Source organism: Candoia aspera, chromosome 3 (genome assembly GCF_035149785.1).
Source record: "Candoia aspera isolate rCanAsp1 chromosome 3, rCanAsp1.hap2, whole genome shotgun sequence".
NCBI lineage: Eukaryota > Metazoa > Chordata > Lepidosauria > Squamata > Boidae > Candoia > Candoia aspera.
This window is the reverse complement of record NC_086155.1, coordinates 94,762,589-94,906,767: the sequence shown is the minus strand read 5'-3', so window position 1 is coordinate 94,906,767 and position 144,179 is coordinate 94,762,589. Positions and strand designations below refer to the sequence as shown.

The window sequence follows — 144,179 nt, the reverse complement described above, 5'->3', positions numbered from 1 at the left end:
GGACCCTGACCACAGAGCGCCTCCTCTCTGAACCCTGGTAAACTGCACTTTCCTAGAATTCCTAGAGGGTGCCCCCTCCCAAGAAACCAGCTAAGTGCACCTTCTCAGAATTTCCTAGAGGGCAGGAACACTTTTACATAACAAGAGCCAAGCTCTCTTGTTTGAAGAGCTTATGGGGAAAATACAAGTGCGGCCACCTCCAACAGCTACTTGCTCTGTACTTCATGCTCTAGGACAATAAAATTTATCTCTGTTCAAGCAATCACCTAAGAATTTTCATTCCTGGCCCAGAACAGACCTGGTAAGATTTTCTTCCAACAATTTGTGTAGCAAATATTTTCTTTAATTCATTGTAAGGAGGGTGCATTCTAAGATATTGTATTAAATTTAGTGAAACTTGCTTCTGAGTCAGCATAGAGAGGAGCAAGCATTTTCAAAAGTTGCTTCATTCTGGGTAAGCATGTGGAGAGAGGTGTATGCAACTGATACCTTTGGAGTAAAAACTACTTATATTATAATGATTAAAATAAACTAATCATAAGAGAAGAAAAAAGTAGGGTTTTTTTTAACTGTGAAGTACAATCACTGCTCTAAAAATATCCATTTCTCATTAGAAATGGTAACTTCACATGCAAAGATTTTTTTCAAAGTTTTGTACTTGAAACTGTTCAAAATGAAATGCTTTGCACATGCATAAGAGTGAACAGCTAGAAACCTTAGGGGAACACAAACCTTGATCCAGTTTCTTTTTTATATATATACTGTATATAGTAAATTTTATTAAGTTTCAAGAGAAGAATAAAAACTACAGAAAAACTAAAAACTACAAAGAAAAAAAACTAAAAAGGTGCAGAAACACAAAAGAAATTTTTTTTCAAATTTACAAAGAGATGTGGCTTCCAACTTTTAACAGCAAGGATATACAAAAATTTTCCATAATCAATCTCTTACTCTATATTAAAGCAAAACACCACATTATTCACCCCTAGGAGCTTAGCCAGCAAAAGTCGAAGATATGGAAGAGTTACGGGGTGTGTTTACATAAAGTGAAAGTGAGATAGCAGAGAGTTCTCAAGAGAAAGTACAAACAGAAAGCTGAAGGTTCAAATCAGCCAATTTGATGTGTAGGAAAATTTATCTATTTATCTTTATTTATTTATTTATTATTTATTAAATTTCTCTGCCACCCATCTCATACACAATGACTCTGGGTGGCTTACAAAGAATAAAAATAATATGAAAGCATATAAATAAAATATAAATATAATATATAAAATTCAAGATGGAAAATAAGATCTTTTCTTATTTGAATTCTTCTAATTCTAATAAGTTAATTAATAATTCTAATTCTAATTCTTCTAGCATTAAAATGATAATATCGTCAAATTTAATTCAAAAATAGTAACAGGAAGACAATTGTTTACTCTCATTCCTCCTTTATATTTGGAAGGAAAATGAAATCTAAAACTTAATTTTTTAAGAAAAGTAATCCCAAAAATAACATTAAGCACCAAGAGAACTAGCTTCTCCTCACTGTAGAAAGCCTCTCTTGGGGTACATAGGCTTTAAAAAAATACAAATTGGTGACTTAGAAATGGGGTGGCTGGTCTTAATATTCCTTTAAGGCTACAGCGCAGCTTGGAAAGTGATGAAATCCCCGCCTTCCCAGCTGGCTCTTACCAGTCCAATGCAAAACGCTGTTTGCGATCTTCTGGCTGCAAGCAGCCTTCCAGAGGACAGATGGGATGATTCCAGGTATTCTCCTTGATCTGGAGAATGTTTCTGGGCTTCAGGAAAACCTGACTGAGCCCACAAAAAGTTACCACATTGTCAGCTGCACCTGCTGAACCCACAGGCATAGCTGTTCAGTCCACCATTCCCACAGGAAGCCACAGACCTTGATCCAGTTTCAAAAACCCTTTGCAAGAGATCAGTTCAAATCTCATCTTGGAAGAAAAAGGGAGGGCATTATAAAAAAATGGGGTGGGGAGAGAATGGGTGTCACATATATTTTTGACTCTGACCCTATCCTTTGCTTGCTCCAGCCCCACTCATCATGAGGTCCTCAAAAGATTAATCCTTAGGGAATGTGGCTTCAACCAAAACCATTTCCTCATCCCTGCCAGAGTTAGTTCACAGAGGATGGAATGGGTCACAAAATGTCACTATTTCTAATGAATCCAGAAAACTATAAAAATCCAGGGATGGGCTGGTAGGCCAGAATAAGAATAAGAACTGGCTTGTAATATTCAGTAGTTATACATCATATATTCTATTTTTATATCGTATTGTATTATATTTTATGCTTTATTTATGATTACTGTTTTTAATGCTTAATTGATTAACTTATTGTAAACCGCTCAGAGACCTGCTTTGGGTGAAGATGGGTGGTAGTAAAAATTTGAGAAATAATAATAATAGTAAATAATCTATGATTTCAATCTGTCTTCAGGTTCACCTCTGCATAAATGTATTTAATAAATTTTAAAGCTGCTGTCTTCTATGTGGACATCCAGCAAAAATGAGTAGGCCTGTTGCTGAGGGAGACCAAGAATGGATGTGCAAAATATTCCATCACTGGAGATTAAATAATTAGGGGGGGGGGATTCCAAAACATTCCATTCTTTTTCCTGAAGATTCCAGGAGTGCTTTCTTGATTTTTTTTCACCCATATGAACATGATTTCTTATTAGCAGGAAACCACTTTAAACATCTCCAATCTCCCGCTTTTGATTTTTATGGAATATCCTTTTATAGGATTCATCGTCATTTTTCTTCAGCTGTCAAGCACCTCAGCAGGAGAATTGGATTAATTTCATGTTTCATTAGACGTGAGATCTCTCCTGTGATCAAAAGCCTATCTTTAAAAGTCCTGGTGCTGATTTGATTGAAAATTCTGAAATATGTTGTCCTTTCATAATACTCTTCCTTCCCTTTCATCCTGTTCTGCTGAAAAACAAAGAAGGCACACACAATGCAATGTTTCACAATAGAAGAATGAAACCTTGAGCAATCTAGATCTGAGAATGAGTTGGAGTAGAATACCCCTGAAATAAATCATGAAACATGCTATTTCTGGAGCTCTGGTTCATGCTATTGAAGAAGACTGGGTCATCCCTAAAGCTCACAGAACTAATCTGTGCAAAGGAGATCCTGACCAAGTCAATAATTTAAAGAGCATCTGATTAGATCAGGATCGTTTGGCATGCGTAAGATTAATGCATGTATTGAGGATTTCATATCCCACAAAAACTTCCTTTCCAGTGTTATTCAACACTCATTCCCATAACAAAACTCTCTTGTTCTACATTCATTCACAAATACATAAATTCTGTTCAGAAAAAATATAGCAATGTATGCATTGTTCTGTCAAACTGATTGATGCACTGTATATTGTAATTGACTATAGTCAAGGACCTTGATTTTAGTGCCATTTTATTTATTTATTTATTTTATCAAACTTTATCACTGCCCATCTCCCCCACACATTTTAGCGTGTGAGCGGAATCTTTTTAAGTGGTTCAAGTGAAGTTGGGGAAAAGAATTGTGTAAAAGATCAGTGTTCTTGTTTCTGAAATACTGAATATCCTTTTCTATCTATTCTGAAATGCAGACTTAATCACATAGGATGATGTAATGAGTTATCTGGTTTAGAGAAAGGCAGTTTCATGTTAGCAGTTTAAATGGTTGGAAAATACACTTATCAACATTGTCTTGAATCATGGTTAGGCATTCCCAAGGAGCTACGTGGTTAGATAAGTAGCCATGCATACAAAGCCATCCTGTGTATAGAAACACACATATGCTTCTATGTAAACATAGCTAACTAGTGATAAACAGCTATTTGGATCCAAAGAAGAAAAGGTGCTTTGGAGGGGGCAGGTGGACACTTGCTGGAACCTCCTCAAAGAATTTGTACTTTTGGGGGGAACTCACACAGCAGCTGTGAAATCCCAGGAAAATAAGCATGCAAGTTATGCCAGAAGGTCATTGCATCCTAACTCCTGAACAACTCTTAACTCAAATGTTACCTAACTTGACAGCTCAGTAACTGGAAAATAAAATAATCATCAAAACCCACAAGAAAATCTGAGCCCCAGGGAAAGAAACAACTCCTAACTTTCAAGTGTAAAAAGGGGAAAAAACACTCCTCTGAAGAGATTGTACTGTAGGAGACAAAAATCTGTTGTAGATTTCTACTTCATTGCCCATGATCGGGAACTGGAAGTTCTCTGCCTGGAACAGAATACGCCCAGAGGCAGTTATTCTAGTGCACTGAAGTCTTGCATCAGCTAGCATCTATTCCTGTGTTACCTAGAAAGACTGTAGAAGAAGCTGGTGCTGAGAAATAATGCCATCAACAAATTTCAGGAAAAACCAGCTTGTAAGTAGGGAATATCTTCTAAGTTATGTTGGATGGGTTCTGGCTAACACCTCTTGTGTTTATTCCTGAATCACTTCTTGCAAAGTTTCTAGTTTTAATATTGCTTGTGGGTAGCCTAACAGCAAATTTAACAACTCCTCCTCCCATTGTTATGGGAGGAGAAAATAACTTGGAGTTCCCAGACCTGGACACTTACAAGCAACACAAGCACCAAAAGTAAATCCATCTCCGTGGATAAGTTCAAAGAGCCAAAATCAGTATCTACGCAAGGAAATTTAAAAAATAAAATGTGACACCATGCAACATGGCTAGAAAATTAGGGTTTGGAAGCCTTTAAACTAACCACCATTGCATTTCCTCTTTCTGATTTTCTTGGTAACATGAAAAAGCAAATGATATCTCTGCAGTCAAAATTCTCCCACTCCTGCTTCACCTTATTTTTTTTAATAGTAATTATATTAAAAATTATACTTAAATAGATAAAAACTAATACAAAGAAAAAAGAAAAGAAAAATAGAAAATGCAGAAAGGAAAAAAATTAGAAAAAAGAAGAAAAAAGAAAAAAGAAAAAATTAGAATATAGTAAAGAAAAAATAAGAATATAGTAAAGAAAAAGAAAAGAAATATATAAAGAAATTACTTCCCCCTTCATCACAATAAGTATAAACAATTTTAGTAACATCACCTTCTATTAAAATACAACAAATGATCTCTTCTTCCCATATCCCATCTCTTATCTATGTCCTGTTCAGACTATAAGACCACCAGGCAGAATTACTCAAAAACTTTTTTATTACAATTAACTATTTACAGTAATAAAAGTCCTAAATAGTTAAGCAACACAATTTGATCAGGTCCACCCAGGCAGTGGAGGAAAACTAGGCAAGGCTGCAGGATCAGGATCCAACGGAGACTGCAGCAAGTCAGCTGGCAGAACTCGGCTAGACCCCTCAATGAGGCAGCAAGACCCGGGGACGCAATTGCACATGGCAAGAAGGAAACTGGAGGTGCTTGGCTCGACCTGGACACAGAGGCTGGGCAAGGCTCAACTGATTCTGCAAGGCAGGACTTGGTTCTGGAGGCGATGCAGGGCTCAACCGAAGCAGCAAGGCAAGAGGTGAAACTCCAAGTGGTACTAGGCTGGACTGGAGTGACGAGGCAAGGCTTGGGCTCAGAAACAAGGCAGGACTTGACTGGAATGACAGCATGAGATGAGGAACTGGGTGTGGAGCTAGACTGAACTGGAATGGCAAGACTGGGCTTGGAAGAGGAGGCAAGACTGGACGTGACTGGAACAGCAAGACTAGGCTGGGAATTGGAAGCAAGACTGGACTGGACAGGAGTAGCAAGACAAGACTTGGAGCTGGAATTCTGACTGGGCTTGACTGGAGCTGCACAACGAGGCTTGAAACTGAAGGCAGAATCGCATGTGGCTGAAGCAATGAGGCAAGGCTGGGAGCTGGAAGCAAAGCTGAGAACTGTTGGACCAGCAAGGCTGGGCTCGATTGGAGCAATGTGCAAGGAAGGCGGTCCCACAGCATTAGGAGATGCTGGCTCTGATTTCGCAATGGCTACAGACAAGGCTTCTGACTCCGGTAAGGACTCTTCCGCTGAAACGTGCTCAAAGGATTGGTTGTCTCCGGCAGCTTGTTTAGCATGTGCTTGCCTTTTAACATGTTCCTTTCCATGCCTTTTCTCTGCTGCAGCCAATCGGGCTGCCTTCTAATTCATGCGCTTCTTGGCTCTCCTGTCTTGTGCACTGATTGGAGGTTTCAAATCCTCCTCTGGACTTTGCCCAGTCAGCTCTTGCTTTTTCTCCCGCTCTGCTGAGTCATCTTGGTTATCTGTTTCCCTGATTCCCTGGAGATAAGTTTCACTTCCTTCTGACTGTTCAGAATAAGTTTTGTTTTCAGAGTCTGACTCACTCAAACCTCACAATCTATAAACAAATCCTTAAATCCTGGTCATTCAGTCATGATCAGCAAAAATCCATTAAGGGTTACTGGAGATAACTTATCTATTTTAACCATGATCAAATAAACTAATTCTATATTCCTTCCTTTTACTTTTAACAATCTTGATCTTTAGTCCCTTCAAATAATGTCCTAGTTCTTGAATTCTTTTCATTTTTTTTCTTTGTCCCTTCTCACAAAATTCTTCAAAGCTTTAACAAGTCTCTTTTGTAAATCCAATATAGGAAAGTTATCCAGGTCAATCTTTTGGTTTGTTTTATATATCTCTCTTTTAATTATTTAGACATCAGCCAGTTTCATTTGTATGTCCTGTGTAGCATCTTTTTCCATATCATTCTTGTCATTTTTAAATCCACTTTCACATCAGTCTCACTCTTGTTGGGTAAAACTTGTTCCTCTCCCATAACATCTTTTAAACATAGTCTTTCTATAGAGACAAATACTCTTAAAATTAACTTCTGGGTCGATTGTTAAAAAATATCCTTCAATATGTCTAATGTTAGAATATTTTGCTCCATTCTGTATTAGTAATTCATATTTAAGTATTTTTCTCTTTTAATTGTAATCTTTAGTTCCTTCTGGTTCCCTCTAGCATCCAACCTTTAAAGTCTCATCCTACCTTTTTTTGTTTTAAAGAGAACTCAGAACAAAAGCATTTCCACATGGGAAGGATTCTTATAATTAATTCCAAAATCTTATTTCAAATTTAGCTGGGCCCTTAATCCACTTGTAACTTTCCAAAATCAAAGTTCTAATCACCCTTTTGTTGTTTATTCCAAAATATGTTTAAGTTCTTAAACTTGTATTTAAAACTTCTTTCACTAAGGATTGAACAGAACAGAACAGAATAGAATAAAAACTATATTGATTTAGTCATTTGACCATATCAAAATATAAAACCAATACAAGTATACAGGTAAATGCAAAGAAAACAATAGAACAAATTCATAATAAATCATCACTGCTACAGTTAACCCCAATCTGATGTAAATAGTCTGTCCTCTTCGAAATGGCCTTTGATATAAAGAGTGCAGTCTTACTAGTGATATGCAGGTCACTAAGGATTGAAGGATACTCACCCAGTTCCATAAAACCTGTCAATCAAAAGGTTTCTAATAGCTGAAAAATAGCTGCAGTTAACAAGCAATTTCCGAAAGTGATTAGAAAAGGAAGTATGCAAAGGCACTGACCACAGTTTGAGCAAAAAGATGGCTATTCCCTCATCTCCCAGAGCTCTAAACCCACCAGAGACTGCCGTCTTGCGGAACAACCGTCTGGAGCGCTTGTGGGCAATCTCAAGTCCTCTCCTTGTCCAGAGGGGAATTATGAAAAGCCAGTCTAGTCCCATTTTTTCACTCCTTGATTTGTATTACTAGGGCTTGCAGATCCTTTGCATTTTGGGCTATCAGGGTAATGTCATCAGCACAGCACAGGTTATAAGTATTCTAGAATAGTCTTCACTTTTAGATAATAATTCAGTTGTCTTATAAGTCTTTAACACTATGTTGTTTGCTGTTATGTATGGAGATGTTATGTATGGAAATTATATTCTTGGACTGACATAAAACAGAAGGAGAAAATATTCATCAAAGGCACATGAACATTTCAGTATCCCTAGGAAAGGGAACGAAGAACTTGTGAGTTTTGTGTTACAATTCAGACAACCAGATAAGAAACTGAAGCAATCCTCCACAAGCAAGTGAAATTGCTTTTAGCCACTTTTAATGGAATTTGAGCTGAAAGTATTAATATCGGATACCACTAAAATATGAGCCAAGAAACAATTGCCATTTTAAATCTAATGACTCTGGATTCCAACATGAAAACAGTTGCCCAAAGTAATATTGTCTAGCAGCAAACTCTTGTATAGCTTACAGCCCAGAATTTCTCAGGCAAATTTGTAAACTGTAAGGAAGTCATAAATTTTGGAAGACAATTATAATTTTAGTTCCTGTGGCTCCCCATTAGTGTATGGGTTTCTTTCAACTCTGGAGGTGGAGCTAGTATATTTGTTTCTCATTGTATTAGTGATTCTTTGAAACAGACCTAGCTTGAGTCTCTGTCTGCTCTTGAGATAAGTATGAAGCCATGATGATGATGATGATGATGATGATGATGATGATGATGATGATACCAGACTTCCAGTGACTCTGGGCAGTTTACAAATTATTAAAAACATTTTAAAAAAAGAAAACAACACAAAAGAAAAACAAAGATGGCAGAGATCCAGAATCCAGATAGGAACCAAGAAAAAGAAGAAAAGGGAGATTCTGTCATATTCACCAAAGGCCTGGGTGAAAAGCCAGGTCTTCAGGACCCTTTGAAACAGCTGTAGGGTAGAAGCCAACCAAATCTTGGGTGGACTCTCATTCCAGAGGGCAGGTGCTGAGAAGGTGCACTTCTGGGATCTCAATAGATAGCATTGTTTAATTGAAGGAACCCAGAGCATACCAACCCTACCAGAGCAGATCATCCAGGCAGATACCTTGGGAGACAGATGGTTCCTCAAGTAACCAGGTCTTATGCTATGTAGGGCTTTATAGATAGTGACCAACATCTTGAATCACACCCAGAAGCAAACTAGCAACCAGTGCAGCTCATGAAGCAGAGGTGTTATATGACCATACCACGGCATGCCTGTCACTGCCCTCAGCGCTGCATTCTGGACCAGTTGCAGCTTCTAGCTGGTCTTCAAGGGCCACCCCATGTAGAGTGCATTGGAATAGTCAAATAGTCAGATACTTAAATTATCATCAGTTAAGCCTACAAGAGAGATAGGATGAAGATTTATTTTACTATTTTGCCCATGATTTCAAAACTTTTCTAAAAAGAGGCATTTATTAATTTCTGGCAATGCTTTAATTTTTGTAAACATTCACATTTTTTCTTGTTCTGGTGAATGATCAGGGCAATCCTTGGGGGAGGGGAGGAGAAATTCCAGGTCAAACATTCTATTGCTTCTTAAATCCAGCTGATTTGAAATATTTTTTTCTTCCCATTAGTGGGAATAAAGTAATACCACCAATATTAGGAAGATATTTTGAAGACTCCTGTTAGTGGAATGTCAAGGAATTAGGGACTTACAGCTCATCTATCCTGCCTACCGCAATATACCTTTAACTCCACTGGCAGGAGTCACGGAATTTTGCCCAAATATTCAAAATAGACTGATAACATTAATGCTATCTGTAAGGAAGTTGGTATTTTCCAAAATGTGAACCTATCCCTGTTATCAGGAGTGATGATACGTTCCACGCAACATGCCAAGTCCCTTTTCGTTCCAGATAGAGTTGAATCTAATCTGAATAAACACAATCAATTCACTACTTGGTATCGCCATCTCATAAATGCACTATCCACTGGCAAGTCAACATCTCTTCAGGCAGAGGAATATTTCCACCACGTAACAGTAACTCAGCTGGATTTTCTGCTATGAATTGATTTGATTCTAAAAAAAGCTTTAGCTTACAAGATGTTTAAGTCCACAGATGGTAAATACTGCTTGCTGTTATTTATTTTTAACATATTTATTTCAGAAAATATATCTGTTTCTGCACAAGACAATTAACAATATGTGTGTGCATATATAAATACAAATAATATAAAAACAGATGAGAACCTGTATACATTATTGAGATGCTGGTAAAGTTCACCTACTAAAACCTTCTCCTCTATCCAGGTGAATCTGTAGAGTTGGAGATAGAAAAAAATGACGGAGGTTACACTATCTGTATTCAGCTCTTGTAAACTCACCTTGTTGATGAGAATGGAATGAAAACATTCACTGTAGAGATACTACAGAACGCTGGTTTTGACTTACATGTTATCTATTGTGCTAGAGGCTCACCTGTAAGGAATGCCTAAGACTAAATAAAAAGACTCAGACCTTAAAGCAAGTTTAAGTTCTGGCTTTTATTCAGAATAGAGTGCACACCAGTAGAAAGCTGAGAGTGAGGAAAGCGCGCCCGAAGTGGTTTTAAATAGTCTCGCGCCAAACAGCGCTTCACCCCCACACTCCCCGGGTGGGTTCCATGGGTTCTACAGGGTGGCAGGTCATCAAGGCTTGCTAGGTGAGAGGTCGTCCAGTCCCATTTGCCCTGGGCATTGCCCCGTTTGTCTTTCTGTGAGGTAATGGTCCATTACCGGGCGATTAGACCTCGATATTCCTCAAAAGCCCGGGCGCGCCCTTCCGATCCTCGCCCTGATCGTTTCCTTGACAATGGTGTAAATGGTCGATTGCCGGGTGATAAGATCTTGTTGCCTATTTGAGTTCCCCAAACCCATTACCCTTTTTGTCTAGTTTATCGCCTGCCCTTCTTCAGTCATTGATACGTATCCATGTTTTGTCATGCGAACTGTTACGATGTCACAAACATCGCAACGGTGATCATGACATCACCATTGTCTCAAGGGATATATACTTGAATATTTGGCAGGGTGTTCACACATGCTTGGTAGGAATAACAACAAATTCCTCATATCTAATTACATTACTGATAATTACAGCAGGGGAATACATTTTGCTATAGAAAGGGACATTTAATACAAGTTCTAGGGGATTCATTAACTAGGAAAAGCCATCATAACCATGTTGGTCCGTTGATAAAAATCTAAAATCCAAAGCTGGTTATTTCTTTATTAGGACTAACCAAAATGGCACAAAATAAAGCTGATTTAATCCATCTGACAGCAGTTCAGTGAATTCAATTAGAATTAAAATAAAGAGAAAGCAGTGAATAAAGATACAGATCAATGACAAAAAAGATCAGTCTCCATCTTGGGCCTATTTATTCTAAGTTGTGGCTTCTCTGCTGTATATATCAGATTTATAAACCGTGGATTGCCTTGAGTTTATTATGCAGGAGTGACTAAGCTCTTAAAGCTGAACCTTTCTCCAGTGGGATTCTGCCCATAGCATTTATATACTAAGCTATGAAAATCATGCTAATAGAATTAATAAGAGCAGAGTACTACCTTTCATTCTTCTAGGATATTTGGAGGGGAGAGGGAGGAATGGGTGAAATGTCTTTCATCCAGTTGATTGGTACACATCTGTAAAAGAAACAATCCATAAACAATTATTTAAGAACAGACATGGTGGAACTTGGATTCAAGTGGTCGTAGCTACTGCGATTGCTCCTTCTGACAGTGAACTGGGAGAGATGTTTCAAAAGAAGTAACACCATGGTAAAACGGGAAGTGATTAAAGAGATTCATCATTTTGCTGGCAACTTCCTTCTCTTTTGAAAACAGAAATAGCAAAATAAGGAACGAGCATGCTCAAAAAACAGATATTACTAAATGAAAGCAAGTGACAATTTTGGACCCATTTCTACATCCTACTATTACCCTCCCTCTCTTTTCTCTCCTAGCAGCCTTTTCAGTCCCCAGAGGATACTTCCTCCCCACCTAAATATCTATGTTTCTCATCAACTGTCAGGATCTTTCTTTTCCCCACTGTGGTTATTTTAAAGGATATATTGTTTGACCCAGCCACTGAATAAACTCTACATTAATCCAGACTGCTGCACAGAGATAACCACTTTTTCATTCTGTAACTTGTGTTAGAACTACAGTAAACCCTTCCTCAATCCACCCAGTGGAAGAAGAAGAAAAAATAAATTACTTGCAAAATGCGGGGGGGACTCCCAAATTGTTAGTCACAGTGGACAAAAATCCTGCCAAAGCAAAAACATTTCCTCAGTTTAACTGCTACAGTGGATTATCATAAATAAAGCTGCAATGTATTAAAAGCTAAATGAGCCCCTAAAACCATGCAGTTTTGTTCCCACTTCTTTTAACTATCTCTCTGGCCAGCAAAGTTTTTTTTTTTGCCTGGCAAAAGGGGCTCTGTGGCATATATTCCTTCCAGAAACCAAAGGAAGCTGGAATTGAATTTTAGTTGTGTAACTGGAGGGGAATAGGCTAGTTTAAGGAATGCAAGATGGGTTGAATGGGACGTGTGCTGCCCTCCAGTAGTCAGAAAGAGAGAGAGAAGCCCAGGGACTACCACTCGCCCTCCTCCTCCTCACCATCTGAGGTCTCAGAAGGCTGTCTCACTCTGCCTAATGTTAGTGCTGCCCTACTTTACCAGAGCAATCTGCTGCTCCCCATTATGGAGAAACAGCAACTATAAATGGATGTTCAAACATGCCTGGCCTAACTGGCATTATTCCTCAGGTGTACCCAGCCTCAGAGGAATGAAGAAGCCGAGGAGAGCCCCAAGGAAGTGGAGAGCACACATCTCGACTGATAGTTTCCCCATGTCCCTTGTTTGTAAAATAGAATCCCCACGTGTGGTGTAGGGAAAGGTTTTGCTTCACCTTACCCCTCTCTCTACCACTGTTTTACCCTCCTGCAGGCCCATGGGGGATAAAAACTAAATGGAAACAGATGGAGCACCGTTGCAGGGCTGCTCCAGTTTCCTATTTCTATACCCAGAGGCCAGAAGAAAGCCTTAATTTCAAAATAACCTCCTCTTTTTGGTCCATCTAACACAAAAATGCAAGGCATGGTAAATTCATTTCCAACTATCCTTATCCATCTTTTGTCTCAGAATCTGGATCAACTTGGCACTCTAAGTTTTTGTATGACCTGGCTTAGTTTGCCATATGAATAAGGCAATCATATTTCTCATTGGAAGAGTAATAGTCAAGAGACATACACTAAGTGATGCTTACCTGTAGAGAAACAGTTCAGAGTGGGGAACCAGTCATTTTTTGTGCATGTGGCTGTTGGTAAATGGTGTTCAGAATAATACCCCACATCACAATTAAATGAAATTTCATCACCTTCTATGAAAGTATTCCCATGGTCATAAGTCACACGACCATGTGGCAAGTGTTTAGGAGGAATGCACTGTTCTAAAAAGAAAATGAAGAAAAATATTTGACCTCAGGAGGAGCTGAGACAACAGAGGAAATTTTCCCTAAGTTATGTGTCATTAGGAGATGTATTAAAAGCAGTCTGACATTTTGGTTTCACATGAATAAAACAGGTAGGGGTACTTGTTTTCTACAGACTGGTTATCCATAATTTTGCACACCTGTGCTTAGAAAATACACACTAGTCTGTGGTATCCTTGATAAGCAATTTCACGTATCCCTGTTTTAGATAGATAGATAGATAGATAGATAGATAGATAGATAGATAGATAGATAGATAGATAGATTTGTATATTTTACATGCGCAAAATGGCAGGCAGGATTTAGCACAAGCAAAAATACATTTTTTCAGAGTCTCTTTATCTGCACTCTTATTCTCCATGTTGTTCAGTTAGAAGGAATAATAAGGGCCGCCTAAGCCATTTCTATATGTGGTTTCTCCTGGTGATTTTACAGCATTGTACCCAAGAGTGCTGGAGGCCAAAGAAACTCTGAGCCCAGTTGAAAGGCTGATTATCACCTGAACTAATCTGAACATTTTTTTCACAGATCAATGCTTTCAATAGGAGCAAGTGCATAGCTAGTTTTTATATCTTTTCATTTCTCAAGTGAAGATGCTACTGTTGGAGCTTGTTTGTATATATGAGGAAACTATGGGAAATAAGCAGTGTATTTGACTGCAAAGATCTGAGTTCACATGCTGGTCACAGAGTTTATTAGATGACCTTGAATCTGATATAACAGGATTATTGTGAAGGCTAAATAGTTAGCAGCAATAAAACTATAAACAAAAAGTGTCTTCATAGTTGGCTAAATCAAAGCTCTCATATATTTATTTCTTGAAATACTGACATCTTGGTATTACTGTGCCTTGAAGCTTACAACAACCTGAATTAAAGATTGCAACTCCAAATGTCTATAGATTTAAATGGAATTCTAAAATGTGTATGCCAGTGATATCCACCCCTTCCTCAAGAAGCCATCGTTCTTTGGTCCAGTCTCCAACCTTCCCTGTTTAGAGAAGGATGTGGAGAAAGTGGTTGCCCAACAACTTCAGAGAATAATGGAAGAAGCAGATTATTGGGACCCCTTTCAATCTGGTTTCAGGCCATGGGATGGGACCAAAACAGTATTGGTCACACTTTTGGACTAGCTCTGGTGGGAGCAGGTGGGAATGGGTGGCACTGTGCTGTGCTGGTTCTCTTCCTTCCCCCAGGGCTGGTTCTGGTCAGTATTGATCAGGTTTGAGGTCCCACTCTCAGCCCTGGCTTTGCAGGATCCCACAGGGTTCAGTACTCTCACCATTCCTGTTTTACATCTACATGAAGCCACTGGGTGAAGTCATTCAGTGGCATGGGGTGAGGCATACTGATGATAGCCAGCTTTATATCTCTGCCCTGGGCTGGTTAAGTGATGCTGTGGAAGTCCTATTTCAGTGTGGGAAGCTGTGGGGTTTTGGATGGGGAGCAACAGGCTGTAGCTCAACCCTAGCAAAACTAAGTGGGTTTGGTTTTGGGGCGCCCTGGTTCTGGGGACTTTCCATCTCTTGTTCTGGATGAGGTAGCACTATCCCAATCAGAACCTGTGCACCATTTGGGGGTCTTTCTGGACTCCTGGTTCCTGATCAAGGAGCAGGTGGCAGCCATGATCAGGAGGGTCTTTGCACAACATGCTGTGCACTAGTTGTGCCTGTTCCTATACTGGGAGGCTCATGCCTTGGTCACCTTCCAAATGGACTGTTGCAATGTGCTATACATAGGGCTGCACTTGTAGAGCATCTGGAAGCTACAACTGTGCAGAATGTGATTAGTGCACATTACACCTCTGCTCCGTGAGCTGCATTGGCTGCCAGTATGTTTCTGGATTCAATCCAAGGTGCTGGTGATGACCTATAAAGCCCATCAAGGGATGGGCCCAGGTAATTTGATGGACCATCTCTCCCCAGGTACATCCACCTGCCCTATTAGGTCTGGCAAGAAAGGCATGCTCTGGGTCCTGCCTACTAAGGAGTGCCATTTAGTGGGGCCCAGAAAAAGAGCCTTTTCTGTCATGATGTTCTTTGGAACATCATCCCCTTGGAGAGCAGACTGGCCCTGACCTACTGGCCTTTCGTAAGGCCTTAAAGACGTGGGGCTCTGGATGTGCAGTAGAGCCTGTACCGTTTTTGTGTTGAGTGCTGATTGCTTTTATTCCTCGCTTGTGGATTATGTTATATAGAGTTGCTTGTCGAGATGGGCAGTGAAGAAATGCGAGAGATAAATAAATAAATAAATAAATAGTTCTTATATGGTTTTATATGTTTTTAAATTGTATTTTGTTCTTTCTGTAGTGTTATAATTGTTGTAAGCCATCCAGAGTCATGCAATTGAGATGGGCAGCTATAAAAATAATAAAATAAAATAAAATAAAAAATAATAAAATAAAATACAGGTAGCCCTCACTTAATGACCATTTGTTTAGTGATGGTTCAGACTTATAACAGTGCTGAAAAAACTGACTTACAACTGGTGCTCATACTTACGAGCATCACAGTGTCCCTGCAGTCACGTGATCACAGTTTTGGTGCTTGGCAACTGGTTTGCATTTATGACCATCACAGCAACCTGTGGACACCTGATTGCCATTTTCAACCTTTCCGGCTAGCTTCTGGCAAGCAAAATCAATGGGGAACCACATATTTCATTTAACAACCACATGGTTCACTTAATGACCATGGTGTTTTGCTTAATGACTGCTGCAAAAAGATTGTAAAATTGGGTTGGATTCGCTTAATGACCACTTTGCTTAGCAACCAAAATTTCGGTCTCAATTATGGTCATTAAGCAAGGACTGCCTGTAATAAAATAAATATTGAACTACCCAAAAAATTAAATAGGTCTTTGGAATAAACTACCAATAATAAAGCAATGTTTGATGGTAGACTAGGAATGGGTCTTAGTTCTCCCAAATTAAATAAGCACTTACATTGTGAACCAACACTTAGCATATATTATTTGGAGAATATTTCAAAAGTTAATTCTATAATATTACATTACGACAGATAGAAAGGACCCAAGATCCAAGTATGGACCTGGTCACCTATAGAGAGCAAAAATTCAATACCTAGTTCCCATACATGGGTATCTTTTTTACAGACCTCAGTCATTAAAAATCCCTCTTTCAATAGCAAATTCTGTTAATGACACAGTTTTCAAAACCTGTCCTTCTCTTGTCAAATTCCTTAATCCCCCAAGTTTTTATTACACATGCATATAAGTACAAGAAATAGGAAAAGTTGAGGATAAGGAATAAGAAAACTTGAGAACTTTCTTAAGCATAGAAGATTCTATCAATTGAGAACCAACAATTGTACTGTATTTGAAGAACAGTATACATTCACATCACTGAATATCAAAAGAAGCTCTTCAAGATTATACATAACGTGTAACATAAAACAGGTCCTCTTGAAAGTCTTTGTGGGAGGGGATTTGCAGTCTGAAGTAAATGCATTGGCTTGGAACTTTTCATGGCACAAAATTCTCTTTAAAACTAAATCTGCAAGTCGTTAAGAATTGGCTATAAAAAGAATCCATAGATGGTACTCCACTTCATCCCTTTAACATTATATCATATCAGTCAAATCCTTTCCAGGATGTGTTGGAGAAATCATATTAGTACATAATGTTATAATCCCTGGTGGCATTACCTTTAGAAACTTTAAGGTAAAGGTAAAGGTTTTCCTTGACGTAAAGTCCAGTCGTGTCCGACTCTAGGGGGCAGTGCTCATCTCCGTTTCTAAGCCTTAGAGCCGCCGTTGTCCCTAGGGACACTTCCGGGTCATGTGGCCAGCATGACTCACGGAACGCCGTTACCTTCCCGCCGAAGCGGTACCAATTAATCTACTCACATTTGCATGTTTTCGAACTGCTTGGTGTGCAGGAGCTGGGACTAGCAACGGGAGCTCACCCTGCCGCGCGATTTCGAACCGCCGACCTTCCGATCGACAGCTCAGCGGTTTAACCCGCAGCGCCACCGCGTCCCTTCCTTTACCTTTGGTCTAATAGTTAGAAGTGAGGAAATATGCATTCTAGTCCTGCCTTAGGGATGCAGGCCAACTGGATGACTTTATTTCTTTATTGTATCAATTTATATGGTGGTCCATTTCACAAGTGTGACTTTGGGCAGCTAACAAGGATTACAATATAGAAAATAAATACTCTATGTATGTTTGTGTATTTCCTAGGCAATTAACACAAAGTGGCTTCCAAAAGCAACATCCACCAGCAGTTACTCTCCTGGTCCCCATGCCTTGAAAAACAGCCAGGTCTTCAAGCTTCTCGCAAGGTGAGCCAAGGTGGGGCCAGCAAAACCTTGGGCAGTCTGATGTTCCAGAGGCAGGCACAGCTATGGAAAAGGCATGCATCCTGGATCCCTAGATGACAATCCCTGATTAATGGGACCCAGAGCATGTTCTTCCTGCCTGACCTAATGGGACCAGTAGAAATGATGGAAGATTATACCAATCTGTACGAAAACTAAAATACGTAACTCCTTAGAAAATTGTACTTAAAAGTGTGGAAAATTTCATTGATTCATAAATTAACACAGCAAAGACTCTTGAAGAATCCTTCAATTTGTTTTAAGGAGTTGCAGAACCTGATACATGTTCATGAAACACCTTTTTGCCTTTGATTTCAAAGTGCTCTTCAGCCCCTACAAATGTACTACAATATGCTAGTATTTTTTTCATAGATTTTTAGGCTAACTCTGAGTTTAAAAGAAAGTTTGTATTGTTGGAGCTTTCCAAACTCAGTAAAAGCAAAACTTAAAAACAATGTGCTTACTATAACATTGTGGTTCTGGATCCCAGCCAAGTTTGGTGCACTTAATTTTATCCCAATGCTTTTTATTTCTTGGCAGAAAACCACGATTACATTTGAAGCCAATTATTTGTCCCACTTTTTTTGGAAAAGCGACATCACTGTAGTATACGTTGGACCAAGATAGTGCTCCATTCTCTACGTGAGGATAGTCACAATGTTTTGCTTTGAAGAAAATAAAGATAAATAATTAACCAGCTCCAAAACATCAAGCTATTCCACTCACTTTCAGACTTGCAAGATTCTGTTGATGTAGCCTTACAATAAAGTAGAATTAGCTCATCTGGTCGTGTTTCCAGTCTGGTCTACCTGGGAAGGCTGACATCAATCTTGCAAGCCTGAAAGTTCAAATCTCCTGCTGTCTTTTTTACAGCCTCAGAAGTTAGGGAGGTTCCTTTCTGAGTTTCTTTCTCTGTCCTTTATGGATCTGCGGGCTATGTCCTCTCTTATCTGATCATTCCCTAGGCAGCATCTCTTCCCCTCATCTCCTAAGGTCATTCCCACATACCATTACACCCACTGACTTTGCTTGTGAGAAGTCATCAGAGAATGTCAGAAATTATGATCACGTGACCACACGGATGCTGCGACAGCCGCAACTTCACAGATCAGTCATAAGTCCCTCTCATTCAGGGCCATTGTAACTTTGAACAGTCACTGAATGAGTGGTCATAACTCAAGGGCTACCTGTATGTATAAAGAAATTTAGACACAAATATTTGAAAATGCCAGAAAATGCTCAGTAACTTCTTCCAAAGGAAACTAAACCTAAGTGCTTTATTCCTGGAACTTTTCAGCCCTTAGGAAAGGGGAGTGACATAACAGGCACTTTGCCTTTTTATATGCCTCTTTTTAATGCTGTATTCATAATGTCTTTGCCTTACTACACAGCATTAAGTGCTTTTATTGTAGCTTTTTCAGCACTCCTTATTTTTTATTTTTGGGGCTTGCATGATTCCTCTGTGAGTAAGGCTAAACTTTTAAACTAACTCAACCTTGCTTCAACTGAGCACTTGCAAGAGATCATCCTGTTAACTAGACAGCGCATGAGAGAAAAATGGATCTGAGAAACAAGAAGGAATATGAAGTCAGACTAGAATCTTCATTGGTTGCCATACAGGGATAGCATGTCATTTCTATTTTATCCATAATTAAGTGAAAAGGACAGTAAAGGACCAACTATGAGTATTACCCACAGATATATAGATTTGTACAACTGAATATTTTATCAGTCCTTTAGGATTCAGCATTGAATTAAAAAAAATATACACAGTATCATGAAAACTACTTACGGACACATTTTGGATATGGTGACCAGCCATATTTTGTGCATTTAGAAGAATTCTTATGGCTTTCAAGCATATGTCCTGGCTTACATGCTGTGTAGATCATTTCTCCAATTTTGTAATGACTCCAGACAGGAAAGAAGTTACCATTGTCTACTTTGGGCGCAGTGCAAATGACTTGTAATGCAAAATAGAAATATCATTACCATATTATTATTTTCCTCTATTTTCTCTCAACATTCTACAATTGCTGGTTGGTATCCTATGTACAGTATACTTATGCTCAAACAAAATAATGAGGGCAATCTGTGGTTGAGTCTTCTCATTTTAAAAAATGCAATTACATGTAATTGGAAAGCAACATCTAGAAAAGTGTTTAAAGTTATTGCCTGCTGTTTTCTTGGGCTCCTTCCCCTATTTCTTTTTGGACCAAGGTCACAAAAGATGTGTTTTCTTTTTTCTCCTAGAGGGTATAAAACAACCTGGACAAGTGATTTTGCTCAGGAAAACCATGTGGAAAAATAATAATGCAGCACCTTAACCACATTCTTTGCTGCTCCAAGTTGTTATTACTATTATGTTGCTTAAACTGGCATATGCAAAGTGGTAAAGATAATTAGGGGAAAGCAAACATTTCAGCAGTTTTAGTTGAATAAGCCTGAATGAGGTTGTGGTTGTTCTTGTTAGCATGCTTCAAATAACTACGTATGTATTTGATTAGAACTGATGCCAGGAAACCATATCTCTACTGAATATCACTTTTAGTTCTCCTAAAAAGTACTTTCAAAATGTTTTCTTGCCATCACACTATTTTAATACCTGGTGTAGAGGAATTCAATACTAGTGGCAGCAGCCTCCTGGAAGTGATAGCAGCAGCAATAGAAGTCTCTGCACCAGACATTAGAAGGACACAATACATGATACATAAATCATTACGCAGATTCTTTCCACTGATTATTAATGAATGTTGGTAGCATGTGCCTCCTCTTCATCATTCACCAAGTTCTAATTTGAAATTGTGGCCACACTTGAAAGCTTGTAATTCCCTTGATCATAGTAAAAAACAATCCCACTGAAAGATGAAAGTTTCCTTCAGCCCAATTTAAACTAAGTTTGATTTTAGAAATCACAATTGCTCTTCCATGCAATAAAAAGTAAACCCTGCCATGGCAGATTTTTGGAATAGGCAGATCCCAAATTTGAAGAGAGTTCTTCAGGGCCAGATACTGTGTTCTTCCATTGTGTTTCTAAAAGGTAAGTGATCCAAAACTCCCCTGGGTAAGAGCACTTGCCCATGTGAATTCAGGAGAATCAAAACAACAAACCATTGTCATTACACTGCCCCTTTTCTAAGGATTTGTGTGCAAAATATATTATCCCTCTAATGCTGGAAAATCTGGGTAGATTAGATTACTTTTATACCACTCTGCTCATTTCAGAGGCAAACCATTATATAACCCTTGGGTTAGCCAACTCTCTGTAGCTGCTGTGAAAACACAACAATTTATTATTGGATGGCATAGACTTCTGTTAGAGCTTAGTTGTGTTTAACTGACCTGTGTTGATTTTTTACTTTTGATTGTAAATAATGAATATGTAGATCAGAGTCAGTTATATAAAATGAAATGGGAGAGTTCATGAAGTACAAGATTGGGTCTGATAACAGTGAGGATTCCGAGGCTTCTTAAACAAATAGGTCAGGGTTGAGGGAATATGAAGTAGCCATAGGCCATCTGTAGGTTTATGATGGTCCAAATGTATAATCTAAATAGAAAGAGAGCAGCAATCCAGAGAAATCAAAGACAAGAAAAAGAAAAAATAACCCACAAATCTGTTTAGATAAAAAAAGGCCAACTGAAATTAATTCATATTAACAGCACATTTACCAGAAGAATTACAGGAAGGTAAAGTTAAATTCCCATCAACACACTTTCTGATAGAAGGAGATACAATGAAATATCCTTTCCTGCATGTAAATTCTATTGTATGTCCATTTCTTATCCATTCTGAATGTCTTTGCCCGCCATTCAAAAGAAGATTTCTGTCATCTATCTGCTGTTTTGTGAGAATACAGGGTGCTAAAAGAAAGGGATAAAAAAATATAGATTGCCTTTGGGTTGGAAACTGGTATTTCTTTGTTTTATTTATAGTTCTTTACCTAATTAGGACTTTATGTACTTAAAAGAGCCATTTTATTTATTTATTTGATTGATTGATTGATTTCTTTAGCCTATTTATTTATTTGATTTCTATTTTACACATTTAATCCAAACACCTGCTCTGTCTAGAAATCCAAATTAAAGTTCCCCTGACAAATAGCTGCCAAACCTCTCCTTGAACAGGTCAAATGAAGTAAGCCCACCCTCTCTTTCAATTATTGATTCTATTTTTGAATTGTACTTAGATTATTTTATGACAATCAATTGGAAACTACTGTATCTTACTATACAGGTGATCCTGGTTTAACAACCACTCATTCAGTGACCATTCAAACTTACAACAGCACTGAACGGATGGTAATTATGACATGTCCTCATACTTACGGCCATTGCAGCATTCCCGCAGTCAGGTGATCACAATTTATGATTTTCCCTGCTGGCTTCCGACAAGCAAAGTCAATGGGAAAGCTGGCAGGAAGTCGCAAGTCACTAAGCTGGCAGGAAGTCGCAAGTCACTAAGGCCTTGCTTAGTGACCCACTTGGTCCTTACTTAAAGGTGGCAATCCAGACTGCTGTAACTGCCATCACTAAGCAGCACGGTCACGTTTTTCAACTTACAACTGCATTGCTTAATGACTGACTTTCCAGTCCCAATTAGGGTCATTAAGTGAGAACTACCTGTACTTCAAGAAGCTTGCATTCCTATCATTTATAAGTCTCTTCTAGTCCCTGTATTAACCCAGATTCAGTGAATACTTTTATGCTATAGTTCTTTTCATTTGTTATCCATGAGTAAAAGTTGTCCATGAAGAATGAGATTTGGCTATCTTACAGTACATATACTATGGAGTCCCTGGTGCTCTCTGAGCCTTGTTGTTTTCTTGCAGACATTTCATTGCCAGACTAGGCAACATCTTCAATGCGAAGAGGAAGTGGGCCTTGCTCTCTGTTTATATACTGTAGTTTGTTCTGCTTATGTTGGTGGAGGTGTTGTTCTCTCCTTGGGAGTTCCTTCATTGGGCTGTTGTTTGCTGCTTGGTTGATGGACTGACTTACTACTTCCTTGATTAAGGTATAATGTACTGTTTGATTGTTCATCTGGTGTTAATCCTGGTGTTAATCTTTGTATATCTGGGTGTTAATTGCTGGCGAGGAGGTGTTCTGGTCTTTTGGCTTTTCTGTTGTCTCTTTTGAATGGTATGTAAATGTTGTTTACCTCTATGTGTCTGTTGATGGCTGCTTTGTCTGAGTGCCAAGCTTCCAGGAATTCTCTAGCATTTTTGGATTTGGCTTGGTTTAGGATGCTCATAGTTTCCCAGTTGAAAGTCTGGTTGAGTCTGTCCATGTGTTGTGAGATTAAGGAGTTTTCATTGTGTCTTCTGACTGCTAGTTGATATTTGTGGATATGCTCTGCTAGTCTTCTGCCTGTCTGTCCTACATACTGGCTGCTATAGTCCTTACACTGTATGTTGTAGATAACTCCTGTTTTTCCTTCTTGGGCTACTGGGTCTTTTGGGTTATTTAAGATGTTTTGATCTTAAGGGATAAACACCTCCACTGACACAAGCAGGACAAAATATAGTATGTAAATAGAGAGCAAGGCCCACTCCCTTTTTGCACTGAAGATGTTGCCTAGTCTGGCAATGAAACATCAGCAAGAAAACAGCAAGGCTCAGAGAGCACCAAGGACCCCACGGTTCAACCCTGAGCTACAAATATTATCTTCGATTGGTAGCACATATATTTAGTACAAGTGGGACAGAGGCGATTCTTATGACTCTTTCTCTACAGTTGAAGCTGTGTGCTAGAAAGGATGATTAGATAGGGGTTAAAAATGATGTTGAGAGCAGCAAAGCCTTTCCTGCCTCTTGTATCAAAGTCAATTCTTACATCCCATCTCTATTTCTGGGAAGGCATTAAGCCTGCGTTAATTTCGTTCCCAGTCTGGTTTGATTGGGACTAAGAATCAGAATTAAGGCAAATAAATATTCTACACACCATGCCTTAACTTCAGTTTGACCCATTATTTGAGTTCATGCATCATGCTAGGTCTAATTAAGGAGTATTTACATGCTTCACTAGGCCTTTTCATACCAAAGCTGCATTTCCAGACAACCAAATCGATTAAAATTAAATTATTTCATTCAGAATACAGTGGTAGTAAAATGGTATAATTCTATGCTGATGCCTATGGGAGTAGTCACCATCAAACACAACAGAACTTTCTTCTGAGTCAACATCTATGGGATTGTCCTGGCTACACAAAATGATAAATGAAGGAATTCTGTCTGCTCAAGAAATGCTCATGGCTGAGAGGGATATGAATCCAAAGCCAAGCCAATTATCTCAAAATTCTATTTGGATATGAGGATAATGTCTTTTTAGGCAGATTTCAATAGACACAGTAAAAATTACAGTTCTTGCATGTCATTCTACATTCAGGAAGTATCTCTGTAGCTACCTTATTTTTTTAGGTAGATGACAAAAGAAGCAGTATAATTTCTTCTAAAGCAATTTGTAAATAAATAAATAAATAAATAAATAGGGCTGTCTATACTTCAACAATTTTTTCAGACTTTACACAAGTGCAAGAACAACACCTCTCCATCATTCACTAAAACAACCTGATATCTGTCAGGTTCCACGTGAGTCCAAAAAAAGTGAAAGTGTGTGTGTCCCCTGATTTAAGAAGTTCACTCTTAAAAGTTAATGCAACTTTTAAAACTACTACAATTTTCTTTTCATGCTTATGGAATAAAGAGTTGAAAGGTCCAGACCACTTCTTCGAAATCATTTTTAAAGCATGCAGAGCCTTATAAATGAGCGTACTTTGGATTCTTATACTGATATTATCTTCAGTCACCTCTTTTGGGGTAACTTTTTATGCACAGGAGGTATTATTATATTCTGTCTTTCATTTATTCTGTCTCTCATTTATTCAGAGGACCAGTTGTTTATAACCAATCAAACTTTATTTAACAAGAACATTATATGAAGATACAAGATCTAGGATGTCCATTCATTTGTTTGTTCATTCATTCATTCATTTGTATAAGCATCAGTAAAAGTATATTTGTTTGTATCTAAAAGTATTCATATGCTGTCCCACTCCAGGAACTCTGGGCTAATTACAATTATAATACAACCAAAAAATAAATATCCAAACCCAACAAAAATAATTCAACAAAAAACATTAAATTAAATCATAACATAATCAGAAATAGTAATATTTATAGATATAGAACTCTGCTTATTTAGAAGATAGTATTTTGCTATGCAAGAATGGCTACCAGTGTCTCTGTTTTCATTCATTTATGATTTATTTATGCTAATCATCTCCTTTTCTTATTCTTTAATACAGGTAGGTCTTGATTAGTGCAGTTAACGAATTGCACAAAATGGTCACATTATTAGAATTCGCACTATTCAAAGTGATCTTTCTATGGAAAATAGGGTAATTGGTCCCAGCTTGATGGAAATAGGCAATTAAATTTTTTAAACATAAATTGTCTAAGTTTATTAATGAAATACTGTATAACAGTAAGAAAGGAAAAACCCATATCCAAAGCATACCTGCCATCCCCTATAGTCTGCTGTAGTTCTTCAGAATGAGCCTCTTCTTTTCTGAGCTTTCCTCGAACGGAACCTTCCTTTTCTCCTTTTTGCACACACGACAATTCGTGTCTAAAACTCCAATGGCAACTGTGCATGCTCTAGACTCAACTGCACATGTGCTAGCCTTGACTGTGTGCACACTAGCCTTGGATTAACTAAATTTTGGCCTGCATTAAATGTGACCTGGTATCAGTTTATAATTTGCACTAAATCGAATATTGCACTATTCAAATTTGCAGTAATTGCAATCTACCTGTATATCCAACTGTTAGCTATCTCTTGCTCTCCCTTTCTCTAAAAACTTTCCCACCTTCTTTTTAAGGAACTGCTCAGTTATCCCTTTACTTACGTTACACTCAAGCTACACTCAAGCAATCATTTCATCACATAGTCACTTACCCAAACACTTTGGTGAAGGTATCCAACCTTCTTTTTTGCATGTTATCCAGTCAGACCCTTCCAAGTCGTATCCAGGATAGCACATATACTGTATCCTGTCATTTTCCAGATATTCCATTTGTTTATTCATTTCAATTCCTCCAAAATCAATTTCAGGTGGGCTGCAAACTGAAATTACATTTAGCGGCATGTAGCCAATTGTAATTATTGGTTTTGTTTTCCTAGCAGCACAACAAATGCACTATAAGTTTCTTAAGTTCCAATGTTCCATACTATCCTTTCTCCTAAGATTCATTCATGTTTCCATGCTATCCCTTTTTCCTAAGAATTGCCACCCTTTTTAAGTAGTATCTAAATAATGTCCCTGCTAGCCCACTGCATTCCAGTGTTTTCAATATTGACCACTCTTGTTTTTGTTCCTTTTAGTACTGATTAATGACCATTTTGTTTTTGTAACAAAATGCAATTGTCATTGTAGCCATTAGTATGGGATCAGCCAACGTGCTACTGGTTATGGCTATGGAGAGCACATTTCTATGAAGTATTAGAGCAGATGCATCCTCCAGGAGGCTCAGCATGGCTGCTTTAAAGACTTTCCCTGATTATTTCTGCCTGCATGAGCATGCACAGAAAATACTTCAGCTGAGGCTGCTAGTGAAAGAAAATGGCTCTGCATCACCCCTGCCAGGGTACTTCACAAAACACTCCTTTCTTTGCTTTTGCACAGCCATACTACCAAGGCATTCAACATTTTCTATTTGTTGAAGGTCATCATGTTTGTACATGTGTCGATATGTGTGTGTATGTGTGTAGATAGATAGAAAGATATGGCAACCAGTAACCACTAAACTCTCAGAATTTCCCAAATTTGTGCCACCACGATTCAGTGGGAAATAACATATCATACGTACCAGAAAGGAGACAAAGGCTTTTTCCCAAATAATTTCCTGTGATTGAGGAAAGCTCATCTTACATTTACTGAGAGTAAATAATAGAAGATCTTGTTGAAAAGAAGTGAAAATGGAAATGGAAATAAGTACATGGGTGGAAGGCAGGAGATAAAGAGAAACCACACCATTTCTATAAGCTGGACAAGAATTGTATAGATTACAAGAATCTGATACCAAAAGCCATCTCTAATGATAGCATTTCTCTACACAATTGAGGCCACTAGAAGGCAGGCTCTTCAGCTGGAGGAGAATCGCCGGGTGGGGGAAGTTCTCCACTGCAGATACTTTCTATGTGTGAAAAGGAAGGAGAGAAGGGCAGGGTCTGCATGCTGACTGCACAGCACTAGAAATCCTAAGCATATTTACTGTATCTGGGAGAAGGAGACAAAAAGTCAGTTGGAATTCTTATAAAGTAAGTATGTGTAGGTTTCCATGTGGTTGCAGCCTAGCATACAGTTCTTTTGTGTCAACAGAAGGAAGTAGCAGGTTAATACCTTAAGAATATATTCTCCAGTTACCACCCTTATTTATGGAGGTGGGGGTGAATTGGACTGAACTATCCCAGCAGTATAATCACACATGCAGACTTACTTGGGAGTAACAGCTGTTATAGTCAGGGGTACCATGTACAGTTATGCTTGTTGGGTACAGATTCTCACAATGTTTCCTTCTCTGTGTCAGTGTGTGTGAGAGAGAATAGTTTATACATGGGATACTAGGTTGTTTCTATGCAGATGTGGGATAAAATAATTTTACTTATAGGAAGTAAAAATAATTTTAACCATAGCCATTCATTCAATGAACAGTCATTGAATTTTTGCCCTGGTCCTGCCATTTATTGAACTGTGGATCCTATAAAGTATGCATATTACATACATATTGTGCACACATACTTCCAGATGTATCATGTCCACACCGTTGTTGGAGTGAAAGTCTCCAGGATTTGTTTCAGAGGGAGTTAGTAATCCTAATGACAACATAAGAAAGCTGAACAGTGAAATAGATTTTTGTATGTGTTTCATAGCCCTGTTTCCAGCCAATCTTCCTTTTTTGGAGAGAATGACTACTTCTTCATGGAAGTTCAAGCAGGACAATGCAGCGATTGATGCCATATCCCTTGGCTGAAGGACAGTATATTCCTTCTATCTGGAATGGTCATCCTCTTCCACCACACATACAGCTTTGGGAAGGACAAATATGGAGCAGTGAGGAATACCTACTTAAGCCAGATTAACTGAATTGACTCTGGAAACATTTTTTTTCCTGTTTCTGTCTGACAAAAGTGACAGGAATACTATTTCCTTCTCAGTGGATGAAGCCTGACAAATTTCAAAGAGCTCATTGATGCGCTTTCCATTAATCAGTGTGAACAGAGGTAGCATAGGTAGCAGAAAGAGTTCTTTTCCCCCACCACTAACTTTGCTGTTTGGCTGCCAATATGAAACTGGTGGCCCCTCCTATTAGTTGTTAGAAATCACATCATTAGCAGTAAAGGATATCCTACATCAGCTGCACCAGGCCACCTAAGGAAAAGTGCTGAAGAAACGCAATTATCATGGGGACTTAGTGGAACACCATATATATGATTGGGGAGATGGTTTAATGGTAGCTAGGGGAGATTGATTGATTGATTGATTTCCTATGTAAAAATCATAAAGATCCATTGGACCATACTTGGATCCATGTTTTCATTCATGGTAGTAGACAGGTGTTATGGACAGGTGATATTTGCGGCTCATGGGGAGATTCTGTATAATTTATACAAATCCACAATGCCCATTCGTTGGTCCTATGAAGACTGTGGGAAGATTTCACCATGTTGCCAATCACTTTGAGGAGGAAAGAAAAAGTGATCCTATCCTTATTATGCCAGAATTAAAAATGTAATACTGACTGCCGTGGTTTTTGCTACTGGTAAAATAGGATGTACTATTGGACAGTATTTTTGTATTAAAAAATCTTCCCCTATGAGAGAGAAAGAGAAAGCACCTTCTCTCCTTGTCTGTGATCTGTACCATTTCCTCAACCAGTCAGATAAATGGGACAATCAGAAATTAGAAGATTTAGAAGGATAATATTATTAGTAAAGCAATTGGTTCCTTTTTGGTCATAGTTTTGAATATATGCTGTAGGGCTAATTACTTTGATGTAAAATCTCAATCTTATTGTTAAGAGAGTATTGACTATATGGGAAGCAATTGCAGACTATGCACAGTAAATCATGATTGATTCAAAGGTACACTACTTTTCCATTAAATTATGCTCAAAGAAGCTTGGGATAGCAGGTGGAACCATAGTACAATACAAAATCAATCCCAGCAATTTCATAATAACAATAACAAAAGTAAAAATTTAGTCAATGCATTAGCATTAATAAAAGTTCACTAGTGACACCAAACATACAGTAAATGGCATAGCATTATAAGATGTACAAAATATTCAGCTGAACAACTTAATAAAATCCGTATCAACTAGCTCAGCAGTAATCCACTAATCTACAGTCACTGGAAAATTAGTAATGTAATTGTCAGAACTTTACAACTTCAATGAAGAAAAATACAAAATTGAATTTGTTCCTACAATTCCAATTTTATAGAAACTTGTTCTACAATTCTGAAATAGTTTGTAGAATAATTTTTCTCTAATATATATATATAATCAAATAGCTAATATGTCCCCATATTAAAGATTGAGAACTCACCATGGTCAGAAGTACATGTCCCTAGAAGAAATGGTACAATGCATACTAGCCAATCCATCATTACACTTATGGCAGTTTATTAACTGTTCTGCAAAATATGGCCTTCTATTTTGTTATTAACTTTTCCAAGGAATGACATCTCAAAGGAATAACATTTCTAAGATTCTTCTTCTCTTTTTACTTCACCAATTATTTCCCTGTGTGTATATTTTACTGTTTAATATATAAAGTCCCTTTATTTCACATACTGTAGCATACCCAGAATTTAGTTCAACCGTAAAGCTCAGTTAGAATTATCTGCTAAATTGCTATGAATTTTGGTCAACACTTCCGGTAATAAGGATTAATAAGGTAATAAGTGCTTCTACCACCTAGGAAATGTATCCATTTCTATTTTAAGTAAAACAAGCTGTGGAAGAGTTCTGATATTATTTGTTCTGCTTCAGAAGTATCTCTTGAGTATTTCCAAATTAGCCTAATTCTGTACTTTCAATCAGCTGAACGCTTCAGTCAGTAAAAAGAGGGTAAAATGTAGTGGGACTGCAACTTTCTGAAAGAAGACAAAGCAGTTTGGGTCACATGATTGTGATGGCACAACACCAGAATGTTCAGAAGACAGAGGCATTGTTCTTTAAGAAGGTGCTATCTCCTTCAGCCTCTAGGCAATACTCCATAAGTGTACCTTATAGATTCTCCACCCAGAGAAACAAATATTTTCTTTAGCTTTGCTGACTTGAAAATTACTGACGCTTTTTTTTCTACCAAGCCAGAAACCTGTGAGCTTCTAAAATTAGGCTAATTTTAGAAATTAATTTTAAATTAATTGAATATAATTTTAATATATTTTGTTTTTGCTTTGCTTTTTCATTTTTAGACCTTGGAGGAACCTATTTTCTTTTCACATTCCTGATTCTTCTTCCAATAAACTTTGGGAACACCTTCGCAACTTAGACTTAAGACTGCGTAACTAAAGGCTCCAGGTCATCGCACAATATGATCTAGTACAAACATAGCTCAACAATCACCCTTACACTTTTTTTCCCTCCTTCCCACAGATATTACTAAACTGTGGGTTTGGGGCAGTGGTGTGTGGAGTTGGCTTGCACTGGCTGGCAAGAGCCAACTGTTAAGTTTTTTGGAATTTTGTGAGCCGGTTGAATGCAGAGTTGAGCCACAATGCTTAGCACACTGATCAGCTGTGAGGCAGCTAGTGGCACGGCCCAGCAAGGGAGCTGGCGTTTACATTTACCAGCACACTGTTGGTTTGGGGTTTGTTTTTATCTGATAGCATAGAAGAGCTGTTTATTTTTCTGCCCTCTTTTATAGTCAGAAAATTGTTCGCGACATGATACCTTGCTTACTGGTTAAATGATTATTTGTTTCTTTTTTTCATATTTTACAAATTATGCACTCATGGAGAACTACCAAATGTTGGGTGCTTCCAAATGGAGGGTTTCCGATGCAAACAGTCAGAAGACATTCAACACCTACTTCCTCTCCAACAGCTTTTCTGTGGGATAGGAAAAGAAAAATGTTGTGAACAACAATAAAGAGCTACAAAGGGAAACAGTTCCATGAACGAGACAAGCGATTGCATAATAAAGACTTCATCAGAAAGCACCCTTCTCTTCAAGCTGCTTGTTTGCTGCTCCACTTTATCACTGATTACAACTAAAATGGAAAGAAAGGAGGATGAAATGTGATGTCATATGCATAGTCTTTTGCCTTTCCTTGCTCCACGTATCCTTAAAATGTGGTCCGTAGTGTTGGAGTCTATCCTGGAGCTTGAAGGTGGAGGGAAGATCATTCACTCTGCTTCCACCTTGGCGGACAGAAACAGTTCTTTTTATCCCCTCAATGGTTTACCTTTCACTTCATTACTATAAGGAAATAAATAACCATTACTCTGTTTTGAAGAATCCTTCCCCCCACTTCCAGCAGGTTGCTAAGCAACTACTTGAGGAAGTAACTGACAACAGGCTTGTCAGAGGATACCCATTGGGTGCCCCCATGTGTGTGAAGCACAACTGCTGAAAAGCTAGGGGAGGCATTTCCAAACCCCATAATGTGTTATGGTGGCAGATACTGGTTGCAGTTATAAGCTGTAGCTTTTAGTTTTAGATTAATTTTATTTAAGAGTCCAGGAGAGAGATGACTATCAGTAGTCATTAGGTAAGCAGACAAATTATCGAAGTTTAAAGGACAAACTAGCCATGTCAGGAAACTCTGTGTAGATAATCCTAACTTCTTTCCTTCTTGTTAAAGATAGCTTTAGAACTCTACAATCTTCAAAAATTCAAAAGCAAATTGTGCATAAGACATTTTGCCTGTACATATTCTTCAATATTATTCAAATCCCAACTCCCACATATACTTTTTTCCAATGAATTTCAAAGAAAATATGTTAAAAATGGGTTGGAGGAAGTGTCAAAATCTAGTGTTTGAAAAATAGGGAGTTGCTTTCAAAGTATGTTGAAAATCCCTATTTGGAGCTTTATTGAAATCCCCTGATAATGTGTCCTGAAATTCAAGGAGGAAAAAAATTACTTCTCTTCAAATGAAAATGACCTGAGATTTGGACTTTTGTCAATAACTTTATACATACTAAGTATATCTGTGCTAAATTAAATCTTCCTTAATTTTATTTAAGAAGCTAAACTAATGCCATTTTAGAAGAGAATTTAGTGCTTTTCTATTACACAGAAGCAAGAGAGTCATGTACATAGATTAGAAAGTAATGTAAGGATAAATATCACTCCCATAGTAACAAAGATAAAATGTGCCAGTCAGAAAGTGAGAAATTAAGCTATTCCTTATGATAATTCTAGAACTAGACATGAGCAGACTCATTGTTTACACCTGACTATAAAACGGCTTTGCACCCCTTGCAAAGGGCCAGCCACAGTCAATGGTGAATGTTTTTGCCTTGTGTGCTAAATAAAACTTTTGAACTCTGAACTATAGCATCTGGCATTTTGACCTGAGCAAGGAACAAACTAAGAGAAGAAATTCTTCTAACACTGGCTTATCTCTCTCTCTTTCTCCATTTTCCCCCAATGGTGATATGTTCAGCTTTCAGGCAAAGCTATCTTATATCCACTAGATCTAAAAGGGTGGGTACACTCCAGGTCCCTTCCTTTAAATGTTGCCACCTTGCCCTTCAGAATACCCTTCCCCCTGAGATCCGGCAGGCCCCTACCCTCCTGGCCTTCTGAAAAGCTGTAAAGACCTGGCTTTTCCCACAAGCCTTGGGGTGATGTTGGGGTGAGGCTGCAGCCCAGGGAAGCTGTACAGTGATTATACACATGTGTGTCTGTGCTGTGTTCGGGGTGCCGGGAATGTTTTGTTTTGATGGTTTTTATGATTTCTATTGTTTTTATTCTTTTATTATTGCTGTGAGCCAGCCAGGGTTATGTTACATAAGATGGGTGGCTATACAAATCTTTTCAATAATAAATATTCAGTATTCTGCACAAGAAGTTACTCTGAGAACTGAAACAATGCCCATACAGCCTCCTGTTTCCTCGAAAGTACTTAAAAGTAGTATTTAAAACTCTTTCAATTGGAAATCAGACTTGATTTGCCTGTCTCTTGACTCCTAGCCACTTTTGCCATGAGATTCTAACAGGATAGCCATTGTAATATTTTTTAACTGCTGCTGTAGTCTATTGGCTTATCTTATCCCCATTGCCTGGTTGCCCTGTCACCAGACTATTTCTGGAGGGCCAGATTTTGCAAACAAACCTCAGTAGTTTTTTGCCTACTTTACAGAGGTAACTATAAAGGACATAAGTAGTACTAGGATTTGTAAAACACTAATACCTTTTAAAATTGTCTTCTCATTGTAGGTGCTCTAATAGCACTATGGTTATATTTTTTCTTGCAAATGTAAGTTGCTGGTTCAAAACCAGTAGATAAAAAACTTCTTAAAAACCCTTTCCTACTGCTGTATTTCTTTCTGAGGCTTTTTAATCCACTTTAAAGGGCTGCTGTAATAGCACAGTCATTATAACTCTTGTCTTGTAAGAGAAAGGTTGCTGGTTTAAAACCCCACAGAATATTTCACTATTATTGTTATTGTAATTATTATTTTCAAGCTTCTCACATCTGCCTGTACTTTAAAAACAACTGCAGTTCTATAATTTCACTGTTCTTTCCAATCACTGTTTTTCTACCCATGTGACTGACAACAGTTAAATGATGGAACTGGATGATGATGATGATGATGATGATGATGATGATGATGATGATGATGATAATGATGATATAAAACAGAGAGAGGTGTAGAAAGTTTGAAAAGAAAAACAGTATGTTTCTGCTGGGATCAATCCAGCAGTCTTTGACTTAAAAGGCAAGCATTATAATTATTCTGCTATTAAAACAGCAAAGGTACTATAGCTAATGGTAAGCAGTGGCTCAATTGAAAGGATGTTCCTTCCTCTGCAAAATACTCAATGTACTCAGTATGACATAAAGAGAAGACTGATTTCAAACCACAGCAAAAAAACAAAACAAAAAAATTCAGGGGGGTTGAACTTGCAATGGGAAGGAGATAAAAAAGTCTTCATTCATTTCTACTCTCAGAAAAATGCTTGCTCTCCTGTTCTGGTGATGTGGTAACTTGGCAGTGCAAATAAGCCCCTTGTCTCATCAGCCAGAATAATAATTATTATCCTTCTAAAAACTTTGACAAATCTATGTTGAACTATAGCAATGTTATTCTAGCAATATAATTATCTCTGTTTTATAAAGGTACTGTATGTCCCTTGGAGAGAAAATCAGCAGATCTGGAGGGAACAGTCCAGAGCTAACTTTATAGCTAAAAATTGAAAATTAAATCCACTGGGCTACCTCCATGGTGACCTACTGTTATATGGAATAAATATGAACATGAAATTAACACATAACAAAAATGTTTTTTGCTTAATAACCAATGCTACAAATTGCATTTTTTTTCAGTCACTGTTTTTGTAAAGGTGAGAATAGCTCCATAGGTTAGCTTAAGCCATGCAGAGACTTTGCTGGCAGCCAACACTAAGTACCTTGTGAAGGTAAATTAAACACAAACGTTTTTAACACTAAGAATTGTGTATCAATCAGAATCTGGTTTGGGATCAACAGTTTAAACAGGATGAGGAGAGAGGGAGATAGATTTTGGTAAATATTCTTTCAGCAGAATGTATAAAAAAGCCCTTGTGAAGTATAACAAGACATTACTTCTGAAATTTCATTTTAAAATAAATTTATTTTCAGATTAAGTATCCTTTTCATACAGCTAATAATTATTTTGGAACCATCTGACATCATCTTATTATGGCATCTTTACACCTTTATTTAACCCCTTTATTTAAAATATAAGAAATCTTCTATAGGATCTGTTTTTAATAGTGCTCATCATATGTTTAAATATAAAGTCATTTTCTCTCATCAACTTAAGTTCTATAAGGGGCTTTTAAGAACAACCAACTTTGGAATGCAATATTGAAACTCCATTAACATTAACATGTTACAACAACTTAATCAAGTTATAACACCTTAAACAGTGTGTAATTAGAGTAACCATATGCAGGATGCCTTTAAAACATATTTCCCTTTAAACAAGACACAGCTTTTTAAAAATGAAAGTTTATAGCTAGGATAAACCTTCATGTGATGTTCTACATACATATTATATAGGACTTGGATTAAACAGATTGTGGCAAACACAGATTGTGGCAAATCCTCACATTTTCTTGATGAATTATAGCTTCTTTCATTATCATCTGACAGCCTTAAAATTCTTTTCAGTACAATATGACCTGCTTTGTCAGTTGCCATCATAGTACACTCTTAAAAGTTTTAAAGCAATTATTTCTATGCTGTTTGTTTTACAAGTGAAGGCCTTGATTTAATTAATGGCTGAAGAAATAATTACACAAGCACTCTCTCATATGTATTATGGATCTTTTTAAATAGAAACCATCTGCCACAACGCTGTAAGGATGGTTCTATACCTTTTGGGGGAGATGGGCAGTAGCAAAATTTGAATAATAAATAAATTGCAGTAACACATAACTCCACTAAACTAATGGAGGCCACTATTGATGACATTTATGAGCTGGCAGGAATAAACCAATTTTGGGAAAGGTATGTAGTCAGATCTATGCCAGAGGTTTCCAAACTTTCTGGTTTCATAGTGCCCTTTGTGTCTCAGTAATTTTTTCACAGTGCCCTGCAATTCGCAAACTGTGTCCTGCGATGCCCTGGGGCATTGTGGCATACAGTTTGGAAACTATGGATTTACAGTAACAGAAACAGTGAACTCACACAGGAGTGCTGTGGGATATTTTAAATTTTAAGGGAAACTCAGTGATACTAGACAAGCAGTTTGTGCACTGTCCAACAGAGGTTGAATATCACTGTGTTTCCCTTGGAAATTTAAAATATCCTGCGGTGCCCAGGTGAGTTCACTGTGGCACCCTGAAATGCTGTGGCACACAGTTTGGGAACTGTAGATCTATGCACAATTCTGGCTGCATAGGTTTACAGTGGTCTCCAGTAGAAAGGTGGGTTGGTAGAGTGATGTACTGTGATGCCTCCCTCAGATGGGACTTTGAGATGGGACACAACTTCTTAAGTTATTCCAGGGCTATAAATCATTAGTTATCAAGAAGGGGTGGTGAGCTATGATTAGATAGGAGACCTGAGTAGTAACTGTGCTTCTGAGAAGAGGATAAAGGAAGGAAGATTGGTAGTTCCTAATCTGGTCACTTAAGTTTCAGCTCTGAGGATTCCAAATCCCAGAGAGCCCACAAATGATCACCAGTAGCAGGAGATGGCAGCAGGCAGGGTAAGGATCATCACCATTTGCCCCATCATTCTTCCTTTCTGATTTTTAAAAGTACCTTAAACTCAGTCACACACCAACATACAAGGAGAAGGTTATTACCCTTTTGAATAAGTATGAATTTTCTATAGCTGAACCAGGAAATACTTACTCTATTATATACATCTAGGGTACACCCATGGTCCCTTTACACATTGTTTCATAAATGGTGATGATAATGGGTGCTTACGAAATCCCATTTTACACTCAAACTCCATCCAATAATCTGATGCTCTCATGGAGGTTGACTTAGTTATCCACCTCAGCTTAATATTGTTGTGGTCCATGTCAGTTTCATCAGCTCTACAAGTTTCTGAAGAATAAATAAATGTACTTATATATTAAATTGAGGAAACCCACAAAAATGTTGTTGAATAACAGAGTAATTAACAAAGTTACAATTTACTGTACGTTTATGTTTTATGTTAAATTATGGACTTGGTGGTACAAGTTTTAGGTAGAACACACAGCTAAACTGAAGGGGCTAATCATCATGTCAAACAAGTTGATTTCATCAGACTAACAGAACTGCTGTACCTGTCAATCAGATACTGATTGTGGTGGTCTTAGACTGTGGTCTTCTGAAAAAGTTCAGCTTTTGAGGAAAAGTTGCTGTTGCAAATTAGGTATTTCCATTTATACTAAAGAATGATTATTATTGTAACTATATCCCAATTTTGAAGTTTTTATTTGCACATATGCACATATGCATACACACACACACACACTATATATATACATATACATATACATATACATATACATATACATATACATATACATATACATATACATATATTATGTGTGTGTGTGTGTGTGTGTGTCTGTGGGGGGGATGGGTATATGTCTGAGTGTTCGTGTGTTTGTATATATACACACACTGCATGCTCCCAACTAACAGGCTATCCCACAGCTGTTAACAAATAGAATCAATAAATAAATGTTAGGTACAGAACATTTTAAAAAATACATAATAAAATATAACCATTATAAAACTATCTAAAAGCATAACCAAATATCATAAAACTACTACTTCATAAAAATATTTTAAAAAATAGAAAATACATTAAGAATATATGGCAAATTAAGATCAGGTTCTAAAATGGACATAACTATTATGGGAGAAAAGCTAAAGAATAAAAATATGTCTTAAGCATAATAAAAAAGAAGCTGACCATATTGATTAGGGAAGAAAATTCCAGAGTACTGGTGCCAAAACATGCCTCTTTTCAGGGCAGCACCCATAGAAGTCCTTTGTCTGCAGAACATAGCTCCTGGGTAATAATATATCGAAAGCCATTTTTTCAAGTGGAAAGGGCCTGAACCATGTAGGGAGTTAAATGCAATAACAGGCATATTAAACTTTGCATGAAAGGTGACTGGAAGCCAATGCAGTTTAGCCAAGACAGGTGTTATATGCTTACACCAGAATGCCCCCACCATGAGCCTAAATGCTGCATTTTGGACCTACTGCAATGTTTGTATTTCCTTCAAGAGCATCCCCATGTGCTGTAAAGCATCCCCCATGTGCTGGGCTATATTAGTCTAATCATAAGGGAACCAGTATCTGAATAATAGTAGTCAGGCTGGCCCTCATCAAAAAGGGGCATAACTAGTATATCATCTGTAGATGGTCCCTGGTGCTCCTAGCCACCATGCTAGGTGTACTTGGGGACAGAATAGAATCTAGGATTACTCCCTGGTCTTGATCCCATAATGGAAGAAAATCCATTCAGGGCCAGGAAAGGCTCCCTTAAATTGACTGAGAGTTCCTCCAAGCACCAAACCCTCAGATTTGTCTGGATTCAGTTTCAATTTGTTACAAACCTACCCAGACTACAATGCAGTCCACACAAAAGCCAATTCAGGAACTTGGCATCACTGGCAATGATGGAAAAGAGAAATAGATCTGGGTACTGTGACTGTGCTTAAGATCTTACTTCAGCTTTCCTTTGCTTTACAGACCTGAGAAGTTCATAAATGCAAGGATTGGTCACAAAGTTACTTTTTCATCACCATTGCTAAACAAGGCACTTGCTAAATGAGGACTACCTGTAACTGCATGAGGAAGCTGTCTCACAAAACTAAACAGTATGGCTGAGATAGCACTTTAACAAAAAATATTTTCTTTGACTACATTCTACATATACTATAACAATGGGATCCATGTCTATTAAATTTTAATATATGTTTCTCACACTCTAACATAACTAAAACAATATAATCCAGGGGAAGGCTAAGGAGTTTTGCCAGTCTTCATTTAAAATGTCTACACTCCCAAGAAATAAAGAATAAATTTAGATTCTAGTCAACAATCTTCTTGATTGCATATGTTTTTATATTTCATGAAGTAGTGCATTTTTTTTAGTTTTTCAGGAAAATACTGTAAAGATTTGCATTTTATGATATTGCTGCCCTCATGTGGCGTGGCCTCACAAGGATATCAGAGAAAATGGCCATTTTTGCCATAAGAAGGTTATTTTGCCATCACAACAAGAAGGATCAGAGTTTTAAATTCTACACTTACGAACACATCTCGGCACACCTCTCCAACGGCCATTCTCACACTTTGCAGCTGGAGTGCCCTCCATTTCATACAGCCTGTAGCACTGATATATCACAATTTCACCTGATAAGAATTCCTGTCTTGGGTTCGCTAGAAGCAATGCATTACCAATAGCGGGTGGAGGACCACAACTTGCTGGAATCTCTACAATTAAAATTTTGAATAAACAGATATATTAGACTGACTAACAAGTAATGTCAGATCCAAGATACCATTGTACTGTACAAGACCATGAAAAAAACAGAATGAAAAAAAATGAGTCTGAAGTCCAAATTTCAAAGGACTTTTTCCTATTTAATTTATTATTAGATTCTATAATATATTCTGTGACTGTTGCTGCTCCTGTTCCATCATCATGAGAGAGCATTACCAAGAAATATCCTAATCACCATTATTAGACTAAGATATATTTTCTTTCATTATAAACAGTGATAAATTCCGATAAACCACAAGAAAATTTCCACAGTCATAAAACTATGAACAAAGACTCGTTATTAAAAAAAAAAATTATAACTGAGTTCCAATCCAGCCAGGTCATGAAATAGAGTGATTTCCTCTCTATATTTTAGGCAGTTTCTTTTGTACCACAGATGTCTCAAAGTTCTTCCCATTTTTGGTTAAAAAATACTCCAAAGGATACAGTGGCCTATCATAACCCAGGAGGTGGATCTTTCCAGTAATTCCCAACTTCTAACACTTCTGATCTCCCACTTTATCTGGCATTTAACTTTAGAAGGTGAAATAATCAGTTATAATTTCTACCTGCTGTTCCCATTTTCTCCCCCATCTCTGTTATGAATTCTGCATGGTATTAGGACCTATTTTTTCCAGAGAGGAACCATGACCCAGTTATAGAATTACTTATGGTTCTACTTTCTATTCCAGGCATCTCAAGTTAACAGAAACTCAGGTAATAGGACTAGAAACATGTCTGCTTGAGGATGCAAGTAGCTGTGCTATGGGAGACATGTCAATCTTTTTGTTTTGTTTTTTCTGGAGATGTACATCTTTTCTGAATTAGCACTGCCAGGTATAATATATATGTATGTTAACTATTGCCTGTGCATATTCTTTATAATCAAGTTTTTTTAAGTGAGATATTTTTTTAAAATGAATTCTTAACTAATTAATAATAATCCTGAACTAACAGAATTAATTAATTACACTTGTGAGAATCAAAATATTGTAGAGTTAGGATATTTTCATAAGACGTAACAAGACTATTTTTCTTAAATGACAATATACAAAGTTGATGTCATCAATAATTCCTAGATAAATACAAAATATCATACTTATGAAGATTTACAATCCTAAGAAATTCACTTTACTGGTAGCCCATTACCATTTTGTTAGCATGAAACAATAGCATTGTAATATATACTTTAGAGGTATGTTCCTCCCATACTAAAAATACAACAAATTGGACTGGATTCAGATTTAGTGGAATTCTTTCAATAATTGGGATACCATTGGAAAATCCTATAGATTTCAATGGACATTCAATGGAAAGCCAGTTTGGTGCAGTGGTTAAGGTAGTAGGCTAGAGAACAGAAGACTGAGTTCTGGCCCTCCCTTAGGCATGAAAGCCAGCTGAGTGACTTTCATGGGCCAGTTACTCTTGCTCAGACCAACCCACCTCATAGGAGGTAGGACTATTAGGTAGGTTTACCACCTTGAGCTTGTATGTATGTGTATATATAGATTTGCCCATTGTACATGGTATATGGATGTGTAAATGACATCTGAGCTTGAGATTGCCAAGAATATATTACGGATATATATTTCTTTACTTGCTCAAATTTTTAAAAAGCACACATCTTGTCTAAGGTTTAATACCCTGACTGGAATTCAGCGTTTTATATTACAGGCTAGTGGAGTTTGCATCTTACCTGGCTCAGTAAGTAGATTGATCAAGTCATCATATGCAACTTGCCTCTGCTGGGATACTGAAAGAGTAATGTGGAATGCAAAAAAGGAGATACTAAATTTCAACATACCAACTTCTGGAGGGAGAAGAGCTTAATTTCTATTACTGGAATAAGTTAAAGATCTTTTCTGCATTGATAAGCCTTGCCATTTCTTTGGAAATGAACAGTCCCTTGCCTATCTGTAATTCATCTTGAACAAAATGCAAAGGCAATGGCTACTTCGCATTTTCATTTATTGAGAATGAGAATATGGTGCACTTTTCAAAGGCAAATCACTGATTGTTTCTGAGAAGGGAAACATAATTAGATTCTATTACAGAACCATTTGTAAGTCCTTCTAAGTATCACAAGGAAACATCAGCTCATAATAATTGATTCTCAAAGAGAACCTTTTTTCAGTTAGACTACTTTGCAGCCACATTGAAATCAATGAATGGAATTGTTATGTAAACTTAAGTATTAAATTGATTATAATGATAATAATTAAAATGAAAATGAAATTAAGTAATTTCAAAGTCTGGATCCACTTCAATATTAGTTGAGCACACTTTCTGTGAAACTGTTTCCCTTTTTCCTTTCTACTGAAAGTTTTTTCGGGTGTTTTGGAAAGGAGATTACAAGTCAGGAATAGTAGTGGGGCTTTTTCCTTTGGCATAATTCATAGCTAGTAAGGCAGTAGTAACACATTTTTCTGCCTGCTTTTCTTAAGATACACGGTATATTTGACCATGACCATGAAGGCTACCTGATCTCAATGAATTTCTTACTGCTTTGGCTTTTCCCCAGCACTTGCACAATGACTTCATATTTGTACACAACAGGCAGTGGTAGGGATGAAACAAAGAACCCCACGAGAGATGCCAATCTATTAGCTAACTCCAAGGCTGCACACATACCCCAGCAACATTGTTCAAAAGCAGTAGTCTGGTATCCCCTCATATATGAGGATTATTAAATGATTATTCAGAAATTAAAGTGAAAAGAAAAACCCCATTCCCCACACCCGTACACACGCAGAGATCCTGGCCCTTGACCACATATGTGACACAGCACTTGCCATTTTGCATTATTGTCCCAGCAGCTATGGCCCTTGCCCTCAGAGAAAATGTAAAGTACAGCCCCCAATCATGAATGCTATTAATATTCTTCAGCTAGGCACTGAGGAATAAGAATAACAACTCCATTGTACGTTGTTCAACTGGGAAACATGGCAAAAATGCTGATGACAAATAATTTGAAGCATCTTAATGACTAGCAAAAGTTATTCTGCCATAAACTTTCACAGACTTTACCTACTTCTTCAGATGAATGGGGTTCTAATGGAAGATAAGAGTATAATATGTGTGTTTACATTTGTCAAGGTACATAGTTCAGTACTGAATCCCAGCAAAATAGTTTTGGCACATGAAAATCTTACAACCAGTTTTCCCTATCGAAAAATTATATACAGCTGCAACAAAAATAATTTGTTGGTCTTTCAAAACCTGCTAATTAGAACAGCTTTCTTACTTCCAACTAACAACTGCAGGACCGATGACAATCTTCAACATAGTCTTTCAGCTACTTTTAACATAATTAGCACTCTACCATCTGCATTTCATTTCCATCTAACCTAATTGTTTACTATTAATTTAATGATAAACACACACACACACTTTTCTCAGGCAATTAGACCATGAATCTGTTGAAGTGGAATATAGTACTCCAAAGTTTATAATAAAATTAAGATGCCTTAAGACACCACAACTGTTTTGAATACAACAGATGTACAGAGCCATCCTTAACGGTGAAGTTGCTCTGAGTTATGTACCCATTGCAAAATTCAGAAAGGGCCATCAAGCATTTTTGTGTATTACATTTCAGCATCTAAGCTGAAGAAAATAATTAAGCATCTAATCAATTAGATGCATTAATGCATTAAACACAATTACTTAGCCAATGGACATGAGCTGCAACATAAGAACGATTCTAGTACCTGATTTAGATACAAATATGGCAAATCACAGCATTTTCTCATGACATCTTCTTTTACACGACTTAACTTGAAATAATTGATATTTATCTCTGCTTTTCCTTTAAAAATACTAGCAGTCCATTTCCCCTGTAAAAAAAGTTAATTTTTACTTCTACTTCAATAACTTACCCTTCTGGAGAACACAGCACGTCCATAGTAGGACAGAAATTATATAGCCAAAACAGTTCATGTCTCAGTATTTCAGATTGTCAGTTCTGCACTGTACAGTTGGGACTTTTAACCACTGACACCAGTGACTGCCCTTGGGAAGGTTTTTCACCTCTGGGTCCACAAAACTGACTGTTTATTTGTTCATACTGCAAAGTCCACAATACTTCTCTCTTTGGCGGAAGCCTGCATTATAAAGCATTAAGCTATATACTTACCCCAGACAAATGTTCTTTAGAATTTGTCAGAGTAAAGTATTGTGGAGAACAGAGTTAAACACCTAAACTAATTCATTATGGAACAAAACCTACATGGGAGTTTTGGAGGTCTGCTCATTACTGTATAAATATGGTGAATGATCTTTACCAAGAAGCAGGGGGAGGGGAAATTTGAGCAAAAGAATATTGGGAAAAGCTGCCTATCCTCTATTTTGGGAAATTAATTCTTCCAGTTATATTTGTATGTGTAATCACTGCTGCTTATTAGATACAATACACACACACACAAATAGGACTTTTTTTGTTTTAAAAAGGGACCTGCTTGCCTTTAAGGCTTCTCCCACACCCTTCAGTTCAGAGCTTCCTTTAGTTTAAAAAAAAAAAAACTGAACAAGCCACAGCTGAGAGAGTAAGGCCAATTAGAGAATTAGCCAGTGGGAAGGCCTGGCCAAGGTTTCCTAGGCAAAGGGAGCATGGCAGAGTAATAAAATCATGCTATAAGAAATGGTTTTAGTACTAGTCCCCTTCATCCTGAGGCAGGGGTGATACCATCAGCTGATGGTGGGGTGGGTAAGGCTCAAGAAGGGCCCAGTGCTGGGGGAGGGGTTCTTCCCTCCACACAGGCAAAGGATGTGGTGGTGGTGGTGGTGATGTTTCAGATACAGGTAGTCCTCAACATTTGGGTCCTGCAACTCAGTCACTGTGCAACGTGGTTGCTAAATGGAAAATTACATGAATGTGACTGGGCTTATAGCCTTACTTCCTCTTCGGTTGTTAAGCAAAGTGATGTGGTTACTAAGCAAAAAAAATCACGTGACCACAATTTCTGATTTTACTTCCACCTTCTGTATTAATTCTGCTTGTCACAAGCCAGTTGCAAAGCACGCAATTGGTGATCATGTGACTGCAGGACGCTGCAACAGTTGTCAATGCAAGGATTGTTCACAAAGTTATTTTTTTAGCACCGTCATAATTTTGAACTCTTGCTGCATGAGGCTGTTGATAAGCGAGGACTACCTATAATCAGTCTACTCCCTCCATTAGAAACCCAGGGGCTGAGGGCAAAGGTCAGGGTGAAAAAGAAGATTCTTTCTGAATCTGAGACAATGGCATATGGTGGTACTGGGGACTCAGCAGACCACCCATTGCCACCAAACAAGCTTGCTGGTATGGTAGCACTCTAAGTTGTGATTAAAGACCTGTGTTGTGCTGTTTGCACCACTGCAATGTATAGGTGAGCAGGGGGCTTTTCCACCTTGGCAACACTTCAGACCTGTCTTGCCCACCTCTGGCATTGCTACACAGCCCAGATTGCTCACTAGCAGGAAAGCTCTGGCTCCCAAACAGCAAGATTATTGATAGAAATAATAATGGTAGGATTAAAACATCTATTTTTTTAAAAAAGATCTCTCCGCAGAGTTTGAAACAGTCATTTGACAGCAAGCAGTAGAGTGATTCAACAACAGCAGATGATAGCTTTGGATGACCAGCTATTCAGCATGTTGGAGAATGATAGAGTCTGGCACTTTCTCCATCTGATTACCCCAACTGCTTGATCTCCTCATACAGCAGCTTTACAGGCAGGCAGTGCCTACCCTAATCACTGATGCAGCAAGAAAGCGTTGTGAATGCTGGGAGCTATAGGCTGAAGTCCTTGTCCTCATTTTACCTCAGTCCAGTTGAAGTGGACAGTGTCTTCTTACCTCTTCCTCAGCATGCACTGATATCAGTGGGGTGAGAATGAAGGGATGTCTGTCACAGTAAGCCACAGCACTTCTCATGATGCAGAACCCAGGCCCTGGTGGGTACTGTTTCATGGTGGGGTAATGAACATGACTCACACAGCAAATGAGTTGAGCATAGTTGGGCAGCCAAATCTCAGCCAATCTTGGCTTCATAGTCAGGGGCAGTATGATCCACATGAAAAGGGCAGCCCGTTAAGATTCCTTTGTTAGCATCATCTGTGTTGCTCACTAACTGAATCAGATTGTAAGGAATGGCCTTGGTATGAAGAGATGATCTGGACAAGTGTGATAGATTGCTTATTATTTCCACTGAAATATAAAGGGGAGACAGATGCTATATCAGTGCCAGGTCAAGCTTCATTCATCTATATACCTGATTCCTCAAGATATCCCTGTCCAAGAAACACTATCTGTTATTCAAGCAGTTGCTGAGGATGAAATGGCAAAGCATTCAGATATTGGTCTCCTTTACCCCTGGGAGTGGAGACTCAGTGTCAAGGCAGTCTCTCTACTTGAGCTGTTCTTTTCTGCAATGAACCTCTTAAGTCAGACAGCCAAGGTTCTGCCCTTGGCTTTTTTCATAGAAAAGTTCTTAAGTTTCTTTAAGAGAAACTGGGCTCTGAGGGTGAGATAGCTATGGCAACCTGGGTTCCCACTGGAATTGTGCAGTGGATGAAGCCCCTGGGTTCTGAAGAAGCATTCGTGCTTACCAAACTCTATATTCCAGGGTTAAAGGGAACGATCATCCACACATATGGATTCTGCGATGACTGGGTGTTGTAACTGCCAATAAAAGAATGGCTACAGTGGGTTCCTTCTCCCAGGTATTACTCCAGCAGGAGGAGGAAACTGGAGAGAGGGATTTGGAAGGTGCAGATAAAGGGACAGATCTGAGGGAGCCTCAGGGTCCAGATCTGGGAATACCTCTCCCTGTTATGGAGACAGAGTTAGGAATAATTTTAGGGGCAGAGTAGGTTCATAATAGTGGGATATAAACAATTTGCAGAAATAAGTAAACTGATTTTAATCCTACCTTTTAACATTATTCAATAAAAGTCAATTTGTTCCATTATTCCTTTGTTAACCAGATATATCTTTCCACCCAGTTTTATTACTTCAGAGTAATGTAAGTATAATTCTATTCAAAAGATAACAAAGTTCAGTTACTATTTCTGAGACAATTTGGTCAAGACATGTTTTACACTAGGAATCATGTGACTGAAATAATAATAATATCATAGGAGAGGTCACTCCAAATAAAAGTGATATTCTACCTGAAATCCTGATGGAGGAAAACTTAAGTTCCAATTTCTGAGGAACATTAGAAGGAGTGCTGAGAATATTCAGCATTTTTTAGATGGGGTGGTTCTGCTGGTTCTGGGATTGCTAGCTAACGTGACCTTTAGGAAAGCTGCTTTGGAGGTTTTTTTAGGAAATACATTTGGATTCTGTGGCACAGGTGATCAAGAACAGCATGTCTTTGCATTATAAACTGACTATTTATAAAATCTGATTATCTTGTGGCACCTATAGCATGTCATGGACCTTTATGGAAGGCCATTAAGATTTCTGTATTAGAAAAAGTACATCCTGAGAACCCAGTGCACACTTTTATTTTGTTAAGCAGATGCTTTTAAGAATAGGTTTAATATATAAAATTACTGTGGCTAAATAAACTTGCTGTTGTATTTGTCAGTCTCTCTGTTATCCTATCACTTAAGAGTAGCTGGAACATGTTGACTATATTGGTATATTGTTTTCTGCTAAGATTAAGGTTACTATGGTAACTAATCATTTTGGCCGGGTGAAGAGGTTGAATTTAATTGTCCTCTTTTTAGGTGTTAATAGTTGCATATCCTGAAGCGAGGGCAGTTTGCTTGTTACTTAGTTCCTTCTCTTTAGGCTTGCAGAGAGTATGCAGCTGAGAGAAATCTCTCCTCTCTGAGCGTGTGCGAATGCACAAAGCCTATAAATACGTTTTTGTGCTTTCTGTAAATAAATTTATTTTTATAGAAATGCCTGGTATGTGACTTTTCTGATCTCTCCTGCGCCAAATGCTTTCTAGCACTCTGCCAACAGATTAGTCCCAGATATATGAAAAAGTCTTGTTAAGTATATTGCTATAATGGTTGTTTCATTGTTTTAATTGTCTTTTTTATGATTGAACGCCACCCAGAGTCACTTGTTGAGATGGGTGGCTATAGAAATCAAATAAATACATACATACATAAATACTACTAATAAGAAAAATAAAAGAAGAATGTGGAAGAATTTTTTAAATTTGGTATTTAAAAAAACTGAAGTGGAAAAATGCAAAGCCGAAGTTTATTGTAATAAATATGAATATTTATTACAATAATAAATATTGTAATAAACAGATCATGGAATTATTCTGTTTACAAGCATCTTCAAATGATGTTGCATGCTGAAGTCAACAGCAGTTCCAGTGACTCTGAGTGACTATAGTCTTTCAGCAGTAAAAAAGATAATGAAAGTTAATCTGGCAAGCTTCTTGCAACAGGGTATGAGGTTGAAAAGTCACCAAAGTTTTTTTCAATTTTCTTTTATCTAAAGAAAAGCAAAAGACGTAAAATATTACTTACAAGGAAAGACAAAGTATATAACCATAACCAATACTCATAAAACTTGGTTTGGGAAGGAAGATAAATTATTCGTAAGTGTTAAAACAGCAGTACTGCTCAGCTCAAAAAGAAGAGGTTATATAAACCAATGTAACTTCCAAGTATCCTGTGGCAAAATACTGCATTTTCTCTTGACTGGTCTATAACTAAAAGAAGAAGAATTTTACAGCCATATGCTTTTTCATATTCTTCAACAGACAGAGCACTGTCTGTTGCATTAGTCTCCTTTTATATACTGGAATACTTCCCCTTTCCCTATTTTACAAGGTACATTATAAAATTACAAGGTACATTGTAAAAATATCCATCAAGTCTTCTACAGTGCTTGAACCAAGCCAAGTCTTTTTATAACATCTATTTTCTAATATTGCCAATAGTTCAGATTCAACTGAGATTTAATTAAGTAAAAATAAAAATCCTGTATTTTTCTAATTATAGCAGAATGAAAGGAACCAAAGAGGAATTCTTGAAAACTGGTGATATTTTTGAGGTAGCAATAACTGTTTGATCACTTTAGAGAAATGTGTTTAACATGTATTGTCCCAATACCATGTAATCAATATGCCCAAATCCTTAAAATATATTTCTGAGAAGCTTACAGTAGCTGTTTAAACAAGGAAAACAAAGAACTAAGTAAGTATGAAGATATACTGCAGATAATTTTCTACTTACCCTTTATTCATAATGCATTGTGGATATACTAGTTGTCCATTCTGACACTGTACTCTAAAATCAGAGGGTGAACTTGATAGGAGTCCAGTGTGGTATGCTTTGCATATAAACTCAACAAATTCTCCATGAAGAAAATAAGGTCGGTTGTCAAAACTCCATCTCAGAAGCAAATTATTTTTTTCCATCACTTCCTGTGATAAGCTGCATGGCTCTTTAGAAAATAAATACATTATTATTATTATTATTAGTAGTAGTAGTAGTAGTAGTAGTAGTAGTATTACCACCATACCATGAAATTTAGTAGAACATTTCCATTAGATACTATGATTTTCCTATGTTGCATTTGCTAAAATATAAACATCAATGAACTACAACTTCATAAATTAGAATTATCAACAGCTTGCATATTTTCACTCCATTAGATGGCTAATTTGAAAATAACTGAAAATTTGTTGCTAAAAATTATAGTATGTATATTGTTTTAAAAATCAGATGGTAGCTGATTTGTTGCACTATTAATACTTTGGGGTTAAACACCAAACAATCAAATATAAAGAACCACAACAACACAGTATAAAACAGCACAAATAGAAGCCAAAGCCACAACATATTCAAAATCCTAAACCAGTTTCCAGATGGGCTTATCCAACATCACAATTGTCTTGGGGGAAAAACAAGTTTTATAGCTTTACAGAAAGCTAGCAGGGTTGGGGCCATCTGAATCTCAGGTGGTATGGTACTCCAAAGGGCAGGCTCCATGATAAAGAAGGCACATTCCTGTGACCCATTAGATGCCATTGTTTCATGGAGGGGACCCAAAGCACTCTGTCAGATCCTGTGGGATGGGCAGACTTAATGTCAGCCCCACTAGGTAGACCAGGCCATGAAATCAACTCCACAGGAAGGCTAAAAATACTTTTATTGAGACTAAATATAACGAAATCTTGCAGGTCTGATTGTGCTGTGCCTCCTCCTCCTTCTGCACATAATCATAGCAGGACAGTCCCTCAATTAGTCCGACCCTGTGCCCTCTCCCCCTGGTTCTATTTAACAACTACAGGAAGCCCTGAGGATCCTCACAAATCAGGAGTCTAGGGCTGGGTCTCTCCCCCTTATCACCACCAACTGCAAATGGCCTTGGAGGAAGAGAATCACCACAGCACTATGCCCCCCACCCAAATCCTGAAACTGATCCAGAAGAATATCATGACCAATAATATTGAAAGCCACTGAGGGATCAAGGAAGATCAGGATGGATGCATGACCTGCATCCTGGTCCCACCACAAATCATCTACAGGTGCAATCAATCCTGATTCAATGCTATATGCCAGGCTGAAATGCAACTGAAAAGGGTCCAGTTAATCTACTTCTTCCAGGGCCCTCTGTGTCTCCAAGCTGAACCCTTCCCAACAATCAAACCTAAAAAGGAGAGAGAGGGGACAAGACAAAAAAAAATGTTCAGAAGCACTGGATCCAGGGATGGTTTCTTGAGGAGAGAACGGGGGAACCATCCCTTTCACAAACATAAATTCATCATCACCTGGATTCAACCATATGTTGCTATAGTTACAGCCCCAAGGGCTCTGCCCACTTCCTTAGTATCATCAGATTCAAACTCTTCCCAGACTGTACCTCAGTCAACTCCAAAGAACCTACAAAGCCAGAGTGGATCCAAGCAACTACCTAACTGATGCTTCAAATAGTCTTCACAGTGAGCTTGCAGATGTTCCTCAGGCCCATTCCTACACAAGAGGGAATGGGTCATCTTGAATATGGCTGCCAATAAGTGGAGAATTCATTACATTTTGCCACTCTTATTGCCATGAGATAATCCTTAATAAAAACTTTTATCCATGCTTGATCAAATTCACTATCTTCCTCCAGTAGTGCTGTAGGTATCTCTTTTGACATTTCATCTCCTCAGGCATCTCTGAAAACCAGGGAGCTTTCTAAGATCATGAGCAGAGAGAGTCTGCATAAGCATGATCCAATCTGATGTCACTGTCCCTTCATTCCAAGCTGCAACTAAGGCCTTAATCAAACTGCATTAGAGCCTCAGAAACTTGCCCAAATTTCCTCTGGAAACCAATAGGGTCCATCAGATGTCATGGGAAAACCTATCAAATAGGTCCTTCCTCCCTGCAGCAGACAATGGCTGCAGAGAAGTCTATGGCCAACAAAGTGATCTGACCATGACAAGGGATTGATAGTAACATACCCCAACTCCAGATCATGTTGCCACTTTTCTGAGACCAAAAAAAAACACAGATCTAATGTAAGACCACTTGTAATGGCATGTGGGAATGACCATGGGACACAGGAGGAAAAGCCACAGACTAGACAACCATCATGCAAAAGGTATCTCAGTCTACAGAAACAGAAGGGGCATGGGAAGCATTTCAGAAGGCACCCCCTCTAGTTTCCCGGAGAGGAACAGAGGGGAGGAATACTTCCAGACTTGCAAGATTCTGTTAATGTAACCTTACAATAAAGATACAGCTAGTATTCATTATGGTGCTTCTTGTCTGGACTACCTTGAAGGGCTAACACCACTGCTGTGAGTCAAGCCTTAAAATAATCTGGATGAGATCCATGGTTGCCATGGTGGCCACAAACTCCTGAGCTGTTTCCTGCCCTGTACCTAGGAAAGGCAGGTTGAAGTCCCCCAATACTGTAAGTCTGGGGAACTCTAACACCAACCTGCCCACAGCATCAAGCAGCTCAGGCAGGAAAGCTGCTATGCAGCAGGAAGACTGATACAATAGCAACAATTTCTGTTGATCTCTAGAGCTCAACCTTATCAACAGGGCCTCACATCTCATTATCTGTGGGACAGTAACTCTGAAAGCCACCAGAATCTCTCAGATGACAATTGCCACTCCATCACCTCTGCCCAATGGTCACAATTGGAGTCACACTTGAAACCCAGGTGATCTTATTTCTGAGAGGGGAATATACTCCTCTATGCCCAATCAGGTTTCAGTAATACATGTTAGATTACCCCTCTCATCCACTATCAAATCATAGATCAGGGAGACCTTATTCCATACCAACCTTAGATTCAAAGCCAGGCCACTGAGGGTCCAATAACTTAGCATTCAGGTTGAGCACAGAATGAGAATCACATTCCTCAAGAGCAGCCCATCCCTACTGAAGTTATATATCAAATCTGAACTTTCATTTCAAGCTAGTATGCATAATCATAACATCTACTTCATTACCATGTAATTTGCATTATAATTGAGCAATTGCAGAATGTTATATTGAGGCCCCTCCACTTAGGCTTGAAGACACCAATAATTTTCTAAAATATATTGAAATGCATTGAAGCTGCACATTTACTTGGATATCTATTTGTATTGTGTTATAATGATGGTAACAACACTGTACAATACCTATACAAACAGGTGGAATAGTCCATTGGCCCCTTGAACAAAACACTGTTCTGGAGCCTTGCAAAACATGATATTCATTGCAAGTGTACTGTATTGATGAACCATCTTCATAGATTTCTGTTAATGAGCCCACAACAGCCCCATTTTCTATGGAAGGTGGAGAACCACAGTTAGCACTTAAGCCTGCAAAACAAAGTGGGGAAAACAAATAAAGGTAGCATAGGGCAGTAATGTGTTACAGCTAAAATCAGTTTTAAAATGGAGAGGAGACAGGTCCTTTTGCACAAATTTTCTCCTGCAATCCCTATTTTATAGAAAGTAGTATATTGCAAAATTGGGGTAAAAATGCTCCCCCATTCAAAATGATAGGTGGTGACATCATTCAGATTTCTATTTGTGATGTCATCATAAAGTCAAAATCAAATGACAGCATGATATCATATTAATGACAGAAAGAAACCTAGTTCCTTTTTTAAAAAAAATTAAAATGTCCTAGCTGTATACTGAGCAAAAGACAGAGTTGGGGGGAAAGTTCCTATGAAAAAAGTAAAAGAAGGTTGTTACATGAGAATAAAGAGGAATATCATTTTGTCACGCCAATTCCTTAAAGGAACACAATAGTATAAATGGAATTCAAAATAAATGGAATATAATATACAGTCCAGTAACAGTATATGGACATCAGCCTCTCTTTTTGTTCCTACATACGCTTAGATATTTCATCCAGAGAACAGTGGCTCACATTATAATATGCACAGAGGAATTAGACCTTGAACCTTTGATGATATCTCACAGATACCAAATTGACAAATTTCATAGATATTAGTACCTATTCACTGCAGGCAACTACAATTACGTTTTTAGATAAAAGCATAATATTTAGATGCACATAATCGGTGAACCTCATTACTGTAATACAGTGATAGACCTTTAAACTTCCAGTGCTATACAGGTAGTCCTCATTTAGCAACTGTGACTTGCTTACGATTTTACATCAGTTTTCCTTTGCTTTACAGCATCATCTTACAGCCCTTTTCCCCTTTGGAATGCTCACCCCAGGGCTGGGATAATTAGCAAGAAGAGAATTGGTGTTTATGTTTACATTCATTGCAGAGGAAGGGATTACAAGAGAGGAAGCAGGCACACAATGAAAGGAATGCGCTAGCACCAGCTGTTTGCCTAGCACACTTGCAGCTGCAAACCACAAGCCGCTTAGGAGGCTCACAAGCCTTTTGTGTGAAACTGATTAGGGTCTTGTCAATTTCAAGCAGCAGCTGCCAGCTGGCACAGGATTCTATTCAACTAATTAAGGTCACAGAGTTGAGCTTGTTAACTTGTCCTTAACACTTTTTAGAGACATGCTGCACTGCAGAGAAAAGCAGCTCAGGAAGAGGTAACTTGCTTAGGGAATCTCTCTGTTCTGCAAGGGTGAGGGGGATGAGTCAGGCACAGGACAACCCGTACTAGCTGACTGTAATGGCAAACACATGATTGAGAGAGAGAGAGAGAGAGATGCTGCGAAGGTCATAAATGCGAGCATTGGTCACAAAGTTACTTTTTCATCACTGTTGTAACTGCAGATGGTCACTCTCTGAGGATGTTGGAATTTACAGAACTGTGAATAAAACTTTTGCCAAAGACAGCATCATTTTACCTTTGGAAATACACTGAGGGTATTTCAGTTGTCCATTATTGCATTGCACCAGCAATTTGGATTCTGAGACTAAGGGTGGCAAAATATATCCTGGTTTACATGCAAATTCAATAATGTCACCATGGAGGAAATACCATGCTTCTTCAAGCTTCCATTTCATTTCTAGGTTGTAATTGCCAGGAATTTCTTCCCTAGCTAAACATGGCTCTGTAAGACAAGGATCAACAATAATATGATATTAAGTTCTATAATTAGAAAATTATTGGCACTCAGCAATTTCCCAAGCCACAAATCTAGTTGACTGGGAGATGGGAAAGGAGAACATTCTTAATTTATGATAACAATGATTTGCTGCCTTTCATAGTCTCCTGCCCTAGATAGTAAAGCCTAGTGGTGATCAACAGTCATGGCCATCAGAGTCATGGCCCCCAGTATCAAAACACAACTGATCAATCATTTGATGTATTATTCACATTTCAGCAGCTCAATCCATAACAGAAAATGTATTATGGGCAGAGCTTGTCTATTGTTAGCTATTTCTTACAAAAGGGAGATATGTCAATTGTGATAACCAAACATGTTTTGAATGTTAATTATGGTGGGCAAATTTTGTGTCTTAACCACACTTAGGGCATTCAGTTTTCAAACTATTTTGGAGAAGAAATTTTTGGAGAGAAAGAGCTACTATACTTTTAAAGAATAATTATAGGATTTATAGGAACATAAAGCTGAATGTTTCCTTAGCCTAGTTTGAAAATTTCATAGAATAGCAATGTACTATAGTGGTTGTTCAGTCTAATGTCTTCCATCTGCAATACATGAATAGGATTAGGCATCCAGAAGTATATGAAACTGACAGAAGGCCCCCATTACTCTCTTGATATAGAGTAATATAAAATATCTTTTTATATAAAATAAAAAGTTGATATGTATGGCCATGTGAGGGATGGGAACTTCTAACACAGAGTTCTGAGCTTGTTCATCATTCTTGGGAAAATGTCCATGATAATCGGTTCTCAATACTCATGTAGTGCATATCCACTGTCTAGAAATACTAATCTCTAACGTAATACACTATTTCAGAAGTTCTTGAATAAAAGCTGGCAAATATGTTAAGATCTAAAAAATACTAAGATCTGGCAATACATCATTCCTTTATTCATTTGTTCACAGTACTCTTCAATTTAATAATTTATATAATTGATTTGTTCTTCAAGGCTTACCTAAGCAAATTGGTGACTCAGTCCAAGCTCCATGGACACAATGAACTGTATTGGATCCTTTCATTATATGCAAAGGACGACATGCATATTCCACTAGAGATCCAGGTTTGTAACTTGCCAATGGACCAATGTCATTAATAATAATACTATTTTTAACTACAGGAGGGGAATTGCAGTTCCCATCAGTTTCTATAATCCGATAATCTTCTGTGGTTAATGCCCTACCCACATCTGAGAAATAAACAAAAATGATGGAAACAGAAGTAAAACAAACAAACAAAAAATTCTAATGATGCTCAGGTATACTTTATGAAAGTTATTATATAAATGGCATTTCAATCCTCTTGCATTTTAAGTTACAAATTTCCTTTTTCTCTTTCTCCACATGTTAGCATTATGAGATCCAAGGAGATAGCTAGGAAAATTCAGAATTCAGCAAAGGATGTGCTTGGATACAGATGGTACTAGTCAATTTCCTACTGCCTCTCTGTCTTGGAAAAGAGATAATTTTTTGTTCCAGGAATAAAGATGTCTGAGGAGTATGTTCTTTGTTCATTCTTATAGGAAATAGAAATGAAATGAAATGAAATAGAATAGAAATAGAGAGGAAAATTAAAATGAAAGCTGGATGGGTGACCTTGGGCCAGTCACTCTCAGCTCAACTCACCTCACAGGGTTGCTGTTGTGGGGAAAAGAGGAGGAGGAAGGAGTATTAGGTATGTTCGTTGCCTTGAGTTATTTATAAAAATAATAAAGGTGGGCTAAAAATAAAATAAAATAAAATAAAATAAAATAAAATAAAATAAAATAAAATAAAATAAAATAAAATAAAATAAAATAAAATAAAATAATAAAATAAAATAAAATAAAATAAAATAAAATAAAATGATCTAAATCTCTTGGATAGAGCTAGCTATCGAGAATATCTAATATTTAAAATACTTATTTTTGGATGACTATATATACCTGAATGCATAACACATATATATTTGGGAGAAAATACACAATGTAGGTATTAAACTATATTTTAAAATGCTATCTTTCAAAATGTAATTATCTAACACTGATATTTAGAGACAGACCTATGCATTTGGGAGGTGAAGTCCATCTGCCATTTTCACATTGGATTTCTGCAGTTCCATTAAGTTGAAAAGAATGCTCACACTGAAAATGTATTATGTCTCCCTGATGGTAGGTTCTTAAATTGGTTAACAATTTGGTATTCGGGGGCTGAGGTGGAGGAGGGCATTTGTTTCTTCTTTCTGTAATCATGATAATAATAAACAACAGCAAAATACCTTTTTTGTTTGGTTAATAAAAGTTTTACAATACAGTTTTTCAGAAAAACCCTGTCCAAAGATATCTTGGAGAAAAACAGACTATAAAGCATTTGCTCTATAATGATTAATTTAATGTCATTAAATTAATTATCAGCTGATGACCACAATAGAATGAAGAGCCGGTGAGTAGATTGGCTCTTCTTAATTCCTCTCCGGACAAGGAGAGGACCTGAGATCACCTACAAGTGCTCCACAGAGTTGCTCCTTGTGAGGAGACCACAAAACAGCAGTCTCTGGTGGGTTTAGAGCTCTGGGTGACAAGGGAATAGCCATCTTTTTGCTCAAAATGCAGTCGGCACCTTCAAAAGGAACTGGATTCGATACTTCCTTTTCTAATCACTTGTTAAACTGCTTGTTAACTGCGTTTCAGCTATTAGGAACCCTTCTGGCAGGAAGTGCATGTTGCGGGTCCCATCCACAAAGGAATGTCATCTGATGGGACCCAGGAGGAGAGCCTTTTCTGCTGTGGCACCCATTCTACAGAAGATCACTCTCCCTGAGGTTGGCCCCTACGTTGGTGACTTTCTGGAAGGACCTGAAAACATGGCTTTTTACCACATGGCCTAGGGATCCAGTAATGTGGGTATGGAACCTTCAAGCGGCTATATTGCTAGGAAAATTGAATACACTGCTCTGCAGATAATGAGATTTTAAAATGATTTTAAATTTTTTAAATCATTTTAATGATTTTTGTTGTTAAATTTTTAGTTATTTAGTTATTTTGTTGTATTGTTTTGTGTTTTTAACTTTGTATGCCAGATTCATGTATGTGAGATGGGCAGCTATATAAATTTACCAGATAAATAAATAAAAGTTATAGGGATCTGTGAATAGTATAAAGAAAATTACCTTCACATACTGGAAACTCTGGATACCAGCCAAAGTAATAACACTGAATTAACTCAGACCCTCTCAAAGTATAACCTTCCAGGCAGATAAACTGAATTACATCTCCTTCTTCATAACTGCCCTTCTTGGGATAAACAACTCCATGTTCAACAGGATTTGGGGGTGAACACTCTAATTCTAAAAAGAGAAGGCAAAGTAAGAATGAACATGAGTAAGTGATCTATTTTTCAATTTTGACACATAATACCTACTTAGAATGTTGGTCTTGGCCTAAAACAAAATCTTGCAAATCAACTTACTAGTACATTTGGGAACAAGGGACCAGCCTTGAAGCTGACATAGTACTTCTTCTGTTGTGTTTCCTCCAGCTGTAAGATATCCATCAGTGCATTCATATTTGAGCTTGTCATTTACACTGAACACTCTCTGGACTGTATGATAGTGACCATGCAGCAGATCTGGTGCTAAGCAAGTCTCTGAATACAAATAGTAGAAAAACCAGACAGATATTGAAAGAAAGGAAGAGGAAGAATAGCTTGTGCAGAAAACAGTACTTTAAATGGATATCATTATTATTGTTACTGTTGCTGATATTTTATAATTCACTGAGACCTTAACTTATCCAGAGGCAAACCTAAACATGGAAGTGACAAGGCAGATATAAAATTAAGTCAGGTATAGCAAAGAGTAACTCAGACACTTTTCTTTCAGATTAACTGACCTCAGTTGGGGATTATAAAGGTCAGATATACTGTAATTCTATTGGTCTCTTGGGTCATTTGGCAGATTCTGCACAAGTAGCTCCAGTCAAACCCTGGGCAGAACCTCATCTTTGCAGGAGCTTTTATCTTGGGGAAGATGGGTATTAAAGGATGAGAAGTTCTGCAACTTTCAAGAAGGGACAAAAAGAGGAAACTCAGATGTATTAACATTTGACATTTTTTCTTAAGCTTAAACAAGTCTGCAACTTCAAATGATGGCACTCTTAGTTTCTGGTTTACACACTGTTTCTGCTAAGACTCAAGAAATAAAAGGCTGGCATCCTCTCTCTCTGGCAAACATGTTTAGAGATAGATTTTGTAAGATTATTTGTTAAAAGTAAATCTGTTCTGCTTGCCAAAATTCCAGATTTGAGACCCAACTTTTTACCCACAAAATGGAATGCTTATTGAAGAAATGTATCAATTTTAAAAAATACTAATTTTAATAGTACCTCATTTTAGTTGTATTTATAACTAAACTCATCCATAAAAGGAATGTTATGCATACCTCAACAAAATTAAGTTCCATTGAGATGAATACATTTTCCAAGTAAGCATGTATACATTTATTCAGAAGTAAATCCAAAAACTACAATTCTTACTGAGCTGGTGGAATTTACTTTGGAATTGACTTTGACTAGACCTCTGTTGGCTTCTGCTCTATTGGCTTATTACCTTTGCAGCACAAATAAGTTGCTAAGAATATTTAACCTGTGCATAGAGTTATTGGCCTGCTGAAACTTGAGAAGCATGGGGTGAGAATTTAGATGCTTGCACATACCCTCCTTTATGTTTTATATATTTGGATCAGTGAACATAAAAACTGCCTGCTTAGAATTTCTGTTAAAGAAAATAAAAACATTTATATTTAATTAACTTTTCCCCAGTGGCATTTGTATTACAGTAGAAGCAATACTTGTCAGGAATGTATCATTTAGATCTGAATGTTCAGATTGATTATTTAATATATTTTAATTCCACTTGAAAAGAAGTTGAAAAGATTCCAAAAGTCTCTTACATTCTATAAGGCATGACAGAAAAGAAAAGAGGCACAGAGAGGGAAGTTGAAAAAGAAAAAAAGCAAACCCACACTTCTTAGTTAAATCATAGTTCTTACAAAGATCACTGGAATGGATGCTTTTAAGTGCACAGAATTTCAACATTTTCATTTTTAGGGAATACTCTTCCATCCTTTTCTACCAATAATAGTAATGACTTATTTTATGCTGTTAATACTTTTTCTAAATGCAATAAATCCATACTTGTGGCATTGCAAAGGCCGTAAGGATGTAAATATTTTCTCCCAAGGGGTTTCAAGAGTGAAGAGATTTTGAAGATTTTGTTTCACTAAATCTTGTTTCCAGGATATTTTCTCACACACATATTCTCAAAGATCACAAAAGCAGTAATTGTCTCAGTACAACTGGAGCTTTATAACACACATTTATTCAGAAGTAAATCCTAAAACTACAATTCTTACTGAGCCGGTGGAATTTACTCTGGAATTTACTTTGACTAGATCTCCGTTGGCTTCTGCTCTATTGGCTTATTATGCAGTGGAAAATGTTCCATGGAAATTTCTGCGAGATGATTCAATGTCCTGACTCCAATAATAACATAGTCTAAAATCTTCTTAATAACTTCAGAGCTGTGGGATAAGGGTAGGGAGAGAGGTATTACCTAAAGGTTTTTCAGTTGCTTCCATACACTGTGGCTGAACTGACCATCCATCTTGAAGACATTGTATGGTTGCATCTCTCTTGCCTCCTGGAGTTTGGTAGCCTGAATGGCAACTGTATTCTAACTTTTCCCAGATGTTGTAGGACAGTTTTATTTCAGAAAAAACACCATTATCCAGGGTAGGTTGGACACATTTCTCTTCAGGGTATTAAATAAAAAGATGAGGAAAATGTTATTTTTTTTCTTTGTTCATAAAACTTCACTCTTACATGGCAAGAATTATATTACTGTATAGAAAGGACCTACAGTCACTTAGTCAAATTCCACACATCAAGAAGCCATGTTAATATTTTGAGAAACCTATAGTATTCAAGGTAAGTTAGGGGAGCAGGGATGGATTAATAATCATGTGAAATATAGGAGGCAAGGTAGCTGTATAGAATATAAATGTCCTTTTATAATTTTTACATATTTTTTTCATGTCCTTGGTGTTTCTATCCTAATTTTATTTTATAGTCCCTAGGAATCTGGCTATAAGTAAGGACTATACTTACTTCATTTTTCTTACTTCATTCCAGATTAGAAATCCTTTGCAATTATAGGGACTATACATTCACATATGACATTCTTCCATTGTTTCCATGTTGATTTTAGTTTAATGAAATTAACATGGAAACATGGAAAATGGTGAAAAATAATCAATGGAAATTTGTTGATACCGATGTGCTCATACCACAGTTAAATGCATATATCAAGACCAACACTGGGAAATATTTTTTTAACTTTCAAATTGTATACACAGAGGTTGCTTAGAGAATCCAATTTTGACCATATCTTAACTAAGCTTTATATATAAAATTAATTTCTAACCAGACTAGGAAAGACAAGGACATGGACTTACTGTAACATTTGGGGACTGGTGTCCAGCCTTCACTTGTGCAGTTTATCCTTGCATTTTGACTCCCAATTTCAGTTGAATACCCAGCCAAGCAGGTATATGAAAGCTTTTCACCTTTCTTCATTGGAAAATAATACTTTTCAAAACTATAATAATATAGTGCCATCCTTCCATTTTCTATATTGGGGAAGTCACAAGCTTTGTCTAGAAGAAATGTGTTAATGTTCAAGTAGGAAGAAATGAGTAATATACCACTCAAACAACTTTATTTCAAACAAGGGCAATAGGCAAATGGGGAAAAAGGCTGGGAGTTATGTCTTTTTAAAATATGGTATCAGTCCCTTTGACTATATTCACCAGAATCTAGCTGAACACATCATTGTTCTATTTCATGACTCAGATTTTGAGAATAAAAAGGTCCCAAAATCTATGATAACACAGGTAGGTTTGCTCACTCAACAAGACCTAGACCTTCTGGAAAGTGAAGTTAAATGGACATTAGAACATATTAATAATAAAGCTGCTGTGTGCAGCATCCTCAACAGAGAAGAAGGTAAGGGGAGGCAAGTGTCAGAAATAGCATCATGACATCACAATGCAAACCCTGTGACATATGTATACTGTACTTGTTTGACATCAAGAAACAAGTACAAAAGGGCAGAGTTTGTGCTGTGACATCACGTCATCTTTTCCTCATCATGGCTAGCATCTGATACCTGTGTGGAGGAGCTGATTAAATACCGGTACTTTTAAAACTCTTACAAAATAATGCAATTAAAATGCACATCTGATTTACAAGCAGATATGGAAAACACAGATAATTATAGAATATAGAATATAGAAGAGCCATTTCTATTCCAATACCGATAGTCCTCATTTAGTGACCACAGCTGGGACTGTCAACTTGGTCATTAAGCAAAGCAGTCACTAAGTAAAACCACGACTGTGCTTATAATCTTACTTCAGCTTTCCTTTGTTTTATAGACCTGCAAAGATTTTAAATACGAGGATTGGTCATAAAATTACTTTTTCATCACCGTTGTAACTCCAAACAGTTGCTAAATGAGGCATTCACTAAACAAGGACTACCTATACCAAAAAAGTGCTGAAAAATGCAGTAAGGACCAACAATTAAAACTTATTTCACATGTTAATAAGATAATGCTCAAGATTTTGCTATCCAAACTTCAACAGTACATGGAATAAGAACTGCCAGATGCATAACCTAGATTCAGAAGAGGCAGGGGCACCTGAGATCACATAGTTGACATCTGAGTGATAATAGAAAAAAAAAAAGAGAGAATTCCAAAATGAAGTCTAACTTTGCTTTGCTTATACAAAGACTGTTAGTAGTAATAATTTATTAAATGTATATGCTGCCCAACTTCCAGTGATTCTGGGTGGTTTACAATTGTTACAAACATTTTAAAACAAAGAACAATAAAAGCACAAAAACAGCATAAGTCAAAAGAGCAAAGATGGCAAAGAAAACAAACCCAGAGAGGAACAAGGAAAAGAATGTAAAGGGTGTCAATCATCCTTGCCAAAGTTCTGGGCAAAGAGCTATGTCTTCAGAGCCCTTTGAAATACCAGTAGGGTGGGGGCTGTTTGAGTCTTGAGGAAAACCTTATTCCAGAGAGCAGGTGCTACCAGAGAGAAGGCATGCTTCCCAACAGATGACATAGTTTAATCAAGGGAACTTGGAGCGCACCAACCTTGCCAGATCAAACCAGCTGGGCAGATGCTATGGGAGATAGATGGTCCCTCAAGTAACCGGGCCCTGTGCCATGTAGGGCTTTTTAGATAGCAACCAGCACCTTGAATCACACCCGGAAGCAAACTGACAACCAGTGCAGCTCATGAAGCAGAGGTGTAACATGGGCATACCAAGGCATGCCTGTCACTACTCATGCCGCAGCATTCTGGCCCAGCTGAAGCTTCTGGGTGGTCTTCAAGGGCAACCCATGTAGAGCACATTGTAATAGTCAAGCCATGAGATGACCAGGGCATGAGTGACTGCCCGAAGGGCCCCCCAATCTAGGAAAGGGTTCAACTGATACACCAGATGAAGATGGGCAAAAGCCTTCCTGGCCACAGCTGCCACCTGCTGATCAAGCAGGAGCTGTGAGTCCAGGAAGACCCCCAAATTGTGCACCACCTTGAATGGGGAAGTGCAACCCCATTCAAGGTCAAAGTGGGAATATCCCCAGATCTGGGTGGTTCAAATACCCACAGCTACTCTACAACTGAGTCAGACAATTCCTCCCCATACAAGCCCACAGAGCCTCCAGGCACTGGGACAGAACCTCGACAGCTTCATTTGGCCAGCCCGGAGTTAAAAGATATAGTTAGGTATCATCAGTGTACTGATGATACCGAACCCCAAGGCAGCAGAGAGCCACATCCTGTGACTTCATGTAGATATTGAAAAGCAGGCAGAGAGAATAGAACCGTGTGGTGTCCCACATATATCACAGAAGGAGAGCCATGTTGGTCCATGGTCACCAAAAATCAGAGTTTTGTAGCACTTTTAAGAATAACAGATGCAGCCCACAAAAGCATAAACTGGAAGTGAGGAAGACTTACAGGATGACTCTCTTGAAGGTAACTCATAGGACAGTGTGATTAAATAAGGTTAATCCTAATTATTACATTACTGTTATAAGCAATTATATTATTATCAAAATTTATATGCCACCTGTTTTTAGTGCATTCACATTAACATATCTATGTTTTGTATAGGCTCTTCTTGGCTTCCTGTTAAATTTGTGGGACTAGTTTATCCATATACAATATATAACAAACTTAGCCTTTGCCTATTTCTGTGCCCGATTCAAAAACAAACTTGTAAAACCCGTAACTTTAAATAAGATAGAGTGTGGAACATATCACAAATACATTTCGTTAACATTGTGGAACAAATGCCTTGCCATGTCTTTCTGGTGAAAAAGAAAATATTTTTTAAATGAAAAATGTATGATCTAGAGAAGAAGAAAATGTAATTATGCAGGATACTACAGTTTTATAACAGGTCATTATCTGTTCAGATCAAAACAACAGATCAAAAACAGATCAAAAACAACAAAAAAGGGATCAAGAGTTCTTCCAGGGTAAAAAGGGATTAAAGTCTGCAATTTCCACAGATGACTCGAAAGATTACCTAAAATGTAGACCCACCAAAGCTACCACTTGTTTGGTTATTTGCAGTAAATTAGTGTCCTGAAATTAACATATACACAGTAGTAACATACATAAAACTTGCCTGACTGATCATCTGGATACAATTTGTTGGAATTGTTATCTAGGTTCCAACAACTAATTATTTACAAGGGTCCTTTAGACTACGCAGTGTATTTGCATTAAACTAGGAGAGAAAGTAGGTGTTCCTAGATGAGGCTTATTGTATAATGATCTGCTTCATCCAGATAAGTGTAACCTCTTATTTCCCATGTTCCTCCCCGCCACAGGCAAAAAAACTTGGTTAAGATTGAATAGTTATCCAAAACCTTTTGATTGCTAGCACAACTTTCAGCCTCTCAGTATCCATGGAATCATACATTTTTAAAATTCTTAAAAGGAACAAAGTAATCAGAAGGGGAGGATATACAAGTCACTTGAACCTAGAATACAGTATCAATTGCCCTATAATTGTTGAATAAGTAGTGATATTCTAACCACAACATGCATATATTTGATTTTTACCTTCTGCAAGAAGTTTCCCTATTGCAGCAAACACTAACAGAAATGAAAAAATCCACCTTTTATATCCCATCCTGTGTGCTTCCTGGTAAGTTTGTATTACCCCAGTCTTGCTGATTTACTGTTTCTGAAGGCAATTCAGTTAATAATTTATAGGACAGCATGACACATTGGGAAGCTTCAGGGGAGTCAGCTGAAAGATTATCTAATAAACAGCAACTCCATCTAGGTAGTGAGAATTTGGGGGAAAAGTGCCTCAAAGAGACTCTACCTTAATTAACTCACTTTGAGACTGGGAAGCTCCTTTCAGTTTCCAAGGTTCTGCATTTACCCCTAGACTGGCATAAAAATACTTTATTGAAATCTTCCTTGGCCTTGCACCTATATGGGGTCTGACCAGCAAATACTTGTTTTCAGTATGAACTTTTATCTCCAAATAGAATTACTTATATCTACATCTAAGTTGTAAGAAGGCAATATCCTTTTTTAGGAAATTTCTCAATATACTGTTCCAGGTTTTATAAATACAACCAAAAGCAACATTAAATGGATAGGAACAAATGTTTAATTACTGTAATTCATAGCTGAGCAAATTCAACAGATTGATTCAAATGTGATAAAAAAAATCTGCAATGTTGAAATGATCAGTTAAAAGGTTTGATATGACCGAAGTTAGCCCCTGGCTGGGTTTTTAAAAAAATTATATTTAATACATGAAAATCTGCTTATTTATTGAACAGTATCTCCCCAACATTTAAGTGATTCATATCCTAATAACCTCATTCTTGGATTATTGCAATACACTACATATGAGGCTACCATTAAACGCAGCACAGAAGCTCTAACTAGCGCGGGATGGTTGCTGGACTGTTAAATTGGGAGCTAAACAGGACTACATAATAGTCTCTAAAAATACTACAGTACTTCACAAATTCAGTATAAGTGTTGACAATCTATTACCTCCTAAATGATTTAGGATTTATGAATGTAAATTAAGCTGGGGAGGCCTTGTTCAGTCTCACAAATGGTTCAACTCATACTGCAGTTGCCAGCAGCAGAACATTTTCCATGGCAGCATTCCAATTATAAAACTCATCTGAAGGGAAGTTTGGCCTGCCCCTCCCCACTCATATTTAAAAAATAAGAAAAAAAAAAGCATATTTATCAAGTCATTTGCAGATAAACATAGGTTTAGATTACCTATTACTTTGCTTCTTTTTAAATGAAATTTGCATTATTTTTTGCATCCATTGTTGAGTGTTGGTTTTATTGTAATAGCCTTATTTAAGTTTTTTATTTTTCTGTTGTAAACTATTCTGGGCTCCTCCAGGATGAAGAAAATAAATAGGCCAAATCCTCAGATCATTGCATTTTATTGAAAAGGAAGCCTTGTAATCATCTATTAGTAACAATAGATGAGTAGAGAACAAAAGTAGTAGTTTTTACTAAAAGGGTAGCTAGCCATACTCATTGGTAGACAATAACATTACCACCAAACATACCAACATATTTAAATACTTAGGAATTACTTTTCAATCCTCTGAGGCTTGAAAGAAAATCAACAGCTGATTGACAATCAGATTCTTTATGAAAGAATTCTACCAACTGCTGGGTATCAAATGCAAGCCTTATAGTGAAATCTAGATGCAAAATTCTTGTGCCTTTTTCTCCCATCTGCATGAAGCAATAGGCTAGCCGCCTCTTCCCTTTTGGGCAACATGGCCAATTTCCATCTTCTCTTGTGTTAAAATTGAACAGATCTGATATCCGGGTGTTTAGACCGTGCAAGAATTATTTCTCATATATTAAAATAGTTAAAAACAGTAAAAATCAAAACAACTGAAACAATTAAAAGTCCATGATAAACAAATTTTGAGCCTGCTACTAAATTATGGGGAATGGGGGTTACTTTAACTCCAGGGACAGTTTGTTCTACACTATGGGCCCAGCCACAGAAAAAGGAGTGTGTAGGTATTCAATGTATCAGTGGAAGGACATGCAAAAGATGAAGATAGAACTGGTGATTCAAAAGTACAGGTGAACTGAATATGAATAAACAGTCCGGCAAGCAGCAATAGTACTGTTCATAATTTTGATGTTTCCATTTAATAGTTGTGAAAGAACTTACTTCTCATGAAGTAACAAATACAAAATTTAGGATTCCTTGGTCGTAGTGGTAAAGCAAAAATGTAAGAATTCTATGGATAACAAAAGCTAGATTTTCCATTCTTAAACCATAAAATAATTTTATTAAATGAAAAACAAAATGTAAAAAATTCATCATTTTAATGTGCCACAAGGAGAAAATTATCCAATACAGGGGAAGTAATCCTTTGAGGTTTTTTAAATTAATTTATCTTAAATTAAAATTCATTATTTGTCCTGGTGTTGTCCACCTTTTTTTCCATGAACCTGCCCAACCTTTTAAAGTGCAATCTCCCACAGAGGAGTCCTTAGTTTTAAACAGGTTTTGCATGCTAATTTTATGGTATTAAGCTGTTAGTATGTGTCTCAAATTTCCCTCTAAAGCAAAAGAAATACACATTACATTAACTAACAATCTTTGTTTTCCCATTTTATTGTATAAAATGACAATCTTATTAAATTGTACACAGTATACAAATTTCTTACTTATAAATTATATACAAGTAATATTTGAGATTTTATTAATTCAACAGAAAAAAAATATCGGAATTTGCAGTAACATGTTTAGTTTAATTGATAGTTGAGTTCAAACATTGGTAAACAAGGTTTATAAAATAACTACATAATATGTAAATTGATACAAGAAGTCAAGTCCATTTCTTTCTATAACTGTCATAATTATAAACTCTTCCACCTTTTAATTGCAAGAAATTCCGAGTGTGTTCATTACCATTTCAATGGCCTGCAGTGGATCAACAATCTCTCTTATATTATCTTTCTTTAGATCCCAATCTGGCCTCTGCCTATAGGATGAAAAAAAAATCCATAAAAATAAAAGTAGGATTTGAAGGAGAAAATTAAAGTCAAAACAATTTAGACTTACCGTGAAACTATTTTTGTTTTTACATGAAGCACTGGAATGGAGCTCTGTCCATGTATGTATGCATCTAACTTTTGTTTGGCAAGCATTCTTTGGACATCCATTTGATGTTTACGGGCTATAAGTTTAAACAATCTCCGAAGGCAAGCAACTACTTTATGGTTATTTCGAATCTCCTAAAAAGTAAGCAACCATCTTGTTGTTAAAGTATAGTATTTTGTTCAATGAAACCTCAAAGCTGTGTATCTTTCAAAATCCTTTCAAATTTTTAATTGGACCACTTTGACACTCTTTTTATAATCTCAGTATGCCTCATTTACACCAAGTGCTTCCTTTTAAAATTAGTCTTGGGTTATAATATACAGAATTCAGGAGTCACCAGCTGTCTACAGAAAAGGGCAAATTACTTAAAATAAGACACATTTTATTAAGTACACAGGATTGTTAAAAACAAGAAGAACTGGTAACTTTTTCAAAAATATCCCATAAAATAGTATGATCTGCCAATTGTGAATTTTGAACTAAGTTCTGCTTTTAAAGACTATTAGCTGTTGTGGGATCCAGGTCAACTTGGTTTATAATCTATATACTAGAAGGCAAAGATCAGTAGGAATTGACTACTTTGAACTACAGCCTCCAAAGAAGCATCTTCTTATCTCCCTTAGCACATTTAAGATGATTTGTCAGCATAGCTAGAGAAATAAAACCCCACTGTTAGAATCCAGTATCCAAGATTTGCATTTAACTATATGGTAGTCCTTGTTTAGCAACTGCCTTGTTTAGTGACCATTCATAGTTATGAGGGTGATGAAAAAATAACTTTGCAACCAGTGCTCACATTTACAACCTTCGCAGGTATGAAAGGCAAAGGAAAGCTGAAGTAAGATCATAAACACAGGCACAGCTTCACTTAGCTAACCACTTCGTTTAATGACAGTTACCAGTCCCAATTGTGGTAGCTAAACAAGGACTACCTGTACTTAAGATGAATCAGTGGCATCCTAAATAAAACCACTATATATAGGCAAGTATTAGTTAGCCAGATGTATCTGTAATAATAATAATAATAGCATAGTGAACTTTTTACAATATTCACTCAGCAGATACATTTTAGTTTAAAACAACCACACTTTTTAACGTGGGCAAGAACTAGTAGAAATTTGCTCACTATTCAGTTCTAAAGTATTATTATTATTCTAGAATGTTCCTTTTAAAAAACCTCCAGCAACTACACTGCTGCCTCCGAGTACTAGCTCCTGTACCCTAACCCTAAGTCTAGCCCTAGCCATTTTTTGGAATTCAAGCCCTCAACCTGAAAAAGAATTTGCACTTCAATTATATATATAAGTGAAATGCAATTGACACAAGCGAACTACAGCAACCATCAGCATTTAATACTCAGTCAACATCATTTTTAAAAAAAAATCTATTCAATTGTGTCCGATTCTCAGAAACTGCCTGGACAAGTCCCTGAAGTTTTCTTGGCAAGGTTTTTTCAGAAGTGGTTTGCCATTGCTTCCTTCCTAGGGTTTAGAGAAACTGACTGGCCCAAGGTCACCCAGCTGGCTTTGTGCCTAAGGTGGTACTAGAACTCATGGTCTCAAGGTTTCTAGCCTAGAGACTTAAACACTACACCAAACTGGCTATTTGTTTATTAACTATAGTAATTCTCTGTCTGCTACAACCTTGGCAACTTCCAGATAATAAAGACACAAAGAAGTTAACAAATAAAACTTACAGAAGCTCTTCTTGAGTCCTTTGAAAGATGAGCAAATAAGCAGCACGTCTTGGTAAAAATGCTACCACCTTTTTCTGAAGTTTTCTCCCCAGCTCTTTCCCGGTACATCTGAAGTAAATCCAACAATGTTTCTATAGAATTTTCCACATCATAAACAGCATCAGTAGTCCTTTCATACTTAAATAGAAGTAAAGAGTTATACGTTAATCTTCAAGAATCCTAGGATTGTTCATTGTATGTGAAATCATTATCAGAACTGTAGAATGATATATAGATGTCAATGATTTATAGCATCAATACACAGGAACAAATAAATCTCATCCTTGTTGTCTATTTTGTTAATAAGAGTGAACAATATAAGCACAATAAACTAACATGATTTTAGCAAATAGCTTAATTCCAAATTAGAATACTGTATTTAGGCAGGAGAATGACTATTTTCTGCAAAATAATTACTTATGAATTGAGGGAGGGGTTCTTTTACTAGTAACAATAATAAAACCTTGAAAAAAATATGGGCATATAAATAAACTCCAACCTTATTGCTTAAAAACATGGGTGTTTTGAAAATTAACCTAAAGATTTTTTATTGCCTAATGAATTTCAATCTCTTTTGTAATGCCTAAACAGGACTTTCTTTTCTTATCTTTCTCTCAAAATACATTTTTTTCCAAACCATATCTCACCAGTATAGGGAACAGCAACAGTGCCTCTAGATCAGGGTTTCTCAACCAGGGTTCCATGGAACCCTAGGGTTCTGCGAGAAGTCACTAGGGGTTCCCTGGGAGATCATTATTTATTTAAAAAATTATTTCAAATTTGAGCAACTTCACATTAAAGAGGTAAGTTTCATTCTTTATTTTTAGTTTAAGAACACTGTTAGTGCATATATACAGGCCTACACATGAAATGAATATAATAATTTTGTAACATCTGGCCTATATTTGAGCCTGAATGTGCAGGGGTTCCCCAAGGCCTGAAAAATATTTCAGTGGTTCCTTCAGGGTCAAAAGGTTGAAAAAGGCTGCTCTAGATGGTACTTTTTCATCATCTGCAGATATATCTTTTCCAAACAGAACACTAAATTCAATTAAAGCTCACTAAAGGTACAGTATCACAAACTATTTGATAGGCAGTTCCCAATAGCTATGTGGGATTGAGTTAACATGCTTAGTACTGAATTTAAAATATACTTTCCCTATTTTTCCATAATGAAATATTTCGCTTAAGTACTTTTTGATTATTTGGCAGACTGATACAGGTTAAAAGAACAACAAATAAATTCTTTGCAATTTGAATCACAACGTGTTAGGTGAAATGCTAATCAATTTCAGATTGAAAACAATTCTGAAAACCAACATCACTGGTACTTTTCACAACAGAAATTATTTGCCCCTGCATTTTAGACCTGCATTAAATTAAATTTGAAATGGGCTTCAAAGACTAAAGCTTAACCCTCATTTACAATATAGCCTGAAATTTCAATTCTGTCATTTATTAAAAATGAGACAATAACAACAGATATAAACTTTGTAATACAAACTTACAAAAAAAAAAAGCTTAATTTTAACAAAGTATATACATACCTTTGATAAATTAAGTAAGACTTGGACAGAATACCTAATAACATCCCTGCTAGGGACACTTCTATTGCAGCTCCGTATCAAAGTAAAAATAGTGCAGACTGCTTTACTTTGGGCCATATTTTCACAACAAACAGGAGATAATCTAGTTACAACCTCTGAGACGAAAAAAACAGAGGAAAAAATATTAACACCTTTTCAAAAAAAAAATTTTTTTTCTGCCATTCATTTGTGTCCAATTCTTGGCTACTGCCTGGACTAGACCCTGCAATTTTCTTGGCAAGATTTTAGAAGCAGTTTGCCATTGCCTCCTTCCTCAGGCTGAGAGTTATTGGCCCAAAGTCTCCCACCTGGCTTTCATGCCTAAAGTGGGACTAGAACTCACAGCCTCCTGGTTTCTAGCTTGTTGCTTTAACCACTAGACCAAACTGGCTCCCTTCAAAATAATAGCCTAAATATATTGTTGAAAGAAATATAAATTTAGTGACCAATCTACTCCCCATACAACTGGACCCTGAAAGAGCTGACTGCATGTGTTTACTAAGCCCCATTCTTTACATCAACTCTCTTAGTCTAGTCCTGCAGTATTCTACTTCATTACAGCTTAAGCTCTGAGGTTACAAAATTCAAAGCCTTCCAACATAATTTAGAACTCAGGGTTAGTACATTCTACATTTCTAGTTATATCGTTATTTAAAACCCAGATTTCTATGGTCTGTGAGGAGTCTATGCAATTGGGCTCCCAACTGTACAAACTTCAGCCTCAATGTGCAGAGGCTGATTAGGAAATAACCAACACAGAAAGTTAAGTCAAATTCCGGAAGAATTTGAAAACCTGGTTCTGCTGCCTTGCTTGGGATGGGAAGGGCAAGAGCTGTTCCTGGGGGTGGCTGGCACCATAGTGCCCTTCCCATTGAATGAGAGCTTTTCGCCACAAGGATCTTATATTTATCTATTTATAATGATTGTTTGCATTGTAATTTACGTTTTATGGTTTTGTTTATTTTGCTGTAAACTGCCCAGAGTCCCTCTTTAGGGGAGATCGGTGGTGACAGAAATTTGAAATCTAAATAAATAAATAAGTCAAGATATTCCCACTCTTCCATACATATTATTAAAACTGCACCATGTACAGAGATTGATTATCACAGCAATCCAAGGATGAAATAGTGCTTCTTTCAGACATATAATGTTGGCCTATCTCCCTTCCTGCTTTTCTTTCATTTTAGACACTAATGCTTCTAAAGGCTAAAGTGATAATGGTACCAAGAACTAGTTTTTCAAAGTATTTGTTTTTCAAATGAAAGGGTGTTTAACTTCATACATATAAGAATGTCTATATGCTGATATTTAAAAATAAAGACTGCCCTTGAATCAAATTACTAACCCAGATCCTTTAAAGCTGCCAGAATATAAGAAAAGTGTTTATATTTAAGAAGACAATCAATAGCAAGTGCAGTTCTATTACACAGCTTCTTCTCTTCTTTGCTTTCTTTATTAGCAATTATCAAACTGTCTCGCAGAGATCTGGTTTCTGCAGTATCAGTCTTTTTCCTCCAAGAATATCCTCTCCACAGTGCCTTATAAGTAAGGGGAGAGAAAAAAGTCACATGTTAAGGAATAAAAGAGAAGGCAGAAATTTCCAACCCAGAATGTAGCTTTATTACTTAAAAATAAATTCCACAAATTTTTCAAGTAATATTGTTTTTCTCCAGTGTTTTCTGAAGGTCACTCAGTGAGAATTCATAAATGCAAAGTTTTAGAAAGCATCAAACATTTCCAGATAATCCTTGCAAGATTTTACACTAGGTCACAGAGCATCTCAGAAAAAATTCAAACTGTTTCCACATTTTGCAAGTTTTTGGAGTCAGTTGATCTGAAACGGAATGAACAAATAATTTGACTTATTTTATTTATTTGTTTAAAATACTTGTATAGCTGCCCATCTTAAAGCAACTCTGGGCACTTACAACCAATAAAACATTATCAAACGATGTAAAACAGTATAAAAACTAACAATAAAAATTAAAACAGAAAAACCTGGCACCTCAGCCACACTTCTCTAACGCACTGACATTCTTAAGCCCACGCTGGCCTTGCCCTATGCCAACGCCTGGGGGAAGAGCCAAGTTTTAAGTGCTCTCTGCAAGGATAGGGTCCTGTTGGATCTCAGAAAGGAGTGTCCCATAGGGCAGGGGCTGCTAAGGAAAAGGCACACTTCCAAGGCCCCACAAGAGCAATATTTAAGGGAAGGCACCTACAGCGTGATCACCCTTTCCAATCTGGTAGGACAGAGAGATGTCCTCAGGAAGAGGTGGTCTTGCAGATAACATGGTCCCATGCCATGTAGGGCTTTAAAGGTAATTACCACCACCTTGAATTGCACCTAGAAGAAAACTGGGAGCCAGTGCAGCTCATGCAACAGGGGTGTAATATGGGTGAGCCTAGGGATGCCCAATACTGTGTGTGCTGCTGCATTCTGGCCCAGATGTAACTTCTGGGTCGTCTTCAAGGGCAGCCCCATGTACAGCATATTGCAGTAATCCAAACAAGAAGTAACCATGGTACAAGTGACCGTGACCAGGGCTTCCCAGTCCAGGAAAGGGCACAACTGGTGCCAAGACGAATCTGTGCAAAGCCCCTCCTAGCCACAGCTGCTACTTGCTCATCAAGCAGTAGCTGTGAATCCTTTAGGGCCCCCAAATTGCACACCAGCTCTGTCCAGAGTAGTGCAACCCCAACCAGAGTCAAAGTTGACATATCCCCAGACCCTGGGGGGCCAAAATTGAAAGCACTCCATCTTGCCAGGATTGAGTTGAAGTCAGTTCGTCCCCATCCAGATCCTCACAGCCTCTAGCACATGGTCAGCACCACAAAAGCATCACCTGCCTGGCCTGGGGTAGAGATGTATAACTGGGTATCATCAGCATTCTGATGATACCACACCCCCTGCTGGCAAATGACCTCACCCAATGGTTTCAGGTAGATGTTAAAGAGAAGAGAAGAGAGATCCAAGCCACCCCACATGCAGGGGCCTAGGGCTCAATGTCTCTTCCAGCAACACTGACTGAAACTGGCCACAGAGAAAGGAAGAGAATCGCCACAAAATGGTGCCTCTCACACCCAGTCCCCAAAGCCAGCTCAGGATACCATGGTCAATGGTACTGAAAGCCACTGAGAGATTCAGGAGGGCCTGGACAGTTGCACCACCCCCATCCCGAGTCCTCCAAAGGTCATCAACAAGCGCAACCAATGCCCTCTCAATACGGTATCCTAGCCTGAACCCAGACTGAAAAGGGTCCAGATAATCCACTTCATCCAGGGCCCTCTGTAGTTAAGCACCAACTGCTCTCTCAACAACCTTCCCTAAAAAGAGAAGGTTGGAGACTGGACAAAAGTTGTCAAGAACTGTTGGATCAAAGGATGACTCTTGAGAAGGGGTGCATCACCACCTTCTTCAAAGCAGGTGGCACCACTCTCTCCCACAGGGAGGCATTAACCACTGCTTGGATCCAACTGCATGCCACCTCCTGGGAGGCCTTAATCAACCAAGAAGGGCATGGGTCCAGAACATAGGTGGTCAAACTCACACCCACGAGGACCCTGTCCATTTCCTCAGGACTGACTAGAAATCCTCCAAGATGATAGGGCTTAGAAATGTCTTCGTCACTTCCAAACAGACCTGCCCAGCCAGAATCCAATTCTGAGTGAAGTCAAGCATCCTTGTTTAACAGATGCTGAGAATATTCTTCACAGCAGTCCTGGAAGAGCTCCCCTGATTGTTGTAAGCAACCTCAGCAAATGGGAGTAAGTCGACCCAGTTGTCTTGTTGGTAGTTAACAAAAGCCCGGAGGTATTGTTCCAATGTAGAATTAACCGCCTCTGTAGATCCGTCCGTTTCCGGATGCCAGGCAGTGGAAAGCGCCTGTTTTGTACCCAAAAGTTTTAAAAACGCCCGCCAAAATTGTGACGTAAATTGTGTGCCTCTGTCACTCACCAAACGGGCGGGGATACCGTGGAGGCGGTACACGTGGATGAGGAAGAGGCGTGCCAGTTGTTGGGCGGTGGGGATAGAAGCGCATGGGATAAAGTGGGCTTGTTTGGAAAAGAAATCTTTAACGACCCAAATGACAGTTTTGCGTTGACTAGGGGGTAGATCAACGATAAAGTCCATGGAGATGTCCTGCCAAGGGACAGATGGAGTGGCAACAGGTTGAAGGAGCCCTTGGGGTTTGCCTGGTTTGCGCTTTATCGCCGCACTGTTGTTGCAAATCGGAAGGAATTGACAAGTGCGGCGAGCGGCTGGAAGGCAGAGCGGCTGGAGGCTGAGTTGATTGCGCTCGGGTTTGGCTGCGAGTCACTGCTGCCAAACTTAATTGTTTGTCGGTCCAGACGGTACCTTGGACCGTTGGCCCTGGGCCAGCGTCTTGGGGTCTGCGCGAGAGCGCATCAGCTAAAACGTTTTTCTTGCCAGGTATAAATTTAAGGGTGAAATCGAAGCGGCTGAAGAACTCAGCCCTGGGATACGCGCCTGGGTTCTTTGAACGTCGCGTATCCCCCTGTCCTTTAGTTTTTAACAGTTCAGTAAGGGGGAGGGCGATTTCTGCAAAATTTTGGGCGAATGCCCGATAGAAATTAGAAAATCCCAGGAAACTTTGTAATTGTCGCCTGGTACGGGGAGGCTCCCATGCCACAATAGCTTCTACTTTTGCAGGGTCCATTTCAATGCCCTGAGCTGAAATTCGGTAGCCTAGGTAATCAATTTGCGACTGATGAAATGCACATTTTGACAATTTTGCGTACAACTCTGCTTTTTTCAACTTAGCCAGTACCTGATGCACCAAGTGGATATGTTCTGACATGGTTTCAGTATAAATCAATACATCATCCAAATATACTAGTACCCCCTTGAATAGGTGGTCATGCAAAACTTCATTGATTAGTTGCATAAAGACCCCAGGTGCCCCAGACAAACCGAATGGTAAGACTTTATATTGGAAAGCCCCAAGAGGACAGTTAAACGCTGTCTTCCACTCATCCCCTTTCCTTATTCGAATGCGAAAGTAAGCTTCTCTCAAATCCAGTTTTGAGAAAATTTTGCCTCTGGCCAGATGTGATAACATATCTTTGATCAGGGGCAAAGGATATTTATTTAATATTGAGACCGCATTGAGCCCGCGGAAATCGGTACAAAGCCTTAATGACCCATCCTTTTTTGGCCGGAATAGGACAGGAGCGCCTACCGGGGAATTTGCCGGCTCAATGAAACCCCTAGCCAGGTTTTTGTCAATGAACTCCCTTAGCGTGGTAAGCTCTTTGGGAGACATGGGGTATATTTTTGGGTGAGGCAATTTTACATTTGGTAAAAACTCAATGGCACAGTCCGTTTTTCGGTGGGGTGGCAAGCGATCCGCTTCCTTTTCCCCAAATACTTCAGCAAAATCCTGATATTGATTGGGTAGTCCCTCAAGAGGTTGAAGCGTTTGCACAGTAGTATACGCTACCCCTCCACCCTCCATGTCCTCCAGTAGGTCCTTTTCGGGTACTTTGTAAAATCCATCTGCAAACGTCACAGTTCTATGCAGCCAGTTGATAAAAGGGTTTTGTTGCACAAACCAAGGCATCCCCAAGATTACCAGAGGACCCCCCACTGGAGCGACCACAAATGGCAGCTTTTCCTGATGGGAGCCCATCTGCAAGGCGACCAGTTCCGTGGAAAGATTGACTGCTTTCCCTCCCGCCATAGTTCCATCCAATTGGGTGAAAATCATGGGTCTTGGCAACGGGAACGTGGGCAGTTCCAGAGCCGCTACGACATCAGGGTGCATTAGGGAACGGGAGCAACCCGAGTCTAGCATGGCCCACACTTCCACCGTTTTGGTTTTTGAACTCAGTTTAACTTTAACAGTCAGTGTGGGGAAGTTTCCACTCACCGAATCATGGTTACGCCCGGTTTCTTCCACCTGCCCTAGGGCGCCCTTCAGGGCAGGTGGTAGGCTTTTCCCGCCGGCTGCTCGAATTGCAACTCTTCCTCCTCATCTCCGAAGGGTAGGTCTGGGGGGTCCAGTTCCGCGAGGGCTGCCTTCAGTTTTCGCGGTGGAGCAGGAGCAGGCGACTTTACCGTGGGTTTCGTCTGTCGTTCCTCTGGACGGCGTCTCGGGCACGACGTGGCTCGATGCCCCTCTTTCCCACATCTGAGGCACTGACCCTTGGAGAACCGTCGCTCCCTCTCCTCTTCCCAGGTTTTCGGTTTGGGGCGACTGGCAAGTCCAGATGTGCGCGCTCCTCTAGCAAGACGTGTTTGTCTAAGCTCTTTGGTATGGGCATAGGTTTGTAGGGCATTTTCTGCGCTTCCCGCCAACTGAATCCACCCATATAGCGTTTTGGGATCATCTCTGCCTAGTGCCCATCGAAGGATTTCGGGTTCTAGCCCCTGCTTGAACAATTCGATGATTGTTGGCTCAGACCAGTCTTCCACTTTGCCTGCCAAAGCTTTAAACTCCAACGCATATTTGGCCACTGAGAGGGACCCTTGGTAGAGTTTCCGCAGGTCATTTTTGGCCGTTTCTTGAGCTAGGGGGTCTTCGAAATGCTCCTTAAGTGCCCACAAAAAGTCATCGAAGTCCTCTAACTCATTTGCCTCAGCTTGGCATAGTTGCACATACCAATCCGCTGCCCTTCCTCTCAGCTTGTTGGCAATGAAATTGATCTTGCCATGTTCAGACCGAAAGTTTCGACCCCAATCTTCTATGTAATGTTTGGCATTAGTAATAAAGAAGGAGAGCGTTGTGGGATCCCCATCGAACTTCACTCCAAATGGTGGGAAGGTTCTTGCCGGCTCAGCTGGCTGTGGCGGTGCCGCGAATGTCAGCGTACGCCGAGCCCCCATGGGTGGTCGATCCCTAGGAGGTCTTGCCTCTCGCTCCCCCCCTTGACGTGCTGATCGAGTCTTGCTTCTCCCCCGGGTCGACAGGGTACTGTGCCTGGGGTACTGTGACGGCTCTTCTTCCCAATCCTCCGGGGTGGGCTCTGCTTCTCTGGGTAGATCCTCTCTGGGTAGATCCTTGAGGATCGTCACTATTAAATCCATTTTATCTTCCAATGCCCTCATACGGGCCGGAGTGACCGGCTCCTCCTGGGGTTGGTTGGTTACCACCACCCTCGGTGACAAGGGGACTTCGTGCTCCCAGGACAATTGTGGAGACCCCCTCCCCGGTGCTCTTTCCATGACAGTTCTATGTTCACTCCTGAGACTCTCCTGCATGGATATCAGCAGCTCGTCCAATTGGATATCTCGCAACTCCCGACGTGCTGCTCTTTGCGCTCTCGATGTTAGCGCTGGCCGGCTTTTGGCCGCCTCCCGCTCCTCTTCGCTTCCCTCACTTGCGCGAAGTTGAGGTTCTGTCATCGCTAGCGTTCCCTCTATCCAAGGATTGGATGGGGCTAGCGGCAAATGGATAAAATGATTCTCAGCTTTATGTAATGATTGCCTAATCCCAAATACTCAGTCTCACAAGCTCGGGGCTTAAAGATAACTGATTTATTAAAAGGAATAGTATGCAAATACAGAGAAAGCTGAGAATGAGCAAAAGCGCGCCAAATACAAACTTAAAAGCCTTGCTTGCGATCAAGTCCCGCCCCATCGCCCGTCAAGACGCTCCCCCTCCCAGGTGCGAGAATCCGTTAGACGCGCCTGGGAAAGTAACCTTGAACAGGAGCGCAAACCCAAACATGCATTCCAAGCCCTGAAAACAATGGAGGGCAAAGGAATGGAAAAACCCCGGGTGAAGGAACATGGAACAGAAAAAGACATGTGAAACGTTACAATGTTAACCAGACATTGAAATGAGAACATGACACCTCCTTACCCAGAAGGGACATGGTCACCCAAAACAGGGTCGTTGGGCAGCTATCTGCAGACACAATAAGGGCAGAGAAGTAAATGCACTTTGCTGCCCTTATCGCCACAAGGTAAGTCCTTATAAAGGCTTGGTCGAGTTCACTTTTTCTCCAGCGGCACTCTAGGTGTCTCTTTTGTCGCTTCATCTCTCAGAATTGCTCGTAACCGATGTCACCCCACAAGATCCACATGCACACAGAGTCCACGCAAGCACAGTTTGGTCCAGCACACCCCTCACCTGCTCATTCCAAACTGCAATGAGGGCATCGGCTGAACCATATGCCAGAGCTTCAGGAAAAACCCCAAGCTCCCTTTGAAACCATACTGGGTCCATCAGGCGCCTGGGGCAGGCTGATCTAATAGGTCCTACCTCCCTGCAGTGAGGGGGAGCTGCAGAGAACTCTAGGACCAAATGGAGTGATCTGCCCATGGCAAGGGACTGATGTGAACATCCCCCAAATCCAGATCATGAGACCACTGCCCCAAGGCAAACACCAGATCCAATGTGGGACACCTGGTGTGAGTCGAGCCATGAATAAGTTGGACCAGATCCATGGCTGTCATGTGCTACCTCAGACGCTGGGCTCAGAGAAGGCAGGTTGAAGTCCCTCAGAACCATAAGCCTGGGGAACTCCACTGCCCACCCAGACACAGAATCTAGGAAGATTGGTTTGAGACGGGCAGCTATATGGGCGGCTATATAAATTGAATGAACAAATAAATAAAATAAATAAATTGGCAAGGATGCTGCTACACTGCAGGGAGGAAGGTAAGTGAACAATTCCCATTGATTCCTATGGCCCAACCTCACAAAGAGGGTCACACATCTTGTGATGTCTGGGGCAGGGCCACTAGCAGCCACCGGAGACTCACAAATAACTACAGCCAAACTACTACCCTTGCCCTGGAGTCACAGTTGGTGCCACACCTGGGAGGACACATTTCAGAGAGGAATTGCAGAGAGGGGATTCCACCCCCCACCCCCCCCCAGTGCCCAACCAGGTTTTGGTGATGCAGGCCAGGTCCGCCCTCTTATCCACAATCAAGTCATGGACGATGGAAGCTTTATTACAGACTGATCTGACTTGTTTCATCTGGATGACTATGGGCCCAGAAGAGGGTAAAAGAATTTCCAAAACTTAGTCTTTGAATTCGAAACAAAACTAGTTTGCCTTTCATGCACAGCCCTAAACAGTATTGTTTTTCTGGAACGTTTACTTACCTGAAATTTAATTATTCCACTGCTAACAACTTTGGGGTTTACATCTTTTGGAATTCTACCTGTAGTTATATTCCTGCAGCTCATCCATCTTCTCACCATTCTCTGTATTATAATAATTTTCTTACGATATTGCAGGTATCTTCTCCTCTGCCAGTTTGCTCGATACCATCTCTGTTTTAAAAAGATATAAAAGGAACATGAATTCATAGCCTCATAATATGGAAATATGAAAGCAGTAGCCTAACATAGATGAGGGACAGCAATAAAAGAGGGATATTCTGTATCTCAATGGTAGTGGGCTTACATAACTTTACTTTTAATTTAAAGTTAAATCAAATCAAAGGTTATTCAAGTTTATGCTATAGTAATTGGAAGCGGTTAATGCTGGAGAAAATTGAATTTCTTGAATACCTGGATTTTTATTATACTTCTTTTTATTCTGGAAAACCTTTGTCGTTCAATGAAACCTCTCACTGTAGCTTGCAAAAGAATTATTCTCTTATGTGTTCGTAAATAAATCATTGGTTGATTTTTCATAGCCAGGTAAGAACGGTAACATTGTTGTATTAAAAGTGCAGCTTTCCAATATTTCTGGTACTGTTCTCTGGCTTCATTTGTATGGCACTGAGTCTTTGCTCCAATAGCTTCAGTTCTATGATCCACAGCCAGATGAAAGAACGGACTGTTTCTTGCTGCATGCATTTTCTTTGCTTTTTTGCGTGCTACCATTCCACGATAGGCAGACTGAATAATTATCACAGCCCAGCATATCAATCTGTAACGCTTTTGCTGTACATACATCCGATAAAGAGACTGGATGATAGTTGCTGAAATATGCATGATGTCCAGTTCTGGCTGTATTCTTGTTCCTCTGCAAGTGGCCTGATCTATTACAGATTTCTGAATTGCCTGATGTGTATTTTGATGTTTCCCCTTTAGGTGTGATCGATAGTACTTCTGCATGGTGATAGCAGCACATCTCAGTTTCTGGTAAGCTAGCTTAGCTCTGTGCATTCTAAATGTCGCCTGAATCACTGTTGCTGCTAAATGCAGGCGTTTAATTTCTTTCCGTAGTTTAAAACCTCTATAGAAAGACTGCACGCAAATAACTTTTGCTCGAACAGAAGCATATTCTTTAGCTTGTCTTCTCATCACAACCAATGCCCTGTACTTCCTCTGAAGGGATATCGTAGCTGCTTTTAAAGTGAGGTAATTTTTACGTGCTCTTTGCATTTTAAGATTCCGCTGAAGCACGAGAGCAGCTTCCTGTCTTTTTTGGTAACTTCTTGTTTTCATCCTGCGAAAAGCTTTCTGAATGCAGACAGTAGCCGTCTTAATTGAAGAATACTGCTGGACTGCAATTTTGCTCTTTTTGTTGGCTCTGACTCTCATCTGGATGATTCTGACTGCCCACTGAATTTTTTTGTAGGATTTCCATTGCCTGTATTTTCGGTAGTTACTTTGTATGACTACCGCAGCTTCATGTTTTTTCTTTAACATATGCCTAACTTTCATTCCTCTGCAAACTGCCTGAAGAACTAAGGCAGAGTGGCGTTGTTTTAAGTACAAGTCTCTAATCTGTTTAGTTTTTCGGTATGCTCTATAATGTTGCTGTATTACAACAGAAGCAGGCTTCATTATTCTGTATCGAGTGTAGGCTATGTGCATTCTAAAGGTTGCCTGGATAACTGCAGCAGCCAGATGCTTTTGCTTTACATGTTTCCTAGCAAGCAGGCCTCTGACAGTAGACTGTATTATGATCACTGCTCTACGTAAATTAAGAAACTTCTCACGCTGCCGTTGTGAGAGTACAGTTGCTTGATACTTTCTCTGAATTGTCACAGCAGCTGACTTAAGAAAAATAAAATTACGCCTCTGAATGAAAGTTTTAAAATTTCTTTGAATGATGATGGCAGCCGTGTGCATCTTTTTCAGACAGGCTCTAGTTTTCATACCTCGGAAAGCAGACTGGATTTGGAGAGCAGAAGTCTTCATCATCTTGTATTTATGCATCTGAGCATTTGTATCTCTGGAAGCACGATACCACTGCTGAATCACTTTTGTTGCTGCAACTAACTTTAAGTAAGTTTTCCGTTCTCTGTACATTCGATAATAGGACTGAATAACTATTATACACTGCTGCCTAGCTCTCAGTTCCTGTCTAATTTTCATGCCTCTGTACGCTGCTTGAAGGATGAGAGATGACTTTCTTTGTGCCAGATATTTTTTACGATCTTTTTGTCCTCTGCAGAAAGCTCGGTATCGTGCTTGAATTACAGTAGCTGACCTTTTTAGTGTCCTATATCGAACATTACTCTGATGCATTTTAAACATGGCTTGGATACAAATAGCTGCTTGATTCATGCACTGGATTTTTCGCCTTACTCTCGAACCTCGGTAAATTGCCTGCATTTTAACAGCTGCTTCCTTTAAAGCAAGGTATTTTTGTTGTGTATTATGGGCTTGAATAGCAGCATGATACCATCTCTGAATTGTAATTGCAGCTTCCCTGAAACGTTTAAACTTGACTTGATTCACATGCATCCTGTAATAGGACTGAATAGTCACTGCAGCCTGGCACTGTCTTTCTATTTGCCTCCTCAAAATAGTTCCTCTCCAAGTTGCCTGGAGTAATATGGTGCTATTGCGAAGAATAATATATTCCTGTTGCTGTTTCTTACTTGAGATGTGAGCTCGATAATGCTGCTGTAGGGTTAGAACAGCACTTCTCACCATTCTGATTTTATTCATAGCTTTATATGTTCTATAGGCAGATTGTATAGTAATTGCAGCAGCATGCTGCTTCTGAAGCCATTTTCTCACTTGCCAACCCCGCAAAACTGCCTGCAAGGAAATCACAGCTGTCTTTGTCTTCAAAAAATGTTTTCTTATTTTGGATTCATTTTTAGAAGTCCTGTACCATTTCTGAATCACAATGGAAGCTTGAATCAAAGTTTGATACTTCATTCTAGCAGCATAAGCCCTGTATGCAGCCTGGATTTTAGTAGCAGCCATGTTTTGGTGTCTTAGCATTCTTCGTACTTTACAGCCCCTGTAGCTTGCTTGCAAACACAAAGTTGCCTTTTTCATTTGCAAAAACTTCTGTCTCCAAACGGTTTGTTCTCTGTGTGCACGATAGTATATTTGAATGACAGATGCAGCTCTAGACATCTTTAAAAACCACTGCCTCTCTCTCTTCATTCTGTACCAAGCTTGAAGGACAATTACAGCCTCTTGCCATCTCTGAATCACAAGAAAAGAGAGAACAAATGTTATGTATTTATGTTTGTTCAGGATTTTTTATAATACATGAAGACCAGAAAATATGCTATTAATGAAACTCTTATCTACTTGAGCTTGAAATCTAATGGCTTGGGGAATGAAGATCATAGCTCTTAACAATCTTAAGTAAAAATGGATTTATTTTGACGAAGTGGTTTTATATGAAGTCAATTATACCTGGATTACAACTCTTCCAGTTTCTTCCTGCTTTGCCTTTTTTAATTTCTGAAGTTCCAGTAGAGCCAAATATCTTCTCCAGTGCTTCTGAATTGTAACTACTGCATTAGATTTTTGCTTTCTGGTCTGAAAAAAAGTAATAATATAAACATTCCTCTTTCCTTCCAATAGCAGTAGTTTCAGTTGACAACTAAGAGCAAAACAGAAAGCAACTGAATACCTGAGCAAGTTTTATTTTCAATCTGTATTTTCTCCAAGCAGACTGAATCAACTGAGCTGCTCGAATCTCTTTAGAAAGACTTAAAAGTCGTGAACACAGAAACGACACATAGGTAATGACTACCTAAAAAGAGAGAGAGTACAAAAAGAAATTTATTACGTTGTGAGGAAACAAAACAACTCTGAACTTTAATGACCTGACTGATTACCTTCTCATCAGGTATTGTATTAGACATGTCTGAATGCTGAATCATAGCTGGAACACCTCCCAGATCAGAAACTGCAGCATTGATCAGTTGAAAATTTCTCTTCTCATTGTCGAGGAGTTCTTTATAAAGCACAGAAGTACTTATAGCTTTGAAAGCAGAAACATGAAAAATGGAGTATATTAAAGCAGAAATAACAGTAACTCATATTTTCAACCTGATTTGAAGCTCTAATTTTAATGAACTCACTTTGATCAAAAGTTCCACTTAATAGATTTAGAGAAGCATCAGACTCAGAGGAGGAATTCAGTGCAAGAATGCCACTTCTGGTACATTCTACTGTTTGAGTAGTGCGTTTACATACAGCTTCCAAAGGCACATAACATGGGTGATAATGATGAATCAAATAGCATAAAACTCTTCCATCTGAAAAGGACACTGAAAAATTTTCCACCTAGAATAAAGAAAAAGAAAAAAACTAAGTGGCTGCTACCAGTGGTAGCTCTGTGATGGTTGTAAAAGTCTAACATATGTTAAATCAGTTCTAAAAGTTTCATTCTGAGAGAAATAACTTGCTTAGGGCCCACTCTACTCCAGGAAATAAAGCCATAAAGCCAGACTGCTCACTTGAGGGAACAATATTAAAGGCAAAACTGAAATACTTTGGCCACATCATGAGAAGACAGGACACCCTGGAGAAGATGCTGATGCTAGGGAGAGTGGAGGGCAAAAGGAAGAGGGGCCGACCAAGGGCAAGGTGGATGGATGATATTCTAGAGGTGACGGACTCGTCCCTGGGGGAGTTGGGGGTGTTGACGACCGACAGGAAGCTCTGGCGTGGGCTGGTCCATGAAGTCACGAAGAGTCGGAAGCGACTAAACGAATAAACAACAAGGGCCCACTCATCTGCTTTTTTTTAACAAAGATCTTTTATTAAAAAAGCAAATTTAGATGTAGAAATCTATCTTTTCTTATGTACTAGCCTAAAATGATTTTTTTAAAGTCAGGTTAGGATTGAGGGCTAGGCAGGCTAATGGGAAAGAAATAAGGCTCTGTGTATACTGGTAGATTGAGGCAGAAAGATGGGCTAGGCTAGCTGATGGGAAGGAGGCAGGAAAGGTAAATTCATTTTATTTCTACTATTTTTATGTTAGATTACATTTTCGTTTTTGTTATGAGAAAAATGTATGCAATTATTTTTAATTATAAATAAAAATAACTTTCTGTTTGTGTTTAATTTTAATTATGAATGGAAATTTTTGTTAGTGAGTAGCCTTAAATGATGGGTAGGGAGACTTGAGTGTTTCTAAACAAAATCCAAAAGGAGACATGATGCCAAATAGTTTGGAAATCACTGCTCTAGAGAACGTTACTGTGAGAGAGCATCTGTAGGTAGAATATTAATACATTTTACAACAACTAGATGATGCAAAAACTCTGCAACGGTCCTGTAAAAAAAGCACAAGATTTGAGATAAATCTCATCCTTCATTTTTGCCAAACTAAACTGAAACATCAGCAAGATTTTCCTTAAGCTATGTTCTTATCTGAAGATTTCAGCACATGATTCATCTGAAGTTTTTTTAAAAAAAAATTGTTGGAACTAAAACAGGGAAATATATGACCATATTATAAGGACATTTAAATATTTAACATCAAGTTAAATCATTGATTAACTTAGCTTAATAATATACATACTGACTGGTAGAAAATGTAATGTGTTTAAAAAGAATCAGTGTCACATAATTTCTAACTAAAGTAATTTACAGACAAATGAATTAACCCAACAATATGCAATATGATTCTGATATACATACAGTACTATCTATTGCATTTTAAGACTGATCATATTACCAGGCCATTATACTTGTACCTGGTTTTTTTTTTTTTTGCCATAACTTGCTTTAAATCATCATCTTCATTCTCCCACCAGCAAGCAACTATCCACATGATGCAATTTAGCATCAATGAAGTGTACCAAGAAGAGACAGGACAGCAACAAATGCAATACCCTTAGCACTTAAATCATCATCATAATCAAGCCTTATTTTAATATTTCAGATTTCATTTCCTACAGCAGTAATAATCCATAATCAAAAACAAATATATAATCAAACACAAATACACTTGCCTTGAAATTTCAATTCACTTTTATTAAATTTGGTTAACTCTAATATTTATCAGAATCAAAACAGTGTGCTTTGTGAAGTTGTTTGAGGAAATAATTATTTACCTTAATATTGTAAAACCCACAGACAGCATTCACCCAGTCCATCAGCAGCTTTACATTTTCACCATAGCTTTCATATGTGTAAGACCTGCTGGTGTCATTTCCCACACTGCTAGCAAATTCCATGTCAAGTCTTTTTAGTTTTGTAACATGCATGTTTTTTAAGAAAGCAATTTCTTCTTTTAACTGATCCATGTCAAGAGAAATATTCACCTAAATAAGATCCAACCACCATTATATTCATAACACATTCCTTATATAGTGAAAAAATTAAACTGAGAGTATTACTGGCAGAATTTTAAAAATCATACTGAGTAATACTTAGAATGCTAAAATGTACCACCTCTCAACAACTCGCTAAGGCAAACTATCAAAACTAAAATGGCAACAGCTAAGGGGTAGGATATTTACACATTTTCAAAAATTTAGGTTTTGTTCCTTGATTGTGAAAACAGCGTACTGAAAGTTCTAATAACTCAGGGAGACTGTGAAAACAATATCTTGGTCTAAGACTGCAGTTCTATATAGTTATGTATGTTAGACTGTATTATTTAAAATAAAATAATTAGGACTGTGCAGTGCTTTGCTTTCAATTTTAGAAAGGTGCTCTGAAATATGAAGGAGCACTACCATAAAACCTATCTGTAACTCTTTAGAGTAGCTATGTTTTTTCTTGGAATTGTTCGACTATCTGTTGCAGCTGCCATGTGGTCACAAGACATGGCTGCTTTAAAAAGATGCAGACAGTGCTACATAGCACTGAAAAATGACATTTAAAATTAGATCACCAAACAATGCCAGCAATAAATTTCTTGATAATTTCTGTGCATATTTTAAAGGTTTCAAATCTTAATATCCATACCTGTCACTTTGTATGACAGCTTTTCTTGAAAACTCTCCAAATGTAAATAAGTGTACCCCCACTAGTCCTGTCTCCATTTTGAAAAATCTTTCTCATTGAAATTGAGTCTGGGTACAGCACATACTACTTTTACACTTTGGCTTTATGCATAAAACAAAATAGTCCCATAGTAAGTTTTATGTAGAAACCATTGTTTGATAAAATTATGAAAATAGATTACAAGTGCATACACTTTCTTATTTTATATTCTAAAGATAAATTAGACCAATGATTATGCAGTACCTGAAAAGCAAACACTATTTTCCATAACAAAGCAAATGTTTTCTCTCTATGTCGATCCACAATATCCTTTGTGTCAATGGTTGAACCTATAAACCAATGAAACTAATTAATGGAAAGCAAAATCAACAGACTTGTAAGATACCATCTTCACATTACTTTCTAGTACGTACCATGTTCATCTTTCCACTGAATTCCATGATCTTTCAATACCTCAAAAGCAAGTTTAACATTATGCACCTTCTGAAGTCTGCTGATTGCAGGCACTCTTAATTTTTTGGAAAGTGTCCAGTCCGATGACAACAGTTCTAAAGTTCTCCTTAAATACATATATTCCATATTAAAAGTAATGAATTTCTTCATGCAACAAACTTTTATAACTTTAGTAACAAAATTCAGCAAAAACTTACACAAGTCGAATGCCACATTGTAAGTCTGTAGCTAAATTTGTAACAGCAAAGTCAAATTCATCAAGTGGAGTCTGCACATGATTAACTGGGAAACCCAGGAAGCCAAGGTGACGTGAAAGATCACCTTCTCCACTTAAAAAGTCCCGGGAAAATGCAAGTAATATCTCTTTACTAGACTAGAAAAAAAGGAAACAAATCAGTACATATACAGTAGAGCTACAGTCCTATGTGGTTAATGAGTCTTATGCTACTGAACTATAATACAAATATTACTGCTACCTGTAGGATTTTTTAATATGATCATGGACATTAATGAAACTAATTTAATTAATAAGACTGCTAGTTACATATTATATAGATCAAAAATTTATAATAAACCCATTGTTGACTATATGTCTAATCAACCCTGAAAAAAATCCTGTATCTGATATCTATTATTATTTTTTAAAAAATTTCTAAAGAAATAAACATGACTTGTGTCTTTCAAACACACACATATATAGATTACATGCAAACATAATTTAAGGCAAGCTTAAGGGAGAGTACCTTGAATTCTGCATTTTTGAAGAATAAGCAAGGGTCATGTTCAATAATTCGAGACACTTTGGCACGATCAAGGAAGCAAACCAGTAGTAGAAGTTTTTTCAGTGTAAATTTGGACAATGCTTCTTCATGACCTACAAATGCAGTATTTTATATAGAGATGCCTCTTGTAACTGTATTTTTTTTCTTTGTGCTTTTGAGTCAGTCTGACTCCTGGTGACTGTATGGAGAAATCCATGCAGTTTTTAAACAACATTTTTGGAAAAGGTTTGCCATTCCTTCTTCCTGAGGGGAGAGAGAGTGACTAGCCCAAAGTCACCCACCTGGCTTCATGCCTAAGACAGGAGTAAAACTCATAGTCTCCTGGTTTCTAGCCTGGTGCCTTTAACCACACCAAACTCGCTCTCAACTGTGAAATACAATTATATAATAGCAAAGAAAAAGTGTTACTGTACCATCTCGATAAAGGTGAGGCACAGTTGGGTGTCTGTATTCAGCTGCAATATCTGGGTTCCACAACAAGCGATTAAGTATAAATACTGCCAAACCCATCACATCACTGTTACTTTCCAAAGCAATCAATTCACCAAAAATTGTCTGACAAAGAGAAAATGGTGAAAGTAATTTAAAATATGAATAAACCTTTTGTAGCAATAGGATGACATTCAAACTTTTGTAACAACTTCCAAGATATCATGTACATTGTTGTTGTTAGTTGCCGTCAAGTCATTTACGACTCATGGTGACCCTATGTATAACAGAACAAAATGCTGTTCGGTCTTGCGCCATAAGCCTGACTGTTCCAATGTTTGCATCCATTCCATGTCCCAATTATTAATGCATGTTTGTAGCTGTTATTTCTCATTTTGAGTCATGCTTCATCAGCAAATGAAGGTCCCAGAGGCTTTATTCCATCCGCGTCACAAAGGTCAGCTCTACTTTGAGAAGGCAGCTATCCCCCAGTAGCATATTGAGTGCCTTCTGACCTGAGGGGCTCTCTTCCAGCACTATATCGACAGAATGTTGTAATCCATAGGGTTTTCATTGGCACGTTTTTGGGAGTAGATTACCAGGCCTTGCTCCCTAGTCTGTTCTTTGTCTGGAAGCTCTGCTGAAACCTGTCCAGCATGGGTAACCCTTTTGGTAGTAGAACTACTGGTGGCATAGCTACCAGCATCATAGCAACACGTAAGCCACCACAGTACGACAAACTAACAGATGGGTGGTGTATCATGTACATGCATGTCATTAATTCCACTGTGAGTCTGCATCAGTATAAGTTTATCTTCACTGACTATTTCAGGAAGCAACAGAATAATGTATGGGAAAGGAAGAACAGGACATATCGTGTCATTACGTTAATTCAGTTTATCCATTAGCTGAAGCTGTTTCTGTTCTCATCACTGCAATCAGCTTTATGAGCCGCAAAATACTGCATTTATTTTGGCCACTGATACCTATTCATATTAAGCTTTATGTTCTCAACCAGCAGGATTTTGGATTAAAGAATAACTTATCCTGGTCTTGGATAGTTCACTGTAACACAGTAATCATGAGACTTTACAAAATAGCATATTGTTTATAGAATGCTTTAATAATTAGAAAGTACAGACTTACTTCTAGGCCTATGCGCAACCATAGTGGATTGTAGCATAGAAGCCAGCTGAGGATTTTCTGTCGTTCTCCTGAAAGAAAGACAGGGGCAAAAGCATTATGTAGTGAAAGTATTTCTGAATAACATTACAGAAAGATACCGATGACAACAGAGGCATGGTCAATTTACTGTAGTATTTAACAACTTGGTTCATCAGTTTTCTTAAGCCTAAAAAAAAAAAAAAATCTAAAATCCAACTATATTCTTACCAATATCTTTCCACAGATGTCTGTCTTTTCGAACTAACAAGCGTTTTGCTTCAATTTCAATCTCCAGCCTTTTTATTGCTTTAACCATTTCATCACAGGTAAACAAACGGCAAGCTGACCTACGAAGTTTGTTTAATTTGCACCTAGCTGTATATGCTCTTAATGATGCTTCTTCTTTCGTTGGTGCTTTAGGAACACTGGATTTATAAGTCTCTGTTCCCAGGATGAGACATGCTGTATTAACTGATGAAGAGAAAATAGTTGTATGTGTTTAAAACTTACACTATCTCATCTTAAAAGTTATTCTTTAGTTTACTTTTTTGAGTAACTTGCTTTTCCTGGTATTTTTCTATAATGAATCTTTCTTAGTTTGGCTTTGCATCATTGGATTATCTTGATTTGTGATAGGCTGGCCTAAATTATATTAAGTGTTCCAAGACAACTTCCTTGGCACCTACCAAAGCCTCCTGCCTTCTTGATTTTCAAAAATATAAGCATTCTTTTAACTCAGTCTGGAAAAGAGCAGAGACCCCACAATCCCTCTATTTTAATGCAATGAACAACTCGAGATACCCCATGGACTCAGAGCATTCTTCAAGTACAAAAGGTTATAGGGCAGCTCAAAACTGGAGCTCTACTACTTTCTATACACTTCCCAAAACTTGACCAAAAATAAAACAAAACAAAACATTACTTTAGGCAAGTTGAAAAACTGAGAAGACTGGGGACTGATCAGAAAGGAAAGAGGCAATGAAGAGCAGGGAATACCAAAGAGAGGAGAGAGCGCTAGAAGACCCAGAATGGATGGATGGGGCTGTGAAATTCCTAATAAAAAGAAATAACCTCACATATCTAACATGTAAATTACCTATTAGAATAAATATATATTCAGATATCATTGGATTAGCATCAGAAGGATTGCCAGACGGCTGAATCTTGCTGAGCAAGTGATCCCAAATCCTAAGCAAGTCCAGCAGCCCAGAGAAGAGAGTTTTTAATGTGATTGCCAGGCTGACTTCAGATAATAGAGGCAGGTCCTACAAGACTCTATCACCAGCTGATTTTAATAAATGTGCAGAAACATGAAAGAATGTTAATGGAAAGTTTTTATGCATATACACAGAGCTAATTTATGGAACATAGAACAGTTCTTATATACTATAACGACCCCTAACCCTTGAAATATTAAGATGCCATTGATTAGTTTTACCTTGTGAAATGTCTGTTTTCAGAGTAAAGTCATCAGGAGTAAGTACAAAATTCAGCCACCATGTAAAACCTCGTTGCTGTTTCTCTTTCCACTGCTCATCATAAAACATATTCTTAGCCACAAAAGGCATTGGATGCCTAGGAATATCTTTTAAAATTACAAGTTATATTATTTTTTTTTCCTGAAACATTGAAATCCCTATCACCTAATGAGAATACCTCAAAGCTCAATTTCTAACAGCAAATGAAGGCTAGGAATGCGCAAAATTAGGGCTGTGCAAAGCACTGGAAATGGACATTTCTTGACGTGTGTTAGCATAAGCACTTGTTTAAACTGTTAAAGTAACTGACGTTTCTGGTTAGTGTGACTGCTTTGAAGGCTGTCCCAGTTATCTGAACCTGAATGTGCATTTACAAACACTCCTGTTATAACTGCCAATAAAGCGAGGCAGCTCTGCATGCACTTACAAATGCACAAACAGTTGGGGAAACAGCTTTCAAAGGAGCAGCACAAGCCTTCCAAATGACATGGCTGCTTTAACACTGATAAGTGCTGGTTTGTTTATGTGAAATTCTTTTGTGAAGTGGCTCTTTCCAATGTTTTGTACAGCCCTACAAAATATGAAATACTGGAACAGATGCATAGCTGTTGTTTCACTTTTCTCCAGATTCTCAATCCTGAGATGAATTCTAACTTTTAAAGTTCTTACTATTTTTTATTTCACTTACTTTCGTTGCTCAATCTGTGCATACAACCAATAGTTCTATACACAGAACTCATCAAGTTCTGCATTGTAGGTGTCTACACTCATAGGAATATATATTATTGCAAACAGGAATTAGCCACCCTGGATCAAAAATGGCATCTTGAGGAGTTCCTCTTAGGCCTTCCCAGTTGTCAGCCCTCACTCTGCCTCTTCATGAGGCCTGAATCACTACAATTCTTCTTTGATGTCTGCCCACATCATTCATGTAGTTCAGAGGATGAGCACCAAAGTTCTAAATAATCTAGGAAAACAGTAGGAAGTCTCATTGGTAGTTCATTTTATGGGATAAATGAGCATAGTTATACTGTAACTCGTATTCTGTCACACTATTACAGCACTGCCTAGCCAAACGAGTTGTAGAGGTCTCTGTAATGATTAACTCAATCTAACAGCAATACAGTAAATATTAGAATCCTGTCATTATTGTCTATTATATTTGAAGCTCTTTTGTATTATTAGATCATTAGACTCTTACCACATTCTGCTACATCTTGCATTATCCAAATCATTTAAAAATAATTGCACCTCTCAGGCAAGTAAGCAATCTTTAGTTATACACAAAGATACAGTCCCAGCATCAGTAACATGGAACTCTCTTAAGGAACACCCCTTAAAACAACAGACCCCTACCCTCCTAGCCTTCCAAAACACTGTGAAGACCTGGCTTTTCCCACAAGCACTGGGATAGTGTGAAGCTGGAGCCCAGAACGGTTTTGTGGATGTGTGGGGATGTGTAGCAGTTGGGGACACTGGGAATTTACTGTGTTGGGTTTTACGCTTTTATTGTTGGTGATTCACCCAGGGTTATGTTATGTAAGATGAGTGACTATATAAACCTTTTAAATAAACGAACATTTATCAAGAGTGAGGAAAATGATAGCAAGCATAGCCTATCAACACCATGATGACAAAATAACTAGTTAGATTATACCAGAACTTCATGGGACAATAATTAAATTCCGTATTTAAATGTGAGCCAATTCATTGCAATTGTGAGCCACTTGCAACGAAATTTCATTTTAATGTGCACCTTGGTGCATAGTGGAATGACAATAAAAGTCTATTCTATTCTATTCATCAGAACTATCATCTAGGCAGGGAAATAAGGAGGCTAATTATAAGTGGCAGTTTATTCATTCATCCCTTCATGCTAACTTGTTATGAAATGTTGTATTAATATGAGACAGAACAAATTCCAATTCATGCCACATATCTCCTGAAAAAGAACTATTCCTCATTGAATAAATATTTGAACCATTGTGAAATAGAATGAAAAGAATGAAAACCGTATCATTCTACTTTTACTGTTTTTACTATTTCATTGACTGTACTTTAGATAAACTTTATAAAAATTATTTTAAATGATATACAGAAAAAAATCCTGCTCCAGGAACTTATTTTCACCTGTTTTTAAAGGCTTCACAAAGGTCAGTTGAGACTGTGCAACAGGAACAGTACTTTTTGTTCTTTTAAAAAGTTTAGATTTTTGAGATGCAGAACCTGAAAAGAATAAAAAAATAATTCTAACATCCTAAATTGAAATGGAAACAAGATCAAGAAATTATGTAAGCAAACTGTTCTATCACTTTGTAATCACAAAAGGTTAATATAAGAACAAGACTCACTCTGAGGTGCATTAAACATTGTTTTCTCTAACTGAACACCCATCTATAGTTAAATGTTGTTTTTTTACATTACCACATCTCTTCTGCTTATCTCCATTCTGAGATTTGGAAACAGAGAATTTCAAAGCACTCTTGCTTCCATTTCCTTCACAGGACTTCAGAGTTCTTTTTGTTCCAAAATGTTCTGCATATTCTTCTCTTCCACTCTTAATTTCTTCTAAATATTCTCCACTTTTTCTTTTATGATTATTTGAAGATGATTCCAAATAAATAGAACCTGCTTTAGCTTTGACACATTTAGCTTCACTGGAGACACTTTCTATAACTGGAAGTCTTGGCAATGTGTCCAGGCTTGCATTTGTAGGAATAATGTCCACACAGTGCTCGATTGCATTAGAAAGACATTTTTTAGATTTTAGTTTTAACATCTCTGTTTCTCTTTCCTCAGGAGTGGGCTTAGTTTTGGTAACAGTGCTAGAAAGCAAAGGCCTTTTTTTGTTCTGAAAGCAGCAAGCCTGGTTATTTGTCCTGTATCTGGCATTTTGTTCAGTCTTATCATAGCAAAATGTAGGATTTCTGTCATTTATATTGTTGGATGCTTTGCGGGAAAGCTGAGGTTCCATAAAACAGGAAGTAACTTGTATCTTTTCTTTCTGCTTTGAAAATTTTGCTCTTGACATACATGATTTCACATCTGAAGAAAAGGACACTGTTTTATATTCTTGTGAGGTTGGTTGAATAACTATTTGATTCTCTCTTAAAAACTGATCAGGTGAAATAGGCATTGCTGTAGCTGCATCAAGTTCTTCAGTAACTTCATAGCTATTGTTTACAAAAGAATCAGGACTTAAAATCTTCCTATGATTCAAAGATGTGTTCAGTTGTTCTGGTGTACAGACTGAATTTGCATTTATTTCTATTGAGTTTATAACATTATCTCTGCTTTCTTTCTTTTTTTCCAAAACATTATCACATAGAGTTGTAACTGTATTAGTTTCTGTTATATTATTTAATAACGTATTACATGCTGGTGCCCCGGGAACAGAATATGTAGTTGATAGGGGGGTATAAATAACATGTTGGTTTTTCTGAATTATGGGGCCAATAGGGGAAAAAGAAAGGTTGTTTTCTGAAATGATTAAGGAATTTCCATTAGGTGAAATTCTGTTTGAATTCACTTCCAGGTTCTCACAGGACTGAAGAGGGCTTCTATTTCTATCTGTTTTTTCAGACATCTGAAAAGTTTTATTTATACTTTTAATGACTGGCACTCTTTTTCGTGATTGTTGTGCAGGAGTTCTTCTTTTAATAGTATCCCAAAGATTTTTCTGAAATGACATTAAATACACATAGACAAGCATTATGTTTTTACGTATTGTACCTATGAAATTAAAAGCCCATGTTGCCTATGACATGCTTCTAATCATTCCTTGGTAAATAAATATGAAGTATTGGTAATTCTCATTTTTAAAATTGGCATCAATATTACAGCATTTTATCTCTATTATTTATGTATCTCCACTGCATAATTATTTACAATAGCTATTTTTCATTTTGTAGAATTCACTTTTGGGGGAAATTCAAGAGGCTAAAAATCAAGGGAGATATGCTAACATGGAGGGCATAGGAACACAGGTATAAGTGCTATAGAGACTTTTAAATATCTATAAATCTCATAGACCTATGAAGTTTCTGCAGCTTTAATTACACTAGTATGTTGTTTTTCACTTTCAAACATGCCAACAATTTATGCAGAAAAGCTTATTACATAGATGGATATTCTGCATGCCAAAGGAAAAGACTGACTTTATTAATAAGCAGAACAAGAAAGATTTTAAACAACTTCCTACCTTCTTCTTTATAGGTTGCTCAGCATTCCCCAGCAAAACTGCTTGATGTTTTACAACATCATTTACAATAAAAGTTATGAGCTCTCGAACTTTGCCACCTTGTAGTGGTGTCCATGTTATTAATATATATATTCTCTCCCCTGGCTGCAAAAGAAAAGGATGAAACAATAAGCAGATGGTATAGCAGCTGTGACAAATACATGAGGAATATATCCAGTTACATATACAATCCTGTACAGACTAGTACCTTTGAATGCTAAAAGTTTTATTTAAGGATTGTATCTAATTGTAGAATAGGTAGAATAGAATATGTAGAAGTGGTTTGACACTGCCTTCTTCTCATTTTTTTTTTCAACTTCCCAGTCTGTCCCACAGTAGTGAGATATTCTGGCAGTTTTCTGTCCAAGCAATGCCCACATCTGATCCTGCTTAGTTTTCTGATCAGATGGGGGCATTGCTCGGATAGAAAACAGTTTCCACCATGGTCAGCTATTTATTGCAATCTAGCTAGACCTGCTTTTGACTATGACTCACTCCCAATATCTGATATATTACAGCTTAAATTGTATAGGGAGGGCCAGTTTGATGTAGTGGTTAAAACACCAGACTAGAAACTGGGAAACCATAATTTCTACTTCCACCTTAGGCACGAAGCCAGCTTGGGCCAGTCACTCTCCCTCAGCCCTAGGAAGCAGGCAGTGGCAAACCTTCTGAAACCTTGCCAAGAAAACTGCAGGGACTTGTCCAGGCAGTCCCCAGAAGCCAAGACTGACTCGAAGGCACCCTCCCCACAAAATTTTATAGCACATATGAACTCACACTACATAGAATAAACCAATTTCTTTTTTTTAATATAATATTATCACGCTCACTTTAGCCTACAATCCTAATGCAAGAAGCACTGATTACCTTTATATCCCACCAAAAACAATCCTCATAGAAATAGCCTCATCTGGAAAGATTATAAGATTATTAACCATTAACATACTACAAGGTTCCCACTTGCCTAGAAACAATAAACAAGATAACTTACAATAGCATTCTTTAAAAATAAGTAGGATAGTGGTAGAGCATCAGCGGACGTTACGCAAATTGAAGATTATTCCCCAACGTCCATGATCAATTAAAAGTCAGGGAGTAAAAAATATATTCAGGCTATCGATGGCACATGAACATTACCGTCCCCGCCCCCCCAGCTTAGACCTCAGCACTGGCATTTGATGTTGCCACCTTAGAGCCCCACCACCACATCGCCTCTCCTCCCCTCTTTGGCTAAAGCACCTGAAGGAGGAAACTGCCTTGCTCCACCGTGAAGCCTTTGGAGGCGGGCGGCGGGCGGTAGACGGCGCCGTGGACAGGCTCCGCATTGGAGTTCTCTACGGCCAGGCGGCGAGCGCACGAGCTACCGACGCGGACGGAGCCGAAACTGAGGAAAGGCGGCCGGGAGAAGTGGCTGAGTGACAGCAAGGCGTCGGTCCCATCCTCGCAGCCCTGAGCGGCAGCCCAGCGCCTGCTCCGCTTCGGCGGACTCGGCTCCTGAAGCCCGGCTGCTCCCACACCCTGCCTTCTTTCCGCCATAGTCCCATGTGGGGAAACGATCGCGGTCAGCCTCTCCCGACGACAGAAGCCCCTTCGCCCGTCAGAAAGCAATACGCAAACTCCTTCCAAAAATCGAACTCGCAACCGCCGCTCGAGAATTCAAACTGACAGTCTCCACCAATCAAGGGGGTTTACACAACGCAGCCCATTCGCACACAAGACTCTTCCTCCAATCGCCATGCAGCCCTGAGCAAAGATTCGGCCAATCGTTTGAGCCGTTCCTTTTTTTTTTTCCTGCTTTCAATCCTTTCTCCTCGATCAAGGCCTGCGAGCTTTTTGCGCCACGCACCAATAACAAGCGAGCGCTCAATTTAAAACGTTAATTGCCTTCTTTCGGATGGTTATACCGCGCAAGTCCGTCTGGTACTCGAGAGGTGAGTCTCGGTGCTCCGCTGCAGTAAAAGCAGGAATAAGCCTCGAAAGGTTCTGTCTAGCCCATTAGCTGCCAGTCAAGAGCCAGCCAAAGACATCTGGAAAAGACCTTTCCCTGAAAGCCTCCCAAAGACTTGGGAATGAGATTGGCTATTCATCTTGTTGTTTATTCGTTTAGTCGCTTCCGACTCTTCGTGACTTCATGGACCAGCCCACGCCAGAGCTTCCTGTCGGTCGTCAACACCCCCAGCTCCCCCAGGGACGAATCCGTCACCTCTAGATTATCATCCATCAACCTTGCCCTTGGTCGGCCCCTCTTCCTTTTGCCCTCCACTCTCCCTGGCATCAGCATCTTCTCCAGGGTGTTCTGTCTTCTCATGATGTGGCCAAAGTATTTCAGTTTTGCCTTTAATATCATGCCCTCAAGTGAGCAGTCTGGCTTTATTTCCTGGAGGATGGACTGGTTTGATCTTCTTGCAGTCCAAGGCACTCAGAATTTTCCTCCAACACCACAGTTCAAAAGCATCGATCTTCCTTCTCTCAGCCTTCCTTATGGTCCAGCTCTCGCAGCCATATGTTACTACAGGGAACACCATTGCTTTAACTATGCAGACCTTTGTTGTCAGTGTGATGTCTCTGCTCTTAACTATTTTATCGAGATTGGTCATTGCTCTTCTCCCAAGGATTAAGAGTCTTCTGATTTCCTGACTGCAGTCAGCATCTGCAGTAATCTTTGCACCTAGAAATACAAAGTCTTTCACTGCTTCTACATTTTCTCCCTCTATTTGCCAGTTATCAATCAAGCTGGTTGCCATAATCTTGGTTTTGTTGAGGTTTAGCTGCAAGCCAGCTTTTGCACTTTCTTCTTTCACCTTGGTCATAAGGCTCCTCAGTTCCTCTTCGCTTTCAGCCATCAAAGTGGTATCATCTGCATATCTGAGATTGTTAATGTTTCTTCCAGCGATTTTAACTCCAGCCTTGGATTCCTCAAGCCCAGCATGTTGCATGATGTGTTCTGCGTACAAGTTGAATAGGTAGGGTGAGAGTATACAGCCCTGCCGTACTCCTTTCCCAATCTTAAACCAGTCCGTTGTTCCGTGGTCTGTTCTTACTGTTGCTACTTGGTCGTTATACAGATTCTTCAAGAGGCAGACAAGATGACTTGGTATCCCCATACCACTAAGAACTTGCCACAATTTGTTATGGTCCACACAGTCAAAGGCTTTAGAATAGTCAAGAAAACAGAAATAGATGTTTTTCTGAAACTCCCTGGCTTTTTCCATTATCCAGCGGATATTGGCAATTTGGTCCCAAGTTCCTCTGCCTTTTCTAAACCCAGCTTGTACATCTGGCAATTCTCGCTCCATGAATTGCTGAAGTCTCCCTTGCAGGATCTTGAGCATTACCTTACTGGCATGTGAAACGAGTGCCACTGTTCGATAGTTTGAACATTCTTTCATGTTTCCCTTTTTTGGTATGGGGATATAAGTTGATTTTTTCCAGTCTGATGGCCATTCTTGTGTTTTCCAAATTTGCTGGCATATAGCATACATTACCTTGACAGCATCATCTTGCAAGATTTTGAACAGTCAGCTGGGATGCCGGCTATTCATCTTAGTAAATAAATAAATAAACTTTTGCGATTATTTGGCTCCAGTGCTCAGATCTGTCCCCCTCCTTTTTAAAAAACTTTTGGTTTAAGAAAAAAAAAACCATTTTCTCCTGAAAGAAGACTGCCATTTCTCCCCTTTATCCAAACCACGTCCTTCCCCTCTGAGAGACGCTTCCCGCTGAAACCACTTCCATAAACCGATCAGGACAGGAAAGGCGGAAAGGGAACAAACATCTTAGCATATGTAAAGAAAGGGCTCCCCTTTAGAATATCAAGCAATGACAGAATACACAACCCAGTAGGGAGAGAGCTAAATTGATCAAAGGAGCCAGAAACCACAAAAGCAGCAGGGGGCGCGACCACAAGACTGCCTCAAGCCTTTGTTCAATTAAGAAGTGCAAAATCCAGCAAAAGCAAGCACCCTCTCTCACCCACCATAAACATCAGAGGTCTACATCTCTACATAAGGGGCTGGTGGGAAAATACACGTGTGGCCACCCTCAGCCAGCATACTCTGTCCATGCTCTTGGGAAATAAACTTACCTCTGCTCAAGCAACTGCCGGTGTCTCTTCATTCCTGGCTTGGGACAAACTCTTGGTAAATTTTCCTTTCAACAGGTTCTCTGAATGTTTATCAGTGGAATTTATTACTGTGCTTATTAATGGCTACTTTGTCAGAACAGCAGGCTTAAAAAAAACGAAAGTCAAAGAAAGGGCAAAGGAGATAGAAGAAGATATCTACACCAGATTAGCAAAACCAATCAAATAGGAAACAAAGCCCACCTGGGAGCAAAAGCAGCTGCCTATAAACAGCCAACACACCTCCCTTCCTCCACATCAGAGCGAGTGAGGTAATGGTGACGTAATGAAGAAGCATCTGCAAGGAAAACCCCAAGCTCAGATCACCAAAGCCAAAGTGGTCTTCATATCAGAACCCATTACTTATGCTGTGTAGAATAAGCATCAGGCCAGTTAGTTGTAACTTAATGCAAAAGATACCATTAACTCATATTGTTAAGCACAAGTCATTAAAAATCAACAACCCCATGGTGAACAAATTGACATTATAATGTACACTGCAACATTTTTTCTGTTTTAGATGACTGATGAATGCCCTAGTTTTGTGTCAACTGAAAACTTAATTTTATCCAGAATATGTACATCTCAGTAGCATCATTCCAATGTGTTTTTGTTCCCACTACACAATCTCTGACACACAATTTCTTCTATGGATTGTTTCAGGTCAGTTTGGTCTAGTTCATGAGCATTTTGTTCCTAAAACCTCCAGAAAGAGTGTGCCCAAGTCCATTACACTGCCAGCTCACAGCTACCCTGGTACTTCTGGGTGGTCATCACCCCCAGTGTAGAAGTGGCAGGTCTTGGCTCAACCTGGCCTCCCTGCATAGTCTCAACTATTACTGTATCTCTGCTATAGTGGCTGGCATCATCTTTTGTTTCCCCCAGCAGCTGCAGTTGGAGACTTGGCACAGGTTCTTCTGCAGTGGAGGACAGCTGTCTTCCTTTCAGGCTGCCCAGCCATCTGGCTACAGAGAATAAGGACACTGTTCCTGCTGTTGTTGCCACCAGCTCCACTCAAGGAAGCACAATGGCTCCCATGCTATGGCTTCCTTTTGACCAGCACTACTATGGAGGAGAACCAGAAGGCTGGTTCAGATGTAACCTAAATAACTCTGCCAGCTGCATCTTGTACAACTAAACCTTAATAATCTATTAATCCAAAATTGGTGCCTTTTTCAATAGATAACTTCAGTTCTGGGTACTACAAAACTTCAACAGCTACAAGGAATCTTTGGTGCATTTAGGGAAGCAATTCATTTAAAAAACCCCTCTCAACTCTTAAATCCAGCCTTTTCAATTCACTGAATACTTATTAAGGAAATATATAACATGCAGAAAGCATGCATATGCTCTGCTCTGTGTCACGTGACTGGGAAAAGGAAGAGGGGGGACTTACTATGCAGCAGTCACCATTCACATTATGAGCCACTGCCCATCTACCTTTCCCATCATGCACTGGGGGAATTGGGGAGGGTGTTATGTGTTTCCACATAGCACTGCCCTGATCTAATCCATTTTTGAACTTTATCTTTGTTCTGCCAGCTTCTGCTCCCCACCATGAAATACATAGTGATGACAAAGCACCAAAATAATTTTTCTTTTATTTGAGATTTGTCCAAGTTTGAGCTTTTTTTTGTTTTTGAAGAAATATATGGCCATGTCCTGGTTTTTATGAAGGAAGAGTGGAAAATATGTGATTCATTTATTTTTCAAATTTTGTCACCACCCATCTCACTCCAAGAGTGACTTGGTGTGGGACAACTGAAATTCTACTGTAACTAAGATTCTATCTTGCCTTAGGATTCTCTAGGTAACAGTAGAAGTGTGGCAGTTTGGAGCTTTGACTTGAGGTGAAAAAGAAGATCGTTGCCTGTTTAGCTCTGACCATTACTTGGCTTAGGATAAACCTTGCTATTATATTTTAAAAGGTAAACTAACATAACTAGTTATATAGTCTGTGTAAAAGATTGTTATCTGTGTTTATTCTGGTTAAGATTAGATTCCTAAATAGGGGTATAATAAAAGTAATATGTGTACTATTATAGACTATTGCAATGCACTCTACATGGGGCTACCCTTGAAGAGTATCTGGAAGCTACAGCTGGTCCAGAATGCAGCTGCGCAAGCAGCTTTAGGAGCCCCAAAGACGGCCCATATAACACCTTTGCTGTGTGAGCTGCATTGGGTGCCAGTCTGCTTCCAGGTCCAATTCAAGGTGTGAATCCAATTCAACCTTTAAAGTTCTACATGGCATGGGTCCAGGTTACCTGAGGGACCGCCTCACCCCCATCACATCGACCTGTCCTACCAGTCAGGCAGAGATGGCATGGTATGGACCCTGTCCATGAGAGATTGTCGATTGGTGGGGTCCAGGAAGAGAGCCTTCTCTGCCATAGCCCCCGCCCTCTGGAATAAGCTACCCCCCAGAGATAAGACAAGCCCCAACTCTCCCAGCCTTCTGAAAAGGGCTCAAGACATGGCTGTGCCACCTCGCTGGGTGGGAGGGAAGGGGCGATGGTTGTCATTGGGATGACTGGCACCTTGATACGGCCTGGGGAATTTTATTAAAGGCTGCAATCTTACCATCTTGGGTTTTAGATTTCATATTTTAGAGTTTTTAATATATTTGTATATGTATATTTTATAATGTATCTCTTTTAATTGATATTTAATTTTTTACTGTTTTAAATTTGCTTGTGAACTGTCCAGAGTCATTGTTGAGATGGGTGGTGGAAAAATGCACTAAATAAATAAATAAATAAATAAATGTGTACACTTTTAAGTTTCTAAGAACTATTATCAAAGTTAGAGTGTTTATCAATTATATTTAAGGTATGTCTTGCAGATTACAATTTTTAAGAGAGTATGGAAATAATCTTCAAATTACATCCTTATACGCAGGTAGTATTAGGTTGCAATTGATAAAACACTCTAATCTGTGTAGACCTGGTTTAAGCACTAGCCAATACTATTTTATTTCTATCTTGTTTTTAATTATAGTTTTTAATTACATGGATTTTTTTCCTCATGGTCAACACAGCTCCTTTTGCTTTTTATAGTAAAAGCAATTGAAATTAGTATTTCAGTTCCATGAGCCTTTGCATTTATGCAGGTTTCACTTACAATAAATTATATTTAAATACGATTTTCAATTTTTTTCAAAGCCTCTCCATAAAAAAATCTAGATTAAGGAAGCAACAAAAAAAGGCATGCTTAACACAGTTGTTTCCTGAATGTGCTTTAGATTACTAACAGCAATTACTCCTTCTGATATCAAAGACATTAATTCTTAAGGGAGCAAGACTGCTACCTTGATTTATTTTAATTGATATTGAAATACAAATAGTTTTAAAATTATGACATTTGATTGAGATTGAATTAATTCACAATATAAAGAAAGGTTTGTGTGATTTTAACCCTAAAGCTTTTTTTACATTTTCATACATGAAAGGAAATATGTGTACAATGAAAACATATGGGGGGAACATCAATCCATAATTGATTAAATGTGAATTTGTTTATACTCTTGTACCCTTCAAGAATCTATTTTTAAAAATATTACAATTTTTAAAAACACATGATTTTGAAAGCTAAGCCACTGCATTAAAAAGGCAACAATAACTTTTCATGCTCAACAGCTTTCAAAAAACTCAAAGTCAAAGAAAATACAGATACATTAACTTTTCAATAGTTAAAAGAATTTTCAGCGGAACAGTTGTATTAGTTTGTTGGGCAAAAACAGACACCACTTATGTTATAATTTTCGTGTACTGCAGCTGTCCTCATGCAATGAATGGAATATTAACACTCTCTATATACAGAGAGAGAGAGAGTGAGTGAGAGAGAGAGAGAACAGCAGAATAGCAAATACTGATATCAGAAAGAAATGCATTAGAGAAAGTACAAGTAGTTATCACTACTATGGCTGTGCATGCTTTAAACATGATTTGGAGTAAGTGTTTTGGATCTCATGTAAGCACAGCACATCTATACTGTCCATTAAAGCACCTGCTTCTTTTTTCAGGCTTCTGAAGGCGGCTGAATAAAGATATGGGTGCTTTAAGAGTGTGATAATGGAACTTAGTCTCCATTTAATGATTAAACAAAAATTGAGCTAAATTTTATTTAAATAATTTTTAAACCTAAATTAGTTAACTAAACACAGGTAATATGATTACTTTCATGTATCTAGTAATTTTTCTTTTCTGTCATATGGAAGAATGCTAGGATTACTGACAAGAAGACACTTGTCCCAAGTAATATTCTCTGTATTTCATTTCCCTCTGAGTTTTCCATTGCATATCCTGCTCCCGTAATTCTGAGTATATATATCTATATCTATATATACACACATATATACATATATACCTATACCTATACCTATATATATATATATATATATGTATATTCCTATTTCAACCTAATACTCCATTTGTTTGATGAAATTGACAACAGCTTGTACAAGGATGTTAGCCTTTAAGATGCCTCACAACTCACTGTTTGAAGAGAATTATTAAGACTATTGAAATATCACACTCCATAGACATGATCATTAATGTTCATTATTTGAAATGTTCTGTACAGAAGTTGCTGTATCTAGACCCAGTAATGTCCCAAGGTAAGTTTGTTCTCTGGGATCCAATATTTGTTCAGGTTTGACTGGGTGAACTATATTTGCTGGCTGTGGAGTAAGAGTATATTTTTCAAGAAATTCCAAATCTGTTGTTTGCTGATAGTCTGTTGGAGGGGGCTGTGAAGGAAGAATGGAGTGAGAGGAAGATGTGACAGGAGGCCGTTGTTGTGCAAGATCAGGCTGAGTTTCACGCATTCGAACAGATATCAGTGTCACTGGCACACATGTGTCTGATGGTACATTCTGTAGCATTGTCTTGGTGTCCACTTGATAAGTTGTTGGCTGATCCACAAATGGTTTAGAATCACCTTGAAAAGCCTTATCCTCAGGTGGTGTGCACTGAGCTGGTAATGACCCATTTTTTTCATCTGACAGTGGGCTTTGCAATTCTTCTGCAGTCTTTGCTCCATGCACGTGATCAGTATGGTATTTTAGCTTATCCTTTCGTTTAAATGTTGCATTGCAGTATTGACAGTTGAAAGGGCGAGCATCTGAATGAATAACCATGTGTTTAGTTAATGTCTTCTTAATCCTGAAGGACTGGTTACAAATTTGGCATCTGTACGGTTTCTCACCTGCATTGAAAAGCCAATATTAATTGAATAAATGTGCTGCCTCTCGTATAAATATCTGTTGTTTTTATCCTTGTTGCATACCAAAACATTTTGACAGGTAATTTCTATACAATACAGAACACCTGACACATGCCTGAGAAAAAACACACAAGTCATTTTAAAATTTACTATCATTTCTTTTTAAAAAATACATAATTACTTTTAAGGATACAGAAAACCTTGCACTTACACCAAACTTTGTTTCAAGTTAGAACAAAGCATAGGGATATGCAAAGCTGGTACATGCCATCATGGGGTGATACTCTAGTGACTTGCAAAACATTTAGAGGAGTTGATTCACTTTGATTGGCAGCCTTGCATCAAAAATGTGCAGAGCTACCTTAGTTAGCAGAAAGCATTTCAGGCCACTGGGGGGCGGGGGTTGGGAGTGAGGTCTTAATTTTGTAGTTTTGCTTTAAGAGGATTCATTAAAGCAAAACAGCTCTTTAAAATTCACACCTCAACAACCACACACAGTTCATTACTTTTGTTAGTGTTTTGGAAACTGTTAGACTGTTTTGTGGCTTGCATTGGGGTTATGGATGGGAATTCAAAATAGCTTCTTGTTCTCTTGATTTACATCACTTTAAAACATTTTTGACAACGTTCTTATAGAAAAGCACTGGAATGGGGAAAATTAGTACATAAAGACAGTTTATTAATAGTTAACTGGGGAACTGGGGAACTTCAGAAAGCCCAACAACATGGAATATAGCATGAAGCTGGGAAAGGGAATTGGGATAGGTTAAGAATCTAAGGGATAGGAAACCCTCCAGCAAATCACTAAACTGTGAGAATTAAGATCAGTGCTCAAAGCGTTCTGGAGTAATTACTTTCACTGCTCCAAACAGGACGGAAACAGAAAGACAGAGGAATGCAAGCATTCTCCCCCTTCATATTCCTGTCCTATTAGCTGCAAGCAGGAGTTTGAAAATATTAGAGATTCCAGCTGAGTTTTAAGACTACTCCAATTGTTTACCTGAATGTGTCCTAAAATGCATTTCCAAACTTGATTTCCCCTTAAAAACTTTCTTGCAGACTTCACATTGATGAAATGTTGCTTTGTACCTTCACAGAGATATAAGTGGAATATATTAGAAGATAAACTTTCTACCAAGGAATGTTTTCGGGCTTACATGAATTAAGTCACTATTACAGGCTTAATCTTATTTTTTTTCTCTTTTAAGTTGTTTCTGTAAAGATATATGAGCATTGAGTTGCTGTTTGTGAACATTTTCAGTATCTTCACAGGAAGTGGTAATACAAATAAATGTATAATCTATCAAGAAATTCAGTTCTATCCAGTGGTGTGCTGGAATCATGGCAGCCAATTGTTGAATTTTGGGGAGTTTTGCGAGCTGGTTGAAGGCAGAGCTGAGCCATGACACCTAGTGTTCTGATCAGATGTTCCATGGCTAGCAGCTTGGCTGCAGCAATGGAGCTGGCAGAGCTGGTTCTTAAACATTGATTCTGGTTCTCTCTCTTGTAAATGGGACATTTAACAGAAAAACCCTCACTGATGCTGCAATTCTATATATAATACTGCCTAGAAGTAAACCACTGTGTTATGTCTTTCATTTTTATAGTCATATATAGGATTGTACTGCAAACATTCGTATATTCTTCAGTACAAGGGTAAATGATTACTGCACAATCCAGCTATTCTATGCTGGTTTAGGAATTTCATGACTTGAAGGCCACCTATCAGAATGGTTCCCAGGCTGGAGAAGAATGAGAGCTATTATTCGTGAAATATTTAAGTGCACTTTCTCTACCTTATTTTCTTTTGGCCTTGCTGTTTTCAATCTCGTGTCCCCTTTCAACTACGTGATACACACACACTTGCCAATTTAGGAGAAAACTTAATAAATCTCAAGCAAAAGAAAGCACAGAAAATCAAATCAAATCAGATAAGGCACTTAGATCCATAATTAATATTGTCTATGTTTGCTTCTCGCTGTTTTGGATATCAAGTAACTGGTGTCATGGATTATTGAAGCCTTTTCTCCCATGATCTTCCCCTGATCTGAAATGCCTCATCAGTAGGTATAAATATTTTGCTTTATATGTGATACTTAAATCACATTTTCATACTTTTTATAATAATGGAAAATTGTGTTTCATCATACCATAGTATCTTTCTTCAACATTAGTATATAAGGGGCAAAAGGAATGCGTTAAACTTAAACCTTGATTTAACAGATCAAAATGGTTCTATTTGAATCATTCCAGGTGTATAATAATCAAACATATCCTTGCAATAATATTATTTCAATATTAAACTTACTTTTGCCACACTTTTTCTCCTAGATGAACACTTTTATAATGAACAGTGAGATGATCTCTTCGGCCAAAGCATTTCCCACATTCCTCACACTGATGGGCCTTCTCTCCTAAGGCGAACCAACAATATATTCTGAATCAATTTTATTAAAAGTTCCAGGAATCATCCAAAAGAATGCCAGAGGCACCCAAATATTTCTGATTTGGGGCCAGTCACTCTCTCAGCCCAACCCACCTCACACGGTTGTTGTGGGGAAAATAGGAGGAGGGAATATTATGTAGGCCACCTTGAGCGTTACAAAATAAAGGCAGGATAGAAAATAAATAAATTAGGGGTCAGTGTCCATGGCTCATCAGTATGTGATAATAATACATCATGATCAGTAGGTGTCACTAAGACTATGAAAAGTAGTAGCATTTGTCAAATGATGTCTTAAACTGCTGATAGGCTTAATATGTCTTTTAAAATTAAATTTATTATCCCAAAATAAATTGGGGGAGAGGGGGATGGGATTGTGATTACCATGTCCTGGTCCGACCACTTATTTAATTTCATCACTGCTCTACACTCTGTGACTCTCAGCTACGGAAAAAATAATTTTAAAATGTACAGTCCCTCCATCAGAAAACAGTTGCATTTTAGTATACCTCAGGGCTTTCAATGAGTAGGTGTCAGGAAATAGGGTGAAGAACCACGCTGAGTCAGGAATTGTACTCTAGTATTTATTGTCCTACTCTAATAGACAGAATCCTGCTAAAGTGAAACAGAACTAGCAAACTCTAAAGGAAAAACCCCAGAACTCTAAGGCGATTCTTTTCTGATTTTCTTGGCTGGGAGCCCAAGGGTTTCCACACCGTGCATGCACTTTCCCCCCTGGAGAGGGCCCCCTCCTTCTTTGCCAGCAATCCCCACAACAGTAGGAACCTTTCCATTCATAGAATAGCTGGTCTGCGTATAATTGTCTGGCCACGTATCTTGGCATACACCCCCTCCATCTCTGATCAGTCATGGTGGAAACATATTAAGTTATCCTCTCTTTCAGTGGTCCATTATTTTGTGACATACCCACTTAAAAGAATCCTATGTTCCTGGGTTCTTTGATTGCGAAAGGTAATGTCAATGCCACTCCTTACCTGAATGTATCTTTTTGTGTTTTGTGAGGTGGTCATGGCGAATAAATGTTTTTCCACATTCTTCACATTCATATCTCTTATCATCATGGTGGACTCGCAGATGAAGCCAGTATTAACAGGAATACAAGATTAGCATCTGCATGCTTAATATACCATGATATTCAGATTTGAAAATCTCAATTAGAAGTAAAACTTATACTAAGTTCCATAATTTATACTACATATAATTTAGATTTGAAAACCTAAATTAGAAGTATAACTCAACAATGACACCATCTGCTCTGAGACAATTGCTGTACTATTTCCTGGCAGATACGCCTCTACTGATTTTCTTAGTGTTGTTTGATACACTAGACATGAAGCACACTATTAAGACTAAATATTTTTGAATTTTGGAGAAAATGGGTCATGAAATCTAGCTCCAGATTATAATCTTTTACCCATTTACTTGGAAATAAGACCATTCAGATGAGCAAAATTTGCTAAAGATTGCTTATCGATAGGCCATATTTGCTAAAATCTAAAAATACATTCCATAGGGATTTCTTTTATTTTAGTAATTTGCTATAAATAACTTCAGTAAAACAAAGTAATTTCAAAGCATAACTGATTGCACCATAACAGTATAGACAGTATGTGTTATACATTACATATATATACATACATAATAGTATGTGTTACCTGTAGGAGCTTCCATGACGAAAACTCTGCCCACAAATGCTACATAGGTGTGGCTTCTCTCCACTATGAATTCTCAAATGCTCTTTCAAAGTTGTTCTGCAAGCAGATATTAGGAAGAAAATATTTCCTAATCCTTTCACAATGATACATAATTCAATGTCAATTTAATGCATTCAAAATGGCCAAAGTCCAATTTCTTCAGAGTGTAACTAAGTAACTGACATCTATTGATCATGTGATAAACTGTTATCAGATATTGGCAATCCATTGTCAATGATCACTGACATCTGGGTTTGACTTCTTTCGAAAATACATGCATGCGTCTGACATTTCTGCCATCATGGCATGTAGTAATACAGGGCATCCTAAAAGTCTTAGTGCAGTTTTAAGTCATTAAAGACTTTTGGGACACCAAGTATATCCACAGTCTTTGGGGTCTCTGTAGAAGTGTATGTGTTAGTGAATTTAAGTATTTTTATCCTTTTTATTTTAAAAAATTATAAGCTTCTGTCATTTTATTTGACACGTAGATCAACTTTTAATTTTAAAAAGTGGCTTATTTGTTGTTGTTCAGCCCTAATCTCAATAAAATCACTGTTCTTATTCATAGGAGTATGGGATACACAACTTTATTTATCATTTTAAGTCACATGAAGTCACAAAAGCCTATGCCTCCCCATATTCCTGATGATTACAGCTACTGGGAATCATGCCTATGCTGATCTGCACAGCCTTTACCTGGGTTCTGTTTCTTAGCCTTTCTTAGTATACACTAATAGTCAAGTCTCAGAATGCCTACCTTTATTAAGAGCGCAATGTTTTGGATACAAAGGGAAAAAAGATGATTTAGATAGCACCTCCCAAAATAATATGCATCTTTCTCCAGGATCATGCTGCAGCTGTACAATCCCCAAAGAGGTTGCTGATATACTAAATGAGTGCCCACTGAACTGCAAAGCACCCTTTCCTTGTTAATTCAAAGCACTGTATAACACTAATTTTTATGTAATCCTAAACCGCAGACAAAACCTAACACTGCACTGATATAAAAATGGAGAGCCAGTTTGGTGTAGTAGTTAAGGTGCTGGATTAGAAACAGGGAGACCTTGAATTCTAGTTCTCCCTTAGGCATAGAAGCTGGCTGGGTGACTTTGGGCAGTCACTATTTCTCGGCCCAACCTACCTCAAAGGTTGTTGTGAGGAAAATAGGAGAAAGGAGCATTATATATGCTGCCTTGAGTTATACAAAATAAACAAGGTATTTGTTGTTTATTCATTTAGTCGCTTCCGACTCTTCGTGACTTCATGGACCAGCCCACGCCAGAGCTTCCTGTCGGTCGTCAACACCCCCAGCTCCCCCAGGGACAAATCCATCACCTCTAGAATATCATCCATCCACCTTGCCCTTGGTCGGCCCCTCTTCCTTTTGCCCTCCACTCTCCCTAGCATCAGCATCTTCTCCAGGGTGTCCTGTCTTCTCATGATGTGGCCAAAGTATTTCAGTTTTGCCTTTAATATCATTCCCTCAAGTGAGCAGTCTGGCTTTATTTCCTGGAGGATGGACTGGTTTGATCTTCTTGCAGTCCAAGGCACTCTCAGAATTTTCCTCCAACACCACAGTTCAAAAGCATCGATCTTCCTTCTCTCAGCCTTCCTTATGGTCCAGCTCTTGCAGCCATATGTTACTACAGGGAACACCATTGCTTTAACTATGCGGACCTTTGTTGTCAGTGTGATGTCTCTGCTCTTAACTATTTTATCGAGATTGGTCATTGCTCTTCTTCCAAGGATTAAGAGTCTTCTGATTTCCTGACTGCAGTCAGCATCTGCAGTAATCTTTGCACCTAGAAATACAAAGTCTTTCACTGCTTCTACATTTTCTCCCTCTATTTGCCAGTTATCAATCAAGCTGGTTGCCATAATCTTGGTTTTTTTGAGGTTTAGCTGCAAGCCAGCTTTTGCACTTTCTTCTTTCACCTTGGTCATAAGGCTCCTCAGTTCCTCTTCGCTTTCAGCCATCAAAGTGGTATCATCTGCATATCTGAGATTGTTAATGTTTCTTCCAGCGATTTTAACTCCAGCCTTGGATTCTTCAAGCCCAGCATGTCGCATGATGTGTTCTGCGTACAAGTTGAATAGGTAGGGTGAGAGTATACAGCCCTGCCGTACTCCTTTCCCAATCTTAAACCAGTCCGTTGTTCCGTGGTCTGTTCTTACTGTTGCTACTTGGTCGTTATACAGATTCTTCAAGAGGCAGACAAGATGACTTGGTATCCCCATACCACTAAGAACTTGCCACAATTTGTTATAGTCCACACAGTCAAAGGCTTTAGAATAGTCAAGAAAACAGAAATAGATGTTTTTCTGAAACTCCCTGGCTTTTTCCATTATCCAGCGGATATTGGCAATTTGGTCCCGAGTTCCTCTGCCTTTTCTAAAGCCAGCTTGTACATCTGGTAATTCTCACTCCATGAATTGCTGAAGTCTACCTTGCAGGATCTTGAGCATTACCTTACTGGCATGTGAAACGAGTGCCACTGTTCGATAGTTTGAACATTCTTTAGTGTTTCCCTTTTTTGGTATGGGGATATAAGTTGATTTTTTCCAGTCTGATGGCCATTCTTGTGTTTTCCAAATTTGCTGGCATATAGCATGCATTACCTTGACAGCATGATCTTGCAAGATTTTGAACAGTTCAGCTGGGATGCCGTCGTCTCCTGCTGCCTTGTTATTAGCAATGCTTCTTAAGGCCCATTCAACCTCACTCTTCAGGATGTCTGACTCTAGCTCACTGACCACACTGTCAAAGCTATCCCTGATATTGTTATCCTTCCTATACAGGTCTTCCATATATTCTTGCCACCTTTCCTTGATCTCTTCTTCTTCTGATAGGTCCTTGCCATCTTTGTTTTTGATCATACCCATTTTGGCCTGGAATTTACCTCCGATGTTTCTAATTTTCTGGAAGAGGTCTCTTGTCCTTCCTATTCTATTGTCTTCTTCCACTTCCATGCATTGTTTGTTTAAAAATAATTCCTTATCTCTTCTGGTTAACCTCTGGAATTTTGCATTTAATGGGGCATATCTCCCCCTATCACTGTTGCCTTTTGCTTTCCTTCTTTCTTGGGCTACTTCTAATGTCTCAGCAGATAGCCACTTTGCCTTCTTGGTTTTCTCTTTCTTTGGGATGTATTTTGTTGCTGCCTCCTGAACAATGTTGCGAACTTCTGTCCATAGTTCTTCTGGGACCCTATCTACTAAGTCCAGTCCCTTAAATCTATTTACCTCCACTGCATATTCCTTAGGGATATTAGTGAGCTCATATCTAGCTGATCTGTGGGTCTTCCCTAATCTCTTTAGTCTGATCCTAAATTGTGCAATAAGAAGTTCGTGATCTGAACTACAGTCAGCTCCAGGTCTTGTTTTTACCGACTGTATAGATGGCCGCCACCTTTGGCTGCAAAGGATGTAGTCAATCTGATTTCGGTGTTGTCCATCTGGTGAAGTCCATGTATAAAGCCGTCTCTTAGGTTGTTGGAAGAGAGTGTTTGTTATGCAGAGTGAGTTGTCTTGGCAAAATTCTATCAGCCTATGTCCTGCTTCGTTTTGTTTTCCCAGGCCATGCTTACCTGTAATTCCAGGTGTCATTTGACTGCCCACCTTAGCATTCCAGTCTCTTGTGATGAAAACAACGTCTCTTTTAGGCGTGTTGTCCAGTAGGTGCTGCAGATCCTCATAGAACTGCTCTACTTCAGCTTCTTCAGCATTTGTGGTTGGGGCGTATATTTGGATCACTGTGATGTTAGATGGCTTGCCCTGAATTCAAATTGAGACCATTCTATCGTTTTTTGGATTGTATCCAAGCACTGCTTTAGCCACTTTACTATTAATTATGTAAGCTACTCCATTTCTTCTGTGGTCCTGTTGTCCACAGTAGTAGATCTGGTGGTCATCTGATGTGAAGTGGCCATTCCAGTCCATTCCATTCCAGTTCACTGACGCCCAAAATGTCTATCTTTAATCTTGACATCTCACCAATAACCACATCCAATTTGCCCTGGCTCATAGATCTTACATTCCAGGTTCCAATGGTGTGTTGATCCTTAGAACATCGGATTTGCTGTTCACCACCAGCACCGTCAGCCGCTAGCCGTCCTTTTGGCTTTGAGCTAGCTGCGTCATCACCTCTGGGGCTAGTTGAACTCATCCTCTGTTCCTCCCCAGTAGCATTTTGACCATCTTCCGACCTGGGGGTCTCATCTTCCGATGGTATACCGACATATCTCTGGTTGTACTGATCCATTTAGTTTTCACAGCAAGAATACTGGGGTGGGTTGCCATTACCTTTCCCAGGGATTGCATTTAGTCTGACCTCTCTGTCATGACCTTCCCGTCTTGGGTGACCCTACACGGTTTAGCTCATGGCATCGAGGTGCTCAAGCTCCAGCACCACAAGGTAACGATCCTTTGCTGAAGAAACAAGGTATATACATCTAATAAAAACATACACCTGAAACCCTAAAATTTGTGAGAATTTGCATGGGCTCAGTAGTTACAGAATGCTGGTTGGTGAGCAAAGAAAGATTTGGGAAGTGAATTGGATGGAGTATCCTGAGAAAGCATATGGCTGCTGATTAGAATCAACAGGAGCTCTTCACTATTCAATTATTTTGTTCAACTGCCTTTACAGTACAGTGTTTTTAAAATGCTGGTGAATTCGTGGAGCTGCCTATTGTTTAACTTATATAAAACACAATATGTGCTTCAAGCTTACCTTTCTCTAACTGATTTTCCACAAATAAAGCAAGTCCATTTTCTCTTTCCTCCATGAGTACATTCAATATGGCGCTTCAGATTTCCAGTGTCATTAAACTGACGACCACAAATATCACATGGAAAAGGTCCTAAGAAGTTACAGGAATACAATTTTACATTTATGCAGCCTGAGCAAGTGCGTTGCAGCATTAATAAACACATTTTGGAAGACAAAAATACAAAGTTAAACAAAATACTCTCTTCCTTTTTGAAAAACTTAAACACAAACACATTAATATTGCATTTTTATGGACAGCTTGGTAAGCCATTACGTTACTGTGTCAGAATTACCATTTGCAATTTCTGGGGAAGAAATGGCAGACTGAAGACAGCTCCGCAAAAAGCAGAGCTAATGCCCATGGTGGAATGAAGAGCTGGCAAGTAGACTGGCTCTTTGATAACTCCTCTCTGGACAAGGAGAGGACTTGAGATCGCTCACAAGTGCTCCAGACAGCTGCTTCTCGTGAGGAGACTGCAACACAGTGGTCTCTGGCAGGTTTAGCGCTCTGGGAGACAAGGGAACAGCCATCTTGCTCAAACTGCAGCCGGTACCTTTGAAAGTACACTAAGTTCGCATATTTCTTTTTCTGATCACTTTTGGAAATTGCTTGTTAACTGCTTTTCAGCTATTAGGAACTTTTAGATCAAAACATTTTACAGCACCAGGTGAGTTACCTTCAATCCCTAGTGAAAGTTTTAACTACAAGTTTAAGAACTTAAAAATATTTTTTTTAATAAACAGCAAAAGGATAATTAAAACTTTGGTTTTAGAAAGTTACAAATGGACTAAGGGTCCAGTTAATCTGAAATAAGATTTTTGAATTAATTATAAAGAATCCTTCCCATGGGAAAAGCTTTTGTTCTGAATTTTTTAAAAAAAAACATGACTTTAAAAATTAGACACTAGAGGGAACTAGAGGGAATGAAATATTATAATTAAAGGAGAAGAACACTCAAATTCAACTTAACAATTACAGAATGAAGCAAAATATTTTAACACTGGACATACTGAAGGATATTTTTGAACAATGGACCCAGAAGTTGATTTTAAGAGTGTCTGCCTCTATAGATAGACTGTGTTTAAAAGATGTGATGGGTGAGGAACAAGTTTTACTGGACAAGAGTGAGACTGATCTGAAAGTGGATTTAAAATGACAGATTACAAGAATGACATAGAAGAAGATGTTACGCTGGACATACAAAATAAACTGGCTAATGTCTTAATAATTAAAAGGGATGTACCAAGAGAGTGACATGGATAATTTTCCTATATTGAATTTACAAAAGAAGCTTCTTAAAGCTTTGAAGAATTTTGTGAGAAGTGACAAGAAAAAATGAAAGAAATCAAGTTCTACAACACTACTTCAAAGGACTAAAGATCAAGATTGTTAGAAGTAAAAGGAAGAAATATAAAGTTGGTTTCTCTGATCAAAGTTAAAATAGATACATTGTTCTCTCTGGTAACCCTTAATGGATTTTTGCTGACATCGACTGAAATGACAAGGCTTTATGGATTTGTTTACAGATAAGAGATAGGATATGGGAAGAGATCATTTGTTGTATTTTAAGAGAAGGTGAAAGCTTACTAAAATTGTTTATACTTGTGATGAAGGGGGAAGTCACTTCTTTATATATTTCTTTTCTTTTTCTTTACTGTATTCTTATTTGTTCTTTGTTTTTGTTTTTTATTTTTTTTCTTTCTTTTCTACACCTTCTCTTTTTTCTTTTTCTCTTTTAATTTGTTTTAGTTTGTATTAGTTTTTACTATTGTAATTGTAACCTTTAATAAAATTACTATTAAAAAAAAGAATTACCAATAGCACAAGCTCCATATAAGATATGCAATCATCAACATGGTGCATTCCATTTTACAACATGTAACAAATTGACAAAATAGGGCAACAGAATTAAACGCAGTGATTAAAATATCCTAATTTTACTTCATTGATCTAGTATAACAAAGCATCACTCAAAATACTATGAACAGAAACAAAAATGAGTTGGTTTTCAGGGAAAAAATCAATTTACCCTTATATAAAACTAGAAGTACCTATTCAAGAACTGGACAAATGGCTACTTCCTTAACTATTATTTGAAAAGCCAAGCAAAACTGCCCTTAAGCTTCACAGTGCAAAGCCCACATTCTCTGATTAAATTCTGTTTCATTTTCTAGGGGCCAGAATATTTGCCAAAATGCATAATGGTATTTTCCAATATCCTTTGCCTTAAAAATGTCAAAGTCCTGATGGAAAGGGGAGCTTACACTTTCCTTCAAGGAAATTACCACTCTTAAAACAGGTATTCTAGTAGGATGATGAAGGGAGAAGTGGAAGACCATTACAATAAGGAAGAAAAGGAAAATGGTTATTCCCTCTTCTGTAGCCCTGTGGATCCAAGCCAATCTGTTGTTTCCATGTCACCATCACAACAGCAGCTTTTAAAGCTCAAAAGACAAGGAGAGGGAAAAAATACTGCGAAATCTAGTTACTTCTTCCACATTACACCTATTGCAGAAGTCCAAACCCTAAGTCCTTTGTTGTTTTTTTATGTTGGGAGGCACTTCAAAAAATCAACTTCACCTAATCTCCCCATTTGAAATGTAACACACTTGTGCTGATACATCTAAATAAAGTTGCAGGGTTTTTTTTTTCCTAATAGATTTTGATGACAAAATCGTGGAGAAGGTCAATGTTCTTTTGTCTGTTTGATTATTCAGTAAATGCACAAATTTGCTACCTGCAACTAAACAAATAATGAAATATAAACTGATCAGTGTTTCATATGCTGCTTTGGTTCTCAGCAGTGAAGAAAATGGTTTAGGAGAAAACTTTTAATCATTTCTGTTCAAAGGTCATCAGTCTAAAAGTTTACTGTTTCCAAGAAAACTGGGAAAACAATATGTGATAGATGTAGCAAACTCTAAAGGTTTACTAACTCACAAAGGTACACATTTTCTGACCAAACAGGCTGTGACTGATAACCTCCCCACCTCTCTTGTGTTGTTGAGCTTTTATTTTTTGCATTTTTCATTCAGAATTCATTGAAAAACTGTTTTTGTAATTTTAAGTTAGATTTAAAAATCAAGTAATTTCTCATGCTAATGCAAAAATTGGTCTTTTACCAACTTAAGAATGAAGTAGTGAAACCAAACAGATAGGCTGAGGTGGGAAGGGGAAAAGCCACCCTGTGAGCTGTAAAAGATAAAAAAAAAAAGCTATAAAAATTTGTGTCTTTTTTTTCCAAACATCTTCTAAATAAGGATTCATTTCATTAAAATGTGTATTTGTTCAAAAACTGAACCTCATCTTCAAGCAGTTTAAAGAACTGTTCAAACAAATATATCTAAACATGTCCTCAGAGGTTTGCAAAATTGGGTTACAGAATTCAATTCAGCTAATGCATATGGAAGAAAAAATATGTGCATTGAATATTTTCTTACCTAAATGGAACTTTTCTTGATGCTTCAATCTCGTAAAGCGGGATTTAAAGTGCTCTTCACAATAGGTACATTTGAAAGGCTTATTTTGAGTGTGAAGAATCCTATGTTCTTCCAAGTGAGGTCTCCGTGTGAAAGATTTATTGCAAATCTGTAGCAACAATAGCATGCAATTAATAAGTAAAATACACAATCTTGAGCTTCCTAAAGAAAGCGAAGTTATCTGTGAAAATACATACTGTACATAACAGTACAGTTTTATTGCTCAAAGGAATGAATTATCAATAAGCATATTACCGTATACATTCATGAATAAGCTGAAAAATTTAGGTACCAAAATGTACCTAAAAATCAGGTTTGGCTTATCCCAAGATGGGCTTATCTGCAAGTACATATGGTAATACTTTTTTAAAATACCCGTATTTCCCATATACACTTATGTATGAGCCCATCCGCAGATAAGCTGACCCTTAAATTTTTAACCAAAATACTGGGTTAAAATGTGGGTTGGGTTATCCATGGGTGGTGCACTTTTCATGGTATTTTGGTTAAAAATTCAAGGGTTGGCTTATCTGCAGATGGACTTACACACCAATGGAAGCTTTTTGAAAATGTTTGTATTATACAATAATTGCACAGTTATGGACTATGTGCTTCTCTGTTATTCCTCTCTGGAATTTCAAGTTTTGTAACACCTTTACCACACATGGTGATTTACTGAATATGTTGACTGCTATATACTGCTTTCTCCACTAAAGTTACTGTACCTGATCAAACTACTGACCAAAAATATTATATATCAATAATCCATGAAGTCATATCACTTTTTATTTCTATTATCCAATGTGCACCATCCACAATGTATACTAATCCACATAATGAAATGTAGGATTTCCCATTGATACCTAATATTATGTCTTAGTAACTTCAGCATAAATTGTTCAATGCAATAATCACATATCAGGCCAATGTATTCAAACAAAATCTGCATATCATTAACACAGCATAAAAACAGCAACATAACCAAGAGCATGAAGCAAAGCTTTTACCCATGCTCTGGAGTTTCAGAGTTTCCTTTCCTACTGCAGCTCCTTGATGAACACTCTGAAACGGTCTGCAATACATTATAAGCTGCAGCTAAAACAGAAAATGCAAGAACTCCAGTAAATAAATACATAGCCTCTGATCTGGATTCAAGTCACAGATTTAAGAAGTAAATCAAAAGTATCAAATAATTTTAGTGAAACCAAAATCATACTTACCTCACATTTCCATCCTTCACTTTTTTTTTTCCTGATAGACAGAAACTCCTGTACATTTTCAGGATGGAATCTGAGGGGGGAAATCCACCAAGAAATTATTGATTTAATGAACACAACAAGCAAATCACTAGAATGAATTTTGTTACTGCTTGCTGTGCTAATTGCATTATTATTCAGAGGAAATATTATTCTGTGTTGCATATAAAGAAAGCAAAATATTTGAAGTTTCTTGAAGTTTCCCATGTGAAAAATTATGTAGATAATGCAAGCTGAAATTTCCGATTTGACATCAGCACAAATATTAACTGTTATTTTCATGTGCTTTTCCTTCTCCTTCTTTAAGCATTTTTTGCCCCAATTTACTTAAACCACCTTTGAATACTCACCTGATAGAAAAGCAGGATATACCTTAAAGCAGTGTTCCTCAACCTTGGCCACTTTAAGATGTGTGGACTTCAGCTCCCAGAATTCTTCAGCCAGCACGCTGGCTGGGGAGTCCTGGGAGTTGAAGTCCACACATCTTGAAGTGGTCAAGGTTGAAGGACACTCCCTTAAAGAGAAACAATACATACTACTACTGAACATATTCATATCTCACATAACACATATACATGTATATCAGAGCTTATACCCTGATCTGATTCAAGGTGACTTACACTATTGATTCATTGTAACAGTAAATTACTTTATAAGCATGCACAATTTTACCCAACCTGAGACCCTCCAGATTTTCATCATCTCCAGGCAAGGCATGATTGGGAAAGGCTGATTTATATTATGCATGGTTTTAATCATACAGATTTAAAATAAATTGTCATATGTTATCATACACATTTAATCATACGCATTAATCATACACATTTAAAATAAATTGCCATTTATTAAACGCATTAATCATACACATATTAAAATAAATTGCCATATTTTAACTGGACTATTGTTTATATTTAATTTCTTGTGGCATACAGTTTTATAATTTTATAATAAAAGGAATTCAAATGATCACTCTATATTACCCACAGTGCAGTATGTTTCAATGATACTTGCCTTTTTACATGCTTTATCAGGGTCTTTTTGGTGGCATGAAGTTTGTTACAATATGAACATTTGTGTTCTTTTTTATGAAATTCTATTTCGTTGTTATGTTTCTTTCTGTGTACTGTTAAGTTAGATTTAGTAGAATAACGCTGCTGGCAAATATCACACTCAAATGGCTTTTCACCCGTATGTACTCGAGCATGGCTTTCAAATTTCCCTACGAAACAAAATATACTTATTTTAAAATGAAAAACAGCAGGTAAATAATATTAGCCTCTAGTAATATGATAATGCGTTATGTGAAATTTGTAAGAATGTTTCAGGACAGATTATAAAGTAATCTGTATTATCCTTCAAAGAAGCCTTTCCGATTCTGGGCTGGGACATTACTTTTTTTTCTTATAGCAGAACTAACAAGTGGTAGGAATGTGGTGGTACATAGCAGCCATCCCACTGTATCACTCAGTGCTAGCTCTCAATCTGTACAAAGGAGACTCATTCAAGAGCTAGAATACAAAGTTGTGTAGAAACACAACATCATTTTCACCTTTAGTAGTTGTACTTCAGTTCTTGTCTTAAATTAGTCGCTAAAGAATAATGGCTAAGGATCTTCTCACTATTATCTTACCCACTGTTATCTTTATTCCCACTCCTACAGTCCTGGAGTACAGAGCAACTAAGGATTAAAGAAAGTTCATTATCTAAAAATTGTTCTATAAACTTGTCTAGAAACAAGGTTAAAATTTTAAGCCCATACTACAAGTGGTCCTCCATATCAGAGGCTTATTACGTATACTCAACCAATCTCCTAGGGAGGGGTTTTAGCTGAAACTTTCTCTCTATAGCTGATAATAAAATGGAGGACAGTTTTCTCCCGTGAAGCTGAAAAAGAATTTGTGCAATTACTGTAAATTGCCAAAGATACTGATATGCCAATGCAACTTTATTTTTATCTTGAGTTAAAAGTGCCATTGTTCAGATGTTTGATCATCCATGGGAGAATGCAGGTTAGTTAGTCTTATATGAATATTTTCATGTAGGTGTTGACACCTGATACTACCAGTTACATGAATTTTGGCAGCCATGTAAGGCACCTTCAAATGATTTCAATTGAACTGCAAGCCTGCAATTGCATATTGGACAAAGAGGTATCCAGAACAGGGCTAGACCTTTTCTTCTCTAAGAGACAGCTACATACTATTGATAAAGTAATAAATTGATAAAGTTACCACATCCCAGTTGAGGAGCAATAATTTAAAGGGCAGGCCAGCAAGCTGTAGGCTCTCTAGATGTCGCTGAACTGTAACTCACAACAATCCCAGTTAGTACAACCAATGGTAAAGGATGAAAAATTCTACAATTCAGCAGCCGTACAACAGCCCAAAATTCCTATGACTAAATGCTACCAAACATGTGTCCAAGCCTGTTGCAGCAGTTGAAAGGATATGCATTTTTCCAGCCATTCATTACATGGAGTTTATATGCTAGTGAAGCTAATTTGCTGTTTATTGAATGAGCATTATGTTTTACAATGCATAAAATTCAGTATTGCTTATATTGTATATCACAATGCTAATATATTTTTGATTCTATGGATTCATTCCTACACTGACTAAAGGACTAAAAGACACAGATTTCTGGTGATACAGGTAGAATTTGAGAGATGAAATATTTTTAATTTGGGATGACTTTTTCGTCTCTGTTGCTAAGGTCCCACTAACTTAACATTACTTGTTAATCTGAATACTGTTTGCCTGCAACTTGGGTGTATATATAGGCCCAGTGTTCTTGAAATCCACAGTTGTATGCAGATTCAAAATAAGCAGTTAACATGACAAGTGTAGAAGTCTAGACACCTTGCAGTTCATTTTTATTGTACAATAAACTTGTTAATAAGGCCCAATGAGGTGATTGACTTACTAGACCTATAGTTCAATTAGGTCAAGACAACTGCACAGATGTGGTAATCAAATACTCTAACTTCTCAGGCTGTGGCTGTTCTGTCTTATTTCAGCAGCTAGAAGTTTCTCTAACCAGCTTTCTGAGCATTTGAAAATGAAGATAATTCATTCTTACAAAGTGGAAAAAGCTATTAAAAAATCTAACTTCTTCCAGCCAGCAATTTCAACAGTTAGAGAGCCAGTTGGCTCTTTCTCAGCCCAATTAACTGCAGGGTTGTTGTTATGGGTAAAATAGGAGGGAGCATTATGTATGCTGCCTTGAATGGTACAAACAGAGATTATGTCAGCTTCTGATCATTTAGAGATTCAGTGAAGTATTCATTTTGATTAGGGGTGCCTAAATATTTGCATGCAAGTATACCATGGATAGATTTAAGATCTAAAGAGTTATAACAATTTGATATATTGAACCTGACCCTGGATGCTAATGCGAGATTAAAAATGACTTTTTGGTTGCTTTTAAACCTATCACAGCCACTCTGCAAAAGTAGAAGGGAAACCACATTCCCATTTACCTGGTCGATCAAATGTTTTATCACACTTGGGACACTGCAAACATTTTTTGCCACTGTTCTGAAGAATAGGTGGAATACATGTGGAAAGATTGTCTTCAGAAATATTTCCTGCTGGACCATCTGGCTCACGGACCTCTCCATCACATTCGTTTTCACTGTGCTGCTCAGACTCAGTATCGTCTCCCAAAGTGTCCTCTTCCTGCCTATCTTCATCAGTATTGTATTCACTTCCATTATCTTCAGATTCACTGCTCTCCTTACTAGGAGCAATTCTATCTAAATTGTTATCAGATGCATTAGCACTTTCATTGTCACTCTGATCAAACTTTGCTGGGCATTTGCGATTTCGCACTGATCGTCTAGTAGAAATAACAGACTTCTCAACCATGTTTAGCCCATGTTCTTTTTCCCATGCAGAAGATTTGTGTGCTTTGGACAAATGATTTTCTAATGATTTCTTGTAACAAAAATTACGATTGCACAAAGTGCATTGGTGATCGTTGGCTATTTTAGGAGTTTGTTCAGTTGTCTTTTCTACCCGAGATGGTTTTTTTGTTTTCTCTTCAGATTGTGAAATGGAAACATTTTCGCTGTTTAGCAATTTAACTGCGTCAATAATATCTAAAAACTTTGCTGCTTCTAAAACTAAAGGCATTTCATTTTTATTTAAAAAAAACTGTGATGTGTAAAGAAAGTCAAGCAGATGATGGAAAACTGAATGTGTTACATGATCCAAGGTAACAACATTTGTATTTGGATTTTTGCTCAAATAAGCATGAAAGTAACTGCTCCCAACAGCAACTACTACTTTGTGGGCACTAAATTCTTTTCCATCAACAATTATAAGAAGATCACAAAAAGATGACTGCTTCTGTCGATCATCATTCAAATATTTAAGTAGATTTTTATGATATTGCAGAGAAGTTAAAAGCTTTCTTTGATCAGGCAACAGAGAAAGTTCTTTGGAATATATGGGCTGGTCTGCACTAGCTACTTCTGCAGAATCAACATGAGCTTCTGCTACATGAATCTTATCAGGATGCTCCCTCTGGTGATCAAGATGTATTTTGTCATCTAGATTTACATTGAGTCTTCTCCTCTTCTTCATTGCAATTGTGCCACTTTAAAATCAGAACTGTCATAAATAAGCCAAACGTTTCCAAACAAATAGTTGCTTCAATGATTCTTGAAGTTATGACCTGCAAATGGATCAAATATTTTTTTTCTTTGAAACCAACAAATGTAATTTGTTAACAGGGATTCATTCAGTTAATGTACTTTCACATTTAGTGAGGTCCTAAAAATTGGCATCCACCCTCTTTCTAGAAAGCAAAAATACATTTTGCATTTACACTGAAATATTCTACAAGCCACACACATTTTATCAGACTGTAAATAGTACTCATTCTTTTTCCTTGTCAGCAGAAGCTATGGGAAAAATATCCAGGAAAGACTGTTGAACCAGGAAACATTTAGATCCCTCTCTAGATGCAGTATCTCTTTAGAATGTTGCCACTATTAAAATCACTCAAGGAGGCATAGATTCAAACAAAAAAAAATTGTAGCTATTCTTACTGCATCTCTCTTGCTCATCTTTAAGCAAAGCAGGGGAGATTAGACCCATACTACTGTCTAGAGTGAAAACAATGGGGGTGCCTCTGCATACTTATTCACTGCAGAATGAACAGCTGGTCACAGAAAAAGTCATCTCTAATGCTGTCACTCACCTGCTCTCTCTGAGTAGTTATGATTGCCCTAGACAGATACCAAATGAGTATATGGCTTAACTCTAATCCTTTCTCTTACACTTAAAAAGTAACATATGCAAGCAGTTGAAATGGGGTGTAGGAAACATATGACAATCAAGATGTTGCTGAACTACAGCTGCCACAGCCAACATAACCAAAGAAAAGGAATGCTGATAGTTCACCATATGAAAGGCTACAGGTTTTCCACCTGAGATAGGAAGTTGTAGGAGGGTTGATAAGCAATAAGTGTGAATAATGTCACATACCTTGCTAAACTATGGTTTAATACAGTTTATTAAACCACAATTAGTGGGTTTACACATAGATCATCAAACAAATTAACCCAGACTTCTCACTCAAGGCACAAATGACCAAGGTTAAATTATCCTACTTCACCTACACATTACATGAAGACCTAACTCTCTGGAGAAGACTCTAAAGCTAGGAAAGATGGAAGGAAAGAGGAGAAGAGGATGACCTGCAACAAGGTGGATGGACTCAGTTACAGTGGCAATGAGTGTACAATTTGAAAACCTGAAAGACCTGTTAGGAATAGATCATCATGGAGAAAATCTATCTGTGTTTGCTAAGAGTTGACAGTGACCTGATGGCACATAATAAAAAAAAAATCAAAGTAATAACCATGGTTTACAAAGAAGGGCTAGGTTCACACAACACGTTCAGCCAGAATCAAAGAAACTACATTATAATTTAGTGTGTCATGTGAACCAACATTTGCTTAGCCCTTCCTTATAAGGAAGGGTCAGTGTGTCAAAACAGCTGTTTCTTTTTCCAAACTGCAATTGTTATCTCCTCCATTCAGGTACTTTCTCTGAGTGGCACAACAGGAAAGATCTGGTTCCCCTGGGTGCTGTCCAGAGAAAAGTCAAGTGGCCAAGTGAAATGATGAGTTTGCTCTTTCCACAACCAAGTCTAGATGCTGTACAGCTGATGAAAACAGGTAAATGGTTGGGGAATGTGGTTGCTTCCTTTGCTTCTGTGACTTAATCTATCCACCCAAAAAGGCACAGCAAGAAACAGGCAGTATTAGCCACCTCCCTCTTTTGCTTAAATGCTGTTGCTCTGGGAGAATGCCCAGTTGCTGTTGTTCTTAGGCAATGAATGCCCCTCACTGCTGTTTTTTTTTTCTCATCACTGCTCTATCTGCTAATGCATTCTGTCTGCATGATTCAGAAGACATGGCCTTAGCCATCTAAAGGAATCAGAACATGTCCATCAGCCTCCTCAGTCTAGATAATATTATGGGTCCTATCTTCCCTGCTGTGCTTAGACTAGATGAGCAAGAGAGGTGCGATGGGTGGCTTTAGCCAAGCAAAACCAGCATCATCTGCAGGCAGTTGTTCCTTTACTTGTTACTTCAGTGAGTGATGAAAATGACGACTTTGGCCCAATTATCGCATTTCTAGAGCAAGGAGCGGACCAGAGAGGAAGCAGCTTCCATTACAGTCCTCTACGAAGCACTCTCCGCAGAGAAAAGGCAAGGAGAACTGTTCAAGTTTTATCTCTCGTGGGCCTAATCCTTCCTTCGGCGGTGCCCGGAGAGGTTGAGCAAGAAAGAGGCGGCGGCGCGAGCATACTTTGTTAGCCCGCATACCGATGCAGCGCAGCCGGGAGGGAAGGAGGGGAGGGAGCGGGTTTCAGGGGACTTCTAAAGGGGGGACCCTGCCCACTGCTGCTTCCCGGCCTCTGTCGCAGGGTGGCAGACAGAAGAAACTGCTATTTATGGTCGGGTCCCTTTCCTTTCTTAAAACGGTAGTGACAGTGCCCCCTTTTTTCTCAGCCCTTAACGTCATATGATGATCTGGCCCTCAAGGGTGATCCACATAGGTCTAACAAGTCACGTTCGCCCAGAAGCGGCAAGCAAACTAAAGCCAAGCCTCAGGCACGTTGAATTCTCGCGTCCCTCTTCACCGCGACCGGGAAGGCGAGAGTAAAACTGCGCCCCTCGGAAACCCCCCTGAACCCACCCAGCCTCGAACGAGGGGAGGAGCCTCTTGCCTACCTTCCTCCCCTATCCGAGGAAAGGGGCAAGTAACGGTCCCAGGCGCGCACGCGACAACACTCTTCTTCCCCATTTGCCGCCACCGTTACAAGGCCGGCCTCCCAATTCCGAAAAGCAACTGCCATAAACAGAAGAAGAACCCCCCATCAAAAAACCTCGCCCCCTCACACCCCTTTGCTTTCGCCATCACTTCCGGGTTCCATACGGGGGTAAAGGGCTACGTCAACTCAGCCCGAGTTTGACAGGAAGCTGGACAGATTTATCATTCTGGCTCTATGCACGTGGGTGGAAAAGGGGCCGGAGCAAGAAGACAAGCTAGGCTGGCGAGGACGGGTTTCTCTCTACCTCCAGCTTACAATGGCATTTGCCAGATAATCAACGCAAAAACACGAGCCACCCTAGAAATGTGTGCTGAAGGCAGGACTTCCTCCAAAAGTCTGGGGGAAAAAAATAGAGCGGAAGAAGTGTCATGTAGCCATCCGGTTGTGATGCGATTCCTTTGAAGTGTGGCGGAAGAGGTGTAGAAGAAGCCGGGATGGTTTCGGGGACGGTTCGGCTTTGTCTGGTCTGTCTCGTCCCACCGACTCAATCCTTTCCTCGTTTTCAGCTGTCCGCCTGTTAAGCTACGTCGAGAGAAGTCCGGCTTTTTCTCCGTTGCTTTCCCTCCGGATGGATTTTGTGCGCCCGCCAAACCCTAAGCTTTACTCAGTCCTCTTGAATGTAGTGTTTTTGAGATGTGGGGAAATTAGCTTATCATGTTCCTCAGCAGGGCTGGAGAAAGCTACCATATATGATTTTATATATATAGTGGCCATCCAGAGAGCGGGAGAAGAGGCAGGCTATAACAATAATAACAGTAGGGGTGGTCTCTCACTCAGGATGGCCCTGGTAGAAGGAGCTTTTGCCTGCGAACAGCTGGAAGCAAACGTCCTGTAATTACCTACCCTCACTTACAGTCTCTGTTTTTCTTTTTCTCATTAAGGAAGAGCAAGAGGAGCTAGTAGCTGTTCATCTCATTGGTGGCCCTCCCCTTGTGTGTTGTTGCAAGACTGAATTGAGTAAATTTCCTCTGTCATGCTGCCTAGATGGAGAACATAACCTTAGGAAAATGAAAGGTTTTACCAGCTCCTAATGACCAGTGTTCTTTCTCTTGCACCAATGGATGTAGGTGGGAAGGATTAGACCAGTGTTTCTCAACGTTAGCAACTTTAAGATGAATTCTGGGAGTTGAAGTCCACACATCTTAAAGTTGCTAAGGTTGAGAAACACTTAGCAGAACCTGACTTCTGCAGAGGCAACTGCCATTATTAGACAAATAATGGCTAAGATGTGCAATAGCTACCATTTCTATTCAGTAGCAGCATGCAAGGAAAGTAGCTGATCACTTATACTTGACAGCCTCCAGAAAAGATGACATGGTTAACAAGTCTATAAATCAATTGTGTGTTTGTGTAAATAGGATTGGAAACAAATGCTAAAGGTACTTCAATATTAATGATGTCGATATTATCCTTGGTTGGTTCCAGCAGTGATACATATTTAACAAATCATTTAATGGGATGGGCAAAACAAGGAGGCTGGTAGATAGTTAGACAGGGGATGGCAAGGAACCACTGTGTTCAAAGTATAATATTTGAAGTTTTTTATTTTTCCATTCAACAGTAATCCTGCAAAGTGTCAGTAATATAGTAGACTTTGGTTTTTCAATTTTCTTCTCACTGACACTTTGTGTATTAGACATACACACACACACACTCTAAGTTTTTTGCATGGGACTGTTAAGGAAGACTGCTAGGTTATTAACTGAGCTTTATTATTTTGAACATCTTACATAAGTAGTTAAAACACTTCACTAACTAGCAGTCCCTTTTCCTCTAAGCTACCATGTTGACTAATCTCCAGTAAGTTGTCTATTTTCTTTGTAAATTTAATGATTGCTGTATCCCTGGTTTTATAAATTAATGATGTGTTGGGAAAAGAACAACTTCATTTTGCCTGTCTTGCTGAGAACCATTCCGTTTTAAGTTCAAAAATGTATACTTAATTCTTTGCCATTTCATATATATATTTCAGACATTTGTTTCAATTTTAGAACCTGGCTTTAAGTAGTTTTGATCCACTCAAATTAGCTATTTAATGCAGATGATGATTCTTAAAAGAGGCATGTTATAGCAGGGCAGTGGTCCATCCACTCCAGCTTTCCATGTCATGCAGGGGTGCATTCAGGAGTTTCACAAACACAGAGAAGAGGCAATGGCCTACTTCCCCTACTGCTCCATAGCAGCTGGTACTCAAGGACCTGTGATTTCTGGAGGTAATAGCTTATTCCCCAGTCCTCCATGTCTTTGTCCTGTCCCCTTTCATGCCTCTGTGGCCACCTGGTTTGGCCTGCAGGTGACACTGGACACCTGACTTCTGCAGAGGCAACTGCCATTCTCCACAACTGACAGTTCACAGGTGTGGAGGAGTCAACTGAGGCTCTTCTTCCTCTCCTGTCAACCCTTTGAAGTAGGCAAGTTCAAGAAACAGGCATGGCATGGATTCCAGAAAAGCTCTTTGTTGTAGTAGGGTACAATAACAGAATCTTGAAAGCCTGTCCAAGTTTCTCTCTGCACCATTTTATGATAAACAAAATCATCATGGTGTTATTTTGAGCTTGTGTGCTTCTTGATTTGGCATCAAAAAATCTTGATCTGACCGTAAATTATCTCTCACTTTGCCAAGACATGGCAAGTGATCCCTTATGACTGTGACATCTTTCAGGACATCAGAATGCCATGTTTGCATTCAGCCTTAGCTGTTCCAGTGCCAACAGCAGTATAACCAGCTAGATGTTAGTTAACTCTCCAAACATAACCTGAACCTGCAAAAGAAACTAATATATCTTATAATTTTGTTTCTGATACTAACACAAATATCAGAGCATCCCTTGAAAGCCATACTATTGGTTTTATGGGTCTGTAAACAGTACTATCTAAGGGACGCGGTGGCGCTGCGGGTTAAACCGCTGAGCTGTCGATCGGAAGGTCGGCGGTTCGAAACCGCGTGGCGGGGTGAGCTCCCGTTGTTAATCCCAGCTCCTGCTCACCTAGCAGTTCGAAAACATGCAAATGTGAGTAGATCAATAGGTACCGCTTCGGCGGGAAGGTAACGGCGTTCCGAGTCGTCATGCTGGCCACATGACCCGGAAGTGTCTATGACAACGCCGGCTCCAAGGCTTAGAAACGGAGATGAGCACCGCCCCCTAGAGTCGGATTCGACTGGACTTTATGTCAAGGGAAACCTTTACCTTTACCTTAAACAGTACTTATGTTCCTAAAACCCCCTTGGAAGGTAAAATTTTAAGATGCTTGGAACTTTAGCAGCCATTATGATGATGTGCACTGTATTATTATTAATGTTGTTTTAAAATGTTAACAATTCTGTCAATTAATTCCTAATACTGTATACAGAACTGTATCAAATAACTGAGTTATGTGCCCACTAGGAGGTGCAATTTATCAGTATATTGCAATATACTCCTGCTTCTGCTACATCTCTAAATCACAGAAAAGTAAACTCAGTGTGACATGACTGAAAGCAACCACACTGGGGAGATATTGTCTTATTTTTTGTTTAGAGGCTGCATGACATGTTGTGATGAGTATCTTATTAATACTGTATATATTTTAAGATGTTCTTTAAAAATATCCTGAATTTCGGAGGCAGAATATAAATATATGTATAAATAAATAAACATGACAAATATCACCAAATATCTTTCAGCTAGGATGACTTATATTACATCCAATTATAATAACAGAGCCAATGATCTTTAACTATAAGACTAAATGTTATGAAAGAAAAGATGCCATTCAAACTGCTACTGCTAAATCAGTTACTTTTTTAAAGAAAGTAAGAATTCAAACTTTTTGTACTGCTCCAATTTACCTCACCCATCACAATAATGAAAAATTATGTATCTGCAAGTGTCCTTAAATATATAACTACGCTGATTATATATACAAGAGAAATCTGGAGTCAATTCAAGCACCAGCATAAATTTTCCTAGATAACCTCAAGTAACTTCCTAGAGTGGGACTCACTCAAAACATAAGTCATGGTTATACAATACACACAACTGGCTGAGTTTGTACAATATATGAAACTATAAACCATAGTTTACAGTGTACAGTGGCTGGTTTACACAGTACACTATAAGTAAAAATCAAGGGAACTATGCTATGGCTTAGTGTGATATATTGGGTCTATGTTTCAGCCCCACTTGCCTTACCTGAGTGATATGAAAATAGGGACACCAATTTTTATTTACTAGTTCTCCTGTACCAATGACAGAAAGCTATCACACAGAATTTATCATCACCTAGTCTAGAAAAGTTTCACTAATTTGTTATGTTTAATCCTCTTCTTAAAATGTATTTCCCTCTGAGAACATGGCCTGCTAAAAGCGCAAAGAACACTACGAGATTATTCAGTTTTTCCCAGTAACATCCACATCTTCCCCTTCATTATGAGCTGTTTGGCATTTTACTGAGCCAGTGAAATACAGTAATTAATGAGTTAGACTTCAGTCAAGGAGACCCATGTTCAAGTCTTCACTTGACTATGATGCTCAATGAGTAACTTTAACCAGTCACTCTATCTTAGCCCAAACAACTATTTATCTATCTATCTATCTATCTATCTATCTATCTATCTATCTATCTATCTATCTATCTATCTATCAAATTTCTCTGCTGCCCATCTCGTACACAATGACTCTGGGTGGCTTACAAATAATAAAACAACAGTAAAAACAGTACAATATAAAATCCATACAATATAAATATACATAAATACCAATACAAATATAAAAATACCAGATATAAAATGTAAAATTCAAGATGGCAATAGGGTTTTGTACTTGGCATGATCACAGTACCAGCCACCTCCAAGAATGGCTATCTCCCATCCCATCCCATGCGAGGTGGCATAGCCATGTTTTCACCCCCTTCTGGAAGGCTGGGAGAGTGTGGGCCTGTCTTACCTCCGGGGGTAAGCCGTTCCACCGGGCAGGTGCCACAGCAGAGAAGGCCCTCCTCCTGGACCCTGCCAATTGGCAATCCCTCATGGACAGGGTCCGTAGCATGCCCTCTCTGCCTGACCAGGTGGCATGAGTCGATGTGATGGGGGTGAGGTGGTTCCTCAGGTAACCTGGACGCATGCCATTTAGGGCTTTAAAGGTGATAACCAACACCTTGAATTGGACTCGGAAGCAAACTGGTAACCAATGCAGTTCGCACAGCAATGGTGTTATACGTGCCCTCCTTGGGGCTCCCAAGACTGCCTGTGTGGCTGCATTCTAAACCAGCTGCAGCTTCCAGATACTCTTCAAGGGTAGCCCCATGTAGAGCATGTTACAGTAGCCTATGCAGGAGGTGACCAGGGCATAAGTGACTGTTCGGAGGGACTCCTGATCCAGGAAGGAGCAGAGCTGGTGCACAACATGAAGTTGCGCAAAGGCTCCCCTGACCATGGCTGCCACCTGCTCTTTGAGCAGGAGCCGTGAGACCAGGAGAACCCCCAGGTTCCTCACTGGGTCTGTTTGGTGCAGCGCAACCCCATCCAGAACCAAAGATGGTAAGTTCTCAGATACCTGGGAGCCCCTGACCCACAGCCACTCCGTCTTGCCAGGGTTCAGCTGAAGCCTGTTGCTCCCCATCCAGACCCCCACAGCCTCCAGGCACCGAGAGAGGGTGCCCACAGCCTCACATCACCTGGGATGGAGATGTATAATTGAGTATCATCAGCGTACTATAGATAAGGAACAGGGCTTCTAGTGTAGCTGTACCTTTTCAAAATGGTCTCAGATCTTTAGACAACAATTTGGTTTATTTATGGTAGCAGAAATCCACATTCTTCAGTTAAGGCTTTTAAAAAAAAATTCTTTGCCATATAATACATTGGCTCTTCTTCATCCTAATTAGGTTCATATTTCACATGCACCCCAATCATCATTATCATCATCATCATCATTTCTTATGCATCTTTAAACAAAGCATAGTATAGATCAAAGAAAAACACAACAGTCACAGAAGGACTGTCCATCCCCCAAAGGGAACCACTCTTTGATCCAGAAGAGTTGGAAAGAGATTCCTCCCTATCTTGGAAAAACATAAGAGAATGAGTGAGGATGGGCTTTAGGGAACAGAAGAGGCCTCACTTGTGGTTCTTGGGACTAGATGGAAGAACTTGGCTGTCTTCATGCGGTACACTGGCCTAGGTTTCCATCCCTCTGTCTCTAAACTGAATTAGCATATTTATTTCACTTTATATTTAGTTAACTAAAATGTATGCCAAACGAAGCAAATGTGCTACATAGAGTACCAATTAGCTATTAAAGCCATGGATACTGGAACAAATTTTTAAAAATTACACAACTATTTCCCAGAGCCATTTTTTAACTTGAACCAAGGTGAATCGGGCATTTTGAGAAGCAAATAAAAAGAGGAAGGTGGTGGACTTCTGCTTCCCACTCCTGTGTGGGTTTTGTAAATATGAAACAAAACTAGGGAGAAGTACTGTTTCAAGTTATGAAAAATGTCTGAGGCTGGCAATGTCTCCTCCTCCCCTACTCCTTTTAGGGTAAATCCAAAATTGTGGTGCTTGCTTTGGCATTTAAAAATAAGTCTCAATTTATGATGTTTCCACTTTTTAAAAAAATGTTCAATGCTCATTACATGGATTTATGTGAAAGCACACTGTCACTTAGCAAATTTGTTTACTGCAAAAAAAAAATCTGCAGGCATTCTGGTTTGAAAGTCAGACTGATTAACAGCGTGACTCTAATTTACATTCTTCAAAACAGTATTTATTTGCAGTTTGTGCATCCCTCAAGGTTTGAGTACAAATAACGAATGTTAGAATGCTAAATGATCCATTACCATGACAGGAATTTCTATGATAATTCACCTTTAGAAACCTGATATTCTTGAACTCTTAGAATCACCTGATTTAATAAAAACATTTTTTTTTCTTAGCACAATGAACGTGTGCATAAATGGTTGCTGATTTCCATACAATTGCTCCTAATGATTTTATGGCCAGTTGTTGTAGGTAAGCATCTCCATTCTACATCAAATTAGTATGTCAGCTTGAACATTAATAGAAGTCAACTTTTTAATGTTATGCACAGCTTTGATTTTGTCCCCTAAGCTGAAGTCCTAAACATGCTTAGTAGGAAGGGTGTCTCATGGAACTTAATGGAGCTTATACACATTCCACGGAATGAAACAATACATCTTTTTCAAAACCATACCATTTCACACTACTGTTGGATGATTACATTGAGAGCATCATTGTAGAATGGTTAAAATAACCAACTATGGCTGTTGGGTCTCTCAGTTTAATGTATTTCAAAGAATTGTTGTGAAGATTTAAAAAAAAAAAGGAGGGGACTTACTGTATATACTGTATGCATTTTTTTAAAATTTCCAGAAAGGTGGGATTCTTTGTTTTTCCTCCCCATGAAAAAAATATGGAAACCCTCTATGCAGACAGGGAACAGGTGGATAACAGAACTCAGTATAGTATGTAAGGCAGTTACTGTCCAAATGTAAATGTGAGAAATATTAAAGGTGGGGAAAGAAAAGTTGCAAAGCATGGGAGAAAATGTTACCTGTAACCTGAGTTTGAAATGGACTTTCATGGAAGAATTTTCAGTTCCTTTTCAGCATAGCGTTGAAGGAAAAAGGAGTAATAAGTTGCTGTTCAGAGAAGGGATCAAAGTATAATGCAAGAAAGAAACAACAAGTGGAGTATGTTAAATCAAACGCACATTTTATTTGGATAATGTTCCACTGAACAGAATGACACCTACTTTCAAATACATTTCTGTAAATTTAAACATTGTAGGAAGACAGCCATGTTAGTATGTGGTAGCAAAGAATCAGTCTGGTTGCATCTTTTCCAACTAACAATTTTTATTAGCCACTCTATGCATCTGATAAAGTGAGCCATAACGCACAAAAGCTTATGCCTTTTTTAAAAAGTTAGAAAAAGTGCTATCAGATTCCTATCAATTTAGAGTATGACAGCAGGAGGTCCTTGGGTGATTGAGGATGCTACAAATATGAAGATTAAAAGACCAAGATACATGTGAGGATAAAAGCAGAAACATATTTACAGAAAGCTTTAAAGTCATCAATTCTGCATTCACTTATTTGTATTATAAATGTATTTGTACTTACATAATACCGTTATTTATTATCTACCTTTCAGGATATCAGTCCTCCCAAAGGGACTCACAAGTAATAAACATTTTAAAATAAACATTGGTAGGAATCTTCCCATAGAATGGCCCCATGGAGGACAGAAGAGTCCAGTTGAGCAGGCTTTTGCAATGGTTGTTACTCATCTGCCTTCTTCTGTTCAGGTATCATTTCCAGAGGTTGTATAATAAAAAGCAAGCCATAATAATTGGGTAAATATATAGTGCTAAACCATAAATCATGGTTTAAAGTCACAGATGGTTGCTTTACCCATTGTCTTAAAGGTATCAGACATGGTTCCTTTAAAGAGTATAGTGATAGTGGAACTATACAACTCCAACTTACTTTTCTTGTGTTACTTATGAACTAGACTATCAGACATTATTCATGTTTATTACACCATGAACATAAGATCACCTTTAGATTGTCAGTCTAGCTGAGGAAAAAGTAGAGCCAGTCAGATGTTCACGGAATGCAGTAGCAGATAATTTGTTTACTTATTTAGATTTATTTACAAATCTCTACTTCCTTTTCCCAGCCATACTATAGGTTGGTAATTATAATTAAAATAACAGGGCAATTATCTGATTTAAAAACAGCAAAATCTCTTTTGACACAATTAAATGCTTTATAGACCAGTTGAAAAACACAGCATGATGTGGAAAAAGTTTTATATGCTTCCATAACCTATCGAATAGAAATAACTAAGTTAAGTAAGTAAGAGTCTTGCTGTTGAAGAGCTCATCAAAAGGCATGTCGCTGCAATTGAATGGCATGTTTCTCCAGGTGAGGGACTGGAGACTAACTTTTACAAGGAAAGGATGAAGAAACTAGACTTGTTTAGCCTAGAAAACAGACAAGAGGTAGTATGATTTAAGCTATATGAAGGGTTGTAACAAAGTTGATTGTCATTATCCCTAAGTCCTTAATAGCTAGGTTTGAGAGTGAGGATCATCAGTGGGACAATGACTCTTCCATCATCAAAAGGACACATCAGGTCCTGCAAGGATTTTATTTATTTGTCTGTTTGTTTGTTTTTCAAATTTCTATCACCACCCATCTCTCCCGAAAAGGGGACTCTGGGTGGTTTACAATAAGATCAAAATTAAAACATATTAATTACAATATAAATAGGTCAATAAAAAGATAAAATATATATAAAATCCAAGCAGCCCAGATGTTCTCTATGTGGCTGTCACATGAGATTTGAACCTTGTTATTTGTTCTCATTTGCAGTACACCAGCAAAGATAAGCTAAAATCATTGCTCCACGCTGTCACCTTTCTTACTGATATGTAGCCAAAAAGCAGCAATAAAACTATAAAGCAAAGTAAGATTAACAGAGACTTGCTAGATTAACAGATGACTCCCTGAAGCTGGTGGTCCCTGAGCAGTTTAGGAGTTCATAGCCACTATCTCCAGGTGCCTTTGGAGGAAGAGCTGATCCAACCAAGCACATGTAAGAGCCCACATTAAGATTTCATCATTGTGATAAGAGCAGCAAAATGTAGTTATAGCTGATAGCTGTTCAATGACACTCTTTCAGGTGACCTGGTCCTTATTAGGCAGGAGGGATGAGCTCAGGGCCATCTCTTGGGCTGCTGTGAAGAATATTCCAGGTATCTGGCAGATAGTTATTCAGATTCACTTGGACTTGGACTCAGACTGGGCTGGATTGGTCAAGGAGGCAAAGGCACGACCATGCTTGGTTACCTGAGAGAAGTTTGACCCTGTAACTCCAGAGGAAATGGACAGGATTCTCAGCACTGTTAACCAGGCCACCTTTTGTCCCTCCTGGGTTTTGAAAACCAGTGAGTATATAACATGCAGTTTGGTCCACATGCTGGTGTTGGCTTATTTTAGAGAGAGGGTAGTTCTGCCAGCCTTGAAGGAAGTGGTGGTGCTCAACCTCCTCAAAAGGCCATCACTGGAGCCAACTGTCCTGGACAATTTTTGTCCAGTCTCCAACCTTCCTTTTATAGGGAAGGTTGTTGAGAAGGTGGTCAAGTTGCAATTGCAGAGGATTCTGGAGGAAACAGATTATCTGGACCCTTTTCAGCTGAGATTCAGGGCACTTGTTTTATGGTTGTTATGTTTTTCTCAAATCGTTGTTCTTTCAACTTTGTGAAGTCACCCAGAGTGATTTGGAGTTGGGGAGCCTAGAGATCAAATAAACAAATGAACAAACACATAGTTGCTAAACATTTCTATTAGCAAATTAAATCTTCAAGTCTATTTTGTTATGTGTGCAGCCTAGAGTGTTGGCAAAATATAAGCCCTTCTATTTCTACTTTATTTATTTTCTATCCTGCCTTTATTATTTTTATAAATAACTCAAGGTGGCGAACATACCTAATACTCCTTCCTCCTCCTATTTTCCCCACAACAACCACCCTGTGAGGTGAGTTGGGCTGAGAGAGAGGGACTGGCCCAAGGTCTCCCAGCCAGCTTTCATGCCTGAGGCCGAACTAGAACTCTTGGTCTCCTGGATTCTAGCTCACTGCCTTCACCACAACCTATCCTTATGCTCTACTTAGGGGATTACTTACACTGGCTTGCATTCTCTCTCCCTCAGGTTGTCAGTCTTTCTGCTGGCTGGCATTTTCTCCTACTGGCTGGCCAAATGTGATCTTTCCTCTCTGTCTTCTTCAGCTTTCTGTAAGGGGTAGATTTATCCACAGTGGCTCTCCTCTTTCTTCAGTGGATCTTCAGCCTCCTCCCTACTCACAGTTGGCTCAAGAAATTTGCTGTGGGCTCTCTTGGAAAAAACAAAGAACAGCCAATGCTGCCTAGAATCCAGATTGCTCCTCCAGCATATTACATCTCCATCTTTCCACCCTTCTTCTTTCCAGAACTCTTTAAGTCTCCAGCTTTCTCCTCCTCCTTTTGTCAGCTCAGAAGCAGCCCCCATTCCTATGGGAAAGTTGTGAAAACTTTCACTACTGCTGTACTCTCGTGGTCTGCTAACAGAAGGAACAACATGTCTGGCTGAGTGTATACATGGTGGGATGGTAAGAAGCCATGGGAAGTTGCCATCACAGTGGCAGTGCCAAATGCTCTGTTTAAGCAATTAGGATGGTTCTAGGCAATATATATAATTTGTACAACACACTGACCTACGTTCAGATTTCATTTCCTTCAGTGTAAGAACATAGTGGCACACATATCTATCATTGGGTAGATATCCCGAGATTACCATGCATTTCAGAATGCAGTCTTAAACAAAACCTGCCCAGGAAAGATCTCAGCCCCACCAACCAAAATCAATCAGCTTTCTTTGAACCGCTTCATGCTTTTCCTCCTAGGTTCAGTTTGTCTTTTTGCTTTGTCTTTTTTTTTTCCGGGCATGCTGATTTGTGGTCCTCATCCAGATTGTTGCTGTTAGCATTTATCTTGCTTGGTCACCGAGTCTGCTTGTTTTTCCTTAGTTCATTCAATGAAGTATCAATGCAGGATTGCAACAAAGGCTTTTGATTTTTAGCCAGCTTGTCACAGAGTCGGATGGCAACTGAGGCTGAGCGGGAGTGACTGGTCCAAGGTCACCCAGCTGGCTTCCATGCCTAAGGGAGGGCTAGAATGTATGTCTCCTAGTTCAGCACCTTAACCACTGCATCACACTAGATCTCTGGTCATCATCCAGATTAGATCACAGTATTATCACTTAAAAAAATAAATAAGGATTTATTAGAGAATAGAGCAGTATGGAGCAGTATGTGTGTATCAGGTTTAGTGGTGGATCAGTGCTGAAACAATATTGCTGAATTCATTTCTTTATTCCCCACCACCACCACCACCACTACTTTCAAACTCCTGACCTAGCATGTGTCATACCAATTAAAAGCATACAGGCTTTTAAATCCTTGCAACCGGCCCCAAATTGCTTTAAAGACAAAAGGCTCCTATCCTATGCTTCATTTTTATCAGTTATGGACCCACCCATTTTCTTTTCTCTTGCACCAACAGCTAGATTATGAATCCAATAGCACTTAAACTACAGAAAAAAATAATGTTGATTAAACATTAGGAAGAATTCTGTCTGATTAGCTATGACAGCTGAAGCAAGTTAAGCAGAAAGCAAGACCAATATAGTTGCTACTCTGGGATGTAGAGCAATGTTCTAAAATACTATAATTGTGTCCTTAAGATGTCACTTACTACTTATTGCAGCAGGTGAAGAATGTGTGGCCCTTCAAATGTTGCTGAACTACAATTCCCAGCATCCCTCACCATTGGCCATGCTGGCTAGGGCTGTTAGAAATTCAGCAATTCCCTATCCCTGTTCTGGATACACATAGGCACCCATACCAGCAGCAGGCCTGTATTGCTCCTTTTTGTTTTTCTTATACTTTAAAAAAGGTAAATTTCAGACCTCTTGAACCCAGTGCTGATTTCTATGAAAGGCTTGCATACTCACAGAGTAACCTACTAACAGAACTGATATGAATCCAATTTGATTACCTTAATATCAGTACTTGGCGAATTCAGCAGAGTTAATAGAAATGAGCTCTTAAATAGCTGAAAATATATTCCAAAATCAGATTGCAAATTGACAAAATAGAAGAAAATAAATACCTTCTTGTTTCCATAGTTACCTGGATAAGAAGCCTGTACTATGGATTTCATCAGTGGTCAGAGGGCATTTTCAGAAAGCTACAATTTTTTAACCAATTAGCTGATTATCAGTTACATTATTCATGAAACTTAGTGCAAAGATTTAGTCTGAATTGTTAATTTGTAATCATGCTGAAAGTCAATGCGGTGTGAGGATCTGCTATAGCCCAGTTTATTGTTGTAACATCCAAGTTTTCCTGTGCAAAAGAGGACTGGTCAAGGCCAGTAGATTTCTTGTCTCTCATCCAGTCCTTAGCAAGTAGCTGGTAGTTGGTTTTCAAAACTCTCTGTTCCTCCTGACTAGGTGTGCTATATCTGAATGACCATAAGCAATGGTAGACTTCCGGTGGAGGCAGAATGGTGGAGTGACCAGTCCTACCAAATTCTGGGGTTAGGACTGACAACTTGGCATTTTTTTTGGTGACTCAGGCAGGTCCTTAGAGCCCCAAAATATTCTCTGGAGGAAGGAGAATTCAAGGAAATATTCCCTGTGCCCTCTGGACAGCTGCTCCTTGCTGGAGGATCACGAAACAGTGTTCCAGCAACGGAACAGTGAGAGATCAGCTGAGAGGCGGGACTGCCATCTCTTCCAAGCTGTGTTGAAGCTGAAAAATGGACATTAACTTCGACCACCCCACTTCTAAAATCACCTTTCTGGTTTTGAATTATTGAATTTAAAGAGGCTTTCTCCAGTACAGAAATATTGATTCTCTTGGTTGAACTTTCATTATTTTTGGGACTTCCTTCTTGTATGTTTTAACTGCTTTAAAGGATTAAAGTTTGAGCAAGGAAGCTGAAAGTTGAACTACTTTAGTAAAAAAATTTTAGGGGAATAAATGTTGTGAGTATTTTCTATTTTTTATTTTTAAAAATTTTTAAGTAAAAGATTTTGTTGGATTTGGGACTGGGTTTTTTTTTAGTCACTGTGAGAAAGTATCTCCTGCAGTTTTTTCAAGCTGGGATTGGTTACTTACTTACTTTATCTGAACGACTATTAGTGATGGTAGTCAAGAGTTAGCTTTCTGGCGATCATCTAGATTTTTGTAACCCCAGATTTGGTAGGCATAATCTTGGCAGTTGGCAGTGCCCCTCCTCAAAATAGAAACTGAACTCACTGATTAGCCTAGTAGAAGTCTGGACGTTTAACCTATCCATCACCAGACAAAGCTTTGGATTTCACCATATAGTCCTTTTTTTACAGAATCGGTTTACAAAGCAGCTATAAAATAGTCACTGAGGCCTGCTTCCTAGAGCAGTGCAAGGGCAAGAGAAAGAAAAGAGTAGAAGCAAGAGAGAAGTGTCTCCATTTTTCCATTCACAAATGGAAAAGAGCTATAAAATATGTTTGCCTCTCAGACATTGTGGCTATCGCTCACCCCTTGAAACAGGTCAAATGCTTCTGCTTGCATTGCAATCTCTTACAATATAAGTTGAAAATTACAGATTTTTTTAGAAACAACTCTTCTGCACACTGTGAGCATGGTCATAACTTTTCACCTTACTCTTAAGCACCTGCTGTCTGTTTGTGACTGACTTCCCTCTGTGAGCTGATCTCTGAGGCTTACTTGGATGTTTGGGGGCATGCACTAGCTGATGTCTTCCAGTTCAGTGGTTCTAAGATCTGTTTTACACAAAAGCTCATCATGTGAAAATTGTTCCTGGGTATATTACTTTTGACTGTATTTGAATTCTTAGCCATTAAAAAAGGCAGAAGAGCTTCATCTTGAAAACTAGAATGTTAGTTTAGCATCCATCTTCCTGGCATGCATACACACACACACTGTTACATATATATATACTGTATATAAAAATAAAAATACCAGTTTTAAAAAAGTGGTATTTTTTAAAACAGAAACGTAATTATAGTATGTATGCTATAATCCAGGAAAGTGTTACCGTATGGCTTTATAAACCAGATGATCTAAGGACTGATCAAAGGTTTGTGACAGAGCAGCCTTGCTGAAGCTAAGTAGTTTGGAGTCTGGTCAGTTCTTTGATGAGAGACAACTTAGAAAAGCTATGTATGCCACATTAAGGTCCAAAGAAGAAAGGCAGGAGAGAGAAGTAATGAGTGGCTACATTGCATCACATGCATGTTTTTGCAAAAATGTTGTTTACTCTTGTGGCAAAGTTGTACAGGGAACAGAAAGAGTACTGTTTGTTATTTAGAACATTTTCAGAACCTTAATCTGTCCATTGCCTAAGTCTTTTTAATGGACATTTACATTAATTTGGGATTTTTCCTAGTTATCTTTACTTTTTCAAATCTATGCAGATATTTGTATAATCACCGGCATATTTATGGGAACTTCCAGATGGGGATACAGATCCTATCAGATATCAACAATTCCTCTCACCCCTAGGCTATCAAATTATGCCAGTGTGATGTAGTTCTATTGCACTACATTCCAGCTGGTCCTGTTGTTGCAATCAAACATTTTGCAAATGTGGAACTGTGAGCTACAGAAATAACAGCATTTCAGCATTCTTTTTTTGTATTGGATGGACTTAGCATTTATTGGAAGGAATGCCTGATTTGTCACGTCTCCCAGATCCTGCTTTCTATCATAACGGCTGAATGTCAGTGTCAGATTAAAAACCCAAATACCTTATCAAACTGCCACCAGGAAAAGCATTCTTTAAAATTTGCTTTTGCAGAGGGGAAGGCTCTTTTATTATTGATGTAAAGTTAAGGGCAGGATAAGGCACCCCTTACTGGAAAGCATCAATTGGCTGGCCCATCTCTGCTCATCTGGTCAGGAAATGGAAATTATAATTAGCTGTTGATTTTCTGCAAGCATTGAGAACTCACAAAGAAGTAGCCATGAGAACTGCAGTTATGTTTTGGTAACTACAAATGATTATTGTGAATGGTGATCATAAACTGCCTGAACAATGCCCTCAAGCCCTGATTGATTGATTGATTTCCCTTATACCCCACCATAATCAAAAGTGATTCTTGGTTTCATTGTTGTTTTCATTGTCAGATCAAAAAGACTGGTCAACATGAAGGTGTATTATGACAACTTCCTTGTACTTTTTTTTTAATCTGGAGGTTGCAGGGTATATCAACCAATTAGTTTTCACTACTGCTGCCTCCAGAGTCATCAATAGCTACATATCCCAGCCAGACTTTCCACAGATTTTGAATGAGCAAAAATCCTTTCACACACCACAAAAGGAAAATGTTGCCTTTTATCATGAGATCAGCAAAATTTCTCCTTGAGAGGCTTTTTAAGGTATGGAGAGATCGATTATCAAAAATGCCAGCAATCTTTTGGATGCAGTCCATGGTGATATCCAGCAGCAAAACCTGGATAGAAAAGCCCTGGAATGGCTGTTATAATGGTGAGAGGTAATATGTCTGCATTTAAATACCTTTCTAAATGGTTGTGGTCATGGCAGACATGTTGCAAATCTCGAGTAGAGGGAAGAAGTAGAGAAAGATCAGTTCTAAACAATGCTTATACCAGCATGAAACACCAGAACACTGGAAGCAGATTATACCTGTTGATATCTGCCCTGTTTTTGTACAGAGATGAAATGATCAAGTTGAATGCAGGAACTTGGAGGCATGTCAGAAATCCTCCAATAGCAAACAGGTATACATCCATGCAAACACACACTTTTGTGCCAAAAATCGTAACTACTCATACAAACTAATGGGATCAGAGCTAGCAGTGCCTGATGAGGAAAGAGATCTTAAACAGTTCAGTGGAGGTGTCAACACAGCATGCATCTGCTTAAAAAAAAAAAGGCCAACAGCATGTTAGGGACAATAAGAAACACTACTGAAAATAGAGATGCTAATGTTATAATGCCCTTATATAAATTAATGGTGTGACCACATCTGGAATGTTGTGTGCAGTTCTGGTTGCCACACCTCACAAAGGATATAGTGGGGCTAGAGAAGGTTCAGAGGAGGGAAACTAAGATGATCAAGGGTCTGTAACATCTTTCCTATGAGGAAAGATTGCAACATTTGGGGCTTTTCAGTCTAGATAAGAGGGGACATGACTGAGATGTACAAAGCTATACATGTTGTGGATAAAGTGGACAGGGAGAAGCTATTTTCCCCTTCCCAAAGTTCTAGAACCAGAGGTCATCCAGTGAAATTGTATCCTAGAAAAATAGGGATAGGCAAAAAGAAATATCTTTTTACACAATGCACAATTCAGCTTTGGAATTTGCTACCATGATATGTGGTGCTGGCTACCAGCTTGGCTGGTTTCAGAAACGGTTTAGGCCAAGTCATGGAAGTCATGGGATCAATGGCTTTTAGCTTTGATAACAGTGTGACTGTCTCTGAAGCCCATCTGCTGGGGGACTAGTGAGCTTCCTTGTGCAGTTGGTTGGCCACTGTGAGAACAGACTGCTGGACTAGATGGGCACTGCTTATGCTTTTATGTTCATATGTACACACACACACACACACACACACACACATGTCTACCAATTGTCTGCATGTTATATGAATTTCCCCATCAAATAATAATAGTGGTTTACTGCAGACTTTAAAGATAAAACAGCCTTTCCTCATTGGGGAAAATAAAGTAGAAGAAAGATACACCATATTAGAAATGGGACAGTTTCTGTATCATGGTAACTGCCAGCATATGAAATAATAATTATTGTTCATTTATTGGATTTATAAGGCCTTCAAGTCAAAAGTCTCTGGTGACTCAAAACCATACATTTTATGTCAAAATATTTATTTTTTTAAAAAAGTGAAGACGAATGGAACTTTGTACAAATAGTATGGTGATCTTAATTCTAACAAATCATTCCTCTCCAGGACTGATCATTGAGGGGAATGGGAATCTGTCTTCAAACATTTCTAGCAGAAGCTGGCTGAGGACACTTGTTAGCATCTCTGATGACAGCAAGAAAGATCCCACTCCCCCAAGCAGTTTCTACATAAACAAAGAAAAGAATGAAAGTACACTTTTGAAACATGGAAAGGCAAGGCAGATGATCAAGCTGAAATTTTATTTGCTGATGTATAGATTTGTAATTCAAACTGCAAAGCCAGAAAGAAGCTGAGTTCCCATCAGAGCTAAGAGGTACACAACGAACTCCATTTATTTTAAGCTTGTACTTAATATATAATATGTGAAAGAACCATTTCTTTGTGCAGAGTGTCTGTCCTGCGGTCATGCTTTAGGATGTGGAATGGCAATTAGATAGAATGGATATTTTCTATAAAAGCTTGGTCAAATAAGCAGCCACAGGTAACATTAGCAGGATATAGTCACAGACATGTGGGAAATATTACTACTTGCAAAAATACTAGATATTTTCAAAGACAATTTTGGGACTTGGTAAATATGCTTCCGGCAACTAAGCATTCCTCTGTTTATTTGGGGTGCCATCCTATCAGTAGCAACTACAGGTGGAACTGAATAAAACAGTTGTAGCGGCATATACATTGGCAGGGATTATATATATCCATCTGGCAACGTAACAGTGATACAGAAGGCAATGGAAAACCTCCACGCTATATTTTTCCAAGAAAATCATCAGTGACTGAAAAATAGCATTGATGCTTGCCAATCTCCAGTAGGAGATGGCACTAAAAGAGGAGTGTCTGGATCTGTAGTATTTGCCTGTTAATCTGTTAGACTAGTCCTTTTTGTTTAAAGTGAACTAGTCTTCCAGGTGTGTTTTTGTGTGTGTGGGAAAGAAGATTAAAACTTAAGTAAAGATGGGCTTTACTTAAGGGTACCCAGTTATACACTATACTGAATTATGGATCTCCCAACAGATTCCTGCAGTATCTAGGTGGAATTCGTTTCTTCCTGCAATGCAAGAAACTTATCAATAGTATGTGTTGTATAGGTTAAAATAGAACCAGAGTTGATTCCCATTTGGAAGTAAGCACTTTCTCTGAAATGTTCTTTTAACTGACCATGTGCAGACCCCAGAATGGATACTCTAGTGTGTACTCCTATGTAACAGGGAAATAACAAAGGTGAGAGATGGCTGCAGAAAAGTTTGTCTGGTGTGGTTACAGCAATGAAAACAAAAATCTTCAGACAGCATAAAAGAACCACATACATGTCAACTCAGAGATATACCACATTAAATTCAATGGAACTTATTTCCATGCAGGTGATTATAGGACTGCAGCCTGTCATATTTTAGGCCACAAAACCTCCTATATTGTAGTATGTGTGTTGGGAGAGTAGGGAGAAGGTAACTGGGCACAATCCAATTGCCAATAGTTAGGTACATCTGATGAACTGAATGGCAGTGGGAACAGCTGTATTTTAATTCAGGACATTGTGTTTAATAAAAATAACTTTATGAGCACTTGTGAGATTGACTAAGGGACTAGGGTATTCTCTGCATAAATTAAAACAAATAGTCGAGGATTAATGTGGGCATACAGGACTGCATGATGGAAGAATTCTTTTTCTGGAGACCTTTTTTCTTACCAAAATCACCTTGATTTTTCTTGGGCAAAAATATAAGGGTTTCTACTGATGGACCAAGAA

At 38.4% G+C, this 144,179-nt stretch overlaps 4 protein-coding genes across 4 annotated transcripts; all 4 read right to left on the bottom strand.

Moving 5' to 3' along the window:
• Positions 1 to 34,435: 34,435 nt before the first annotated feature.
• On the bottom strand, positions 34,436 to 42,954 carry LOC134493674 (complement factor H-related protein 2-like). The gene is made up of 4 exons (XM_063298394.1): positions 42,713 to 42,954; positions 40,531 to 40,587; positions 38,603 to 38,785; positions 34,436 to 36,388 (listed from the first exon to the last, which is right to left on the bottom strand). Exons 1-4 carry the CDS (start codon positions 42,771 to 42,773, stop codon positions 36,192 to 36,194), a joined length of 498 nt encoding a protein of 165 aa, XP_063154464.1. The 5' UTR covers positions 42,774 to 42,954; the 3' UTR covers positions 34,436 to 36,191.
• A 4,066-nt stretch (positions 42,955 to 47,020) lies between these two features.
• LOC134493670 (coagulation factor XIII B chain-like) lies at positions 47,021 to 63,608 on the bottom strand. The gene is made up of 11 exons (XM_063298390.1): positions 63,532 to 63,608; positions 59,833 to 60,033; positions 58,932 to 59,129; positions 56,790 to 56,966; positions 56,491 to 56,667; positions 55,384 to 55,563; positions 54,302 to 54,532; positions 53,079 to 53,285; positions 51,425 to 51,607; positions 48,029 to 48,239; positions 47,021 to 47,282 (listed from the first exon to the last, which is right to left on the bottom strand). Exons 1-11 carry the CDS (start codon positions 63,599 to 63,601, stop codon positions 47,279 to 47,281), a joined length of 1,839 nt encoding a protein of 612 aa, XP_063154460.1. The 5' UTR covers positions 63,602 to 63,608; the 3' UTR covers positions 47,021 to 47,278.
• A 2,474-nt stretch (positions 63,609 to 66,082) lies between these two features.
• On the bottom strand, positions 66,083 to 96,151 carry ASPM (assembly factor for spindle microtubules). Its single transcript, XM_063299880.1, has 24 exons — positions 95,799 to 96,151; positions 94,518 to 94,661; positions 92,705 to 93,995; positions 92,447 to 92,542; positions 90,277 to 90,423; positions 89,067 to 89,309; positions 88,821 to 88,888; positions 87,659 to 87,800; positions 87,207 to 87,337; positions 86,661 to 86,836; positions 86,424 to 86,569; positions 86,254 to 86,339; positions 85,113 to 85,322; positions 83,130 to 83,334; positions 82,884 to 83,029; positions 82,676 to 82,798; positions 82,456 to 82,581; positions 79,408 to 82,239; positions 78,997 to 79,167; positions 71,262 to 71,454; positions 69,878 to 70,032; positions 68,292 to 68,468; positions 66,557 to 66,729; positions 66,083 to 66,476 (listed from the first exon to the last, which is right to left on the bottom strand). The coding sequence occupies exons 1-24, from the start codon at positions 96,093 to 96,095 to the stop codon at positions 66,371 to 66,373; spliced, it is 7,584 nt and encodes a 2,527-aa protein (XP_063155950.1). The 5' UTR covers positions 96,096 to 96,151; the 3' UTR covers positions 66,083 to 66,370.
• Positions 96,152 to 103,054: 6,903 nt separating this feature from the next.
• On the bottom strand, positions 103,055 to 125,253 carry ZBTB41 (zinc finger and BTB domain containing 41). The gene is made up of 11 exons (XM_063298388.1): positions 124,823 to 125,253; positions 121,052 to 122,250; positions 118,585 to 118,792; positions 117,538 to 117,607; positions 116,279 to 116,426; positions 112,799 to 112,928; positions 108,026 to 108,120; positions 107,344 to 107,451; positions 106,214 to 106,319; positions 104,906 to 104,994; positions 103,055 to 103,887 (listed from the first exon to the last, which is right to left on the bottom strand). The coding sequence occupies exons 2-11, from the start codon at positions 122,157 to 122,159 to the stop codon at positions 103,232 to 103,234; spliced, it is 2,718 nt and encodes a 905-aa protein (XP_063154458.1). The 5' UTR covers positions 122,160 to 122,250; positions 124,823 to 125,253; the 3' UTR covers positions 103,055 to 103,231.
• Between the last annotated feature and the right edge of the window lie 18,926 nt (positions 125,254 to 144,179).

What these genes read in the sequence shown, in the direction of transcription:
- ZBTB41 (XM_063298388.1), bottom strand. Translation starts at nt 122,159, where the DNA reads ATGAAGAAGAGGAGAAGACTCAATGTAAATCTAGATGACAAAATACAT. An exon ending in CTGATAAAGCATGTAAAAAG is followed by an intron (nt 117,608 to 118,584) that starts GCAAGTATCATT and finishes TTCCCCCCTCAG; the next exon opens with ATTCCATCCTGAAAATGTAC. An exon ending in GGAAAATCAGTTAGAGAAAG is followed by an intron (nt 108,121 to 112,798) that starts GTAAGCTTGAAG and finishes ATCTGCTTGCAG; the next exon opens with AACAACTTTGAAAGAGCATT.
- LOC134493674 (XM_063298394.1), bottom strand. Translation starts at nt 42,773, where the DNA reads ATGAACTGTTTTGGCTATATAATTTCTGTCCTACTATGGACGTGCTGT. An exon ending in GTGCTGTGTTCTCCAGAAGG is followed by an intron (nt 40,588 to 42,712) that starts GTAAGTTATTGA and finishes TTACTCTTTCAG; the next exon opens with TATCCCAGCAGAGGCAAGTT. An exon ending in AGGTGTGCCGAGATGTGTTC is followed by an intron (nt 36,389 to 38,602) that starts GTAAGTGTAGAA and finishes TTTATTCTTCAG; the next exon opens with AAACTTGTAGAGCTGATGAA.
- ASPM (XM_063299880.1), bottom strand. Translation starts at nt 96,095, where the DNA reads ATGGCGGAAAGAAGGCAGGGTGTGGGAGCAGCCGGGCTTCAGGAGCCG. An exon ending in CTGGAAGAGTTGTAATCCAG is followed by an intron (nt 82,240 to 82,455) that starts GTATAATTGACT and finishes CTTGTGATTCAG; the next exon opens with AGATGGCAAGAGGCTGTAAT. An exon ending in GTGGAATAATTAAATTTCAG is followed by an intron (nt 71,455 to 78,996) that starts GTAAGTAAACGT and finishes CTTACTTATAAG; the next exon opens with GCACTGTGGAGAGGATATTC.
- LOC134493670 (XM_063298390.1), bottom strand. Translation starts at nt 63,601, where the DNA reads ATGGGATATAAAAGGTGGATTTTTTCATTTCTGTTAGTGTTTGCTGCA. An exon ending in AGCAACTGAAAAACCTTTAG is followed by an intron (nt 56,967 to 58,931) that starts GTAATACCTCTC and finishes ATTTGTATTCAG; the next exon opens with AGACTTGCTTAGCACCAGAT. An exon ending in TTCACCTCCCAAATGCATAG is followed by an intron (nt 54,533 to 55,383) that starts GTCTGTCTCTAA and finishes TTTATTTCTCAG; the next exon opens with ATGTGGGTAGGGCATTAACC.